Consider the following 101,106-nt stretch of genomic DNA (forward strand, 5'->3'; position numbering starts at 1 on the left):
AATAAAAACTTTTGCAGAATATCATTTCTGAGATTTCTCTCAGTAAAGTATATCACAACATCCCTTGGTAGTTGCCTTTGTGATGCAATACGTGAATTAACTCTGTAAATTTTGTCAATCCTTGCAAAAATCTCAGAAGAATCCTGGATCTTCAATAACGTGGCCAGAGCATCAGCACAAACTTTTCTTAAGTCCTCTCTAGGGTTTTCTCTGATACCCCTCAGTCTAACAGCGTACTCCATAGATCTAAATTGCATCATGATAATCTCCTTATCCATCCTCTGCATATTCCCCTCCATTTCAACAAATTTCAAATCTGTTTCCTTCGTTTTAGTTTCCAAATCCAAAGCCAGATAATCAACTTTGCTGTCCATCTTAAGAACAACTTCTGACAGACCTGTGGCTAAAGTGTGTAATTTTTTATCAAGTTGATCATGTTTTTTAATGGTATCCTGAACCATTTCTTTAACCTCCTTAATTTCTTTGCGTAAAAAAGCATTTTCTTCCCTTATAAAGTCCTTGAAATCCTGATAATTTATTGTAGCACCCGATGAGGCTTTTTGTTCCGTTGCCATAATTAATAATTCTTACAGCCGCCTCTAGCTGTCACCATTCAATTAACTTTCGTTTACCTTAGGTATTCAGCTGTAAATTAATACTTGCAAATGTTTCTTTCTAAGTTGCTCGAAATTAAAACTTTGACATTTAAGTAGTTCAGGTTATATAAACTGGCTTAAAGATTGTTAATAGTTAGGGTTGTTTCAGCCGTTCCGCCTTTACTGCCCCGGCTATCAGCAGGTAATTAGCTTTCGTTTTCTGTAGGTTTTCAGCTATAAATCAACGCCATTTTGAATCCTTTGTTCTAAGCCCACGCCTCTCGAACTCAGCAGTAGCGTTCTTTTTAAAGAGATTTTTTTTTTCTTCCCCCAATTAAAACTTAAAATACTTGCAAAAGTCTTGCTTTCTTCTTGGGATGTTAAGATGTTAAGATGTTAAGGCTGCTCCCGGCGACTGGTTCTGCTAATTAGCAGAGGTTATCAAAAAGGCAGGAGAATACAACAACTGCGAAGGGGGGCAAACCTTGTCGGACTCCGGACTCCGGAGGGTACACGAGGGCTCAACCCAGCAGCTGAATCTCTCCCTCATAAATTCCAAGAATTTACGAGTGTCTGAGGTGTTAAAGATCGTAAAAAAACACCTCTAACTGTCTCTTGATCTGACAGGCTCAAAAAAAAAGCCTGCCATCGGCACCAGGAACAACCGGAAGCCACGGAGGGTGGTTTTAAGCACTCTGAAGGCATCAGGGAAGCCTCTGGACGGTCCCTGAAGCCTCCGGAGGGCCTCCGTGGGGGCGAGGGAGGCTCTTTTCGCCCTCCCCAGGCTCCAATAAAGCCTCTGGTGCCTGGGGAGGGCAAAAAAAGCATGTAAAAATGGGGGGGTCACGCATTGCATTATGGGTGCGGCATGCCTGCACACGACCCCCCCCTGCGCTCCCCCCACTTGTGGCACGCGAGCCAAAAAAAGGTTCGCCATCGCTGTTATAGACTATGGTATTGTGTGGATGAAAACACTGCCAGCAAACTAAGGCATACTGGATTACCTTAGAGGGTGACCTGTGTCAGACAAAGACTCATTTCTTTAAATATAAATGGATTAATGGCAGGATGTAGCATTGTGAAGCACTGCAGGAATAGCTTTCTGAAACTCAGTACCCTATAGAAGAGAAGGCTGGGATTTGCAGTCCAAAATATCAGTGGGTACAAGTGAGAACTGTTGATTATAAGCACACCAACATATACACACAAAATAGAATAGTTGAACTGATACTGGAGCTACAATTCATGAAAATCAATTGAATGAATTTCTGGCTTGATAGCATCCTTCAAAGATATGTATCCAAATCTATATTTTCTATTAACATAATTCTAAGTGAATAAGCCATCATTTCATTGGCTGTTCCTTCACAGTATTGCCAAGAAATTAACTTTCCTCCTCTGCCTCCTTCTAATCTATACATGAAACTGTAAAATAATTTCAAGATACTTCTTTTCCCAAATACAGCTACTTTCTGCACAATTATATTTTGGCTAACTGTTTCATATAAATGAAGTATTGCAGTATTGCACTCTCTTAGCCCGTACATACATTTATACCTAAATGAAATGTTCAATTTCCTTTTCCGCAGGTATTTGTCTTGGTATGTCCCATGTTATCAACTCACTTTGTATCTGAATCTTGTTCTATCCCTGGCAAGCAAATATATTTCATCGTGGCATATTTAAAGGGTAGAGAAAATGCTTGCTTCAGAAAAAAAGATATCTCATATATCAATTTTTAGAAAAGGATATGAAAAATAAAATTGATTTATATCCTTTCCTAAATACAGGATATTAATCTTTTGAAAGCAAATTTTACTTTCAGACACAATTACATATCCAGTGACTGTGTAAGAAACAAGAATTGTTTCAATACCTATTTTGTCAAATAACCGGTATTTATTATTTCTGCAAACAGTATACCTTTACTCAAAGTTTTGCACATACAGTACCTCCATTTATAACAATAGGTACAAGAACATATTATAATCCAGAAATATGAAGCTGTAGTAACTTATTCTGGTTTGTGTTCTGTGATATATTGATCCATAAATTTTGTCTTGCAAAACTGATTCCTAACCCACAGGTCAGTCATGTATATCCGGTAAGCACTGTAAACAGAGGCATCTATTACAAACCATAATGAGAGTAATAAATAAAATTGCTACCAGGTCTACGTGGGACAAACATCACATCAATTAAAAACCAGGATCCAGGATCATCAACTGGCAGTCAAAAGCCAGGATCCCAAATCCTTAATTTCTACCAACCCATGCCAACACGAAACAGCACCAATTCAATTGGAGCAAACCAAAAATCATTGGCCAGACTACCACCCACCACACTCGTGAGTTCATTGAAGCCAGGCATTCCACAAGCAATTCCATCAACAGACACATTGACTACAACCAGCCTCTGAACTTCTCAGAATCCAAATCAACCACACAGTCAACCAGAGACCAAACCACGCAAGCCCCCCCCCCCAAACAGCACTTCACCATCCAATGATTCTCTTGTAAACTCTCTATCACAAGACCCATCACAAGACCTTCACTTGACATCCCCACACCTGACCCAGTACACCTTGTGATCGTCCACCACAAGACTCATTACAAGATCCTGTCCTGATGGGACCCTGACCTGATGTGACCTCCTCATCACAAGACCTGCTGTTCATATGAAGCCCTTATGAACAGACCACTGACATTGACATTCCCTCAACTCTTCTGAAGATGTTACCTAGCCTGGTAATGAAATGTTTGGAAACCAACCCACAAGCTCGGAGAGCGAACCTTCATCCTTCACCCAAGCTACACATATTTGGCACTATTGTAATAGCACTGTCTTCACCTTTCATACCTGCATCATTGAGTTTGCATCCTAAAGAGATGGAGCAAGTGTTGTTACTTGTTCCCTTTCCCCATGGATATCTATGATTGTGAGAAGTGAAGTACTTACTAAAAGCCCTGATCTACCAGAGCTAATCTTACGTTCTTGTGATTCCATAGCCTAGAGCTTTAATGCCTTCACTGCTTAGGACCAAAAGGATCACAGGTTGTTTAGTCATATATAAAAACAGTGTTTCGTGGCTCTTCTCTGTTTATGTATCAGTCCTAGAAGAAAAAATTCTGGCTTCAATTGAATGTCAGACTTTAAAGTCCTATAATCAACAAACTTCTATTCAGCATCTAGAATGGACGTTTCAAGAAAGGATGAAAAATGAGTCTATTTTGCACCATGAAGAGGCAAATTTCAGATATGTTCATTCTCCATTCATCATATTTTAGCCCTAAATCACTTGGCATAGAAATACAGAGATAAATCTAATTGTTCTTTGTGTGTTATCTCTGGTTTTAAATTTGACCCAATTTTAAAGACCCTCTTATGGGAAAATCTAAGGGATATTGAGACTGATCATCATTTTCCTTATTTAAAAACTGCGTGAAAAATCCAGACTCCAAATAAATTGTAATTCACAACTTAGCTATTAATATAAATCTTTGCACACGTGGGAGAGAGACAACTTTGCCTATTAGAATCATCCCTGTCCAATCTTTATATTCACTTTGAAGAAAGTCACAGAACTTAATTTCTACCCCCACTCAAACCCCCAAAATAACTGACAAGAAACTCTTGCTCTATGTTGGTCATGCCCATGGTATTTTGAAAACCCTAGTTGGTATCAGATGGGGATTTCAAAGCTTAGTGCAGCACTCTAAAGAAAACCAACTAGTAATCATTTTTGGGATGATTGAAATAATCGTCTTTGATTCAAATAAAAACTGGGAATACAACGTGGGTTATGAGTGGGTAAGGGATCGTGTGGGTGAGGAGTTGGGATATGTTATTTTCAGAGATATTGGGCCCTGAAAGCATATGTGGATGTGGCTATTTGGAGGCCCAAAGATGTGGTTCTGTGGTCTTAAACTTCTTCTGCATGCAAGATGTTGAATATATCTCAGTGCCCTTGAATTTTCTTTGCTGTTGCCAAACCTTTGCTCAGCTACTTTATAGTTCACTGACCAACATCTACCCAAACAACAAGCTATTGGAAATAGTGTGATCTAAGTTCATAAGAATGCTGCTTTCAGGACCAACCTGAGCATCTAATCCAGTTCTGAGACTGGAGATCTCAGGCTGAAGATCAAGGCTGCAAATAATTAATTACTGACTTGGATATCATTGTTCCCCAAAAGTTTGCTATTTTGCTTTTTTGCTTAACTGAATCATCTCAATCCTCATTGTCCTAGACAGTTATAGATTTTTTTTCTCATAGTCTTTCAGGAGATTTCTTAGATCTTTTACAAGTCACTAAGAAAATAATCAGAAAACACTTTCTATATTGTGTATGTAAAATTAGGCTGACCTGATCTTCTTTTCTTATTCAAAAAGTGTATGAATAAAGTGTCATTCACAAGGATTGCTATAGATCAAAGCCTTGTACACAAGGGATGCAGTTAGCAGGGCACTGGACTAGACTAGAAGATGTCCAAGGACTCTTCCAACTCTATTATTCTGTTAGAGCTATGTATCAGGACCCTTGTTCAATTCATTTGGAAAGAAATCCACATCTGAATTTGGCCGAAATTCAGAATCCTTTAGGAAATAAACAGAAAAATGCCAGATGGAACCCACTAATTATATCAATTCATTTATTTTACCATCCCAACAAAGGTACTTCTGTAGAACAAGATTCAATATTCTATCTTCAGCAGGAAAATTTATTAAAGTCCCTGTAGCTTGCTGTACTTGTCCCTCTGGCTGTGGTGCTGTTAAATCTATCCTTCATGTATTGCTCTACTGACCCTCTTATAATGACAGCTGGAAAAAACTTATTTGTCCCTTGTTACTACCTGCTTCAGGTTATTCTGCTGAATTTTATGTTAACTTCTTCAGGGAAGAAAACTTCAGTCACATAAATGTTGCCAAGTTTTATACAGCAGCAACAGATCATATTTGTAAACAATTTATGTTAGACTCATAATATCAACTAGACAACCTATGACCCTTTCCTTGGGAGAAAAGGAGTGGAGTCTGATGTGACCAGAATGAACATTAAATTTCCTGAATCATATTGCTATTGGTTTGGTTTGAAAATTAAACAAGAAAACATGAGTGTATTATAGAAGAAAGATTTAATATGGTTTTAATAGCTTTACTTTAAGATACAGTCTTTTAACCTCCTCATCAAATTTAAGGATCTAATTTAAGGATTTGTGTATTTATATTTATTCCTATGTATCTGTGTTTTAATTTGACTGTACACTGCCCCGAGTCCCTTTAGGGAGAGGGGGCGGTCTAGAAATCTAAATAAAAGTAAAAAGTAAGTAAAAAGCTGCTCTTTGTTTAACAAAGGACATTTCTGATTGATCTGCCATTCATTAAGAATACTCTAACATTTTAACTTTTTCCCACCATCTTAAAGCGACACACAGATGACATTGCTGGAATACTAGTTTCTCCAAATCAGCAAATTCGTGACCTGACTTGGCACTTTATGTATAATAAGAACAAAGCATGACTGTATTCAAATTGGTCTGATGAAGAGGGACAACTTCACTTTCCGAAAATTCTTGGAATCATGACAATGTCATTTTTGTATGCACCAATGTTTATCGTTGATACAATTAGAATTTTGTAGGGTTCTTCCATAATCCATTGCAAATTTGTGGAAGATCCAAGTTTCTTATTAAAATGATAGGAGATCTTGTGTTCAGGACTGGTTTATGTGATGGCAATTCAAATAGTTGAAGTGAATCAAGAATTCCTTTTGAAAATTAGTGGTTTTAGCTTTTTTACTGACCACTTTGAAGGAATAGTATTTTTTCATGATTCCAGGAAAGCATCTAATGCATATGGAATTGATTTTTTTTTATCATTGCATTTAGAGGAAACAAAATACAATTCTGTGAGAATGGTTCTTCAGGATTGTCAAATGTTGGGAAGATGAAATCTATATATTCTTCTATAGTTCTTCCCAGCAGAACAATATCTTTCATCATTTTCATTTTTTCTGGCTCTTGTCTTCTCCAACTTCCAATAAGAACTCAGAAACCATCCTTCTCTTTCTCTTAATTACATGTTTCCATCCAATTGCAGATTGATGAAGTTTCTCATAAATATGATTTTGATGCATTAATTCTCCATATTATTTCCTCTTTTCACAACTGGTAAAACCAGACATAAATCACCACAACAAATAATTAAAATTCCCCTAAAGATAATAATAATAAATAATAAATATTTATTTCTTAGCCGCACCCGCTCCCGAAGGACTCGGGGTGGCGTACAATGAAACATATGAAATAAATATGTGGACAAAACAAACATATAACAGAGACATATACCTAGACATACACAAGGAGGAGGTCGGCTGATGAATAAAAAACAATTAGAATACAGTGTTTAAAAACCCCTAAATAATTAAATATAATTAAAATACCCAATTAAAAACCCGTCAGATCTCATTTTTGCCACATATATCACAAAGACTCTGGTCTATGGCTTAAAATCTCTCCTCCCAATCATGAAGTTCTCATCTATGTTTAAAGCAAAGTATTAAGAGGTTTTTTTGATGTTACACAGAGCATTTCCATTAACATTGAAGGATATCTTGAATTTAATGTGCTTTCCTATCACCAGACATCAATGTTGCTGCAATTCCAGATAGTGCTACAACAATAGCAAGCTCCCTATCTCCCTATCTCCCCTAACTTTAGTAAGGATCAAGTTATTGATAAATGTCTTACCTGTTCCTCCTGGTGCATCAGTATAATTATTTAAGAAACATTACTTTTGCAAATGAAAGTATGTGTCCCAGGATAATGTTGCAGGATCCAATTTAGGATTAAAGGTTCTTCCAAACTTCATGCTCGTATTGGAGCCCATCATCAGGGAACTTCTATATCTCCAGAATATATGCACTGGGATGTTCTACCCTTATTGGGTGTTATTATTGTTTGTTAGTTTTTTAAACTGGGGGATTGATGACTAGCTATTAAGTTGTTAATTGTTGTTTCTTGTGCTGCCTAATAAGATAATTAGCACGCCTATTGACTGATAAGGAGCCCATTTTGATTTGATTATTGAACCCTTCAACAGGTCCTCTTCAATGGGCCCTCTACAAAGTGAATATTCCTGTGATTAAATCTAGTCAATCATTTGTCAGTTGGTTTTTTAAAAAAATATGCTATCAGATTTCAGGATGCTTTGGATTGCATATCATTGTAAAGACAAATGAAGCATTGCCACACTTTTGTACATACGTCGTGGCATCTTGACATTGTTCCATCATATCTCTTGGTCCTCTAGCACATTTTGAAGAGAGGATGATGAGTCTTCAGACGTTTATAAAATCATCATTATTCAGTGTATCAGTCAGGCCTCTGTATGTTGTTGATATCAAGATTGCTTGATTTATTGGGATGCCTCTCACCTTCAGTCTTAGCAGGCATGTCAACCAAGTATTGCTGGAAGAGATGTCCTCTTCTGAGAGATTATTAAACTCATTCTTGTGATTCATTATTTAATATGCATAGTGACACATGGCCATTGTTTCTTGTTATTCATCATAATGCCAGCCTTCAGCTTCAATTGGAAAGAAAAGTTTGTATTGAAAACTGTTGTATGAGGGATGTAACAGTGAAATTATTTGCAAACCACTTCCTTGTTCTTTTCAACATAAGGTGCCATGTTCTTGCTTCTTGTTTACTGTAGCTTGGTATCATGACAGCATCTTTGCAGCAATTTATGCATTAAATTTTCTTTCATGTTCAAATGCCAATCTTGCTCAGGATTAATGACAATGGACAAATTTGCAATGCCACAAATTTTTTCTTTTTGCAAGTTGAAGGGATACCACAGGGTGGGGGCATGTCAAGTTGTCCCATGGCAAGTTTCCCATGTTAATTTGTCCTGTGCTGAGATGGCAGAGCCGAGATGGCCATGTCAAGATCAAGGTGGCCATGGGGACATGGCAGTGGCAAAATGGTAGCACTGAATTGACCAAGCCAAGGCGATTGTGGTGACATGAGCATGGCAAGATGACAGCACCAAGATGGTGGCACCGAGATGTCATAGACCCTGCTGATTGGGGTATTGCATTAACTGTCAAATGTATAGCAATGGTGGATTTGCCTTTGAATAATCATAGAAGGATTCCATCCATTTCTTATTGGAAGAACTTCTTTGGCATCAAAGTATGTCATTTGGATTATCGTAGGCAAATTATCTGATGTTTTTCCTGAACTCATTTGCAATAGCTTCATCATTGCTGTATAAATTGGAGAGTTCATTGGGTAGAGGTTGCAACTTGCCTCCTGATCTTTTCCTTCATACAGCAGAAATTGGTGATTTCTCCAGGGAAGGCATGACAGTGAGGCAGCCACATCAATATCAGCAGAAATATTGTGGCACTTGAGGCAAGAATTTTGCCTTGCTCTTGCTCTGTTGAGGTCTTGTCATTGAACTTAAGCTTGCAACGTTGAGGAACTCTCATATCCTGAATGTTTGCCATATATTAATTATTGAATCAATCTTCCCTTTTCTTCTCCATCTCTTTTTATCTTCTCGTGCCATGCCTTTCATTGTCGTTTTGGAGATGTGCAGCCCTTTTGTCCTTCATTTCTTCATCTCTTTTATTATTTGTTCTTTGTCTGAAGACATGTATTTCTCTGTTCTTTTGTCTTGTCCTTGCTTCTCCTTTTGTGCCTGTTGTTATCATTCTGGATATGTACATGCATATCTCTGCTCCTTTTTCTCGCTTTTTCTCATGTTATTTGTCCTTACTGATCCTAAACCTAGAGCCATGATGGCGAACCTATGCCAGGAATGCCAGAAGTGGCACACAGAGCCATCTCTCTGACCAGCTGGTCTGGCCAGCTGGTCTTCATACACACGGGAGCACCGGAAACTGGAAGAGCAGCTGCCTGGTGCACATCTGTGTGCCAGGAAGATGATCTTTCGGCTTCCAGCATGTGCAGCTCGTCTTCATGCGTGCATGCATGCCAGAAACTGGAAGATCAGGTGGGTAGTGCGCATGTATGTGCCGGAAACAAGAAGAGCAGCCATCCGGTGTGCACATGCGCACTGGGCAGCTGCTTTTTCAGTTTCCCGCACGCATGCACGCACTCCTGTTTCGGCACTCGATGCCAAAAAGGTTTGCCAACACTGACACCTCAGAGGAGTATCTATAATACATGACCATGGGATGCTGCAATGGCCTGAGTTTTCCAAATAAAACTGGTGTAAATTCAATTTCTTGGGATTAATGGGTCGCCATTATTTTTATACATTCTTTAACTTACAAGAATTAAAGAGAGGGGTTTCTTCTGTTCAACTATGTCCAATTCTCAGTGACTGTCACAGAACATGTCTGGACATGTTTCTGCAGTTTTCTTGGCAAAGTTTTTCAGAAATGGTTTGCTATTGCAGCCTTTCTAGGGCTGAAAGAAAGTCACTAGCCAAAGATCAGATCTGACAATGCATCTAAACTGGATTAGAATTCACAGTCTCTTTATTTCTAGCTTAATGCCTTAGCCACTACATCAAAATCAACACAGAAAATTTGAGGCACTTTGATTCACACATTGTTGCAGTATAATGTAATAGAAGCAGGAGTGACTTCTGACTTCCTGCTGGCTTCCCCATTGATTTTGCTTGTTGGAAGGTGTTAGGCAGTGTTGGAAATCATGATCATGTGATTGTGGCTAACCACAGCAACATTGCAGTGGCCACAACTTTGTAAATACAGCAACTGTGAAAATCCTTGAAATTTCAATTACACAGGAATAATGAGTCTCAGATTTTATACGTATTTTTTACATTAACGGATGTAAGGCATTATGATTCAAATTTTTTTGTGCTATGATGCAGAAAAGGTTGCAAACAAACAGGAGAGGTTTAGTAATATATAGATATTTCATGTGTAATATATTAACATAATTTATTAAACTCATATGTTCAAATTTCAATGATTCTACATTCAGTGTAATTTTTAAAAATTCTTGTTAATTTATTTGTTGGTCATAAACTCGGATTGCCATTGAAGTATATCATGCATTTAAATGATTATTCTCAGGCCTTCACTGATTCTCATCCATATTCAAATTGTTATTCCCTCCTCCATATCCCATAGATCTCTTAATTTATTTTCTCTAATGTCTTTCCAATTATTTATTTAAAACTGTTTTAAATGTAGTCATTTAAAATACAAATGGAAAATCTATTATGAGCTTCTTTTCTTATTGCTACATTTCATAATCTTGTGTAACTTTCTCTAAAAGAATTAGGCTCTTTTTTTAAAAAACACCTGTTGTACTCAAGTTTCAAAGTATCATAGATTTCTAGGCCAACTTCCTACCCAGTGCAGGAATCCTCAAACCATTTTAGACAACTGACTATCCAGTCTTTTCTATCACTTTTCTGGTGGTAGAGCACCCACAAATCACAAGTGGGCTGTTCCACAACATAATAGCTTGCATAAGTCAAGAAATTCCTCCTTATAGTCCTCCTTAACCACCTAAATTGAAGGAGTGGGGTTGAAGTTCAGAGTAACTGGACCCTAGAATCTCTTCGGATATATCTAGTAGCTTAGAAAGTTAATTCATCTATCTAGATAACGTTTCACTTATCTGTATAAAATGTTATGCTTTACTATTTCATTATTATATCTTATTGTTTCTTTTGCCTTTTGAAGATGTTGCTGTAATTGACATTGTTAAAACATTCTAATAAAAAGTTTCTAGGCATCTTTTCCTGGATTTGTATTATAAAGCAAACACATAACAAATTTGCACTGTGATCCAACAATCATCTTTTATTTTAGAAAAAGCAACGAAATTTGACTCGAAAATAATTGGTAATCATTATTTATTATTATGCTTCATTGCACAGGCAACCAAATGTTTAGACTGAATTTGGCATTTTAGTCCATGCCTTCCCAAGAACTCAGGATAGGCAAACATTGTTGTTTAAAGGTATCATTGCAGGATGTAAGCTGTTCCAAGTAAACCTGCCTTTTGCAGTTGGCCGATGGTGATTTTGTCAATATTGATGATAGTCAAATAGTCCTACAGTTCTTTTGGGATTGCACACAGGTCAGGGGTGGGTTGCTGCCAGAATTACTGCCGGTTCGGTGCACGCACAATTTTGCTCCGCGCGCGTGTGCAAATGGCCATAAGCAGATCTGCGCATGCACAGAACATTTAAAAATGGGGGAAAAACATGCTGCTCCAACTGGGGAATCAGTGGGAGGCATGGCAGGCCTGGGTCTCTGCCGGTTCTGGTGACCCAGGCTAGCAAACCACTACCAGTTCAGCCGAACCAGCCTGAACCGGTAGGAACCCACCTCTGACACAGGGTGCTTATTACTATCGATACTATTTGACTTTCTTTTGCTATAGTTGTTCTATTTCTACTATATATCTGGAATTAGTAGTGTTAGAAACTATAGCAACTATCCACACATTTGCTTAAATCCATATGATGAGTAAGCAAGCTAGATGGACATCCATTTCTGCAACAAGTATGTCTGCTTAAATCTACTAGCAGTTTTGCATGAGGTCAATTCATTCTTCAATTGGAATCATATCTTCAGATATGATCTGGGCAAATCATCTCTTTGAGCCATCTTGAGACACGGTCAAAGTTAGCAACGGCACCAGCCATCTGTTCAAAACTAAATGCCTAGTCCCAAATCAACATTAATAGCTAGGTGCAAATGAGTTCAGCTGCTAGAGATAGAAATGCAACCAGAGGGACTATTTGCTGCACCTGTTCCTAAGTACAGTTCCTGCCAGAGAAGTTTATCTGACGATAAGCTTCCACTTCTGGTTGACTGGAAGAAGCATGTTGGATTTGGTCATATTGTTGTAGAGGATCATAATTAACTTATTAAAAATGTTTTCAAAATATTACTTATATAAATTTTCTGTTAATTCAGTTTTAAAAATATTTTGTTCATGAAAACATATTTAAACACTATAACTTTTAATAAGCTTAAAATAAAGCATTCCATAAACAATTCTGTATGTTTTGTATCAGTACCTATTGTTGGATTTTGTGAGTGAGATAAACCATAGATTAGGTTTTTTTTTTCATAGAGCATATTATTTCTTGAACAATGGAATGTTAAGTTGAAACAGAATTATGATACACATTTTATAGCAGCATTGTTAATTACAATCTAAAGAACCAGTTTTATGCCATGGGTTATATTTGTGCTATTAATAAGGTGTGTCTTTATGCGTTATTTTAAAACTAAATAGCAAGCCGAGAGCTTGTAGAACTACCCCTTTATTGCAGCACCAGAACAAATAGGGAAGAAATGTAACTTCCACAGATCACCTACTAATCTTTCAAAGAGTAACCACTAAGCAACCGGCTTTATTTTTTTATTACCCTTTGTAAAATTGCTTTCTGATTAACCTTTAACCATATCTGTTATGGGATTTGTAATTACAAGACAACTGAGTAAGAAAACCCAATTGGCTGGTTGTGGTTCTGAAACAGTCACATGGTGGCACATCCACTGAAAAAAGTAATCCTTTGATGGCTGGTCTTAAAGGAAGGACTCAAAGTTGAGGCTGTAGACTAACTATTGGCATTGAACAGCTGGTGGCATCTGGCAAAACGTGTCTCATTTTACAAGCTATTAATGGTGGGCCTGATTAGCAACTGGATGGGAAAATACTAGGGTTTACACCGGCGTGGGAAATAGAAAATCTTCCTACTTCTACATTGTTCCCTATTTATAAATTTTTGTCATTTTTGCAGATGGAACTAGATAGTATGCTTTGCTGGATGCAGAGTATCAATTGTAGCAGTAGGGAACTAAACAGTAGTTATTGGTAGATCAGCAGCCTGTTATAAGAAGACAAATTTCAGGAATTTAATAGCTGTTCTCTTCCAGCTGCTCTATAAACTCTTAGGCTTTAAGGATGCCCATTCATGAAAACTGCTCTTTCTTCTCTGTAGTGACAAATCAGCTTAGATAAACTGAAATCATATATAATTTGATTATGTATGAGGGAGATGTCCTAGCTTGGATAACAGAATGCTGGCAGGATATACTGTTTTGGCAGGTCTGGCTACAATAATAAGTCTGTTGTAGAGTTCATAAGGAAAACATTAGGAAAATAGTGTGGCTATGTTTCATAGCAATATCACTCCTCCAGGATTCCTGTGAAGAAGTTGGGTCTCAAAAAGTGAGTCAACCTCAGCCTGGGACCAGAAATAAGTCAAGGTTTCTATTTCTGCATGGATCATCTTATGGCCTGTGGAAATACCTGGAAAGCTAATGAAGGTATTAGCAGAGTTGGAATTTTGGAATACTTTTGATTCAAGGCTTTCTCTGGGACCTCAGACTGAGAAAAGGGCCAGGAGCATTTTAACCAGCTCCAAAGAATATATCAGCCACTTTATTTATTTTTACAAAGCTGGTAGAGATGGAGACCTCTTTGTTGACATCTGCAGTGAGTTTCACAGGAGGCTACCTTTGGATATAATGAAAAAACATCAGCTACTGCAAAATTCAGTGATAACTAGCCAGCACAGTTTCTGCAATAACCCAAATGGACAGCATCACCATTACACAATATTAAAATGAGTTACATTGGTTGCCAATTCATTTCTAGATGAAGTAGAAATGACTGGTGATCCACTGTGCACTCCAGATGGCTTGGATCAGGAGTGTCCAACCTTGGCAACTTTAAGATTTAGGACTTCAACTCCCAGAATTCCCCAGCCAATATTATAAACAAGAATCTTATGCATGTTTCTTTTACCAGCTTTCCTAAGAACCAATTAAGACAAATGTCTGTAGTGCTCCATTATTTTTGTTAATTTCCAGTACTGCAGATACACAAAGTAGAAGTTTAGAAATTTTATGTAAATTGGTATTGCACTTAAGATTCTTATATTATGTGTTTTGGAAAAAAGAAAACCATACATTTCTGTCAGTAAAAGGCAGCAATAGAAGTTTACACACCTCCAAGATTCAAGAGTAATCATTATTCAGTCTCAATGGACTATGTCAAAGTGCACCCAATTGACAAACAATATATTACTTATATATGATTTCCTTGGCCAGCATAAGATAATAATAGAGGCAATAATAATAGAGGCTTGCTCTCTATTATTATTGATGCATTTCATTGATTCAGGATGAGGTCTTTTCAGTGCTTGTGACTTCCTTTCTGATCTGTATGAAATAATAGATAACCCATGACCTAACTGGCCACTGTTTCAGAGATATCTCCTTACCATATTCCTCAATGCTTTCAACAACCTCAAAGCTTCTGATGTGCTTGAAAAACATTTTAAAAATTCTGGGACATATTCAGAGATGTATCCGCCTTGAAAGTAGCCTGAGTTGAACTGTATAGCACAAACATCAGTAGATGACACAGGAAATGTTTTATGGCATGTTATATTATGTCATAAAATGCTTTACTATAATTTTATGTCATAAAATGTTTTATAAAATTTGTCTATTTTCAATTCACAGCAGTTGTGGGTTCCACATTTTGGATGCAAAATGTACGTTAACTCCTTTGAGGTACCTTGGTTCAAAAGTTGTTGTCCTACAGTTGTCTATTTTCTCAACCATAATTAAATGTAAATAAAACGTGGCAGTACTTCATGTAGTTTCATTTTATTATCCTTATACAACATTTCCTTATTTTAAACAAATATATGATGCCCTTTTCTTACATTCTTTATTCCGAGGCTACTTCCTTTCAGTAGATGTTACAATTTAATAATGACTTAAATTGAAAAACTACTAAAGTATTTTACTAACTTGAAAAATTAATTTTTAAAAGTTTCTTTCTTTTGAACACCACCTGGCTTCATCTTCTATAAAGCTTTTTGCTGGAGAAAAGTCAGATTAGATCTCTTTTAATGCATGCCAACTGCAAGTATAAGCAAAAACTACAAGTGATTGAATCTTCTGACAATTTTTTCCTTTCTACCAGAAGCTGCAGGAATCTAGCTTGATTGCGGAATTAAAACTGGGAGTGGGTGTTAACCACTTTTGTATGTAATTTACATATTCCAGATGATTCTCCAAACTGTTATTAATACCACAGGGTGGGAAAGAATGTACAATACTGTTACTTATTAATTCAACAAAAGGACAATTTGAAAGGAAATATAATTTCAGGGGAGAAAATAATGGCAAGAAAAAGGTAAAGCCGTTCTTTCACAGTGCCCCCACATTCTTGATATTTCATAATGTTCTTTGAATTTTGAATTAAATATTAAATTCATTCTCAAGCAGAAATTTTGTAAGCATTCAATCAAATGTAGTTATAGCTACTTTTATGTAACTGTGATAGATATCCAAGGTTTTCTATTATTATTTGGGGATAATGAAAGGTTTGTTAATATGAGTATAGTTATATGCATCATATGTAACATTTATTTTGAATTTACATATTAAAGGACTCAAAAGGATCAGATATATATGTATCTTCATGTAAGAATGGATATCATAGAGAAGAACTCCTAATTAATTTCAAGCCTACTCGGCAAGATGAAACAAAAGTCTTACCATATTTTTTGATGTCTTTGAATTAAACTTGAGATTAGAATAGAATAGAGTAGAACAGAATACAATAGAATAGAATTCTTTATTGGCCAAGTGTGATTAGACACACAAGGAATTTGTCTTTAATGCATATACTCTCAGTGTACATAAAAAAACATTCAGAAGAATCATAAGATACAGCACTTAGTGATAGTCATAGGTTACTAAATAAGCAATCAAATCATACTAGGAAACAAAACAATATAAATCATAGAGATACAAGCAACAAGGTTATAGTCATAAGTGGGAGGAGTTAGGTAATAGGAAGGATGAGAAGAATAATAGTAATACAGTCTTAGTAAATAGTTTGACAGTGTTGTGGAAATTAGTTGTTTAGCAGAGTGATGGCATTCGGGGAAAAACTGTCCTTGTGTCTAGTTGTTCTGGTGTGCAATGCACTATAGCGTCGTTTTGAGGGTAAAAGTTGAAACAAATTATGTCCAGGATGTGAGGGGTCTGTAGATATTTTCACAGCCCTATTTTTGACTCGTGCAGTATACAGGTCCTCAATGGAAGGCAGGCTGGTAGCAACTGTTCTCTGTGAACTGTTTTCTGCAGTTCTAATTATCCGTTGAAGTCTGTGTCTGTCTTGTTTGGTTGAAGAACCAAACCAGACAGTTATAGAGGTGCACATGACAAGACTCAATAATTCCTCTGTAGAACTGAATCAGCAGCTCCTTGGACAGTTTGAGGTTTCTGAGTTGGCAGGGAAAGAACTTCTTTGTTGTGCCTTTTTGATGACGTTTTTAATATTAGGTGTCCATTTTAAGTCTTGAGATATGACAGAACCTAGAAACTTGAATGTCTCTACTGTTAATACTGTGTTGTCTAATATTGTAAGAAGTATAGGAGGGTTTCTCCAAAAGTCTACCACCATTTCTACTGTTTTGAGTGTGTTTAGTTTAAGATTGTTCCGGTTGCACCACAAGGCTAGTTGTCCAACCTCCTGTCTGTATGCAGATTTGTCATTGTCTTGAATGAGACCAATCACTGTTGTATAGTCTGCAAACTTCAGTACTTTAGCAGAGGGATCTTTTCTTAGCAACATTTTTTGAATCTGGTCTGGCTTTGCCTACTTTCAAGAGCTAAGAGAAAATGGCTCTTCCAAAGTCAACCAACCAGGCTTTGTGCTTAAGGCAGGATTAAAACTCAGGGTCTCCTAGTTTCTAACCCGGCCCCTTTAATCACTACATCAAAGTGGTTCTCACTATATATGTAGCAGCTTCTTATATTTCTACATAACTCTTTCCTTCTTTATCTGTTACTACAAAACTATTTCTGCATGGAATGCAGAACCATACGACACAGTCTTTCAGAGTGCAGTGATATTTTTCTTCGAAGCTTCCTTGCTTATATGGAAAAGGTGAGAGGGCCAGTAAGAAACCACTAGAAGAAATTATAATATGAATCGATTTAATTTAGATTAATTTATATTTCAAGTCATATTTTGAGTAAGGAAAAGCTGGTAAGAATACTTGCTTCACCAGCTCCATTTAGCCTGTGTAGGGTAGTCCAGTCTTCTGAATTGTATAGCACTTCTCTTAAAATATTCATGACTGGGAGAGACATGGGAACAAGGTCAGCCAATGAATAGGCATAGCAACTAAGTCAGCCCGTGGGAGCGTAAACAGATCTGAATCTGTGCAGAGAATTGAAACAGAAACTTAAGAAGAAAGCAGTATGCTGCTCTGACAAGTAACTTAGCAGTTTGTCTGGGCTTGTCTGCTGAAATGAAGCTAACTGCTTGTGTTTGCCTGTAACTCTCCTGCCTTGTGTTTACTTGGAAGAACCACCTGTTGGAATTGTACATTTATTCATCTATTCTTACATATATTTAAAGAAGTTAATGAATCCAGCTGAATCAGTTATCTGTGTGTGCTTTCTGGATTTGAATTTATGCAACAAACTCTGACAACTTCCCTTGCTAACAAGAAGACCTGGAAAATTAAATGACTTGCTATAAGCGTTCTGCATAATCTTTTGTTGATAAAGTTGACCAAATGTTCCCCAACTTTGATTTCAGTATTGAGGCTGTTTATAAGAATAAAACTTTAGAAATTGTGTGTCTTAATTGAATTCCTTTCCTGTGACAGATCTTTACTCAGCATGAGAGCCATTGTAATGGGCAGTTTAGTATTGGACTGGCAGTGGAGGAACCCATTCAAGTCTGCCTCTCGAGACAAATTTGTGCCAGTCATGTTCTCTTGGGCCAATATACCTGATAGGGTCCTGGAAGAAAAGCACTAAGAAGATAATGTTTAACCTGAGTGAAAGTTGATGCATAAACAAACAAACACATAAATATCAGAACGGTTAAAGTAAAATGAGTGGAACGTGATCTTCCTTGCTATGTGTTCCATGTGTTTTAATTTTCATTTTTTAAACACACATTATATAAAATTGCACACTTATGTCCATCATCTATAAAGGATATTGACTATGTAATACAGCTTCTTTCCAGAAACATGTTTAAGTGAAAGATATTTTGACTTCCACTTTGAATATAGCTCCATAGATAATGTCTGTCCAGGTTGCTGGAGAAAGGAGAAGGAAGAGGGAAGTAGAGAGGGGAAAGGAGATAAGGAAATGGATGAGAGGAGTAGGAGAGAGGGAAGGAGAGGGAAGTGGAAAAGAGGAGAGAGAAGAGGGGAGAGGAGAAGAGGAAAAGGGAGGAGAAGGAAGTAAAGAAGAGGAAAGGAGAGAAATATATAGAATGTTATGGTACAATTATGAAAATAATGTTTATAACTATGATGCACAACACTATGTATTTAAAAGAGACTATAAATTTATGATTAAGAGAATTTTGGTTATAATCAGGGTGTATAAAACTATGTATACTCAAATAGGATTGGATACAGCCAGTACACTGTCGTTGCTAAACTGGAATGTGAAGTTTTATAAAGAAAAATGTATGATAGGTAGGTAGGCAGACAGACAGACAGACAGACAGATAATTACACACTTATGTCTATGATCTAGCAAGGATGTTGACCCTGTAATACAGCTTCTTTCCAGAAATATGGGTAAGTGAAAGAATGTGTGACTTCCACTTTGAATATAGCGCCATAGATAATTTTCTGTCCAGGTTGCTGAATTTACTAGCATAAATAACAAATAAACTAGGACAACCATATGACTATGAAGCAGAAATAAAAACACATCTGCAATGAGATAAACTAGAGTAGAATTTTCAAAATAGGCTGAAGGTCGCAATAAAAGTTGCTGCTTTTTGGAAACATAACTGTTCTGGTATCTGGTGTTCTCAAAAATGGTTGTAAATCTTGCTTTTTGATGCTGAGAACTTAAGAGTCAGATCTGTGGACAAGCTTACTTTTCCATCACCAAGTCAACACAGTTAGATTTAGCACATATTAATGAATGTCAACAAAGAATATCCCTTTTTCAGAGGTTTTCTGAATGTCTCTTTAAAACTAGCATAAATTATTTCTTGATAAACTTTCCATTTAGGTGTTTAACAAAAAAAAGGGAATCATTTTGCTTTAGAGTTTCTTAAAATTCAGCTTGCACTATAGACTTTTCTTTAATATTGCTGAGACATTGTGCTCACGAGCACCTAAACATGAAAGACTTCTTTATGTTATAAAGGAACAAAAGGAAGAATGTAGAAGTCAGGAGCAAAATGAAAAAAAAAATGTGTTGCAAATACAGATATGCAGCAGGAGGTGGTAATTAAGTCATACTAGAGTTAAACCCCATAACATCATTAGGACAATTATTTAAAAACTCTTTACCAAAGTTTCCACATCTAATAATTGCAAATATATTAGAACAACAATTCCCAAAATTCAGTTAGTGTGACTGTTGGTCATGTTAAATGAGAATTCTGGGAACAGTAGTCCCAATACATCTGTAAAGCATGAGACTGAAAAAGATTGTTCTACACTGGGATGATCTTTGAAATTCTATGCCTATGCAAAGAATGCAAATCATTCTTTCCAGTACACAAATCTATGTGGTGGATGAAAATATTGATTTTTGATATAAGTATGCATACTTTCTCTATGGATTTCTAATAGAAAATAACCAATCCATATGCATAAGCAAGACATGTTAAAAAATAATCAAGTTGCTTTTATGAAGAACTATAACAAGTGCACGCCGCATGCACAGGGGGCAGAGAGTATGCATGGGCGGTGCATGCACATTGCATTTCGGGAGTTCGCGTGCTTTCGGTACTCGGTCTGGAAAAGGTTAGCCATCAGTGCACTATACCAAATAAGAGAAAAGTGGGAGTTGGGTTTTCTACCTGAAAGCGAGCGATACTTAGTCTGCTGTATTCCCCAAGTGGGATGCAGGGGCACAAAACTTTTGAACCTTGAAAGTCTGAACCTTACAGAGATGATACACAGATGTCATTGGAATGCTTTTGTAGTAGCTTCCTAGCTTTCCTAAAATAAGCCTACCGAGCTGAGCTTTTGTGTCCTTGGAAATCTGTTTTTTTTGCATTCCCTGCTGAGCCTGACACAGCTAAAGATGTCTTTCAGCTTTTTGAAAGTCAGCTGTGTTTGAGGAATGTGATACACAAAACATTATGAGAGCACACCATATAAAAGATACTACCACTTCTTTGTACTACAGGGAAGGGAAAATGCAAAAAGCCCCATGTTCAGTATCAAAAGCTAATTCACACACATCAGGTCACAAGTCATAATATGGTTCTTAGCTTAATATAGAGTATGAATCATCCATTATGGCTTACTGTTATGTGCAGAGCAGATTAAGATGCTGGTTAAGAAGTTGGATTAGGATGATCCATATTTAAGTCCACCTTCAGCTATAGAAATTCACTGGGTAACTCCAGACCAACATACTGCATAGGGCTGTTCTGGGTTAAAGCAAAGGGAGATTTCTCTATAAGCCATTCTAAGCTCTTAGAAGAGAGGTTCTTAACCTGGGATCCACAGACCCAGGGAGATCCATGGACAGATTTAATCGAGGGAAGGAATTTTTTTAAAAAACCCTGCAATTTTATTGCAACCTAATCGAAATGTAGCTTACATTGTATTGACTTAATGAATTGATAAAACAATATATTACTATGCTACACATTTGTTATATATTAACAGCTGTGTTTGTGCATCATTATAGTATAAAGGAAATCAATCTACAGTACATTTATGTTTAAATACGCTGAAATACATTTCTCTGAGAAGTTTCTGTACATTTCATAGGCTTCCATCCTACCTATGATTGTGTCTCTGACAAAAACGGTTAAGACTTCATTTCAGAAGAAGGGCAAACTGAACACATGAATTAAACTCTAGCATCCCCACCCCCTTAACAGACATTGACCTGGGTGGCGTTACAGAGGAACAGGCTGAATGCACCTGCTCCGGGCGCCTAGCTCCTATTTTGCCGAGGACCTTCCCGTCCAGCTTGCGCATGAAGCGCGCAAAGAAGAGCCGCCGAGATGAAAAAGTCCGGAAAGGACTGTTTCTTTGTCGATTTTATTGGCGATTCTGAGGACACACTTACATTACAGACGCCTCCCCGTCAAACCTGGCACAAAACTTGGGGAAAGTGCTGCTAGTTTGGGAGGCAAGGGAGCCGAGGTCAAAATGTGCGCTTGCGCGCGCGGGCTCCGGGCGCAACGGCTAGCCTCCCGCGTGCCACCGTCCCCTCAATTTGCAGGATGAGGCGTCGCTCCCCCTCCCTCGCGCGCTTTTTTTTTTTTTTGCGCAAAAGGCGCTAGCGCCCCCGCCTGTCTTTGCCGCCCCTGCCCTCCCAAAGAGCAGGGAGGGGCCACGCGGAGCCGCGCGCATCTCTCGGCTCCTCCACCAGCCCTCGCCGCCTCTCCCAACATCGAAGCCTGGGAGACGCAGGGAAAGCCGCCGCAGCGGTAGCGCCCCAGTTGCCTTAGCATGCTCGCCTCTCGGCACCGGCGGCGACGGGTACTTGCTGCAGCCATCCGGCAGAAGCACCAGCAGCAGCTGCTGCCTTTCTTCCCGGGTCTTTAACGCCTGGCTTGCTTCTCCCGCTACTGCCGCCGCCTCCAGCACCTCCTTCTCCGGGTGGGGCGATTATGAACTAACCGGGCGACTACACTGATACCCCAGCTTCTCTCTTTTCCCTGGTAAGGCTTGGCGTGTGGAGAAAGGAGCTGGCTGGCAGCTACTGCTTGGCGGTCCCGCGGGCGAGCCGAAGTCATCCCGGTCCCAGTTAAGACATACTAGTCACAAACCCAGAGTGCAAACCGAGAGGGGTCGCTTGCCCCTGCCGGGGAAGAGCGGCGGGCGCGCACAGCTCAGCGGGCAACCTTCACGGCCATATGCCTGGAAGGAGCGGAGCTGGGGTCAGCGGCCGCTTAGTCTGGTGGGGGGCGTGGGGGGGGGGAGAGGCGGGAGCAAACCAAAACCGGGAAGAATTAATGGGGAGAGCTGACAGCGGGGGCCGGGGGAGGGGACTGTTGTTGTTGCCGCCGCCGCCGTGTGCGGGGAGAGCTGGTTGGCGCGTGCATTTCGGGGATCTCACCCCTGACTCCGGGGTCCCTGGAAGAGCCGGCAGGCGCGAGAACTGCGAGTGGGAGCATTTGATGGTTTCGAAGAATTCCTAGAACGCGGTAGGTTGGCGTTTTGCAGGTCTCGGGGAAGGAGTGAGCTTTGTTTCGCCCCCTTCTCTCTCTCTCCCCTGGTAATGCGAGAGATGCTGTCTCTCCCCAAACGCCTCCCTCCCTCCCCCCCCCCACCAATATCACTGGGTTTGGCAGCAGCACTAAAGCGAGCGAAGTGCCCCCAGCGCGAGCACACAGACACCAGACTGTGGCGGCGGCGGCAGCTGCGAAGCGCGTGGGGGATCTGAAATATTTTGCCCTCGGGCTCAGGAAAAAAAGCGGTTTCTCGCCGGCTCGCGCGCTCTCTGTCTCTCTGTATGTGTGTGTAGCAACCCCGAATACTGTTAATGGTAAAGGCAGGGGGGGGGGAATACCGCCGTGGGGAGGAAAAAATAGATACTCGAATGGACAAAGTTGCTTGGCGAGTCTCTTAAAAGGTCTCTTTTCCGGAACGATCTAAAGAGAGGAGTGGAGACTCAATGGTGACTATTATCTCTTCCCCGTCTCCTAATCTTTTTTTTTTAATACTTCTTGTAACCTGAATTTTAATTTGTAATCGGTGGAATGTGATTGCCGAATCTTTTTTTTTCTTTTTGCCGAGTTCCCCCCCCCCCCCCACTTTCCATGAGGTGTTTTTAATTCTAACTTATTTTATTGTGGGTCAAAGCCAAAGGGGTGTGAATGGGTTTACACACTGCTTGGGAAGAGGTGCTTCCCGAGGTTTTAAAGGAAGTGTTTAACAATAGCTTTCTGGGACTTTCCTAGTCCTTGCCTTTGTTTTTCTCAGGTTTTAGACTTTGCACTGAATCTCAAGGAGAAAAGTCCACCTTCGTGAACAGAATGACTAAGTCCACACATTGGGTTCAGCCACAACGCGTAATGTTTGATTTTGACCCCCTTTTTTTTAAAAAAAGTGATGTTTTGTGAATCCATCAATATCATTTATATCTTAATAGGTGGTCCAACCAGTTATGATTTAGCAAACCGTAATGCAGTGTGTGAACCAATTTTATAAGCATTCTTGAGACATTTTTGTATCCAATTTATGCCCAAAAACTAGGTAGGGAAGGGGGGAAAAGGTGAATTAAGGAGCTTTTGTGTTTCAGACTTCAGTATTCGAATAGCATTATCTGCTTGGGGAGAAGTGATTCATGGCATGTTCCCATAGGTGTCTAGCTGGAAAGGAATCCTGTTGAATTCAGCGGCACTTCCGTATAAGTAAGCCAGTGGGATTTACTATAGACAAGAGATGCAGTTAGAATTCCATTATGAATGCTATTATGGGTTTCAAGTATGTTCTTGAGGTTTACATCAATTCGGAATGTCTTCCTAAAATAACTTTTTTTACTGGTGTAAAAAAAATCAGCATATTTTAAAGGAACACATTTAAGTGTTAAAAAAAGAAAGGGATATTCCACTTTAAAAATTAAAGTTTTTTTATTAATTAATTTAGCATTTAAAACTGAAAATAAACAAATGAATTACTTAGATCTACCAAACAAAAGTATAGTGAAATTTAAATAAATAAAATTCTTCAGAAAAAAAATACATGTTACGAATGGTATAATATTTTGCAGAGAGAGGTTCCTCCCCCCTTAAAAATCTATAATCTGTTCAACTAAGAAAGTGGAAGCATCATTTTTGATTGTGGAATATAGGTAAAATGGTCAGACATGCATTTAGGGTATTATAAAATATTTTATTTCTCACTCTTAAAATGTATATTCATTTCAGTAGACTTAATTATGTTTCTCCTGATATTACTTCTGCATTTGCTATCCAAGGAGAATGACATTTTCATATCAACTCCTTTAGGATACCAAATGGCAGGAAAAGTTCCCAATTTTATGATCTGTTAAATAGGTTCTACTGTATGCATCTTACTTCTGGTTGTTTATAATAGTATGCCCAGCTGCTGCTGCTGCTTGCTTTTTTTTTTTTTTTTTTTTTGCTCTATTTACCCAATTGCCATGAAATTCAGAAACAGTCAGATACAGGACAAAGAATTACCATTTTAAAGACTCTATTTTTATGCTAATTCACTCTTCTTTTTCTCCTAAATCCTCACACATTCATGTTACTTTGCAATACAATTAAAAATAGCCATAAAGTAAAGCAACCATGTGTAACAAAATAATAGGCTCACTAAAGAAGTAAACTGGTTGATTATAATTCTTAGTTTATTATAGATATGCTCATGGAGTTTATAAACCTGCTATTAATTAAATGTTTATTCAAAGATTAGCTACATAAACTATATACAATTTATGGGGGAGGAGTTTCGTTAAATATTTGAATGATTGTGGCATAGGCAATAATTAGAAACCATGGTGCAAAGTTCATTTTTGAAAGTCTGGCTTCCTTGTTTAGTGTAGTTATCCTGGATACAGTAATAGTTCACTGTTATAGCTTCACAAATTCTACAATCTTTTCTTTTATTGGTTGCTTTGTAGATTGATAATAAAAATGATGTTGCCCCGCTATGCTTAAGAAAGTGGAGGAGTCTGGGTCATTAGATAAAATGGGGAGAAACCGTGTTTCAAGAACCTCCACTCTTTGGAAAACAATTTCCAAGTACTAACCAGGCCCTCCTGCTTAGCTTCTGAGTCTAGAACTTGGTCAGCTGGATGCTAATACTTGGAAGATGCTTTGGAAGAAGCCAGTCCCAAATGTTAACATTTTGAATCAGTAAACCCAACCCAATCAAGATTACCAAGATTACAACTTGATTGGATCAGATAAATGTGCAATAACTTTATCCTCGGTTCCCTTTGTATCATTGTGTATTAATAGAGAGCCACAGGTAGCTCAAACATAATTATGTTCTACCAAAGAATCTCTTACAATGTTCACCCATTCTACACCTAGATGGTGTTTTGAGGATTTAGGAAAGGCGAGTAAGCACTTAGCTGTCTGTTTGATATATATCAGCTCTAAGGGAATAATAGTTGCAATGATAAAAGGCTACCCTATTGATTGCTTTCTGCTTCTGTAGGGGAGATTTCCCTTTGTACAATAAATTCTACTTGCTAGCATATTTCATGTACCAAGACTATATGCTGAAGAGACTGGAGGAATGCATAGAACATCATTATGTCCACTTGTTTTAAAGTACAAAACTAGGGTTGTCCTCGTAGTCAAGAACTTTCTATGAAATTGAACAGAGGTGAGTTGCTCCCAGTTTGGCCCGGATCAGGTGAACTGCTAGTGGAGGTGGCGAGAGGCTCCGCTCACCCACCCAATACTTCTGCACATGCACAGTGTCACACGAGTGTGCACGAGCAAACTGGTAGTAAAAAAAAAATGGAAACCCACCACTGAAATTGAACTTTAAATGTATTTGGGAGTAACAATTAACCAATTTTGTTGTATTTATTTTGTGCAATGACAATAAAGATTATATCGTACTATGTATGCTAAATCCCCATTTGATGCTTGAAGGAAGTAACTGTAAATTCTGTGGCTTCAGATGTTTGATAATTTTTTGTAGAAAAAGCTATTATTATTACACACCCCTCACAATCCATTTAGTTTTGCCGCCTTTAGCATTAAGAAAGAAATTTCAGCATGCTTTCATCATATGAATGTTGTACATCAATAATATCTTTAAACTCATGTATGATTCCATAGTTTTTGTAGTGTACACAATGCATACATATATTACAAGGCTTTCTGGAGAGCTAGAATTTTAGCTTTAACATTTACATAACCTTTCCAATTTTAAGAGCTTCTCCATGCGCATTTACTGTTTTTTCATTCTGAAGAATAAATATTTAGTTTTCAGTTAGCATGTGCTAAGTATACTGAAATATCGGCTCAAGATTGAAACTTTCCTTTTTGCTTCCTGTGTTTTGCTTCAGTAGTTTATAACCTATTCACATATATAAATAAACTATAAATAGTAGTTTATACTTTATATAATGTAATCACTTCTTTAGGTAGGTTTAAACAAAGCTTCTCCTTAGTGATATTTGTTATATTATGAAATGTTATGCACTTTGTGTCATTTAGTATAGTTCATGAATTTTAATTTGGGCACCTGTTCATTTATGTGTGGGTTATAAATACTTGGAAAAAGAATAGAAGTCTAAATTAGATGCCATTTTATCAAAGTAGCTAAACTTGTAGCAATCTATGTCAAGATAAGTTACATATGAAAAGCAACAGATATGTAATTGTAGTTGATTGATTCTGCAGACAAATAGCATTAATCTCTAATTGAAAGAATAATAAGCTACTTGGCTGAGGGGTGTATGTTTTGCATATACCATTAATGAAACTAAACTGGACATACGGTAGTAACAGAAGCGGAAGAATGTGATTACAGTAAATAAATCCATTATTTTTATCTTGTATTGTTACATGAACTTTTCAGAATGTGGCTACTGAGCACGCCATCTACAGGTCAAACATAAACCTTTTGTCTGAAGAAGCTTGCCCAGTTCTTTTATAGAACATCCTTGACTGCTGGGGGTGGGGGTGGGGGTTGGTCACTATTTTATTTCAAAAAATATGTTAATAGTCATGCCATGTATTGTAGATAAGTATATGTGAGAATACACTTAAAATGAAGTTTAAAACATTGCAATTCTTTCTGATTAATGCTGGCAGTTTTTCTTAACTTGCTTAGAAAATATTTCCCCAATACCACATTTTTACTGATTATTTTTGCCTTCATTTATGACTCAACAGTGAGAATAAATCAATATGGAACAGACAGACCACCTATTTTGTGAGGAAGAGACAGCTTTCCTCAATCTGTTCTAGCTGAGAATTCTGAAAATTTTAGTCTTCTTATCAATTGTTTTCTAGCCTGATGATCTGGAGGCCATAAGGCTGTTAAATGCACAGTGAGTTTTTATTCTACTTATTGTTTATGAGGATAGTTATTTTAGTTATGGGGATGAAATATATCAATTTATTTAGAATGTTTCCTTGTATTATTCCTTTATTAGAGAAATGCAGTCGTAAATCTTGGAGGAAGCATAAAGATACTATTAAAAGAGTTTGCTTACAGTACTTCAATACCATATTTGATAAGTGAGAGAGCTTACCTGATAACAATGATTTCCAAGTAGATAGAACTGTTATGTCAAGCCCAAAAAATAACAGCCTTTTACTCAAAAAAGGGGTAAGAGGTTGAGTTTCATGTTTTGCAGTAAGGCTCATCTTTTGCACATAAATGGATGTTTCCGAGAGTCAATAAAACAGCATATCTGGCCATTTTACATCAGTGTTCACAAAACAAGTTTGTGAATATAGAGTTGAATGTCAAGATTTATTGCTATCCCTGCTGTGAAGTCAATAAGTAGGATTATGGATTCCAGCTTTAAAAAGATGTTTACTAGCACATTGTAATTTAGAACAGCGGCCCCCAACCTTTGGGGCATCAGGGACTGATTCTGTGGAGAAAGGTTGTTTTGCGGACCAGAGGAGGCATGGTTTTGTGTGAGTTTCCTGTGAATGGGGCTGTGAATGGTTTCCTACGAATGGGGCTTTGCTTGTTTGTGCGGCCTAGTTTCTGGAATGCCACAGCCCAGTGAAGGTCCATAGACTGGGGGTTGGGGACCCCTGATTTAGAAGGTACTGTACTTCAGACAGTGATACAGCATATCTGCTTAAATGCTATCTACTATATAGATTTAAAATGGCATTTTCACTCATGGCATAAATTGGCAATGCTGTTTGATAACATGGGAAAGCTTTTTTCCTTTGTTTTGGTAGTAGAGGTTCATCTCTAAGGTCTGTCTATAATTAACATTTTGCTATGTTTGCAATTTGTGTCATTTTCCACAGGCAATACTGCATCGGGATTTTGCCACTGCACAGTGGCAAAACAAAAAGTGAAGGAGATACATTGAACCATGAATATTGATGGCGATGGATTAAATGAAATCTGTATTATTTAGAACAGAAGATCTTTCTCACTAGATATATTTAAGTTATTTGCACATAGACTGTAGCATAATCAAGAACATCTATGCACTTGATTTATATTTTTTAACCATGGAAATAAAGGCAGTTTTTATCTGGACATGTCTCTTGTCTCTGTGCCTAGTCCAAATTAAAAAAGCAAGGATAAGTAAGGAAACTGAATTGAAACCAGAACTAACAAATATTATCCGTACTATTATAAAATTGTACTTTAAAAAATCACATTAGAAATACGTGTATGTTTCATACTAAAATAAAATATATATTCTCTTTATACATTTAAAGAAGAATATTACATTTTCTGGAAGTTTAAATTCTGTTGATTTAGAACAATTACGTAAATACACACAGAATAAATATCTATATTTCAGCCAGTAATGATGGTATTAATTCTTACAGTTCTTAAAAAAAACCTCTGACAATTTCCTTGACCCACAAAATTAACAAACAACTGGCATTGCTATTAATAACTTATTAATAATAGGATTTATTTGAGTGGTCAGTGTAATAAAAAGTAAATAGAAATAAAAATGGATGTAAATGCAAGAAAATAGAGAGAAAATCGGCACGAAATTTACACGAAACATGGTACCTAGTGCTTATTTCACAAAATATTAAGAATAAGAATTCCATTTTATTTAAGTACCTTTATTTTATTTATTTATTTATTATAATTATATCTTAAATGATCTTGTAAAAAGCATTTTTGACAAGTTTGCATGTTAGGCTTTTATTATTACAGAAGAGTCTTTGTAAAATGTTTTCTTAAAATGTGTTCATTCCCTACAATCTGAATAGTAATCAGTAGGATACTTATTTATTAGATATAATTTAATATATCTAAACATTTTATAGTAAAAATTGTTCAGTCAAAAATATATCAAACACAGGGCTTACATTATAATAGGATTCACTTTGCTGTTTAAAGATTTGAGTTCCATGCTATGTTGCACGACCTGATAAGCTGGATCGCGTCTAGGTATAAGGAACATAGTTAATTTTTGTATTTTTGCTGCATGCAATTACATTGTTAAGGTTTGTGAAAAATGGTAACATGAAATTCAGTTTCCAAGATTGGATTAAGTATCTTATACTCAAGGATTCACCAGAAATTTAGGAAATATGTACATTTCTTATTAAACTTTACTAGATTATGTATTTTAAGTTACAAGATGTTTTGCATATAATTAGGTAAGTTTTCATCTCATCTCAATTATTTAGATATTTTTTAAAATCAGGCTTATTATTCCATCTCCTTTTAAAATATTTTTTATATAGCCCAGAATGAAAAATGCAACAATTTTGTGCTTACACCAATGCTGACTTTATGTCTTGACTCAAGCTATAAGAAATAATAGTCATGTTAGCATGTGCCAGAAAGGACAATCTTAGTTTTCTGTGTTAAATATTTATTTGTAAGTAAATAATGATCATTTCCGAAGCTGCAAACTTAATAGAAGTTTTTTGCCCTCTCCAAGCACCAATAGAATTTGCACTCGTGCCTCCTAATGTAAAGTTTCCACTAAAAGTGTTGCAATAGGTACAATATGTATATATGCAAAGATTGTTGCCATATATTGGTCTTTGTTTTACTCTATCACAATCTTGGGCATATTACTATTAATAGATGTTAAAACCAGCCTCTAAGACAGGTAGGAAATATCTGGCCAATGGGTCCAATTTGTTTATTAAGGCTTCCAATAATACCCCTCCTGATTTTAAACTCCATTCCAAATTTCTCCCTTTCTTTTCAGTCAGATGGTAGGACTTGGCTTGAGGATTGCACAGATTTGCCCAAAGTAAGAGGACAAAAAGTCTATTAACTATTCTACATCTTTCCCATGGCTGAAAAATGTTACACAGCTGAGATGACCAACAAAGTATTTTCAGATGAAATAGCAAACTGGCGATCCATAGTATGGTTTCTACACATGGGGAATGGGGAGCTTTTGTTATATATACAATTTTTGCTATGCAGAGCAAAGCAGAGAACACTGCATAGACAAATGCACTCCCTTTGTGGACATTATCTGTGCATGGTAAAATGGAGTGATTTTCTCCATGAATGAAGAAACAGTGGTCTCCCTAAACTTTTCTCCCTTTATTGAGCTCAGCCAGGGAGATGGGGAAGTTGAATCCAGCACTTTAATCAGTTTCATGTTCTTTGTGCCATCAAACGGCACTCTTGCAACAAAAAATAGAATGCAAAAGCAGGCATTCTTTTTTACACCATTGCAAAATGACTTTAACTTTGTTTTAGTAAAGCAATTTGTTTCATGGAAAAGACACGATGTGCTCAACAAAGTGAAGAAGCAACTTAATTCACTTCAGTGGAGCAATTTAAGTGCCCCCAAACCACTTCAGTTCAGTGTGGCAGCAAAAGGACCCTCTCAGTTGTTTCCCCAATGTTGGCTGAAGTACTTCTAGATGTAGATCAAAACTATCCATTGCACACCACAGCAGTCAGCCTGACAAATTTTCACCCTGCACTGAATGAACTAATGGCTTGAGCAACTGCTAGGTAAAGGTAAAGGTTCCCCTCGCACATATGTGCTAGTCATTCCCAACTCTAGGGAGAAGTGCTCATCTTTATTTCAAAGCCTAAGACGTCCCCGTGGTCATGTGGCTGGCATGACTAAATGCCAAAGGCACACGGAACGCTGTTACCTTTCCACCAAAGGTGCTCCCTATTTTTCTAGTTGCATTTTACATGCTTTCGAACTCCTAGGTTGGCAGAAGCTGGGACAAGTAACGGGAGCTCACTTCGTTATGCGTCGCTAGGGATTCAAACAGTGGACCTGCTGACCTTTCTGATCGACAAGCTCAACGTCTTAGCCACTGACCCACTGTATCTGTAAAGGGCAACTGCTACAGACCATTTATCTTGGTCAGGTGTGGCTAAGGATTACTACTCCTTTGTTCCAGTTTACTCATCAAAGAAATACTTTATGTGAGTAACATTTAGTAATTGGTCTGAGAATGCTCTAGGCCCGGGATGGCAAACCTATGGCACGGGTGCCACAGGTGGCACACAGAGCCATTTGTCAGGGCAGGCGAGGTGTTGTCCTGTCAGCTGGCCAACGCACATGTGCGGGCTGGCCAGCTGAGTTCAGCCTTTTTTAAAGCCATTTTTATAGGAGCCTGGGGAGGGTGAAAAGAGCCTGCCCCGCCCTCCAGAGGGTTCAGGAGCTTCCCTGAAGCCTCCGGAGCACAAAAAACGGCCCTATGGGCAAACAGGAAGTTCGGGAATGGACTTCCGGTTTGCTCGCAGGGTTGGTTTAAGCCCTCCAGAGACTTCAGGGACCTTCAGGAGGGCCTCCAGGGAGGTGGGGGAGGCTGTTTTCCCTAGGCTCCTATAAAGCCTCTGGAGCCTGGGGAGAGTGAAAAAAAGCATGGAAAAATGGGCATCACGCCCCTCATGCGCGCATGTGCACTGGGGGGGTCGCAGGTTGCATTATGGGTGCAGCACGCCCACGCACGACTCCCCTGCACATGCGCGCAGGGGACTCTTATGGCACACAATCCAAAAAAGGTTCGCCATCGCTGCTCTAGGCCGAACAGCTTCAATATATGTTGCATTTGGAAGACCCTTGGAGTGCACCACGATCAATCCAGGATGATCATCTTGCTGCTGACATTCCAACAGTGTTGCTGAAGCTGCATCATTTTAGGCTGCGCTATAAGAGAAGCTTTTGTCAGCTTATTCAGTCTCTGCAGGTCAAACCTGAGAAGAGATCTGAAGCAGACAAAGCAGAAGGAAGTAAAATAGTTAAACATGAGGAATCCACACTCTTTCATGAAGCAGCTTCAGGGGGTGCTTCATTCATTTCTTCATCAAAGCTAAACATCTCTTGTAAGCTCATAAAAACCTGTTAGATATTTCTGAGTTGATATCTTCTTTTTTTGCCAACAGATGGTACTCAAAGCCTCAAATCAAAAATTTAGAATAGTTATTAAGGGCATATTAAAACAACAAAGAGCATAAAATATCAGCCAATTTGAAATCCACTATTTTGCATTAGATAAAAATAACAATTTCTTTAAGGTAGGCTTTTTTCAAAACGTTTTCTTGTGCAAAGAGTTCAGGCAAGTGGAATACCGAATTATTTAATGAGATAATTGTTACATTAAGTTATAAAATAATGCTTAAATTAACTGCTGAAATAATTTTTAAATTAAATAATAATGAAAAAAAGGCTGAATTGATGTTCTTAGATGCAGAAAGGACTATTGACAATTTGAACTCAACTTCCTTAAGGTTCTGAAAGATAAGAATTTTGTAAAAGAAAAACCCTTCATAAAATGATAAATTTGATCTACACTTAACAGAAAGCACAAATAATTGTTAATGAAGGTCTAACAAAACCCTATGAGATACAAAAAGGGATTATGTTATCCTAATCTTGTTTATTTTGGTTCAGGAAATATTGAATAGAAATACAAGATAACATGAGAGGATTAAGGGAGGAAAAAAACCCTTATAAATGAAGGTCTTTTGCAGATGAATTAGGGTTGGGTCTGGAGTATCCTTTAAATAGAACTGAAATAATGAAGTTTGTGCTTTAGGAAGTTTTAAGATTAATAAACAGAAGTTAACAAAAATATGAAAACCGAAGTTCAGGCAGAATTGATGAATAAAATGAGATTTAAGATTGAGAAGCTAAATTGTTTGGTTATTGGTGTGACAAATCTGACTTATTTTAAAATAATTACATTAAATTTTGAAATTATGTTAAAATATATTAATATGAGATAATTTCTGTGATAAAAATGAATGTTCTACCTAGAATAGTGGTTTTGTTTCAAACAGTACCTGTCTTGATAACTGATTCATCATTTTTGACAGTGGCAGAAAATTATATCTAAATTTGTGTGGCAGGAGAAAAAGGCACAGTTTAAATAAAAAGTGCTACAAGATGCAAAGGAAAGAGGACTATTGGGATTACCTGATTTGAAGATGTATTTTGCAGCTTGCTGGTTGATTTAGATGAAAGAGTGCTGTTGAGAAACAGGTTTGGGGGATAGAAGGATGTGACCTGAGATTTAGCTGGCATGGATACTTGTAGTATAACAAAGTCAAGATAAATGTAGATTTTAGAAATATGTAGATATGCCATATTGAGAATATGTAATAAATACAAGGCCACTTATGCCCAAAATACTGCATAAAAGTTGTGAATAATTAGGCCAAAGTGATATTTCAAGGTTTTTTTTCTTTATTTAAATAAGTTTTCAAACATTTCTAAAATTCTGTTTTTACTGTATCATTATGGGATAGTTAATGTAAATTAAGGAGAAGAAAAATGAATTTCAACAACTGTAGAATCAGGCTGCAACATAACAAAATTGACAAAAGTGAAGAGGGTCTGAATACTTTCTGAATGCACTCTAACAACCCAAGAGAGGCATATGGGTACTTTTCCTGTATTTGATTGATTGATAAAAAAAATATAAAAATGGGGAGGGCAGGGATGGAGTCAGGGAGATGGGATCTGTTATTACTCAATCAATGACCTCCTTTGTGCTGTTCTCCTACTGGGGTCCCAACCCAACTGGAAGAGCCATATCTTTAGGCTCTTACAAAAAGATAGGAGGGTTGGGGCCAAATTCACTTTGGGAGGGCAAGACGTTCCACAGGACAGGAACAACAGCAGAGAAGGCCCTCCTGGACTCTGCCAACTGGAATAATCCTGCCGACAGGACCCACAGCATGCCTGCTCTGCTGGCATGAGTAGTATGAGCGAAACCCAGTGAGGTCATTCAAGTAACCTGGAACCGTGGCTTGAAGGGCTTTAAATGTGATCACCAACATCTTGAATTGCACCCGGAAGCAGACTGTCAACTAGTGCAGTTTGTGGAACAGTGGGATTATAGGGGTCATTCTTGGGGGGCCCAAAACTACCTACACTCTGTACCAGCTGTAGTTTTCAAATGCTCTTTAAGGGTAGCCCCATGTAGAGCACATCACAGTAGCCCAGCTGTGAGATGACTAGTGCCTAAACAAATGAGTGCAAGGAATCCTGATCCAGTTGTGTTATGCAACTGGCACATAACACAAAGTTGTGCAAAGGCTTTTTCCTAGCCGTGACTGCCACCTGTTCTTTGAATAGGAGTTGTGAATGCAGGAGAATCCTCAAGTTGCAGACCGAGTCTCTGGGGCAGTACCACCCCATCCATTTACAAAGGTGATTTGTTAAAGCTTTGAAGAATTTGTGAGGTGGAACAAAAAAAATAAAAGTAAATCAAGTTTTAGGACATCACTTGAAGTGACTAAATATCAAGTTTTTTTCAAAATAAAAGGAGTATAGAGTTGGCTTATTTGATCAAGGTTAATATAGATGCTATCTCTGATAATCCTTATTTGACTTTTGTTGATCAAGTCTAAACAGCAAGGTTTTAAGGATTTTTTATAGATAAGATATGAGATGAAGAGATCATTTGTTTTATTTTAAAAGAAGGTAATAACACCAATTTTATATTTCTTGTGAAGAGGGAAATCATTTCTTTATATATTTCTTTGCATTTTACTATATTATTTTTTTCCTTTTTATATTTTTACTTTTCTGCACATTCTCTTTTTCTTTTACAAATATGTTAGATTTTACTTACTTTTAGATAAAAGCTAATATAAACTTGTTTATAAACTTACATAAACTTCTTTATAAAAAGCATTCCAGTCCATAAAGGTTTGTTGCTGGCTAAGCTTTAATGTGATACATCAGTTCTTCCAGAATGAATGTAGGGGCATGAAATGATCAAACATTAAACAGGAGTTGCCTACCCTTGCATGCAAGGCAGAAATATATTACTATTCTGGAGTTGGATATCCTAGCTTCCTCTGTTGCTTTAAAAAAAAACCAAAACACATTTAAAAAATAAGCCATAATTCTCCAAAGTTAGTGGAGACAGCAGTCATGCATGGGTTAATTCAGCCAGTAACCAATAGGACTGACTCTACTGATTTGACGCCATAGCCTCTGAGGATAGTCCTCCCACTTTTTTAGACTCAGTCCAATTGGGACTGGCTGTGCTAATTGCTCTCTCCTCAACTTTTTACTTCAAATTGCTGAATTGACTATCTAAAACTTTTATAATTGGCTTATCACTAAAATTTTCAATTGGAACACCCCCTAAATTATCTATTGGAAGAAGAATCGTCGGGGACAGTTCCCCCTGGAGCTGGGGTTTCTAGCCCTTGGTGGCTACTGCTAAGTGCGGCCAGGAGAGTTCCCCTTCCTTCGAGGCTTTCAGCCTGCCAGATTTCTCTCATGCGGCTTGAAGCACTGCTGGGCACTGGCCGTTGGAGGCCACTCTTACTGCTCTCATCTTCGCTGCCTCACGATCGCAGCCGCTGCATGCTGCTGCTGCCATTAGTGCCCCGCCACATGACTGCTGTCTCCACTTGCCCAGAGAAGGGGTGTATCAGGTAAGAACCAACGCCCCATTCTTAATAGGTAAAACACAGCTTAAAATCATATTAGAATATGAGTTTCCCCACAAGTTATTCCAAGCAAACATACTGAGAACGGGACTCCAAGCTACAAAAATGAGCAGTCCCACAGAAGCAGTCAGTGCCTCCATCTAATAAGTCTATTTTCTGTAACGCAGTACCCCTGTCTTATGTATTACATTTCAAGCAGCAGCAAGAAGGCCAATAGTTCCTTTCCTTTCCCCTCCTAACTTACCGGTTCCTACAGATTGCTGATGTTGTCTGATTGATGCAGCTTAGCTACATGATTTGGAACAAAAGTATAAGCCTGTTGAGCAAATTGCATATCAATTAATAGAATTTGTGGCAGGGTCACCATGATGAGTTTCAACTTAAGAAGACGGTGTACTTGGTCCATTGATTTAAAATGAATGATTCATGAACATCTCTTGTTCTGCTTATGCTGCTCTCTATGGAAGAATAATTGTGGTTTTTTACTTTTGTTGCTTTGCTTCTTTCCATTTTATTAAATAGTTGTTTTCAGCCATAAATTTGCTCCAAAATTGGCTTTGCTTAGATGGAGATTGCATGAATGTATTGTCACAATACTTCTTTTCCACTGATAGTTGTGACATTTCATGACCCTGCTGCTATAGCTTCTTCCTTTTTAGGTCAATCGTTTTCTCCTTATTTAAAAAAAAACTCAGGTGGCATGTAGTATTATTGGCATTTAAAAAAAAAACTTGCCAGCAAATCAAATATACCTCCTGAAGGACCTGTCCTATATATGTTCTACATACAGCTTTTATTTCACTCTTTGAGTTGTGTAACAGGTTGACTTTTGTGACTAGAATGAAATAGCTGCTATAGAATCCCCCCATCCTTCCCTCCCCCCCATGTGTATTTCTGGTTTATTTTTTAGGTAACATTATTTGAGAATCCCTACAGTTTTTATTTTTATTAATAAGCTGTTTTACTTACGTTCATTTTCAAAATACCTTGAATTTTTTAAAACAGAATTGAAAGCGTGAGCACTGAATGAAATACGTGTTTATTGATTTGGTAAATTTTGGAGGTTCTGCTGATAAACTTGTAATAATTCAGGAAGCATTAAATTAAAGGCTTTGTGCCTATGTATTTGTACCAAGTACAATATGGAATCAGACCTGTGTGTATAAATCTTCTGGCCTATTGCCATTCCTAAACAGGAGGCAGCCTTTGTAGCTGGATATTTATTTGTTTGTTTATGGGCATATTGTGTACATTTCTTCCAGCGGAAGATATAGCAAAAAGCCTGTTGATGACTCTATTTTCTCCAGGTATCCTTCACAGGGTAACTTCACATATTAAAGGAATTGCTGTTAGCATGGGCAGGACTGATCCACCTACTCAGGTACATGTTATAAAGAAGACACTTTTATCAGCAGTAGCAAAGTTATAACGGGCATGATTTCTCACATGCTTACAAATGACATATGGCAAATCAGAAGCAGGTTTTTTTTTTAAATTGCTTCCCTCCAAACTCTGGAATGCCATTCCAGGGAAGTGTGAAGTTTCTAACTTTTCTTTTTACATTACTGATGCTGTAGAAATATGCTTTTAAATTTTTTCCCAGGCTTGTTATTTATTATATTCATATTATTCATAAAATATTACTTACTTCCAAAAGGGAGCAAGTAAATAGATATGGGTAAGCTGAAGTGGGATTCTTAAATTATAATTTATTTCTTCTGTTTTACTCCAAGTTACAGTAAACTAGATCTGTATTTGGAGAATTTCAGATGCCTGGGATTACTCCCAAACAATGGACAAGTACATTGCATCTGGAGTAGTGTGAATGATACATGTAAAAAAGTATATTAAATTGTGTTATATTTATGCAAATGCTATAAATGCTGTTTTTTTTTCACTGAACACTCAAGAATAACCAATTAAGCAGTCAGTCCATAAAATCAAGAATTTACTGTAATGTTTATTTGTTTCACATTGGGTTTTCAGGTGAGTGTAGATTCCTGGCCACTGCCTATACATTTTATTTTTTCCCCCATTCAGTTGTGTCCAGTTCTTGGACACTGCCTGGAGAAGTCCCTACAGTTTTCTTAGCAGAGTTGGCCACTGCTACTTTCTAGGGATAACAAAGTGACTGGCCCAAGGTCACCCTTCTGGATTGGTCATGGTCTCCCAATTTCTAGCCTTAACCACTACACCAAACAGATTCTCAATATTTAAATAGTAAATATAAAACATTTCTAGACTATTTTAGAAAAACTCTTGTTTTAAAGGTTGGGCTAAAAATAAAAATAAAATAAAGGGTGACCATAAAATGTATGTAAAATAATGGTCTCTTTATATTTCTTGGAGAAAAGATAACGGCTATAGTAAAAAAAAAAAAAAAGCAATATCCTAAAGGGATTTTGCAAACAGTTGAAAGGTTTGCTCTTCCCCAATTAACCATGACATTGTGCTTTCTAGGTGCAGATGAAAATGATATTATTTTTCTGAATCCACTTTCCTATATCTTAATTCAGTCTCAGTTCTCATCCAATATTCTTGTTTATCATTCCTAATTAGCAATTTTTCACCAACTTGGAGTGATTCTGACCTTCACAAATACTTCAGTCTTGGATGTATACCTTCATAATTTCATGCCAGTAAACAGCATTTGCAAAATAAAAAAAATGTAATAAATATTGCCATAGTGTCAGCTGTGATTTTTCTGGGACAGTTGGGGTCCTTCGTTTAAAAGAGAGAGCCATTAGGGTGGCTAAATGAAATGTGGATGTTTCTTTTGAAACACGAGCAAGCTTAAAGCATCTGCTATCCCAGTCTTAGTAGGTCTGTGGCTGAAGAGTCTGATTCACTGCTAGTTGATCATCTTTCCTTGCATTTGTTTCTTCTTTTACAGTAGTTTAAAAATGCACAACAACCTGAGTTCCTATGATATCAAATAAGTATTTACTGGTTCATACTGAAAGCAATAACTGACAGCAAATAACAAGATTAAGATGGATGCAAAAACAAATTGCTGTCTGAATTGATGCCTCTGAACTCTGCAGTAATTAGAGACTTTCTTAGAAACTCAGGTTAGGTTAAAAAAAATATTTCATCATGAGGAAGTTTGCCTGAACTACTAACATAGCACATGGTGAGACATAATTACTGAATTTTAAATTGGAATACTGGTCTCTTCCCAGACTCATCACAGTTGTAGGCTTCAAATGCATAAACAGCTACATAGCATTTAAACCACGAACAGAAAACATATTTAGTGAATAGTTAAACCCAGTGATGAGAGAAAGGCTTTGCAATTTATTCTTTTGAGTAGGCATTGGGAATTGTATGGGTTCAGTAAGCTTCCAGTCATGTATTTAATATTATATAAATGTAAGAATGTCTTATGTGCTCTGCTATAATAGTGTATTGATTTTTGGAAAAGTGACATAATTACAAATACATCTATGCTATTTTCCTTTAAGTGTATCTTGCAGTATCCATCATTTGCTGTTGTACAGTACATGCATGGATTTGTAAAGAATAGAATCCTTTTATTTCATGTTTTTCATTGTATATCTGTGTTTTCCAAAATGAAGAGAAAATATAAATTAAAATAGAGTCCTAGATTTTTCTTATTCTGTCTGTCAATTCTAAATGGATAATTGTTAATTTTAGCTATTTTCATTTCAAATGTACTGCCTTTGTTTGGCAAAAATTGGGGATGAGGCAAAATTAATAGTATTTGTTTTATACAGGAAAAGACCTAGATCCTATTTCTACATAATCTCTCTCATTTCACTGTACCTCAGAATTGTGCATATGGGTTCTAATGGAAAATGAATATGCACAATAAATGGATGACTGGGGAATTGTTTATTTTATTTTATATATGTTGTGGTGGTGTTTATTTTTTGAAAGACAGAATACCGATTCAAGACATGATAGCATATTTAAAACTATTAAGGGTGAGAGGGATTTATTAAGGGAGCATCTTCAGAAAGCTTTAAAAACGATAGACAGGCAGAGAGAGAAACAGATAGAAATAAATGTAAACATATAACATGAGAATTAAAGGGAATAAAGAACAAAGTCTAAATACAACAATAGCATAAGCAAAATTATTCCAAAAGTATTTAACAAAATTGTTCAAAAAGGCAAGCCAAATCCCATTCTCATCAATTACTGGGAAGGGACTTAAATAATCAAGTTATAGTTCTCATCTCTACATATCCTGTCCATATGCTTGATATTTACAACAGAAATAAACCTAAAGGAATAAGACAAAAATTTGCTGGGATCATATCCCTGTGACTTGACTCAACATACAGTGGTCTAACCTATGTGAATCTAATTTGATATGGCACCTTCCACATCAGTGATTATACATTTGGTTGGTAGGATTTAATAGAAATATCAATGAGCACCAACTATTTTAATTCTTTTTTTTCTACATCTTGGTGAAAATAAGCTAAACAGTATAATAAATAACAGCTCATCAAGTCAATACAATAAAGATAGAAAGGAGACATTCTATTCTGCCTCCGGTCTTTAGAGTGATTGATTGATTGATTGAATGAATGTTCAATCAATTATGTGACATCAAATCAGTGTTGACTCTTAGCAACCACATAGATTTTTTTCCCATGAGAATCTGACCCCAACCTGGTCCTTCAAGTCTTCTAAGAGTGCACCATTACCATTGTATCCGAGTTCATCCACCTTGCTGCTGATCATCCTCTTCTTTTCTATGTCTCTATCAAGTCCATGCATTAAAATCTTATCTAAAGAGTCAGGTCTTCACATAATATGTCCAAAGTATGATGACTGAGTTCAGTTGCTTGTGCCTCGAATGAGAATTCTCGCTTTATTTGATCAATAATTCATATATTTGCTTTCTTGGCAGCAGTCTTGTTGAATAAGACTTTAAATGGGTCTTGATCAAGGCCCCAAGATTTTATCTACTTGTATTCCAGCTCTCTAGTAAACCAAGTAATTGATATGGAATTGTACATAGCAATAATAATACTTTGTCCCCAGGTAAACATAGGACATTGCTAGGTATTCAGCATTTGAACCAGCATTTTTTTAAAAATATTGCCATTCCTCGCATGCTTTTATTATCTTGTTACAAGCTTATTTTGAGTATGAATAACATGATGGGAAATTATAATTCTGGGTCTGTGGTTTGCCATTGTAAGTGCCAGTAGCCAAACCAGCATAACCAACGGGAGGGATGCTACCAATTGACTTATCCAATTGACGTAGGCTTATATAGTGAAAACATGATTCATATATAAACTTGGAGAACTATACAATTTGCCAAAGAACTTCTCCCAAATTATTAAAAAATGAAGTGAAGAAGAAACATAATTAAATAAGGCTGAATGAATGCTGAATATGCGTAGATCCTGATTAAGGGTAGGCAAAATAGAGCTGCTGAGAAACAAAAATGGGAGGTAACTACTATATAAAAATCTAAGAAAGTGTTTGTTTAATGAAACAAAATTATAAAATAATTGATCATGGAATAAACAGTGATAGGTGGAAAGAAAAATGCTATATGTACATATATGAGTGAATGATTTATCTGCTCTAATTGAAGATAATGCTTGTTGGAACAGGATGAATCTTAAGGCATTTGCTTCTGCCTAGTTAGCCTTAGCTGGAAACGTAATTCTGTTATTAAGATGCCTGCCTTTAGAAAAGGTAGGTGAGGTTCCCCCCGGACTAAATGGATGCAGGTCAGTTAGTCTTCAGTTCTCAGAATTCTCAACAGTGGGAATTCTGGAAATTGAAGTTCCAGATGCTATTGTCAGAGGTTCTTTTTTAAACTGACACAAAGTTGATTGACCCAGGCTCAAAAACATTGGACTCTGAACAGTTTGATTTTTATATTTCCTTATAAGGGTTGGGGCGGTATTTTATTTTTGGGGAAAAAATTAAAGTATACAAGTGAAACATACAAATATATATATGCATTTTTCAATTGCTAGAATACAATTTCCTCTAGACTATTTACTGCTATTACTGTTACTTGCATAGAGCAATGTTTTTACATTGCAGATATTGATACTGATCTGTCTTTCATTCTTCTTTTATCTGGGGTTTCTACTGCTGTTTCTTTATTAATGGACAGCATCTAAAGCTCATGTTCTTTGCTGTGACTCTTCTTTTTCCTCTGGACGGCTCAAGCTTAGTGAAGGAAAAACACCTTCTTTAATTTGGCTGCTTTATCTATTGCTGGCTGCAGAGCTTCCAAAATGCACATTTCCTCTCCCACTTATCTCACGGTTGCCGCTTTTATAGGCAACCCTGCCATGGTGATGCTGGGGAGAAGGCTCACACAGAAGGACAGGAAGGTAGCATAGATGCCTGCAATTTTTCTAAGCAGCCTGGTCTTCCACAGCCTTGGAGATGATCTAAGTTGAAGAGTTAACCTCTGAAGAGCATGGTGGAAATGCCTTTCTTCAAGAAGTAATATTGAAAATAATGAACCATGCAGCCTGATCCTAAGGTAATTATTTCTTTAGGCTTTAAAAAGTGTAAGCTTTTAAGCATTTGTTTCTTTTAGGTATTTGCAAATGACATAGATAAATTGAAGTTTCAGATTTATGTCAGGTGAAACAGTGACATAAGATCAGACTGGAACAATTTGAGACCAGATATTTGAGAATCAGGTTGATGTAGTGATTAAGACATCATGGTAGAAATTGGAAAACCATAGGTTCTAGTCACTGCTTGGGCATGAAGCCAGCTGGCTGACTTTGAGCCAATCACTTTCTCTCAGCCCTAGGAAGGAGGCAATGGCAAACCACTTTTGAAAAACCTGCAGGGACTTGTTCAAGCAACCTCCAAGAATTCGACATGAATGGAAGAAAAAAAATCAGTTCTGTAAGAATCATTTGAACATAAGAGCCATAAAAATGAAAGTATTCTTTAAAAAGTTGCTTCGAAACTAGTGCAAAGGGAAGGTAACAGTGAATAGATTATTGAACTGTAGCTTGAGCTACTCCTTTAAATCTAGGACTCTTCATGACCAAACTGAAACAATTTCTTTTATTGTGGTTATGTTTTCAATGAATTTGTTTTGTGGGTGATTTATTGTTGAATTTAATGAGCACCTTCCTATTTTGGTCTTTCTTGTCCTCTGAAGTAAACCAATGGTTAATTTAATTCAATTACCATCAAATTTTGTGATAAGTGCAACCATATTTTTTGCTTATATGCAGTATCTGAGAAAACTAGTTCTACAATATTCTCCCTCCTCCCCCCCAAAATAGGAATAAACCCAAACAAATTCTCCAAATCTTAACTCTCTGAAATATGACATGAGTGTTCCCTATCTTAGTGTTATTGTTTTGTGCAGTTTTCATCAAATTATATTCCAGTGTCCAATATCTTGGAAATACCATCACCAATTTGGTGACATTTGGCTGGCTAATTCCTGTTATAAAAATGAACTCTGCTTGAAGTAACAGCAACAAACCAATCCTTTGTGTTTCTCTTGTGTGAGATAATGAACAAATGCTGCTCTGAATTCAGGCAACATTGGATTGGAAAATCTGGTTCAATCCAGAGTGTATTAAATAGTTCGTGAATCTTTGAATTGGACCTCTTAACAGAATATTGCATTTCATGCACAGCAACATTTTATTTCCAATTGGAATAGTAAATCTACAGTAAATCTATGGCTGCAGTCCTTCTGATTGGCAGGACTTGAGCTGCAATAGTATCTAGAAAACTTAGGCTCCCCCCCCCCCTTTCACACACACCTAAACATACATGCGCATACACTGAATAGTATATAGCATAAATTCACAACACTTACATTGTTAATGGTCTAATTTAAGATCAAGAATTATTTCGAAAACTAGAATTCAAATTTACTCAAAAAATGAGTTTATTTTGCATTACATGAATACATTTTGAAGCTTGAACAGAATGGGTGGAGGATGTGCTATGAAGTTGTTCTCATCTGCTATTGACCACCTAGATCCGTGATGGCGAACCTATGGCACGCGTGCCACAAGTGGCACACGGAGCCATTTGTCAGGGCATGCGAGGCACTGCCCTGTCAGCTGGCCAGCGCGCATGCGCGCGCTGGCCAGCTGAATTCATTTTTTTAAAAGCTATTTTTCGCCTTCCCCAGGCTCCAGAGGCTTTATAGGAGCCTGAGGAGGGCGAAAAGAGCCCCCTTGCCCCCCCGGAGGCTTCAGGGACCGTCCCTGAAGCCTTCGGAACGCTTAAAACCACCCTCCGAGCAAACCGGAAGTGACTTCCGGGTTGCTCAGAGGGTCGTTTTAAGCGTTCTGAAGGCTTCAGGGACCGTCCGAGGCTTCCCTGATGCCTTGGGAGCACTTAAAACGACCCTCCGAGCAACCCGGAAGTCACTTCCGGTTTGCTCGGAGGGTGGTTTTAAGCGCTCCGAAGGCTTCAGGGAAGCCTCCGGACAGTCCCTGAAGCCTCCAGAGGGCCTCCGGGGGGTTGGGGGAGGCTCTTTTCGCCCTCCCCAGCTCCTATAAAGCCCCTGGAGCCTGGGGAGGGCAAAAAAAAAAGTAAAAATGGGGGGTCACGCGTTGTGCGCGCATGCGCACTGGGGGGGGTCGCGCGTTGCATTATGGGTGTGGCCCGCCCGCACCCGACCCCCCTGCGCTCCCCCCACTTGTGGCACGCGAGCCAAAAAAGGTTCGCCATCACTGACCTAGATGTTCTCCATGATTAGAGATGCAAAGAAATAATGAAATGGCAAGGAAGGAAGTATTGGACAGGTAAAATGTGATCTACAGAGTAATGTGGCATCCAATTAAGTGCCTATGGAATATATTTAAGCATTACAAAAATTCTATTAGTTTTAGCTTTCTGAAATTGTGTTGACTACAATCCAATTTTTAATCTTCAGTAATGTTTTATCTTTTTAATGAGCACTTGAACTATTTATTGAGAGAAAGAGCATGAAATCTATGATCTCCCATCCCTTTCCAGCTGCTCCTGAATCTGCATTGTGGTGGGTTGGAGTGGGAATAGAAAACCTGACTCAGCTTGTAGGCTACAAGACCAAAATTAAGTGTAGTCTGATTATTTCAAGACTTGATGCTTCCCAAAGGGATTAAGTCTGCTTAATGAACTTGAACTGTCACTTCATACAATGACTTGATTGTTCAAGTTCTTTTCAACTAGAATGACTATGATAAAATCCAATTACAGAACAATATTGTTGCAGAAAATCATGGGACCCAGACTTCGGGATCAAGGAAAAGTTTTATTTGGCGCCAAAGATTCAGAGAAAGCTAGTCAAGGCAAGCATTTAACATCTGAGCGAGGTTCTTAGGGAGAAGCGTGTTCTTATAACTTCCTCAAAACAGTTAACACGTGTTGGTGTCGTAGAAAAGCAGACGCAGACAGGAGTAAGGTTGTGCTGGGAAGGCCACCCGATGGAAGGCACCCCGAAGGGCACCCACACAGAACATTGTTCGGGGCTCCCTTTTATTGTCAAACTTCTCAGAATAGTAAAAGCTCATTGGACAGAAAATACACTTGGCAATTATTGATTGGTTTACAGATGCATGCTTTCCTCATGAACACCTCATGAACACTTCATGGTATAGATAGTGACTCTAGTTAATATTTTGCTGCATGGAATGTGATGTCTACGTGTACATTCCATTGTCTCTTTTTGTAAGCATAAGAGATTAAGCGTCAAAAGATTAAGAGAGGAAGGAATGTGGATTTTGTCTGATTTAATCAATGTGGTTTGCTAACTACTGATTAATCAATTAACCCTACGAACACGGAAATGTGTTAAATCATTTCTAATTGGCTTGGCTACTTGTTACTGTACAGAGAAGCTGATTATATCTTACGTCTGAGACACAGGTATCATGCAGGAAGTCTTATGTGGTTAAGCTCTATGCCTGACTTGTGAGTGAGACCTGTAACTGAACTTTGTGGTCTGACATTCAAGTTTCTTGTTCAAGCTTCAAGACTAGAAAAACATCTTTCACTTTACAATACAATATCAGAGCTGAAAGGGACCCCAGAGGTCATCCAATCCAAGCCCGTATCATTTCACTCTTATGTCCAAATCTCACTTTATGTCCTGCCTTATTCCCCCCCTTCAAAACTCTATTTTAGCTACAATTGAGTCTTGCGTTTTATTGTGCCTTACTATGACATTTGGCATTGCATATGGCAAGATTAATATTTCAGCAGTACATATTAGTTAATGCAAGCATGTAATACAGTCAGTTCAGGATAATGATATGTAGCAGTGAGAAGAAAGAGACAAATAATGCATATAGGGTGTTTCTCGGACCTCATTCTCTCAAGGCACCTTCTCCAGTCCCCAGGGTGCATGTTTCAGTCCAATTGCTAGGTAAGCATAAATACGCATTTTTGCCATATAAGAAGAAGACTCCATTTTCTCCTATACACACACCTATGTTCATGGAAAAGGCATGAGCCAGGAGGTTATTTTCATTAGTCCAAGCCCCCAAGGTCCCTGCCATGAACATGCCAGTAAGTGGTTGTAATGGAGTTTCTTGCTTAGGGTCCTTTTGCTTATCCCTGAGAATTGGACCTTCAAAGAGATAATGGGAACTGGTGTTTCCAGGGGGAAATAGAACATATAATCCTCATGAGGATTGAATGGAGAGTCAGATTGGGAATCGGGGAGGCTGAAATGGCCTTGGGCAGTTTTCTATTGTCACATTCCCTCCCCATCTGTTAACGGTGAAAGGTGGCGGAAGCGAGAACGTGACCTTCTGTTGGAAGAGGTTGTGGGCAGAAGAAGAAATACTGCGGGTTAGTTTTACATCCATAAGTGTGTCTCTAGGGCTAAGGTATAATTCTGATGGATATTGCTCTTCTGCCAGTGACCCTACCGGAATGCCAGGTTCCTGATATCATTTGACGCACAAGGAGGGCGACCCTAGGACCTCCACACCAACGGCTATAGGGCCAACAATGGGAAGGCGGTTCATCCCCAGCCTGTTGAATGCATTATAAAAGTCACCTTGCAACTTGGCTTCTGCTGCTTTGGTTCTCCATCTACCACTCTTCTCAAGGAAAACCATGACCCTAGTCTTTACCCAAAGGTCTGGCTATACTGGAACAGCATTGTAGGATGAAGGGGCAGCAGATAACCACAGCCAGCATTTCTGGCCTAGGTCAGGGTCCAACTGATTAATAAGGCTTTGACCCAATTCCAGTATTTTTAACATATAGTTTCCTTTTCTCAATTGTTGCAGGGGCCCATTCTCTCTTTGTTCTACCCCACACTTCAATGGAATTGTCAGGCGCTTGTCTTTAGGACTTGGGGTTGGCTTAGGTCCATGGTCCCCACCGATCAATAATGCATCATTGGCAGGAGCAAGCCTGCCTCAATACTTCTTTGCCCACCAACTCCAGGCCTCCCATGCCCAGCGACCAGATCCTGCCCTGTTATTTGGGATTTCCACCATCCCCGGAGCCTGCTTCAGGGATGAAGGGAGTCACTTGGGAATTCTCACAACATTGGGAACTATTGTTCAGGATGTTATCACTCAGTAGGTCCTTTGCCAATAACAACCAGAGCCACAAAAAGCTCATAATTGTCTCTTAAAGGGAACCTTTCCAGTCACAATTTCTTCAACTCACTTACTTATGAAACTATCACGTCAGGAAGAAAGTGGGGATCTGATATGACTTGAGGAAGGGCAATATCAGTTTTGGGAGTACCACAGAACCAAATCTTATTTGTTAGATACAATGCCTAGGACTACTATTGTACTATAGAGAGCCCACTCCCAGGTTTCCTCAAACATAAGTGTCTCCAGGGGATTCGTACTGGTCTCTGTCACAGTCAATGATTTTTGGCACGGCACCTGTCTCTCTCTCTCTCTCTCGAGGGCGATTCCAGAAGAATGAATATCCAATACAGCAAATCACAATAAGGGCGAGCAAACTCACTAAAGCAATGCAAAGTGCAGTTATGGCTATGTATGCTCGACTTTCCATTTCCTGTCAGGTACCCAGCCTTCCTAATACATTTTACACCTAACAAATAATAACTTGTCTTCCTCCTCCAAATCTTCAGGGTCAGCTTCCAGGAGTGACTATCAGTAAGGCCCCATATGTTATTTGCCTGTTGCCGGTAGGACAGATATAGGGGGTGCTTCTTCAAGCGTACCACTAAAGGACTGGCTTTGCCCTGGTCTGCCTCCCAATACTCATCAGCAGCTGGCTTAACTTGAGTCCAGTGACTCCAAGACTTGGAATCCAACACTCTTACTGCAAGTGGAGAACACATGATCACAGTATACGGGCCCTTCCACTTGGGTTTCAAGTTCTCTCCTTTCCAGTGTTTTACCTATACTTGTCTCCCACCTGAATAAGAGGTGCTCAGGAATGGTGGGCTAAGGGACACACAATATTGTTGGGTTTCTTGTATCTGTTTGTTTAATTCTCCCACCATCTGACTCACCCATGGGGCCCCTAGTTAGGCAAGAAAGTGGCCAGATTTAGGGCATTTGTCTGTTTCAATGTCACTTGAGGATTATAAGTGAAGAGAGTTTGATACTTATAAATTAGTTGGTTGTCCAAAAGTCACTTTACTAGTTTCCTCTATCAGAAAAGTCGTAGTGCTGTATTATTCTTTGAGTCCACATACAAATTAAGAGATTTCTCGAGGTTGGGAAGTCCCATAACAGGAGCTTGAGATAATTTTAACTTTAAAGTCTCAAATGCCTATTTTTGTTCCTGCATCCAAACAAAGGGTTCTTTTTCACCCCCTCCCCCCTTTGTAGATTCATAAATTGGTTTGGCTACCAGGGTAAAATTTGGGATCCATTCCATCCTGTCTTTGGGTTGTTTTGTGCACAACAGAGACAGGCATTTTCTTTCCAAATAGTCCCATGAGCATGTAAAACTCTAAATACATATTTTCTATATGTGTAGACATTAACCATCTTCCCTTTTGCCAACTGGAGGGCTCTTCCTCTGACCAGGCATGGGATTCTAACTACCAATCTCTCCTCGTACAATTTTTCCAGCAGTTCCCCTGGCCTCCCACTCTTTCTGTCTAAGACCCTCGGCGAGGAAAAAGTGTGTTTCCTCTTGCCTTTTGAAGTTCCTTCTTTGAAATTTGAGCCCAATTAATATATGCTTTGTATTCTAATTCCACAAGTTCAGAGATGCCTTTTCTGGGGTCCTCTCTGTCTTCTGTAATTTGGCTCTAATGTCATCTGCAGGCTGACTAATGACGATCATATTGACCATTCTCTTATTTTCTTCAGCCTCAGGGTCTAATTCGTATATTGCCTAAAGGTTTGATAAATGCATTCTAGGATTTCCCCTAGATTTTCATCCTGTTTCTTTTGAATGTGATAGACCTCCCCTAAGTTCTTAACTTTTTGTTTGAGTCCTAACAAAACTAAGGTCCAATAGTTTTGCAGCTGAATGGACTGAGGTTCCCAATGTGGCTCCTTCAGTAAGCATGTCCAGTCCGGATCTTTTGCATGATCCTTCTGTAAAGGCTTATTCGTGGTTTCCTTCACCAGCCTTCTTTTCTCTGGGGTTAATAAAATTTCTATCAGACTTTGTATGTCTGTCCAAGTAGACTGGTGAGTTCAGAAAAATGGATGCAAAAAGGACATGCGTCTCATCTGGATTTTCTCTATAATTAGGAATTTGATTTTTCCACTTATATAAATCAGCCATTGAGAATGGAGCATATACTCACACCTTACGTAGCTCCCTCTCAACTCCTGGCAATAAAATTTCCCTTAGGGGCAATTGGAGTTTTGTCTCAACTGCTCCCTTGGACCAGGTTTGTAGTCCACTTGATCTGTCCCCTCGGGAACCTTTTTGGTTTTCTTCCACCTGGCCCCACCTAATGGGACCGTTTGTTCTTTCTGACCAATATTTGATTCTACCTTTTGTCTCCCTGGGTCTCCTACCCCTTCAGTGTCAACCACTTCATGTCAAAAATACACAGGTAGAGGTCACTGATGTCCGAGACACTCTCTCTTTTTAAAGACAAAAACAAAAAACACTTAAACACATCAACAAAGACAAACACGCAAGTTAAAACAACACGGGAACAAAATGTTTCGTTGAGACTCTCCTTTTCTTTTCTTTTTCTTTTTTTTCTTTCCTCCTTGAGGCTTGTTACCCATCCTGGTAACTGACTATATCTCAGGGGTTTTCTAAGAGTGTTGTATCCTGTCCACCCAAGACTACACACCTTACAACTCTTTTTTTTTCCTTCTCTGTTCTGGGGTGTTCAGTGTCTTCTCTTTTCTAATTTGGATCTCCCAACAAGCGCTGGCATACTTTTAAAAATCCAAACTTTTCTATATCTGTCTTTAGATCTCCCAGCAAGTGCCAGCATATTTTTAAAGATCAAGATGTATAGAGAAACATGTATTGAAGAGGCATTCAAGAAATGCTTCCTTCACCACCCATGTTCTAAGACACTGTCACTGACCTGCGGTGCTGGAAGAACATGGTCGTCAACAAGAACTGCGGTAACTTAACCACCCACACAATTCTAGGATCTCATTAGGATATGCCAGTTCCGTTAGGAAGGGACGTTCCTGGATCCAGGGGGATGATTAGGCCCCCTCTTCCACTCTCAATCGAGTTGGCCTACAATTCCCACAATACTTGCCTGCTGGTGTCTTCTTTTCTCAGCCGGAATTTTTTATTGACTTGTCCTGATCCCGTTCCAGTTCTTGGATCAGTCTGTGTCCACCGAGAACCCCAGGGGGTCATCTGCCTCCTTCCAGAGAAACTCTCTGTGCTGCCTAAAGGTTGGGCAAGACGGCCTCAATTGGGCACCGGTTGGTCCGTGCTGTCCTCAGCAAAATAGCACTCCAAGTCTCTTCTGGGTCGCCATAAATGTTGCAGAAAATCATGGGATCCAGACTTCGGGATCAAAGAAAAGTTTTATTTGGCACCAAAGATTCAGAGAAAGCTAGTCAAGGCAAGCATTTAACGTCTGATCGAGGTTCTTAGGAAGAAGCGTGTTCTTATAACTTCAACAAAACAGTTAACACGGAAATGTGCTAAATCATTTCTAATTGGCTTGGCTACTTGTTACTGTGCAGAAAAGCTGATTATATCTTACGTCTGAGACACAGGTATCATGCAGGAAGACTTATGTGATTAAGCGCTACGCCTGACTTGTGAGTGAAACCTGTAACTGAACTTTGTGATCTGACATTCAAGTTTTCCTGTTCAAGCTTCCTGTTCAAGCTTCAAGACTAGAAAAACATCTTTCACTTTACAATACAATATCAGAGCTGAAAGGGACCCCAGAGGTCATCCAATCTAACCCCGTATCATTTCACTCATGTCCAAATCTCACTTTATGTCCTACCTAATTATATATTTTTTCTAACTACTGTAAATAAAATAATATGGTTATTAGTTACAGTCTGGTTATTTCATGGAAGTATAATTTTTGGATTTGTAAGGATGCCTGTGAAATATTAGTAAAAGGAGAGAGAGGAGATGGGAGAGGGAACTCTGTTTAAATTGCCTAAGAAACAAATTCATAATAAGTACAAATAACTTTTAGAGTATTGGTGTCAGCAATGAGGTAGTGCATAATTCAGCTTCACTAACACAACATGACCGTATTAGTAAAAAGCATTAAAAGTTGCCAAGATAATTTCAAAGTAAATTTTAATTCTTTTCAGCCAAGTCATTTTAAAAGTGCAAGCCAATGAAAATTAGGAAAATATCCAAGTATTAAAGAACACCTTATTTTTTGGAAGTCTTTTTATCTTTGGATTGCTTAATTCAATTTATCTCAATATGAATAAGCAAAATGAAAAACACTATTTTGGCGTAAAGTTGTGTTAGAAATTTGACATTATGTAAAAGGTTGTAAGCTAAGCTAAGGCTAAAATAAAAGGTTGTAAGCTAATGTTTCAGCAACTTCTTTATCATGGATTTTGCAGATTAAAATAATAAATTTATTAAAGAATCTATATCTCACCTTTCAAAAAAAAACCTTTCTGATAGAGCTTGCAAACTTAATGAAATTAAATTAAAATATATGAAAACTAAAGTAGCCTTTCAGGACAGCAAAAAAAACACCCTTCTAAACCTGAAAAACATTTACTTTCCACAGATATTATAATAAAAAGAATCTCTCTTTTTATCTAGAATACCTGACGTAAAGCTCCGGACACCGCTTTTATTAAATAGGGAAGCTATTGTCAACAATAGTGCAGGTTATTGATGTTTCTTCTCCAATGGTAAAAACACTCCTCTTCCAATCCAGCATGTATTCAGAATATTAAAAGGGGAACAGAATACAATCTTGTCACACTCCTTTGCCAAATATATTTATTATAAGTCACTTTGTCTGGTTTGTAAATTCAATAATATATAATTTATTGTTAGAATTTCAACTCCTTCTTTTCAACTCCTTTCTTTTGTTTAGAAGATTGATGCAATGTTTTCATATCAAGTTGTTTTTTTATAACTCTTAGAATCAACAAATATATATTTAAATAATGGTCAAGACGTGGGAGATAAGGAATCAACCTTTACATACTAGTTGGTGGAGAAAGTGAAAAGTACTTAATTGAGATGTGAGCACAGCAGGAGCTTATACGGAATCTGGGAAATCACCTTTGAGCCTCCCTTCTAGATTTTAAGAAGTTTTTATTATATGGGTTTAATGTTTGTGTTTCTGTGTACACACTCCGAGAGAGAGAATGGAGTAGAGAATTGGATGTCCAGGGAGGAAATTCTTGCGTAGGATAATAATCAGTGAAGGGAGGGGGTGTGGCAAGCCAAGCAGCCAATCACAGCTATGGCTGCTAGATAAATTGGAAGGGAGAACGTGAAAAAGTCTACTCTGAAGGGCTTGAGGTAACCTGGGCAGAAAAAACACTTCTTTTGAGTCATAGCAATCTGTTCCCTGCACTTCAGAAGAGGTGGGCATCCTGTACTGTGATCGGCTAAGTGGAACTTGCAGGTATGTCCTTGGTGTAATATCTAAAAAGAGTAATCTGATTATTTAGCTTTTAGAATTAATGTGATTTGTATTCCACCTTGCCTATGAGGACTAAAAGCAAAACTACACCCTCCACCTCCCATTTTTCTCTGTAACAGCAACTTTGCCTTTGATGTAGTGAGAGGCTCAAAGTCACCCAGTGAATTCCCATATCTGAAGGTAGATTTGAAACTAGATCTTCTTGATCCTAGTTCAACACCATTTCTCCTCTAACAGCATCCTCCTTGGTAGGGAAATAAGTTTCCTTTTTTCCATTCATTGAAAACCAGAAAGAACAGGTTAGGTTTGTTTTTAAAAGTACACTTGCTGTACTTAAAGTAACTCATATTGGATTTATTTTATAAAACACTGTAAAGTAATACACAATCCTACATTATTGACATATGCTAGTCTAGTGCCTTCAAGACACTCAATTTCTGATTCTCCTAATTATGTCTTCTCCGTCTTCTTTTCTTTGAAATTCAATACCTTTCTAATCAAAATACTTGTTCATTTTTTAAAATCCTCCACATCAAGATAAGAAAATAACAAAGTGCTTGACATGAAGAATTTCAACTGTTTCTAAAATAAAAACAAACTTTTAAAAACATAATGTTGCACATCATAGTTATAGACATTAATTTCATAATTGTACCATAACATTCTATATATTTATCTCTTTCCCCGCTCTACCTCTCCTTTCTTTTTCTCTTCTCCTCTCCCCTCTTATACATTTATAAGAGATTATAAATGTATGATTAAGAGAATATTAGTTATAATCAGGGTGTATAAAACTATGTATGCTCAAAAAGGACTAGATACAGCCAGTACACTGCCATTGCAAAACTGGAAATATGATGTATTATAAAGAAATGTATACAATAAAAATATTTATAAAAATAAATAAACAAGTAAAATAAAAACAAAACTTTGCAATTTAAGGATTAGAACTGCCCTGGCTGCTTCCTTGAATCTATTTGTAAATGTAATTTGAAGATAGAGTTATTACTAGTGGAATATTGTTTCAAATGAGAGCCTAGTACAGGGGTTAAGCCACCAGATAGGCCAAAGTTCTAGTTAACCCTTCACAAGATGACTTAGGGCCATTCATTCACTCTCAGACCCAGTGGCGTAGCGTGGGTTGTCAGCACCCGGGGCAAGGCAAGTAATTTGCGCCCCCTAACCGTGGATTTTAGCACTCGAGTCTCTTCCACTAGATTAGTTAAAGAAACCCTTACCCCTAAGCACATGTATTGTTTGTTATGAAAATACTCATGTAATTAAAGTAAAATGCATCTAAATACAAGTTTATTTTCAAACACTTTATTGAGTTTAGTGATCCTGCCTATGCCCTGCTAAGTGTCCAGCGTGCCCCCTTTCAATGCAGAATGACCTTTCAATGCGGAATGACCAGCATGCCCCCTTTCAATGCAGAGAGACCAGCATGCCCCCTTTCAATGCAGAGAGACCAGCATGCCCCCTTTCAATGCAGAGAGACCAGCATGCCCCCTTTCAATGCAGAGAGACCAACATGCCCCCTTTCAATGCGGCCGGCATCCCCTGCACCCCCCACGCTACGCCACTGCCACAGAAGCATCTTTGGACAATGATGGCTCGCTCGGCTAAGAAAGGGAGATGAGCACTGGCCCCTAGAATCAGACATAACCTTTACCTTTTATAAGTATTACAGATAGTCCTTGACTTACAACCACAATTGAGCCCAAAATTTATGTTGCTAAGTGAGTTTTGTCCTATGTTAAGAAATTGCAGCCAGTTTCTTGCCACAATTGTTAAGTGAATTACTGTAGCAGCACGGTTGTTAAGTGAATCTGGATTCCACATTGACTTTGCTTGTCAGAAGGTCGTAAAAGGGGATCACATGATCCCACAATACTGCAAGTCAGTACCGGACCTCGCAGGAATAACCGAGACCTGGTTGGGCCACGAGGGTGGTTTACCCCTCGTGGAAATGTGCCCGCCAGGTTATCGAGCATTTCACCAGCCTCGGGCCCAGGGAAGGGGCGGTGGGGTAGCAGTGATTATCCGGGAAGACTTAGAGCCGAGAGAGTTCACTGTGCCACAGACATCCGGGTGTGAGTCCCTTGTCGTGAGATGGGGCCCAGGGAGGCAGTTGGGCCTGCTGATAGTATACCTGGCTCCTCGCTATACGTCAGCGGCCCTGCCTGAACTCCTCGAGCTGATCTCATCGGTGGCGGTTGAGACCCCCAAACTGTTAGTGATGGGGGATTTTAATCTGCCGTCGATGGGAGAAGCGTCTGAGGGGGTTCGGGAGTTCATGGCTTCCATGACAGCCATGGACCTGACCCAGTTAATTCAGGGCCCTACTCACGAGGGAGGCCACACGCTGGACCTTGTCTTTGTCTCTGGCCAATGGACGAGTGATCTGGGAATAGGGGATCTAGCTATTATTCCCCTGTCATGGTCGGATCACTCACTTCTCCGGCTTGACTTCCCTGGTGCTACCCCCCACCGCGAGGAGGCGGAACCGGAAGGCATTAGATGGTTCCGCCCCAAGCGCATGATGGAACCAGATAGGTTCCAGACGGAGCTTGGGCCACCTCCTGTGGATCTGACCCGCCCTCGAGTAGAGGACCTGGTAGACGCATGGAACAGTGCGACTACCGGGGCCGTAGACCGGGTGGCGCCTTTGCGGCCTCTCCTGCGGCGACGAACCACCCTGGCCCCTTGGTTTACTGAGGAGCTAAGGGTGATGAAACGCCACAAGAGACGCCTAGAGAGTCGTTGGAGATCCTCCCGTTCCGAATTTGACCGAGCACAGGCACGAGCCTATTTGAGGACGTACCTTGTGGCACTAAGAGCGGCCAAACGTCAATATTGTGCCGCTCTTATTGCGTCCGCAGATAACCGCCCTGCCGCCCTGTTTCGGGTGACCCGCTCCCTCTTGTTTGAGAGACCGCGGGAAGCCCCTTTACAGGGCAGAGCAGAGGAGTTTGGGAAATATCTACAGGACGAAGTCGCTCAAATCCGGATGGGATGGGCCCCTTTCAGTGGTCCAGTAGAGACGCCCGTGGCGAGTCTTGAGGGACCGCTTTGGGAGGAGTTTGACTCGGTTGCCATCGAGGATTTGGACAGGTTGCGTGGACGTCTGTGACCCACCACATGTTTATTGGACCCGTGTCCCTCCTGGCTTGTACTGGCATCCTGGGAGGTTACGCGCGACTGGCTCCTGGGCCTAGTGAACGCCTCGCTGGGTGAGGGATCTTTACCGGCCGCCTTGAAAGAGGCGGTGGTGAGGCCCCTGCTCAAGAAGCCTTCCCTGGACCCAACGGACCTAGCCAATTATCGTCCTGTCTCCAACCTTCCTTTCTTAGCGAAGGTTGTAGAGAATGTGGTGGTACAGCAGTTCCCACGTCACCTGGAGGAAAAGGATTATCTAGACCCGCGCCAGTCCGGCTTCCGACCCGGGCACAGCACGGAGACGGCCTTGGTCGCATTGGTTGATGATCTCTGGAGGGCCAGAGATAGGGGTTGTTCCTCTATCCTGGTCCTATTAGATCTCTCGGCGGCGTTCGATACCATCGACCATGGTATCCTGTTGCACCGGCTAGAGGGGCTGGGAGTCAGGGGCACCGTTTTACGGTGGTTTGGCTCCTACCTCTCTGACCGGACGCAACGTGTGTTGGCAGGGGAGCAGAGTTCGACCCGGAGGTCACTCACATGTGGAGTGCCACAGGGATCGGTGCTCTCGCCTCTCCTGTTCAACACATACATGAAACCGCTGGGCGAGATCATCCGTGGCTTTGGGGTGGGATATCATCTGTATGCTGATGATACTCAGCTATACATTTCCACCCCGAACCACCCCAATGAGGCCGTCGAAATGATGTCCCGGTGTTTGGAGGCCGTACGGGTCTGGATGGATGGCAACCGACTAAAACTCAACCCTTCCAAGACGGAGTGGCTGTGGCTTCCGGCCTCCCGGTTCAACCAGGTGCTTCCATCTCTGGCCATTGGGGGCGTGCAACTAGCCCCCATGGAACAGGTGCGCAATTTGGGCGTCCTCCTAGATGCCCGGCTGTCCATGGATGACCATGTAACAGCCGTGGCTAGGGGGGCGTTCCATCAGGTCCGCCTGATGCGCCAATTGCGCCCCTTATTGGACAGGGATGCCCTACGCACAGTCACCCATGCGCTAATGACGTCTCGCCTGGACTACTGCAATGCTCTCTACATGGGGCTTCCCTTGAGATGCACTCGGAGACTACAGTTGGTCCAGAACGCGGCCGCGCAGGTGATTATGGGGAGGTCTAGATACTCCCCTGTAACACCTCTCCTGCGCGAGCTGCACTGGCTTCCTGTGGTCTACCGAGTGCGTTTCAAGGTTTTGATTATGATCTTTAAAGCGCTTCATGGCAGAGGACCTAGTTACATGCAGGATCGCATCCTGCCCCACACATCCCTACGACCAATTCGCTCACACAGAGAGGGACTTCTCCGGGTGCCGTCCGCCAAACAGTGTCGGGGGGCGACATCCAGGAGCAGAGCCTTCTCTGTGATGGGCCCAGCCCTGTGGAATGACCTCCCCCGTGACATCAGGATTATTTCCGATCTCCGCTCCTTCCGTGTACAGTTGAAGACCCACCTCTTTCAATCATCCGGCCTGGCTCAACCGTAATCTTCTCATATTCCTCCTGACTGTCTTTTTTAAATTTTAAATTTTTATTGTATATTGGATTTTTTATTTGTTAATGGTTTTAATTTGTCTTAATGTTTTAATCTATTACCTCCTCCGTGCATGTATGTCTTTTGTATATATGTATGTTTATATATGTCTTGGTGTACGCCGCCCCGAGTCCTGCCCGGAAAGGGAGCGGCTAATGAATCCAAATTTATTATTTATTATTATTATTATAAACACGAGTCAGTTGCCAAGCATTTGAATTTTGATCATGTGACTGTGAGGATATTGTAACAGTCATAAGTGTGAAAAATTGTCATAAGTCACTTTTTAAAATGATGTTGTAACGTCAAACAGTCACTAAATGAACTGTTGTAAGTCAAGGACTTCAGTCTGTCTCACTAGGTATAGATATTTGTTAATATTTTCATAATGACCTTTGAGGGAGTTCTGTATACAGTCATAATTAACAGAGAGTGCTTAATTTGAATCTCTTTAGTCATTTCCTACATTCTACCTTGCACTTGGCTAGGAAGAATTTATTATTTAAGAGTATTGCATCTAATTAAGATGTCAGCCTCTGCTTTTTAGTCATCAAAGTTAGGTATTTTCTATTGCAATTATCTAGTATTTTGTATAATTACATAATTATATTCCTTGCTTGAATACTTTCTTCCTGAAGATAATGTAATGATATTTAACAGAATCAAATGCACATTTCTTCCCTTAGAAATCATAAATCAAATCTACAGGTATAGGATGGAGGACATGGTGATGTCTTGGTAATAGAACTTATGCAAGCATTTTGAAAAGATAAAATAATTGCATACAATATATGAGTGAATGTTGCAATGTGGCTGCAAAAAAGGCAAGCACAATTTGTATACTTTTCAAATCACAGGAAGGAAGTGTTCCCTTTCATTCTGTGTTGGCCAAATCGCATGCTGAATTATTGTGTACAATTTAGAGCATCACACTAAGAAGGATTTAGACAGATTCAGAAAATAACAGCAGAAATAAATGCAAGGGAATTTAATATGCTCCAGTTATTGTGTCTGCAACTTTAGGATTATATTACTCAATGGCAGCTGTGTTTTATGTACTCCCAAACACAGAGGCTTTCACAAGACCATCCTAATGTCCAAACACTTTATTTTGCTTACTATTGATTTAAATTCCCAAGAACAGAAACTGGATTGCCAAGATTGGTCAAACACACCTGCTTGCAGAAGAATCATATTATGAGGGGTCTTTAGTGCTCTTTGAGCTTGCTTGTTTTCTTGCAGAGGTTTCATTACCCAAACTAGGTAACATCATCAGTGCTAGTAAGGAGTGTGGCATCACTAGCACTGATGTTACCTAGCTTGGGTAATGAAACGCAAGCAACTTCAGGGAGCACCAAGAACCCCTCATATCAACCCTGAGGTACAAATATTTCTCTTTTATTAGAATCATACTACTTTATTCCTGAATCCACAGATTGCACACGTCTTATTCTTTAATTAGGCATGAATTTGTATGAATGCAATTTAGTCAACAAACCACAGCTAAGCCAACTATGGCTTTTCATGGAAACAGATTTCAACCCCCCCCCCCAGGTAAATCCATAGTTTGCTTACTCCTAATTATTTCGCTAAGCCCGACCTGTCTCCGCTCACACATAACGTGTGACTTAAATGCACATCTTGATTTACAAGCCACAAGTAAGCAAACCACCACCTGTTTTACACAGCTGCATAAATATGTTCGCCCGCTTTGGTTTCTTCCAGATTACTTGAGGGATGCAAGAGACTTTTGATGTCCCACACAAACATTTAGCGGAACCCAAATTATGTTAGTATCAGAGAAAAAGGTCAGCCGGGACAGACATGTTTCACCCTGGCACGACTTCTATTCTTCGAAGAGCTGCGTGAACGGGAGGGCAAAGCTCTACCGAGCGGATTTCAGCCCAAACCCCCCAGCAGATCTAAAGTTGGCCCCAAAAGTAGCAGCTCTGCAATCGCCTTAAAGGCGCAGGAGATCCGTCGGGGGGGGAGGGGGGAAGGCCAAGAGCGGCCACGAAGGACCGACAAGGGGCAAATGTCTGGCGTAGGGAGGCGTTGGCGGTGTCTTTAAGGCACTGTCCCCGCCCCGTTTTCAGACTGCTGGACACCCCGCCTTCCTCCTGCCGAACCGGCAGCGGAGGAGCGAGCAGTACCGTGAGAGCTACGAGCCGCAAGTGTAGGCAGACGAGCGCTCCCGCGAGTGCAAGCGCGCCCCTCTCAGATGTTGCGCCCGGTGCGGCTGGCCCCCCCTGCACCCCCCATGCTACGCCACTGCTCAGACCAATTGATTGTTGGAAGGAAAAAATTTGAGGAGGGAGCACTACGTATATCAAATAAAAGCAAAGAAATAAGAAAATTTTAGCTCTGTAACATGTGAAGTACTATTTTTTTTAAAATGTTTTAGGGCATGTACAACAAAGCTTTTCTACCACTACAAATAGCCCCAAAACATCTTTTCCTAGAAACAAGGCAGTGGTGTAATTTCCATGTCAGGTAAGAACAAATGAAGCTGTTTTGTGTCAAGTTAAAACATTACTGCTACTTTTTCACTGCTCCCTATCAACTTTCAAGGCTATCCAAGGTTTTTGTCAGAAAATGTGATATAGCTGTGATTGCAGTAATAAATGTTTAATTTTCCTGTCGTGTCTCTTGTGCTATAAACTATAGTATAGCACTTTCTACTGTAACTAGAATTTGAACTTTAAAGCCTTATACCTTAACCTAATTTCTTGTTTTTATTGGTTGTGGATGGGCAAGTAACACTCTCTCTGTGAATTAATCTGAGGCAATATAATATGCCTTCCTGCCATGAGTAGTCAGGATATGCATCAAGCTGATGATTAATTCTCTCCATAGAAGTTATGCTGCTAGGCTCAGACAAAAGAAATCTATTACAACTTTATATTCTTGTTATAAACTGAATTGACAAATTAAATAATGGATGTTGTGAATTCTTGTACCGTATGTTGTACTCAATCTTTTAATTGTGTGTGCACTGCATGTTGTATTAAAGAGATTGTGGTTTAGACAAAGGGAAACAAAACAAGAGTTCTTTCTAAGACAGTCACGAGGGACATTTCCAGATTGAGGCACGAATAAAGTTGCCACGCTCTGCTCCCAGGCACAAGAAAACATATGGCTGTGAACCAGAGAATGGGACTGAGTAGTAGGATGCAAGAATAACTCCTTGAGCATAATTTTCCATAGGGGTAGCTCTTTAGCACCAATAAAGTGCTAAAGATTACCATCCCAATCAAACTGAGATATTTCAGCCATCATCTGTCAATTTTCCCCCTCTTTGTTCAGGTAGTCTTCAAGTTATGACAGTTCACTTAACGAAGGTTCAAAGTTATGAAAAACTCCTCCCCAAATACTTAGGACTGGTGGTGAAGTTGCATATTTTTCAGCACCGCAGTGATCATTCGCTCTTATGACTGCATGCAGAGATGCTGCAACATGCCCCCTTCCTATATCCCCCCCCATCCTGCACCACTAGGCACCAGGGCTGTTTGCTAGCTCACAGATTTCTACGTGGTCCTCCCCACTCCATCATCAATAGCTCACATTTTTCAAAGATCCCAGAGCTCAAGATGTTGAAATAGGAAATAAAAAGAAAGGGCAATGTGGCAGAAGAAAAGCCATCTTTAGCTCAGACACTGGCAATACTGTTTTTCTTTTGTCATCACTAGTTGGTAGACTTCCCTCCCCCTCCCCCAGCATTAGCTCCTCTAGGCTTATACTAGTGGAATTAAGGGGAGGGAGGGAGGGCATGCAGCCAACAGCAAACCTCTCCTTCTTATAGTCTAGTGTGTGTGTGTTCGTGCTTACACACATTTCCCCTCTTTTCAAAAGCACTTTTGTGAAGAGGAAAGCGTGTGTGCACGCATGCGTACATCCTTGTACACTCTTAGCAAAAGTGATTTGTGAAGAGGGGAAATATACATGAGGATGCACACATACAAGCCTGTAGGAAGCAGAGGTTGGCTGCACCCTTCTCCCTTCTCTTCCTATGGAAGACTAATTGTGGAGGGCAACGAAGTCTATCATCTAGCGATGATGAAAAGAAAACTCAGATACTGCTCAGATGCTTCGCCAGCTTCTGAGAAAAAAGACTTTTCTGGACCAACCTCTTCTCCTTCCCTACTCCAACATCTTGAGCTCTGGAGATATTTGAAAGGTAAGGGAGTGATTGATAATAGGGAGTTGGTGCGGAGAAGGTCCAAGGAGCTGTGGGGACCCTAAGGAGTGGGAAGTGGAGCATGAAATATCATAGGGTGGGATAAAGCCTTGGATGGCCAGAGGAAGGTAGTCTTATTCCTGCATTAGCCTCCCCATGGTCTTCTCCATCCTTGAGATACCCCATGCATACGTAACAATCCATGCACTCTATTAACAAATGCATTTAGATTTAATTCAGTTAACATCATTCAGTTAACGTCTTCTTAGATTACGACTATAATGGACAGGCTCCATTTTGGTCATACCTCAAGGATTACTTGTACTTGATTCTTTTCCAATCTATTGCTTAGAACCCTGGTCCCTAGTACCTGCTTAAGTCATGTTTTGTAGTCTAACCTTGTTAGTTTGCTTCTTTTAAAAGGCTATGTGGTTTGACTGTCCGGTTGTCTTGTGTTCATGTTATTTCAGATGCCTGGTGTTAGATATTACACAGCAGGACATAGCTAATTGTATCATTTTTAATCTATTTTTAGAATGTAAATGTAAATTCGACAAGGTGGACTTGGAAGCGAGGATGAATATGACTTTCCTGTAACACCATGGTTATCTCTGGCCAGCATTGCTGATTATTTATTTTTCCACTTAGTTTTTTGAGGTATTTTTTGATTTGCCGGAGGCAACCAGGAAAAAAAAAATCCGTGGGATATTAGAGTACATGTAGTCCTCAATTTATTGCCAAAATTGAGAGCTTAATTTCCATTGCTAGGGAAGGCTGTTGTTGAGTGGGTCATGCCCAATTGTACAACCTTGTTTTCCACAGTTGTGAAGTGAATCACTGCAGTTGTTAAGTGAATAATGTGGTAGTTAAGCAAATCTGGCTTCCCCTGCTTATCAGAAGCCAGCTGAGAAGGTCACACATGGCAACCACATGACCCTGGGATGCTGCAATCATCATAAATACTTGCCTCTGTCTTTTGATCACATGACCGCGAGAATCCCATAATAGTCATAATGATTGTAAGTCATTTTTCTCAGTGTTGCTGTAACTTTGGTGGCTAAACAAATGGTTGTAAGCTGAGGACTACCTGTATACCAAGTTAACAAAAAAAAATTATTTATCAAGATTGGAATAAAATTGTTAAAACAAGGATGTGCCGTAAGTTTGGTCTGAGATCGTACCCAGTAATTGTGCATCATATTGAAGGCCAAAATTTAAAAGTTGAATGCAAGGCTTAAGGAATGTAACTCTGTGTATATTTTAATAGGTCCAAAAGACAATGCACAAGACTCAGGGGTCTATTTTTTCCTTCAAAATCCAAGAGGGGTTAAATGTTTTTGACCCCAGCCGTTCTGGAGGTTAACTTCAAAACAGAGCCTGATAATCACTTTGCTCCAGTTCAGGTGTAACAGGAAGCTAAGGTTAATTGAAGACTTTCTGATTTATTAGGAGCGCTGAAGAAGGAAAGCGTAAGTTTTGGCACAAGTCTTATATGTAGCTCACCTTATTAAGAATAAATGTTAACGTATCATCTGCTCCATGAACTGCAAGAAGCTAATTTCTACAGTCAAACATCTAGGTAGATGATCTGGAAAAAAAATAGTAACTGCACAGCTCCACCAAATTTTGCAACTCAAGCTCAAGATTTTTGTGGTGTTTCATCATTCTGATAGGGGAAAAATCTGTTACAGATCTAAGCTAGGATTGTCAGCTCAAATTACCAGCATTCTACATTCCAAAGCCTAAAATTAGAAATTTTCATTAATATGAATTATGATTCCCATCCTTGGGATCAGAGTTCAAGTACACTTTTTTGAACATTTGAAAGGAAATTATAGATTGTCATGTTGACAGGAAAGAGTGCTAGCGTAGGGCTCTGCTGTTTTAATTGCACAGGTACCTGCATAACTGCGTAAGAGAAATTTTAACTGTTTTAACTATTTTCTAGCTCAGTAAATACATTGAGGAAATATTGCCAGTAAATTCATAATCAACATTTGCATAATATCTGGTAATAATTTCAAATGAAAGTTATAATTTCATCTAGATACAGTCCTTTTGTGTTCAGAATTTCTATTCAACATGCTCTTATATTTTGTATGTATCTGTATATAATGGATGTATCTCATGTACCGATGATAAAAGCATAAGCTTAAAAAATTCAAGTAGCAATAGACAATGCTTGCAAAATTATGTCCATCAGCTCACAAAGAATTAGAAGTGAGCAAATGACTAAGCCACAAAATAATGACACATATTTTAAAAAGTGCCACTGAAAAAATGTTTCTGTAATATATGATTTTAGTTTAAAAAGTGAAAATAGTATAGATTAGAGAAATATCTAATGGATCTATTCTTTGTTCATCCAAAGTGAAGTAGATGTCTTCTTTATATATTTTTTGATAATAATTTATAGGCATATAGCTTACATACTAATTTTTCTAACATACTAAAATCAGTGACCAATTCTAGTGTCTGGATGTTAAAAGAACAAGTTATTTTTATTAAATTTGCTTGAAAAAGCAATTGTCTCAGCTGAAGATGAATATGTCAGAAAACAAGCATTAATTTATTCTATAAGAGAAAAATAATTAAATTATCTTGTTTAGAATATATTGGCTTGTCATGAAGTATGCAAACTAATTTTATGTTTTGATTTAAGTCAAGAAAGAAAAATAGTACTAAAATAGCAATTTCAGATTGTAACTTTTTTCAAATTACTTTCAGCCTTTAAACAGATTTTTAAAATCTTACTTTGTCACATTTTCTTAGGGATGGTAATCTTTAGTCACAGTACAAATTTAAATTAAATTCCCTAAATAAATTTAAATTAAATTGCTATAAAAATTTGGGGATGTATGACACCATTAGCAATGATGTTATACCCAAAAAAATGTGAATTTTTTTCAAAAAACACATGATAGCCCAAATATATATATATATATATATATATATATATATATATATATATATATATATATATATATATATATATATATATATATATATATATATATATAGAGAGAGAGAGAGAGAGAGAGAGAGAGAGAGAGAGAGAGAGAGAGAATAATAAAATGTGTTATGAATTCTGTGTTTCTTTAATATGATTACTATGAGCATTAAATTTGAAAACTTTACTATGACTTATGCAGCATAAATATTCTATATTGGTTGGTTTTCTCAATATTTTTGAAAATATATCCTAGGTAATAATTTTAATATAAAGGAAAAAAGTTTAAATCAAAATTAAATCTCAAATTATGACCCATTGGCTGTGGATTTTCAAGAAAAGATTGGACAACCATTTAACCAAGTCCGTATAAGGGCAGGGAATTGGACTAGAAGACCTCCAAGGTCCCTTCTGACCCAATGGTTATCTATTAAAGATGTTTGGAACTAAATTGTAAAGTTTTCTGTATAGCTTTCTGTATGCAATTATTTTTAAGATTGCTGCCTATTTTTTTTTTTTTAAAGGAACATTGCGAGCCAACCCATCCTGAAACTGTTTCTTAATGCTACAAAATATATTCAATTAAGATAAATTTGTTCAGGGATTAAACTGAGATTACCTCTCTTCCGGATGAGGTATAATTTTAATTCCTTCTTGTTAAAAGCAAACATGGGAAGACTTAGGTACGTTTCACATTATGCTTGAATGACATATGTTGACTTAAAAATAGTTATACATGTTTATGTGTGGTGTATCAACCACAGCACACATATATAAAATTTATTTAAAATACAGATGAAATAAATTAAATGGTGTTTGGCACCTTACAAAAATGTAAATGTTCAAGCCACATCGTCAGCAAAATAAAAAAAGTCTTATAATCCTAGATATAAGCGACTATTTTTGTACCTTCTCCTAAACTGTAACAAGGACGGGTGGACCAAGCAATAAAAATTTCTTTCAAAATATAGAGAAATGATAATATTTGAGTGTCAGTGCTAAAGATGCCTGGAAGGATCTGTAAAACTACATGAAAATTGACAGCTGAACAGTGGAAGTAAATTCATATATATACATACAGATATACAAATACATACACACACACACACGTCATATTTATTTAATAACTTTATATGGCCATTTTATGTGCATGACTCTGGGCAGCTAAGAGTTAAAAACACTGTAAAAACAAAGAAAATTAAAACAATGACAAATGTCATTGTTTTAAATTAAATAACTTTAATAATAAATTAAAATAATGACAAAATTAATAACAGTAGTAACATAGTGGACATCATGCAAGATATTCCACATTTAATACAAGCATAATACAACCATGACCAAGAACTAGGTTTACTCACCCCTGTCAGGGCCCCATATCTGGGCACAGTATCTTTTTGTTGCATTAATCCTTTCCTTCCTTCCTCCCTCCTTCCCTCCTCCCTTCCTTCTGTTTTATTAGATAAGGCAGTAAATAAATAAAAGATGCCCCATTAAAGATTTTCAAGTTAGTTCTATAATGAAAATTAAAGTACAAGTTCATTATCTGTTTCTCTTAACATCTTTCCTCCTTGTCGTTCTTATTACTACAGATGTAAATGTGGGTGAACAATTTCCAAGGTGTCATATATAAATTACACTCAGAGCTATACATAAAACAAGTTTGCTTTGTCATATATATGATAGTTCAGTTAATTACATTGAAAATTAATTCAAAATACATGTGTGACTTTTGAAGACTTCAAATTATTTATCCTTTCGAAATATTTTCAATATTTAAGATACGTTGTTAATATCTGTTTCCTTAAACATAATGTCTGGAATATAGTTGAACATCTGTGCCAAGTTATACATATTTCTGCAGGTCTGATATTTGGGAGACAAAGGGATTTGCCAGTAGACGTTTTATTGACCTTGTGATTCATTTATAGCAGAAGACATTTTTTCACAGAACCTCTAATCCAATTAAACCTGGTGCATTCCTGTAATCCTGTACAGTTACCTGCTAGGCCAGAACAGGAGACGGCTATTTGAATCTCAGTTTTTCAGTTCATATGCTTTCGTACATTGTACTAATTACGGTACCTTGTGTTTCATTTCTGCTGCCCCACTGTTAACCGTTCAACTAATATGTCGGGTGAAGGAAAAGGGACATTTTAGAAGACAGAGAACTTTCAAATTACAACCCCTTTGTTCTTCCTCAGCAGACATAATTATTCACAGGTAACTTTAGGATGATGATGCTAGCACAGCAGATGGACCGTATGATAATTCATGCTACTGGCTCTTACAGTTCTTGAGGGTTTGCTAATAGGATTGTTCTCACTTTAAAACTAGAGGTTTTTCATCAGCTTTGGCTAAAGCTAAAAGGAATACAGCACTATAGTATCAGATTCTGAAATGTGACAAACCATCCATCTACTTAATTAGTTGTTTTGGCACCACAGAGGATTGGGTAGTGGTAGTGGGCTTTTTTTTTCTTTCCACATATAATATATATATATATCCTTGTAGTAAAACTTATTTAGCCAGCTAAGACAACTTGTATATAAATTTCTCCAAGTATACGTTTAGAAAAGGTTATTTAGCAAGCTTATCTTGTATTGTAAATTATTCTCTCTATAAGCCTTTTATCTGTACTCCTACTAGTAACAATTAAAGCTGACTGCTTGAACTCCCTAACTTAACACCTGCTGAGCAGTGGAGACCCAGGGCTGCCTACTAAAAACCATTTCCTGTAAAATTATTTTTACTAAAGGATCCCAGGTAAGGGATGACCATGTCAGTGATAAGGTGTGCTACTAAGCCAGTGAGAGCGAACCTTTTTCATCTCGGGTGCAAAAAGCGTGCATGTTTGCACTATCGCATGCACTCGCGTGCCCACACCCATAATTTAATGCCCCCCAACGGCGTACCCCCTGTGCATGTGCGCGTGACCCCTCTCCCTGCTACCCTGCGCATGGCTTTCTTGGAGCCTGGGGAGGGCAAAAACATCCCTCACCCCCCCTTGGAGGCCAGAAACAGCCCATTTTCTGACTTCCAGTGGGCCTGGTAGGTCCATTTTTTCACCCTCCCCAGTTCCAGAGGGTTTCTGGGAGCCTGGGGAGAGTAAAAACAGCCTTCCCTGGCCCTCCAGAAGGCCTAAAAATCAGCTGGCCAGCGTACGTATGCACACTAGAGCTGAGGGCTGCCGTGCAAGCTAATATGGCTCCATGTGCCACCTGTAGCATGTGTGCCATAGGTTCACCATCATGGTACTAAGCCATTTCTGTGTTTACCTGCTGAGGGAAACTGAACTCCCTCAGTGGGGTGCAAACAAGGAGCTCAAATATTGAAGATTTGAGCTCCGTTCCTGCACTCTGGTAAAGGCATTCCCTTCTGCTCATTGGCAGGAAGCTAAAATCCTTAGGTAGGCAGCTCTCATCCAGCCTCCAGAGACAGGAGGAAGCTGAAATCCTAGCAGAGAGCAGTCTTCTCATATATCCAAGATACCCTGTGCTTCTTACTTGGACTCTGTCCACTCAACAACAAATAAGTTTACATAACCACCACAACCGGGTGTGCCAAAATTTTCTTTTGTTTATTAGATTTTTTTTCTTGCCTTTACTACTTTATAAGTAACTCAAGGTAGTGAAGATACATACAGTATTACTCCTTCCTTCCTTCCTCCTATTATTCTCCCCACAACAGCCCTGTGAGATGGGTTGGGCTTAGAAATAGTGATGACCCAAAGTCATTCAGTGAGCTTTCCCACCTAAGGCAGGACTAGAATTCACTGTCTCCTGGTTTCAAGGCCTGCACTTTAACCGCTACCTTAACTGTCCCAGCTGACTTTTGCTGTCCCCTGCTTTTGACAAGGCATGACTGGCCTAGTTTCTAGTAGCTGCCTCATGAAGAGCCAGGCCAGTCATGTCTTCTCATCAGCAGAAGCAAGGAATGTGCATGCCTGGGGGGGGGCACACGTGGGAGATGCATGCCTGGGGGGGCACATGTGGGAGATGCATGCTTGCACATATGTGGGGGGGGAAGAGGGAAGCACGGGGAGTTCAGTGCACCCCCACGCCCCATTATTGGTCCCAGGAGGCTTCAAGGACGTCTACTAGGCCCAAAACAGGCCAAGGAAGAGTGTGGTGCATGCCCCCCTCGGGCCCCATTTTTTGTCCCAGGAGACTGCAGGTTAGCCTGCTAGGCCCAAAACAGGCTGCAAGGGGGTTCACGTGCATGCATGGGGGTGGGGGAGAACAGGGGGGGTCACACATGCATGTGCAGGGCTGCAGGACACGCTGGGGGGGTCAAACATGTATTGCATTATGGGTGTGGGCACATGCTCATGCTTTTGGCACACGGTGACAAAAAGGTTAGCCATCACTGGCATAGATGGTAGAGACATAGGTGGTTGGGGAGAATCAAAGCCCCCTGAGTCATCAATGCCTGCCAAGCGCTTGAACTTTGATCATGTGACAAGAGATATATGCTGCAATGGCCATAACCTTGGGCACCAATAATAAATCCCTTCGTTCAGCACTACCATATCTTCAAACATTTGTTGAATTCATGGTAATAAATCGAGGACTGTAACATTATTCTTTATCTCTTAAATTTCCAAGGTTGTATTTTGAGGACAAAATAATTGACAGGTTGAGCACAGCTATCTTTACATGGCATGGGCTGATGACTCCTAATCTTCCTATCTCCAATAGGCTTTTTACAATTGAGGGATTAAAAAGGATTAAAGAAGGGAGGGAAAGAATAAGATGGCTACTACTTGATAGAAAAAAGGGCGGGAATCATAATTCTGTTCTTTCTGTTGGTCGGTTGGTCTTTTTCTTTTTTTATTTTCTCTCTTCTGTTTTTCTTATTTTTCCTTCACTTGTTTATACTTTTCTTGTATTCAAACATACTAATATATATTTTTAAATGAACTTCTTTAGTGGGGAAATTACATCAGATTAAATGGTTAAAATCGCTGTAATAAAGAGATAATGTTCCTTGTGATGCACCCAAAAATGAAAGATCAGTGAGATATGATTGTATCAAGCCCTTGCTTTCAGAAGCTTTTTTATTTTTCAACATTCCCTTATGAATTCTTTGTCAATGTATTTACTTTACTGCTCAAGAATCACTGGTGGTGGATATCTGAGACATCATGAATAACTTTTTAAAATGAGCCCAGCCAACCAGTCACTGAACCATTTATTTCATCTGTTGTCAAAAACAATAATGACATCTACCAGGTTTTCACTGAAGGTGGAGAATAGTAGATATATTCTCATTGAGCTCGCACACCAGATTTCTTTATTGTTGCATAATAAGATTTTTTTTTTCAATTCCCTAATCACTATTCTTTGAAAATCAGCCACGTGGCTTATTTGATGCATTAAAATAATGAAAGACTTTTGACCAGTTTGAGAGGCCAAGGTGACATGAAAATGGCTATCCGTTGCTCTCTTAGTCCCTTCATTGATTGAGATAAATGTTTTTTGTCCATAAAACCTCAGCAGGTTTTTGTGACTCCATGGATATTTTTGGTCCATAGGAAAATCTTGACAGGTAAAGGTAAATATCCTTTGAATGATGTGCTTCATTTTGTTCCTAATAATATTTTCTTCTATGAAATTCTGTATTTTCTTCATTGTATCTTTGGGGAAAAAAATGATTGAATTTGTGAGGACTCGCCCCACCCCCATCTATTCTCTGCCTCTGATCGGGAGGAAATGGAGATTTTGCAGTATCCTTCCCCTGGAGTGGGGTGGGAATGGAGATTTTACAGCTTGGCCATGCTCACCAAGCCATTTGAATCCCACCACTGCAGCAGAGGTCTTTAGGGTAATAGATTTAGTCTACTAGATAATTTCTGTCTGTTGGCTAGACTCAGGGCATCATACACAGAGCATTGTCTTTGATTCAGTAAAGCACCAGGGTCCCCAGAGAAATTGGCTTTCACTTTATTTAACTCTCCTCCAATGTATAAAACTGAGGATATACATTCAAAAGAAATTAATGAGGAGCAACCAATCAGAATGCCCAAATAAACTTTCTCCAATCATTCTTTCTGCAATGAATATGTACTTCAAAAAAAAACAAAAACCAAAAGCTTATTCAAGAGGATAATATCTAATTTAGCTAGATTTGACCATTTTGTGTGTGTTTTTTTCTTAAATTTACATTTCTATTTCCCTTTCTCCAGTAAATATATTTTATAACTATAGAAATGTCCTGATTTAATGAACAAAGTAATTGTTCATTAAAAACTTTCCTAAATGCAAGACTGTCTGATTATGTTAAGTGTCTGATGTGTTTCAGAATTATCACAAGGTTTTTTAAAGTTCTCTATCACTTCTTTCTGTTTTTGAGAATTGGATTAAACAAAATAGTCCTCAGTCACAAAAGATAGTAATTTCCTATCTGGACAAACTGACGGAGGTCAAAAGGTTCACCCTGACCTGTAGCTGCCTATTATAATTATTTAATTATTAAACAAACTTACGAGGCTGCCCTAGTCACACCTTGTGACTCTAGGAGCCTTACAACATTAAAAATCCAAGAAATAAAAATCCCATTCCCATTTTATTACATACAAATTTTATTGCATAAAATTACATTTTACTGGGGACTGATGGTTATATCATAATTTTTTTCCTTTTTCCCCAAAAAAGAATGGTGAAAATCTGGGTGCGTCTTATACACTGAATACAGCATTTTTGGCCTCCTGAAACCCCGCCCCCTTTGCAAAACTGGATGTGCATAGGCTTTGGGAGGCCTGCAAAGTGCTCCTGGGGACTGGGGAGGGCAAAAACGAGCAAAAAATGGGCCAATTTTTGCCCGTTTATGCCCCCCCAGGCCCCAGGAGCATTCTACAAGCTTCCCAAAGTCTATGCATGCCCTCCTTTTTGCAAACAATGGGCCTGTTTTTGCGAAATAATGGGCCGGTTTTTGCCCCCACCCCATGTCCAAGAGCACTCTACAAGCCTGCCAAAGTCTATGCATGCCCTCTTTTTTGCAAAAAACAGGCCTGTTTTCATGAAAAAGGGTCGTTTTTTCCATCATTTTTGCCCCTCAGCTCCCAGGAGCACTTTGCAAACCTCTCAAACTTTCTGCATGCCCTGTTTTTCACAAAAAAATGAGGCATATAGAGAGTTTGGAGGGCCTGCAGAGTGCAAAAACTTTTTTTAAAATTTACTTCTTCAAAATCTTATATTCCGATGCGTCTTATAGTCCAAAAAATACGGTATGTGACTGAACTGTTAGTAGAGAAAAGCAGTCTATCTTACAATAAGAGTAGCATAGTATTGGTATAGGTTGTTCAGAATCATCACATTTAGAGTCCTTATTTTTCTAAAAAAATAGATTGCTTCTTTGCTATCTTGTGAATATTTCAAGAGTTTCATTAATACTATATTTTTTTCCAGGTCTTACTTCTTTTCATAAAACCCTCAAGGCACAGAGGAATAGTCACAAACATTGCCATGAAACCCAATCTGAAACAATGGAAACAAGTCATGCTGTTTGGAATATTTGCCTGGGGCCTCCTGTTCGTATTTATCTTCATATATTTCACCGATAGCAACACCACAGATGCAGTTCCTAGTTCCTTCTCATATGTTGAGACTAAAAGACTCTTGCCTATTCAAGGCAAGCAGAGGGTTATCATGGGAGCAATTCATGACCCACCCTTCTCCGAAACAGTCAATGAGATGCTCTTCAACAAAGATGTCTTAGATTCATTTAAGTCAGAGAGTGGGAACATTAAAAAGTGGACTGGCTTAGATAATAGTTTTGAAAGTGAAGAATTTTTTCCTTCTCAGTTAAGAAGAAAATCCAAAAGTAATTTTCATCAGAGGAACGGTGATTATTTATTTGCTGCTGGTCAGTCTCAGTTATCAAATAATGTTCAGCGAATAATGAAATTAAACTCTGCGCAGGGGGAAATTCAGAAGAGGAACATTTTACAGAACTCTTGGTTCCCTCAAAAGAAGATAAAGAAAATACACATGAACCAGAGAAGAAGAGAACTGGTTGAAGAGTCCCATGAATGGAATGACATTTATACCACAATGTCAAAATCATTCCTGTTCAGGCTTTGGAGGGGGGATGTCTCCTCCAAGATGCTGAATCCCCGCCTTCAGAAATCAATGAAAGATTACTTGAATGCCAATAAGCATGGGGTGAAGTTTAGGGGGAAGCAAAACTCCCAACTGACTTCAGAACAGCTCTTCTGTGAGCTCAAGGCGCGTGTAAACATCAGAACCATTGATGGCGAGGAAGCTCCCTTTTCAGTCCTTGGTTGGAAAAAACACGTCCCTCAAACTTCACTGAATAAATTATATCCTCGAGGATTTGGAAGCTGTGCTGTCGTTATGTCTGCTGGTGCCATACTGAACTCTTCTCTGGGACATGAAATAGGTGGGTAAAAATGTTTAGCTTATTTGAACTCTGGTAAGTAACTGGAATCCAGATAACCACATGTGGGCTATTTTTGTACTCTTTGGCGTTTATAAGATAAAGTAAAAGAAGCAGTGGATTGGACCAAAGCATCCTGTTTTGTATAGAGGCAACCATATTCTTTTTCTGGAATTAAACAGAACAGCATTTTGTAGCAATCTTTTCATATTGCTATTTTCTACCAATGACACTATAGTAAGGCATACTTCCTCAGTATCGAGTAGTAATACGCATTATCTCCATTTGAAAACAACAAATGTATAAGTATTATGAGAAGTTTTTTTTCTTCCAGCGCTTACTTTCTCCTTTTTATATGATCTTTTCTATCAACTCCTCCCCCTACCCCCACCCCAAAAAATACTTTTGTGAACCAATGTATTAGGAGGTCTGTAGAGATTCTCAGTCATCCAGTTGCATCCAAAATTTCATTTTGTTTCTCATCTAAGAAGGTTCTTCAGTTCTAAACTGAAGAAATGTCTTGGATGAGAATTATGCATTTCAAGTGGAAATGTTATCAAGCCAGGTTGAATGCTCAGTTTCTAATATTTTTGATTATATAAACATATGAAACAGAGTTCTTATTTATTTTAATTTTCTTCCTTTCCTATCAAATAATTATTCAATTTAAATAGAAATGCCACATTTAAAACTTGGTTAAGATTGGAGAGATTTATACACACCCAAAATTCCATTACACTATAAACAGCTGTAACATTCCAGTAAACTAGTATATCAGTCAGTGAGACTCAGCTTTGGATACATCATACATTTAATTACAAGCAGCACTGCAATGTCAATTAGGGCAAAATTCCATTACTATATGGAAGCAGAAAAGTTTAAACGATGAATTAACTATAGTAACAGATTTTATGTAAAGGCTAAATCATACATTTAACCTTGTTTCCCACTAGACGTTGAACAGAAACTATCAGCATTCTTTACCATTGGTTGATTGGGGCTGCCAAGTATTAAAAGAACAGCAACATCTGGAAACCCCAGGCAGTGGTGTTCCTAGACAAGTGAAACTTTTGAAAGTATGAAAGGACATTAAGGTTAAATAGTTTTTAACCCTCTATATGAAATTACAATAAAAGGAGCAGTAAATATAATATATTCATTGTGATTAGTGTTAATACAGCAATTTGTTAGTTATTCTATTATCATTAAATGTCAGTACATGAATTTGAGTCATGAACAAAATAGTCATTTCTCTGCATATTACATACTTAAAAAGAAACTTACAAAAGTTCCCATTTAAATTGTAATGTAATGTAAATTTCAGTCCTTTCATTTTCCCATTTATTCATTGGTATAATATAACCAAAGGTTTTAGCCATTTTCTCATATTCTCTTTCACTTCTTCTTTTTCTGTCTCAAATCTAAATAAAAACGTATATGTTTTAGCAATTACATTATCACAGAATTCAATTTCAAATTCTGCCTTATGTTCATCAATTCCAAATGTCCTGTTAGCTTCTTTCTTAGTTCTTTCTGTCAACTATACAAATGAGATCCATTGAAACGTTTCTCAGTTAGTTGATCTTTTGACTTCATCTTATAGTCTCCATGTTCTTGTTTTAACAATTCACAATAATATATTCCAAAAGACGATTTAACATGTTTTGCAAGGAATAATGCATTCAAAGATCATTAAAGGAAATTTGAATTTTTTCCCAGCATGTTACAGGTAGCAATGTTATGAATAGATTAAAACCTTTATAGTCCAGTATCCTATTTTATAGAATGGGGCTCCAGACCTCTCTCTGGAAAGCCCACAGATGATGGCTGCTCTCTTTTCTGCTGTTGATAGATCATTGGACAGCCTTATAGCTCTCCAGATTAATTGACCTGTTCTCCATAACTGTAAATTTTAAAGCAATCCAAGGTGATGAAGAACAGCAGTACTGTTGCTAGTTTTCTTAAGAACACTTGATAATTGTAAATTTTTCAGCAACTACATGTTCATCATTGATAGCATGATATTAATATAAAAATGTGTAGTATTTTTATTAATTTTTAAATCCCAATGGATATAAATTTGAACTGTTTGCTTTAGTGAAATTAGATTTCCACATTGTTGGATTTTCCAGTATAAAAAAACCCAGCATCAGCCAACAGTTTCAATTAAACAGATTTAATGCTTAGGCTCGTACTCTACTTTTGTCTGTGGAGATTCTCAGTCATCCAGGTCATAGTTGTTTCAAAGGTGCATTTTTCTTCAAAAGGCAACTGAACTGTTTTTTCCTTGAGGAGGAAAACGTTTCGCTTCTCATCCAAAATGCTTCATCCCTGCCATCAGAACTGATTAAGCTTCTTGGATGAGAAGCAAAATGGTTTCTTCTTCAAGGAAAAAACTGCTTCGTTGCCTTTTGAAGAAAAAAAAAACACCTTTGAGACACTCTACCTTTGGTTCTCCAGCAAGCCAGCCTGGCCTGAATAAAATAAATTATTAATTTTAATTGTTAATTTTAATCTAAATCTCATTGTAAATGTCTATTGGGTTTTTGGATATTCTATTTAATCTTTCTTTTAATTTTTGTCATATGTGTTTTTATGTTGTACGCCGCCCTGAGTCCTTTGGGAGAAGGGCGGCACAGAAGTCCAATAAATCAAATCAAATCAAATCAATAAGGAATCCAAGAATTAGAGTACCTAAATTGAAGCCTGTAATAGGCAGAATCACTTGCTTCTCCCTTTTCTCTAATTTTCCTCTGCCCCACAAGTTTTTCTAAATATAATTTAATAATATTTGTATCATATCATACAGTAACAATAAGCATCTAAAATAGCACTGCCTCCCTTCCCCTCCATTTTAGTTCTCCTCTCCAGTTTTCAAAATGGCTACGGGTTAGGTTGGATTTGTTTTTACTAAACTGTATCTTATTTTTTTATAGAAACCAAGTGTTAAAAAATGTTAATTAGCTAACACCAGCAGTTGAGAGATGAAAAAGTAATGAATTAATTCCCCTGACTACATGTGGCCACAGAAAGATGTTTTCTCTTGACATCTATAAGACAAAACTCTTAAGCAATATTTCATGTGTAACCTCAATAAGGCACTGTACTTCAGACCTGAAAAATACTCTTTATAAGTAAAAAAATAAATTATGCAGATCTAAAATATAAGTTTTCTTTAGAGCCTCGGTGGTGCAGTAGTTAAGAGTGCAGGCCACTTCTGCTGACTATCGGCTGCCAGTAATTTGGCAGTTCAAATCCCACCAGGCTCAAGGTTGACTCAGCCTTCCATCCTTCTGAGGTGGGTAAAATGAGGACCCAGATTGTTGGGGGCAATATGTAAAACCGCTTAGAGGGGGCTGCAAAGAGGGCTATAAAGCACTATAAAGTGGTATATAAGTCTAAGTGCTATTGCTATAATGCAAATCCATGTCTGAATCCACTAAGAAGTATGCAAAATCTGAATCTAAACCGGATGGTGCAGGCAGTTTTCCATTCACCCTTCACTACGTGTTTTTCAAGACAGAGAGAGAGAAGAGCTTCTCTATTATTAGCTCTCACAAATATTAAGTTGTGCTATGGGTACTTAAATATGTTTTCTTATTTTTACATTTAACTATCCTTCTTTATCTTATTACTTGCTATTCTTTTCTCAAAAACCAAAATGTTTGTGAGCATTGAAAGTGCTATCATTATCCAGTTACTTCAGTAGGCATCTTTGCTCAGCATAAGAGCCATGCTGTCCTAGCACTGAAAGTCAAAACTGGGTAATGTCAAATATTAAGGGAAGTCCTACTGGTTTGAAAACTTCTGTTGTGAAAAAGATCAACCATTTCCCCCTTTTCTCACAGTGAGAGAAAATAAAACAATTCAAGTTAATAGATTTTTTTTTACAATGGTAGTTGCTTAGTATCTCATTTTTATCTCGCTACTCTTTGGAGACTCGCTGAATATACATTAATTAAAACATTTTCTAAGCCAAGCTTAGTTTTAAGGCTTTTGAGAGAACAGTGACCTTTATTATACATGTACCACTTTTCCCACTAATCTTTGTCGTTTAAACAGAATTAACAGTTTTGTCTCAAGCATAACCTTCCTGGAATCTTTCTTTCTATTTAGTATATTCACTACATGGTGACTCATCCTTTATTGAAAATGTTTCTCTTGCCTCTGTGGTGATACACATTTCCCTCTCTTCGAAATATTCATTAAACATCCCTATATATATGCAAATAAAGATACCAGCTTGCATATGGAAGAGACCATCTTGAATAATACTTGGCTGGAAAAATTTCTTCCAATTTCCTGAAAGTTTTCTTCCTCTGGGGAACAAAAAAACCTTCTGTTTTGTATCTCACTCTCAGATGCATGAGAATTTATTTTAGTGATGCTTATGAGGTTCCTTTATTTTTATGAAGCAGTGGAAAGTACTGCATATCATCCTGAATCTCTCTTATCATAATGTGGCTTCCTGACTGTCCTACTTGATTTGAGGAATCCCCATGTGGAGAGCTGTCTCATAATGTCTTTCTCTGAAATGCTTTTGAAACATGGGGATCAGAGAGGCTGAAAACTACAGAAGAGAATGTTTAGCATGAAAACAGGACATTCCAACACAACTTCAAAGGCAATTTCTTTTCCATTGATTTAGTAAGATTACAGATAGTACTCAGTGTACAACCACAGTTGGGAGCAGAATTTTCTTTGCTAATCAAGATGTTTGTTAAGTGAGTTGCATCCAATTTTACAGCCTTTTTTGCCACAAGCAAATAACTGTAGCTGTTTAGTGAATCATGCAGTAAGCAAATCTGGCTTATACATGCCTGTTATCACTGCTCAAATTTTGATCACATGACTGGGGATTCTGCAGTGGTGATAAACTTGAGTTATAAGTCACTTTTTTCAGTGCCATTGTAAATTTGAACAGTCCCTAAATGAATGATGGAAAATAGAGGACTAGCTGTAGTAAACGTATTTCTAATAAAGGCTTGACCGTAGTAATATCTGAGAAATAACCATAGTATGGATAACACCTAGTCTTAATCTAAAATAAACAAATATGATTAGAAGTGTATATCTTGATGTGGTTATTTCCCTGTTATTGCAAATGAATATATTCGTTGTGGAATATATGTGTTCTATTTTTGTAGTTATTTTACTATGCCTGCTTGGCTTCTTATGGGATCTGTGGATACAGAAAGCTTCCAGTCAGATTTTATTTTTCTTTTTTTGCATCAAGTTTTTTATATATTCCTTTCAAATACATTCACAAATATACATTCTTGTAAGTACTATTAACATTTATCTATTAACTATTAACATTTATCCCTATCTTCTTACAAATATAGACAACACAGTTGGGGTCACTTTCTTGCCACCCCATACCTCCAACTTGTTTTGCAACAACCCTACTCCTTCTATCTTCTCAACCCCCTTCTCTACCTTCTTCTTTTCTTCTTCCCCTCTCTCTCTCCCCCACTCCTCTAGTCAGATATTCCTGTTGCACTTATCATGAGCCAAATATGTGTATATGAGGCAGCGATAACTTTGCAAACAAATTTTAGTTATGAAACTCACACTGTCATATCTAATTCATGGCAACCCATATTATTCTGTTTTCATATTCTGTTTTGGTAGAGTCCCAATGTTACTTCATTTATAGAAAGTTACATTCTCACTATTCTCTTCCCCCCATCACTACCCAATAGCCCACGTGCCTGCCCACCCCCTTCTCTCTGTTAAAATAGTGTTCTATCATTCCAGATCTAAACTTTCACTCCTTATTACCTGCCCTGGAGAGTTTCACTTATATACCTCCAGGCTGATGATGATAGCAACAATAATGGTAGTACATATAATTTTATCTGCCATGTTTCAGATGTTAAAAGCACATTTGTGATATATTTATCTCAGCAGATAATGAGATAAGCTGCAAAATATTTATGATGGATTCTTCTAATGGCAATCCATACAATACTCACTTCTTTCATATTTCTCTTTTCTTCACAAAGTATCACCCTTTGTTGGCTCAATTCTTTGCTGTTTTTTTTAACATTGAGGCCACTGTTCATTTCTTTTCTCCTTTAGGTACTGAGAAAGGAATGCACAGAGGAAAAAGACAAATGTTTTATTTTTTAGTGCATGTATTTTTTATCTTCTTGCCCGTACATATGTTCTTTCTGCTAATGCTCATTTTAATTTTATTGCTTATTTATGGTATCCTTGCTTTATATCACATCATATCTCATGGGGCTTGCTGTCATAGTCAGGTTCAAATCTTACAGGTTTAATATGCAATTTTGTACCATATTTATGTTGGTACTTGTAAGAAAATGCCCCCTACTTTACTAATCTACTTTTTTCTCACTTTCTGTGGGAGAGGAAAAGATGAATGATAGGTGACAAAACATGAAAGAAAGGGCATGGAAATGGAAAATGCTAGCATCTGGATCTCCTATAAAATGCCATGAATGAGACAACATGACGATAGAACAAAAAGCTTTTTGGAAAACTACTTGTATCTCATAATAGAACTGTAAGCCCTTCAAAGTAGTCCAAGAAAATAACCAGAATCATTAGTACTAACCCTACTACCTTACTATTGCCCTGACTTTGACGCTTTCTCTTCCTGTCTCCCAATTACAGGAACATTCTTCTTCCAACAGCTACATTACATTGATCGGGTACCATCAAGCCAGTGACAATCCTTGGTGATCACATTCATTTTTCTCAAGAAGAATCTGATCCCAGCTTGATCTTATAGTTCTTACAATGGTGCACCCACTGTTGTTGCAATCAAGGCAACCCAGCTTCCTGCTTCCTTCTCTTTCCTTCAATCTTTCCCAGTATTACGGAATTTTCAGATACTATTCAATCTAGCCAATACCTACCATGTAGAATTCCAGGGCTTATCAATGCAGTATAGAATTGTTTCACAGAAGAATGGCAAAATATTGTATGAATAACTGTGTCTGATGAGGAAATAAACATTGCCAGGGTATATTCATACGCTCTCATAATTTAAATGTTGGCATAGTAATCCAAGACACAGCAAAATGTATTTGAAGATAAGTATACAAAATGCATAAAAATACCCAAAGTATATAAACTTTAGGAATTGCATTACAACTGAGTATTTCTTCAGAGCACAGTTTTTAAAACAATAGTTTAAAAAAAGGAAATAATAAGTGTAACTAATTCTGCATCTAGGTATTTGCATGTATTATCTCTTTGTGAAAAGAATTATATATAACAATAGAATCATATTTACATGGATTATTAATTTAAAAAGCTTAATGAAATTTCTGTTCATATGGACTGCTCACATTTCCATACAAATTTTAAAAGCTTAAATATTTGTTTTGGTTTAGACTGTTCTTTGTACTAAGTCTTGAGTGAATTTAAATATTATGGTACAATATAATAGAAAATGAGTGATGGGATGACCTAGATGTGTAGCCTCACAGTCAAGTGGTTGTGAGCTTGATTCTAGGTAGCAGCAGATACTTCTCTTTCTAGGCACAAAGAGAACATATCTGCTGTGAGCTCCATGTAGGTGTCAGGAAGGGCATCCAGTCAGTAAAAGCTCAGCTGCATTGCGCTTCGACTCCATCCTGATGCAAGGGTTGTTAAAAGACAAAAAGATGAGAATATAGTAGAAAATATTTGTGCATAATACCTGCAGATCAAGCATGTATACTAAATTCCATTTAGAATATAGTGGAATCTAGTTTTAAGTAAGCATCTGTATGATTGCACATGTGTAAAACCCCAAATAAACGTAACTCTTTTCACACTAGATTCTCATGATGCAGTTCTGCGATTCAATTCTGCTCCAACAAAAGGTTATGAAAAAGACGTTGGAAATAAAACTACAATGCGCATCATTAATTCTCAGGTAAATCTGTTGAAGATTCATAAATATATATCATTTTCTAGGAGATATTGACCTTTTATAAGCAATGTGAAACTTAATAAATACATTTCTAAAAGTTTATATTTATCTGTCCATCACCATCCACATACTCTACAGAATTTCTTTAACCACTCTACAACATAATTTTAAAATGTATAATCTAAGTTATTAGGTTCTATTGTGCGAATAAACTATTTTATTTATTAATCAAAAATGGATTGTTGCTCTTAGATAGTTGATAATCATCAACCAGCATATATATTAGCTACAGTGTAAAATTCTGTTACAGGAGGATTGTAAATAATAACCCTCGAGCTTCATAACACAGTATGTGTGTGTGGAGAGGGATTTTATATCGTAGGGATCACATTAAAAAAAAAAACAGAAGAGGAAAATAAACAGGAAAGCCAGACTCAGTGCTTCGTTGATTCATCTGTCCCTATCATTTTCATTATGTCATTGTTTGTAAATTGTATCTTAAGTAGACAACTTCATTTTTTCTGCATTTTAGATGTATAAATGTATGCTTCCTGGGTAAATAATCGGGGCAGATCTTTTGGATTGTATAATTTTCCAGATATGTAATTCTTATCTTTAAAAATGCATGCAAAGATGGTTTGGAGAAAGATATTTTCAATTAGTTAGAAAGATATTTTGTGCAGAAGTAAATTGAATTTTTGAAATTTAAAAATGCCATAGAATGTGGAAATCGGATAGAATGGATATAGATTTTAGTACATACTGTACTAGCATTAAACATTCAGACTGTTACACTATAAGAACTCACGGGAACTAGATAAAATAGAGATGACATAAACCAGCAAAGTTGTAGAGCGTGAGCTGTAAGTAATTAGAGATTCAGGACCAAACAGAATGAATTCGCCTTTTTAAAAAACCTGCAGCACCCTCTTGTGGCAGGTACATTATTCATTTCAAAACAAACTTCTATTTCTATGCATTTTGAATTTTATATTTCTTAACTACGACTTGCAGCTAATAAATTCCCCACTCCTCAGGCCATAATTATTTCTTAAATACTTGTTGTAAAATATTCCATGCCTGCAGTATCCTATGTCTGCTAAAAAAATGACACTACATTTTTTGCATGGGATCTCACCCCACTTGAGCATACAGGTTGTCTTCGCTTACCAACCCCAATGGGCATTGGCAACGACATCACTAAGTGCTGCTGTCACTAAGGGAAACATCACATGACCACGCTGCTCTTACAACATCATTTTTGCTTCCATAATTAAGCAAATCATCATAGTCATTAAAGAGGCATCAATGACGGCCACTTCTTTTGGACTCCGCTTTTCAGAAGTAGGTTGTGAAGCACACATATAGCAATTATGTGGCTGCAGGATGCTGCAACAGTTGTAAACATATCTCCAGCTGTTGTAGTTTAACAGTGACAATTACTGATTGAAACCTACACAGAAAAACAAAACAAAACGGTATGCTTCTATGTAGACAGAAGCATGCTCTTTGGCAGAGCCATTCTCTCTTATTACTTTCTTCCTTGAAAGTGAAAAGAGAACATGTACCTTCTCTACAGTGGTATTCTATATATCGAGTATACAAGGGTACTTAAAGTTTCTTTTCAAAAGTGGGAGGGGGGCATTTAAACCTGGTGACCGAAGGATTGTGTGTGGGGGGGGGGTGTTAACACTAATTTTTAAGCTTAACTGCCAGATAATGGTAAGAACATAGAAGGGAAATAAAGTTTGGAATATTTTTAGTAGATATGTGTTTCTTTGCATTTAACAGATTCTTACTAATCCTAATTATCATTTCGTCGGTAACTCCTTGTATAAAGATGTTATTTTAGTGGCTTGGGATCCTGCTCCTTATTCTTCAAATTTGGATAAGGTAAGTCATAAGTTGTTGTTTTGACACCATTGTGTACTTTCTGTATTCAAAAGAAATGAACATCACAGTCTTCTTCAGGGCTTTTGCCAAAACTGAATGTATGATAGGAATTGTTAAACCATGTACAGGGTATAGATTTGAATGTTTAAAATATTGAAAAGCAATGCTGTTTTTCATATTTCATTGAAATGCATTAGCAAAGCAGAAAATGTCTAACCCAAAGATCTCTCAGTACATAGTTGGATTTTAGCCATTTTTAAATATCTAGCTTTGGGGAGTTCTCTGTATTTCCATTTTTTTCAAATGTTTTCTGATCCATACGTGCACACATCTATGAACATTTTCTACGTATCCCACTATTCTTTTTCAAGATAAGCAAAGTTTTAGAAAAGGAGTAACAGTAAGCAAAAAAAGAAACAATGAAATAGACAGCAAAAAAGGCATGATAATGAAACACCGCTATTCACTCTTTTATCAAACTTGTTTCCACCCTGATTCACACTCTGCCTTGAGTTTCTTTAAACTTTTCCCTTTCTAGGATATAAATTCAGCCAAAACTTTATTGAACGTTTCTTTCCTTGGAGTCCATGTGTTTTTCATTCATGTATCTCTTTTGCAGCTCAAGCTTCCTTCATTTTATTTGCCCAAACCTCCTCATCATACTTTTTCTGTATTAATCGTCCACTCTTGTATTTGGTCTACATTCATTCGCCACTGTTTGGTCTACATTCATTCAGCCACAGATCTTTGGGTTGTGACACTGAACCAGTGGTGGGTTCCGGATCCTGGTGCAACCAGTACAGTGCAACGGGGCTGGGCATCCACCACCCGCACCCGCACAGGGGATGCATGCATACTTACCGCCTGCGACACTCCAGCTGCTTGGCGGAGCGTCGCACAGGCGCTGTATGTTCCATGCGTGTAAGCCCCGATCGGCTCAAATATAGGTAAGGAGGGTGGGTGGGCCCTCCGGAGCACCGCACCGGAACAGTACCTGGTGCTCCCAGCAGGCACCGGTATGCCCGTACCGGGGCATACCAGTCGTATCCCACCACTGCACTGAACGCTGAACGGATGATACTTATGATTGGCCCTCAAAGTTCTAGCCATTGCAGCACATCCATGATCATGTGACTGCATTCGGGTGCTTGGCAACTGGCTCATACTTCCAAATGTTGCAGAGCCCTGCAAACATGTGCACAAGCAAAGTCAATGGAGAAGCTGGTGGGGAAGATCATAAGTCACTCCTGTCCCTTTTTCTCCCAAGGATCCTCTTATAGAGCACGAATTCCCAAGAATTTCATATTCCATGGTACATTCATGCCAGACGTACCCTCCCAGCCATATTGCGTAAAGTTCACATATCAATAATGCCATAGCATCTCCTCCCCAACTCAGCTTACTCCATAGCACTCACTCACCCACCGACCTGCTCGAGGGCACTCAGGGCATGTGACTTCCTGAAATCTTGCAGGAAGACACAAGTCCAATCACATGAAGACTTTGCTTAACAACGGGATTGGCGACTGCAGGGATTGATAAGCAATATCGTCATGTGACATCATGCTTTATGACTCCATCACTTAGCAATGGAAATTCTAGTCCCACTTACCATTTTAAACAAGGACTATCTGAAAATGCTGCAGTTGGGATTGCTGTTTGCTGAAATTGTAAATACTGTATGCAAAGTAATTTGTCATATCCGGGCACTTTTCTGCCTTACCCACTTGCATGATATCATTACAAAATCAAATAACGAAATCTTGGACCAATAGAGAATAAAATACTATATTCTTGCTGTAAAGTACAGCATCAAATTTTGTCCGCATTTTCTTAAAGTCATAAAATCATAGGGCTGGAGGGGAACTCAAAGGTCCTCTAGTACAGCCTCCTGCTCAAGGCAGGAGTTTTATACCATCTCAGTCAAAGGGTTTGTTTATATTCTACAATTATCTGGAAAGTATGTCGAAATCTCTGCTCATTTTGCTGCCCTTTGTATCACAAACTATCTAAAATATAGGTAGTCCTTATTTAATTATCACAACTGAACCCTGAATTTTTTGTCATGATTTTTCACAGTTATTGAGCTGCCACATGACCTATTTTGTGATCATTTTTACAATGGTCATAAAGTGAGTGACTATGTCATTAAGCAAATTGTGTGGTTATTAAGCAAACCATGAGGTCATTAAGTAAATTCATTCTGAATGAATGGTTTTGGTTTTTTGCTGGAAAACTGGCAAAAACATTGTAAATCACAGTCTCATGACTATGGGATGCTGCATCCTGTCCTAAATTCAACCAAGTGCCCAAAATGTCACCAGGCAACCCCAGGGTGGCTGTGCGCTGTTATAATTTTGAGGATGGATCGTAAGTAACTTCAGGGGGGTGGGGGATGACATAATTGTGAATGGTCGTTAAGTGACTGATCATTAAGTAAGGACTATCGGTAGTTAATAGTGATTAAAATAGTGATAGCTTTTTAAGTCAAAGATGTAGCATTCTGCTTCTGCTTGCTATAAACCAAGGTGCATTCATGTTTACCAAGATGACAATGTGATACCTTAGATAATTTTTGGTGTATGCTAAGTACTCTAACATTTTTTTGTATTTTCCCTGCTAGTGGTATAAGAATCCAGACTACAACTTGTTTACGCCATACGTACAGCATCGCAGTAAGAATCCAAACCAGCCATTCTACATTCTTCATCCAAAATTTATATGGCAGCTCTGGGATATTATTCAGGAGAACACTAAAGAGAAAATACAACCCAATCCTCCTTCGTCAGGTTTCATTGGTAGGTATGTCGGATGGTAGATTTTCTCATGAGTTATGTCTGTGTAAATAATTATTTGTATCAGTTGAAATATTGAATATCAAAATGGTAAAAAAAATATATAGAAACTGATCGAAAGCATGTTGTTCAGTAGTCATATCAACTGCTCTTATTTTCTAATTTTTTCAGGACACGTGGAATTTCTGGGGAAAAAATCATTTATTATTGAAGTGTACGCCACAACTTTTGTCTATGGCAGACAAGAAGCTTTTACTTGGTTTCTTACAGAGATAAAATATATTAATGAATAATGACTAACGTCATAAATCATCTTACCAGGTCACAGTTCAACTCTAGATATGAAAGTATTTCAAGCTATGGCTTGCTGAAATTTGGGAATTAATGGAATATTTTAGCTTAAGTAGCTGAAATTATAAATAAATTTGCATAAAGATGTTTCAGTGATATTTGCATAAACATCAAAGGATTTATGAAACATAATGTCACCATTCAAGACATACAGATAGTGTCAACTTTCTATTATAACAAGGTCAACCCACCTGGCTTTATGCCAAAGGCAGGACTTGAACCTCCCTATTTCTAGCCAGGTGCCTTAACAACAGCATCAGGCCCTTAGTTGGGCCATCTTTTTACTTAGTCTTATTTTCTCACTGTATTCTGTGACTTACATTAATAGAGCCTGCAGATCACTAATACTGTCATTATCATAACACAGATAGATTATTGCATCTTCTTCTAATTTTAAACCCACAATCGTCTTTCAATCCTGCTTTCTTCAATATATATTCAGCATATATGTTGATTAAATAAGGAAAGAGTATACAGCTTGTTTCAGTCTTGCTGAATGTGAAGCCAATCTGTGTCGGGTAGTGCAGTGGCTAGAATGCAGTATTGTGGGCTAATTCTGCTAACTGCCAGGTTCTCGCTCCTGAACGGCTCAAGGTTGACTCAGCCTTCTATTGTTCCGAGGTCAGTTAATGAGGACCCAGATTGTTGGGGGCAATATGCTGACTGTAAACCATTTAGAGAGGGTGTAAAGCAGAATGTAAGTCTTAAGTGCTACTGATATTCTGTCAATGCTGTGGCTTCTTGTCTAGTGTATAGGTTTTGTAAGAGGACAATGAAATATTCTGGCATTCCCATTTTTCTAAGCATCTTTCAAAGTTTGACACGATCAATACAATCAAACACCTTTTTATATGTAATTAAGCACATATTGATTTATTCTTTGTATTATTTGGGTTTTTCAATTATCCAGAATACACCAGCAATGTTTCTTGTTCCTGGACCTTTTTCAAAGCAACTTGATTGTTTGGTTTTCTCTCTTATCACATGGGCTCCAGTCTTTATTGCATCATCCTAAGTATTATTTTGTTAGAATGTGAAGTTAAGGACATATGATAGTTTTCAGGCAAGTCTGCATTCTTTGGTATTTGTGTGTAGACGGAACTATTCCAGTCTGTTAGCCACTGTTTCATTCTCCGGATTGGCTGGCATAGTTTGGTTAGAATCTTTCATGGTTCTTCTTTTGCTGCTTGAATATTTCTGTAAATATATAATCAATTCTTGTAGCCTTCCATATTGGCAGTGAAGACTCCTAATTTGACTTCATTGTCTAGTTCTAGAAATTCTTATAAATAGGTAATATCTTCTAAGATATCTCTGTTCTGCAGAATTTCAGTATGCTGTCTTTGGTTGATCTGCTTGTGGTCAGTTAAATCTTTTAGTATACAAATTTGCAGTTGGAAACTCTTTCTGAGATCAAAAATATTTTGGAAGATTTTTTTTCTTTTCATGTTAGTTCCGTTCAATTTTCATTGAAATACTCTTCTTTTTTTAACAGCCTTCCGAAATTCCTGAGATCCTTGTCTTTCTTGGCATTACGTTTTCTGGGGGTAGAGGTTCACTCTCTGCACTTGTGGGTTGGTTTCTGAACATTTCGTTACCAGGCTAGGTAACATCTTTAACGGAATTTAGGATGAGTGTGGGATAAAGGTGAACAAATAGAGGGGTGATGTAGTACACAACATTGCTAAATGCTGGCAATACTATTTGGAGCCATTTGAGAGATTGAGAGACATTCCAGCAGTCAGTTCAGAAATAAATTGATATATAATTTGAACTCCATTTGCACTAGATTAAAATACAGACATTGCTGTGTTTAAAAAAAATTGATTGCAAATCTGCTAAGAAACATGGAGGCAAAGAAACATGAACTCTCCATTTTATTTAGCTATGATCCTCATCTCCTCCTCCTCCTCCTCCTCCTCCTCCTCCTCCTCCTTCTGCCATATCCGTCATCGGACATTGGCGATCATGTTGGCAATCCTATTTTTGTCAACAGCCTCATGAAAAAGTGTTGCCGAGCTTTCTCCAAACTAGTCCCTTTGATTTTGAAGCCATGCTGTTCTTCTTCTGCCTGAACCACGTTCACCTTGAATTTTTTCCTGGAGGATTAAGTGAAGTATGCCATATTTTTCTGGGTGTCGCATCACATGTCTAAAATATTCTAACTTTTGCTTTTTAATGGCTATGATTTTATGATTTTAATTAGCTATAATAGATAGATGTATCTGTCGCATGTATCTTCAGGATACAATATTCCTCTCAATGTCAACAAGTGGGAGGAAAGCCGTTTTATTAATGTCTGGCTTTTGGCTGTGACCATAGTCACAGGAAACTGACTGTTGAATTACACAGGCTTTGGCTGTCATCCAGAAAGGAAGTGGTTTTGTCCTTAAACAAATCCAGACACAGAAAGATTTGCAGCACTTTAGAGACAAAGAAATGAAACAAGCAGGGATGTAAATCCAGCCTCTGTCAGAAACACTATGAAGCAACTGCTTCAAAATATTCTGAAAAGTGCTTTGTGAAAGCAATATTAATGATGATTTCACGTTTGGTTTCCTATCTTAAATAGGAACTTTTTTTCATAAAACTATCTAGTAATTTTAAATTGCACCCAAAATTGTGTGAGTTCAGTATATCTTACAAGCAATTGTGTCTGTAACTCTTCAATTGCCATTTATTTGTGCCATAATGATTACCTACTAAAATAGTCTATTAATGAGTACTGTGATTGCAGAACTAGACATTAAAGAAACGTTTTTAAAAAATAGTTACTGATGAGTATGAATTGGCATAGGCCCATGATGGCAAACCTATGGCACGTGTGCCACAGGTGGCATGCGGAGCCATATTTGCTGGCGCAGCAGCCCTCAGCTCTAGGGTGCATGTGCACACTGGCCAGCTGATTTTCGGCCTTCTAGAGGACCGGGGGAGGCAGTTTTTGCCCTCCCCAGGCTTCAGGAAAGCTTCCGGAGCCTGGGGAGCGCAAAAACTCCCCCCATTCAGGGCCCCCACACATGCACGGGGCTACATGCACACATGCGCAATTGAGTGGGCATGCGTGGGCGCACAATAGCACGCGCACACACAATTTTGGCATACCTTTAGAAAAAGGTTAGCCATCATTGGTATAGGCTGTAGCATAAATTGCTTTTTGGCTTTGTTTTTAGTTTCTGAAGTAATAGCATTCATAGCTTGGAAGGGAGGCAAAGTATATGTTATAATGTTATGTAGAAAACACATTTACAATGTGTAATTTATTTTTATTTACTATTAAATTTATATAGCCACTCATCTCACAATGTTGGCGGTTTTTATTTTTAGAAGTAAATTATCTCAATCTAGGGACTGTGTATGTTTATAAAAACTTATCTTTTATGGTAAAGTATTCAGAGCTTTTGCATCTTTGTAAAATGGCATAATTGAGTTTAAAAGGAAAGCAACTGTATGGCTTTACTATATGTAAATATTAGAACATTGTCTTTGGCTAACTCTATAGAACACAAAGAACAGGAACAGTATAATTTTTTCCAACAAAGGAATACATTATTTTAAATAAATATTAAATTTTCAGTTGATTACACTGCACTGAGCAACGAGCATTAAGATATTTGCAAATATGGCATTGTAGGCACTAAAGTATTAGAAATTATATTGCTACTTTCTATTTTGCAAAAGGGAGAGCTTGGATAGCTCAGGTCCAAGAAAATTAATAGTTCTTACATTAGTTATGCTACCCTCCATACATATTTTCTGAGAGAGAGATAATCTGCCTGAAAATATTCCATCACCACACACACACACGTGATAAAGGAATCACGTGGCCTACTTTGAAAGGCTATCATAGCCTAAACAGGATCATCTGCATGCTTAACAGGTGGGTTACATTTAACAACTTCCAGTGATGGGAGTTCTTTTGGGAGTACTGATTTCTTTTGCTATATTGCATATTGAATCAGTATAGGAACAAAATGTAAAACAGCAGTGTGCAGCAGCTGCCAAAAAAGCCAACACAGTTCTAGGCTGCATAAACAGAGGGATAGAATCAAGTTCACGTGAAGTGTTAATACCACTTTATAATGCCTTGGTAAGGCCACACTTGGAATACTGCATTCAGTTTTGGTCACCACGATGTAGAAAAGATGTGGAGACTCTAGAAAGAGTTCAGAGAAGAGCAACAAAGATGATTAGGGGACTGGGGACTAAAACATATGAAGAACAGTTGCAGGAACTGGGTATGTCTAGTTTAATGAAAAGAAAGACTAGGGGAGACATGATAGAAGTTTACCAATATCTCAGAGGTTGCCACAAAGAAGAGGGAGTCGAACTATTTTCCAAGGCACCTGAGGGTAGAACAAGAAGCAATGGGTGGAAACTAATCAAGGAGAGAAGCAACTTAGAACTGAGGGGAAATTTCCTGACAGTTAGAACAATTAATCAGTGGAACAGCTTGCCTCCAGAAGTTGTGAATGCCCCAACACTGGAGGTCTTTAAGAAGATGTCGGATAGCCATTTGTCTGAAACGGTATTTCCTGCCTAGGCAGGGGGTTGGACTAGAAGACCTCCAAGGTCCCTTCCAACTCTACTATTGTATTGTATTGTATTGTATTGTATTTCAGTAATCACCTCGATCCATATCAGCAGAGCCATGAAAAGCAGCTCTCTTCTTCCTTTGTCATCTGGAAGAGATACTTTTTGTGATGACTAAGAAGGTCAGAAGCCCAGGCCTATTATTGTGCTATCAGTGAGAGAGAAGCAGCCTTCAGAGCCTCCTTATCATACTCTGGGCTTCTGGGATTGAACCTTCAGCGCATAAGAGCCTCCTTGTGAAGTTTTTCCTCCCTTTATTTTTAACATACAGCAGCGAGGAGAGCCTTGGTTTCTCTTCCAGCAATGCAAGGCTCAATAGCATTTACATAAGTAGACACATAAGTGTGCACTCCCCCATAACTTTGTCTGATATTGTATGCAGTAAAAAGGAGAAAATCACTCTGAAGCTCTAATTACAAAGCTGAGGAAAGAATTGAAATACAGAAAGGGGTTTCTTAAATCAGCTTCATTTCCAGCTGGTTTGCACATGGGATTCAAGCAACTTAAGTCTGCAGTGTAGAAGACCCTGTAAGCAAAAGAAATGTCTTTCTGTGGCCTCCAGGCATTTTCAGACTCTCATGTTGCTCCCTGAATCCCCCCGCCCCCAAGGGCATCTTAACCAATCTACAGCCTTGGCAACAAAATCTGGCCATGAAACATTGTCATCATAAGGTAGATAGGCTAATCAAAGCAAGACTCAATAGAGATCCTCTAGCCAACTAAGGAGGAATCAAGAAAGCCTTTGAAGTCAATCCATTCATCTAGAGTTACATCCCAAGAAGCAAAAAAGAATTGACTCCTCTGAGTATGGAAACTGCAATCCCATTTTTTTAAATCAGCATTATAACCAAGCATGTCTAGGTAAGAGAACCAAGAATTTGGAAGACAAGCATAATTTTCCAAACAGACATTCCCAAAAATATCTTTATTGAATTACTATTGCCTACATTCTGGATGAATGAATGATCTGGGCTTCCTTGGGCAATTGGTTAGCCAAGAAGAGATTACTGGACCATGTAGATGGGCCAGAGGTCCAATCAGAAGGGCACTTCCAAAGTTGTGAGCTGTCAGAAAGTAGATACGTCCAGTAGCTGAGCTGCTACAAAAGGATGCAGCTGTTAACAAGTTGCATTCACTGTCAGCAAATGTTATTCTTGAAATATATAAGGATTCAACTAGGGAGACAATCTATGTGTATATGTTGTTTTTATGAACCTTTTAATGTCTTGTTTAGTTTTGATTTATTCTTGTGGTTTTTTTACTTTGAGTTTGTATTTTAATTTTGTGAATAAAAATTGAAAAATATTGAAAGAAAAAGTTGCATTCACTGTCAGCAAATGTTGCCGCATTCTTAAAGAAAAGACAATTCAGATAATGTTTTCCATGTACTGATATCCAACTGAGTTATAAACAGAAAGGTTCAACTTTATTTTTCCATATCTTTGTTTTTATCATTTCAAAGTATAATTGTTTACATACAAGTTGTCCTACAACAGTAGTGGAGCCTGCCCATTTCAGTCTTAAATTGTGATGATTGTAGAGAGTTACTCAGTGACCAATCTAATTTTACCTTTTCTTCAGTGGTTAAGCCAACCAGTGGTTGGTTATATGCTGGTTTTCTTTAAAAAATATTTTAAAAGTCAGTCACATGACTGTGGGATGCTGCAAATGGCCATAAATGCAGGCCAATGGCCAAAATGTGACTGTGGGCAGTCATTGGAACTTTGGGATTGAGTCATACGTTGCCTTGGGAAGGTCAATCATAACTTTGAAAGCTAAGCAGAATGATTTGGGATAGATAAGAAGCAGTGGTAAATTTTATACGTTGATTGCAATAACAGTTTGTTCACCAGAAAATTTGAAATTTTTATCTTACTGTTTTATTATTGTTTTTACCTGTTAACTATTTTGTCATTAATATAGTAGGTAGATGACAGGTTAATAATCTGCAAATAGAATTAGTAGTTTAAAAATGTGGGGTCTTTCATAGGACATTAATATTGTTAATATATTTATCAGTATTCAACTGGGGGGGATAATAGGTGTAGGTGAGTTAGTGCAGTTTTTTAATGTCTTGTTTGTTTAGTGGGGTTTTTTGTTTTTTTAATTCTTGGTGTTTTTTATTTTAACTTTTTTTAAAATAAAATAAGAAATAGAAAATGATTATCAGTTGTAAATTGGGGACTTCTTTATTCAAGAGATTTTATAGGCACTTGAAGTACAGACCCAGTGTTTGCAATGGGAGCATATATTTTTTTCAAAAGTTCAACATTTCACTGGATCCCATTTATCCTTAAAGTCAGATGAGAAAATAGAATGCCTTGTTGATTAAAAATAATGCAGAGATTTGCTACTATTTTAATAAATCCAAGGATTATGCTTATCTTGCAGCACAGAATTTAGTACCATATTTTACTTTTTATTCTAATACACAGTTATGTTATTTTCCTGTTTATGCTGTACTTCATGCTCCCAAACCTAGCGTCATCCAGATGTGTTGGTGACTCTGGTTTCTGGTGGTTGCTATTATAACCAGGTTGAAGCATGATTTTGTCCTGGTAACCAAACATGTATATTAATAACAGGGTACAATAAAATGTTTTTAACCTTCATTTTGTGAAAGCCAATTCCATTTAGAAATTTTTCATTTGACATTTATATATGTGTGTGTGTATTGTGTCACAACCCCTAGTATGCCCAAATATGGGAGGGAGCATACTGCTTCCCTTTTCTGTCTATCACCCCCCCCCCCAGGAGCCATCCAGGCAGAAAGCCTTTTTATATGTTGCCTTGTTACATTTGTGTTGCATTTGTGCTGATAAATAAATAAAGGGAGACTAGTATAGATCTATTTCAAGCTATTTAGCTCTCATCAGCTAGCCATACCCTTACTGGGAATTGAATACTGGTTCAATAGTTACTGATGAGTATGAATTGGCATAGGCCCGTGATGGCAAACCTATGGCACATGTGCCACAGGTGGCATGCGGAGCCATATTTGCTGGCGCAGCAGCCCTCAGCTCTAGGGTGCATGCGCGCACTGGCTAGCTGATTTTCGGCCTTCTAGAGGACCGGGGGAGGCCATTTCCGAATCTATACTAGTCTCCCTTTATTTATTTATCAGCACAAATGCAACACAAATATATATGCAGCCATGAAAAGACAAACGGAGTTGACATTGTAATTGCATATTACAGTCTGTGGCGAAACTGCAGTTACGTGTGTGCTTTATTTTTAGGGATTCTCATCATGATGTCCATGTGCAGTGAAGTCCACGTGTACGAATATATTCCATCCATCCGACAAACTGATCTTTGCCACTATCATGAACACTATCATGATGCAGCTTGTACCTTGGGGGCTTATCACCCTCTGCTTTATGAGAAACTGCTGGTGCAGAGGATGAACACAGGAATCAAGGAGGATTTATATCGGAAAGGAAAAGTGATTTTGCCAGGGTTTCGGTCAGCGAGATGCCGACAACGATTCTGGTTCCCATAAGAATGATATCTTTCTCAAACAATGTGCAATAAGGTGCTATAGTCATACTGATAAATAGCAGAAATACTTGAAAAATGGATCCTAGACTAACCAGTCTTTAGTCTACAGTGTATAGCTAAGTAGCAGGCATGATGGGAATTCTTGTTTCTAGGGCCTCTTTCTTTTTTCTTTGTAAGGTTTTTTTTAAAGATGTAGCTTTTTGAGAAATGCAAAATATAGTGAAAATAAACTTGAGTATTTATATGTGGTTTGCCAGAAAACATCAACATTTCTACTTACACGTGTCAGATTAAAGCCTTTTAGAAGAAGCATTTTATTAGTTTAGTGTAATCCAATAAAAAAGTTCTTAGAACAAAAATAAAAATGGAATCATAGCAAACAGATCTAGCCTAGGATTTCTACCCTTTCCCTATTCTAAAAAGAATAAAAACTGGATGTGTATTTAATACAATTGGCCATATTCTTTTCATTCATTATTTTGTCTAGTGCTAGAACATGGCATCCCTGTCTTATAAATATTTTGTGCTAGTCTATTTTAAAATTAAGACTGTATTTGATTAAATAGATAGATAGATGATAGATAGATAGATTGATAGATAGATTGATAGATAAAAAAGAGTGACAAAAGAGAAACTACCTATTATTTCAGAAAACAGTTTATTATTTTGACCTGATGCATTAGCCAAACAACCCTCTAAAAATCCACAGGGGGAAAAAAAGATCCTGCACAGTGGAAGAGTGCATGGTTTGTATGCAGGAGATTCCAAGTTAAATTCCAGCATCTCCAGCTAAGGCTAGGGGGAGGATCTAATTATTGCCAATAAGTATTGGATTAGATCAGGGGTGTCAAACTCCTGGCTGTTGGGGTGGATGCATCATGCGCTGACCATGTCCACCCCCGTTTTAGAAAAGGGGGGGAGTCGCAATACGACAACGTGACAACGTGAGTTTCACACCCCTGGATTAGATAGATCAGTGATCTATGAAGCAGGTTGTTTTCTGTAAAGCAACTTATACTGATTGAGGAATATTAAAGTGTTACTTTTGCCTTTGACAATTGGTCCAGGTTTTGAGCAGGCAAAATAGATATAGAAACTGATATTTATATGGATCATTGAAAAACGTTTGTTAGAACAAACTATAGTCCATTTTTATTCCAAAAACAAACAAGTTGATGCCTCAGGGAAGTTCAGATGTAGAGCTTAAAGCTTCTAGACCCCCATGGAGACAGAGACTTCCTCTGAATCCAATATTTGGCCATTAGCTAACCATTTTCTTAAATATGAAGAGCTGTTGAGCTGCCTTGCCTAAAGTGAGTATTTGGCATTACCAAAAATATTTACTTTGTACCCTGACTAAAATTGGCACTTTTTACAAATTAGTTTGGGTCAGGATGAACAAGGTTGGTGTTTCAAAACTACACAGGAAACGCTATTGTTTACTAAAATGGCCATGCATAGCCTTTAGGATGCTTCCAGAGTGCTTCTGGGAGCTGGGGAGGGCAAAAATGATCAAAACATGGGCTGTTTTTTGCTTGTTTTTGCTTCATCCCAGCCCCCAGGAGCACTCTATAAGCCTCCTAAAAGCTGTGCATGCCCTTTTTTTTTTTTTTTTTTGACAAAAATGGTCCCATTTTCGTGAAAAATGGGCCGTTTTTGGGAGGTCTGCAGAGTGCAAAAACTTTTTTTAAAAAATTTGCCTCTTCAAAATCTTGGTGCATCTTATACTCAGTTGCGTCCTATACGCGGAAAAATATGGTAACTAAAATAATGTACCTAGTACACATTTTTATGACGTGCGCTGAATCATAAGCAGGCCTGATGGAAAAAATGGCCAATTGTACATTCTGTTCTTTAGATAAACATGCTCTTTTTAATAATGTGCATTCAGCTGAGTTTGTGCACCTGCTGCTTTTTACCAATAAGCAGCCAAAGCAGACTTTATTATTTTAAAAAGTATCATTTGATATATGGCAGTATACTTTGAGCAGTCACTTTAACCAAGTGTCATTTGATATTCCTTCAAGGATTTTTATTCAGTATATAGTGCCAAATGGTCTTTTTCCAAGTATTGCTTGTTTTCCAAATATGGACTAGCATAAACTTATGGATGCCATGATCCTCCTTTTGAACTAAACTTTATTTCTTATGTCACTATTTCAAATATTCCAATGCAACCACTTCTACCATTTTAAGTTGTGGTTGTTTATTCTATCAATTACAATAGCCTTAGGCTGTGAAGTTTAGAAATATATACACCGGTATACTGTATGTTCTTGACACTTCTTCTGAGATAATTGGTTTTACAAGAGAAGAGTTCCTGTGTATTTTACTCCTATGTAATCCAGGGGGAGAAATAAGAGAAAAAGAACAGAAGGATATTGGTGTGACACTCTGTTCTTTCTAATTCTGTGTTACTAATTTTTTTAAATGTCATGAGTAGAAGAAAACAGAATGAATTACAGATTATTGGAAGTTTATTTCTTTTGAGACAGTAAATGAATGTGAACTAAATGTTAAATAGAATGTGTATATTTTTAGGTCACCTTACTATATATTCAAAGAGAGGGAAAGAGAGAGCATGTACAAACATGCATTTCAGTTTATCTATAAATACTGCATTATTAACATTGTACTATAATTCAGTGAAAAATCTCACAAACGCATGTAAATTCTGTTTAAGAGTTCGCTTTATTTGCTGGTTTAAAGAGAAAATACAGGTAGTTCTTGACTTATAGCCACAATTGAGGCCAACATTTCTGCTGCTAAGCAAGGTAGTTGTTAAGTAAGTCCTGTTCTATTTAATGACCTTTTTGCCGTGGCAAAAGTTAACATGACTTACAGTTAAGTGAGTCATGTATTTGTTAAGCAAATTTGGCTTTCCTCGTTGATTTGCAAACGACACTCCCAGGGTCCTGGGTTGCTGCAACCATCATAAATACAAGCTCAAGTTTTATTGGGTGGCTGTGGGGATGCTGCAACAGTCATAAGTGTGAGAACTGATCATAAGTCACTTTTTAAGTGCCATTGTAACTTTGGTCATTAAATGAATGGTTGTAAGTCAAGGACTACCTGTAATGTTTTTTTAAAGGCAGGGATTGATTGGGAAGGTAAGTTTCAGTTGACACAAACACTATTCTGATAGCCTCACTTATCTCTGTATTGATAATGATACAGGTGAAAAACTGCACTCAACTCTTTTGATAAATGATTCATTTTCTGTTATTTTATGATCTATACTTTCCACTGTGAATTTTTTAATGTGGTGCTCTCGATTTTTATAAATAATGCCTTCAAATGGTGAAATTGAAATGTTTTTATGTATATTGCAGGGAATGAACTATTGAGCCAATTTTTCGTTGCTAGACAAAAAGACAATATTCATTAAAGTGTATTCTTCTAATCTTATACATAATTTGAAGGCGTATTTAAGCTATCATTGGTCTTCCTGTTAGCCTTGCTTTCTGAAATCTTGTTTTTTAATCATTGTTTATATCCAACATGTGTTCTCTTATTCTGTCTGGGCACTTAAAAAGAGTAAAACCCACTTTAGAAGTAGAATCCAGTTTCCTATGAATTTCAGCTTTTATGATGTTAAAAGATAGAGTTCTTACATACAAGATTAGACATTCAAGATAAATTGAAAGTGGGGTCACTGGAATTTTAGAAGTCAAGGGTGTCCAGATAAGATTTTTAATTGGCCTGGGAGAGGAATTGTGTGGTTTGTGTGGTCTTCACAGAACACACAGCGTTGTTTAGTTAAGTCTCTGAATCAATTTCTCTGGTGGAACCTGAGTTGCCTTGAACTCTGAAAATTTAATTACTTTTAATAATGAGTACAAATAGCCCTATTCATGTATAAACAATGCCTTCTTATGAATTAGAAGAGTTTTCCTGGGTTTAGTTCTAAAGATAATATTCTAGTACTCTCAAAAGGATTTACTTTCAAATAGAAAGTTAATCTTAATCTTGAGGCAATTACAAAAATTGGAAGATGAGAAGTATTTAGTATCATTTCAGTTATATAATGGTGGGATTAGTACAGAAAGTCCCTGGATGACTTTGGGCTAGTTATTAGCCTCAAAAGAGTTGTTGTAGAGGGAGTTAAATTGAAGAACAATACTGTGTATGTCGCTTTGAATTCCAAGAGAAAAATATTGATGTTGATGTAGCAAGCAAATATAACATTTAAATCATACTTTCAATCAGAATATCAGACTTGGAAAGGACCCTGGAGGTCTTCTACTCCAAACCCCTACTCAAGCAAGTAACCCTATATCTCTTCCTAAAAATATCCAGTGTTGGAGTACCCACAACATCTGGAGGCAACTCATTTCACTGATTAATTGTAGTGTCACAAATTTTACCTTTAATTCTAGGTTGCTTCTCTCCTTAGTTCCCATCCATTGCTCTTGTTCTGCCTTCAAGTGCTTAGTTGACTACCTCTTTTTTGTGGCAGCCCCTGAGATATTAGAACACTGCTATCATATCACCCAGAGTCCTTCTTTTCATTAAACTAAAAATACCCAATCCCTGCGACCGTTCTTCATATGTTTTAGCCTACAGTCCCCTAATCATTTTTGTTGCTTTTCTCTGCACTCTTTCTAGAGTTTCAACAACTTCTTTATATCATGGCAATCAAGCCAAAAAAGTTGCTTGCCCCTTCTGTTGTTATCCCAGATAGCCTGCCAAACAGTGGATAAAGTTAGTACAAAGAAGTACCATATTTTTCGCTCCACAAGACACACCTAGGTTTAGAGGAGGAAAACAAGGAGAAAAAATATTCCACCCCATGGCACCCACCACCAGTCAGCTGAGCGACAGCTGGATCCCAGCTCCCCTAGCCTTGCCAATCAGCGGGCTAGCCAACCAGAAACGCCACCATTGCTTCCTCCTCCATGTCTGTTGCCTCCACTGGGGAACGCTGGAGCCTTCGCCATCGAGCAGCTGATCAGCGGTTGGATCAGCCTCCCAGAATATTGCCGATCAGCTGTTCCAGGTGGCACTGACACAATATTCACTTCATAAGATGCACAGACATTTCCACTACTTTGAGTGTGTGTGGGTGCATCTTATGTAGCGAAAAATACAGTAAGTGACTGAGGACAGGACAACTAAATTTCCACTACTTTAATTAAAATTAAATATGTTAATATGATCACATCTCATGTACATAACAGGCAATAATAAGCTTTAGCTACTGTGCTGTGTTTGTTCCTTCTGGTGGAGTGATGAGATCACTCTTCTTACTTAAAGTCACCATAGTTTGTCATTACTGCACATCTGTATGTATGAAAAGTGCAAATTATTGTTAGTTTAAATTATAGATAGTTGTCACAATCCAGGACAGAGCGAGGAAGTTCTTTGTTATTTTTGGATGAAGTTTTCTTAAAAGCAAAATCTTTGATAATTATGTGAAATTTACCTGCTTATGCTATCAGTGTTGACAACAAAGCAGCAGGAAACCATAACACTTTTTTAGGAACTAAATTTAGGGGCCATGAAAAATAGCTCTATTGCTGCAGATGATTACCCTGGTTTAAATTTAACATAATTGATCCTTTGGTAACATAGTAAAGTACATGGGAGGGGGGGAGTGTTTATGCCCATATATAAATAGCCTCATTCCAGATAATTAAACTATGGTTAGCACAGCCTTGACAAATGTCATCTAGTATTTTAGCCTCTAGTTTCTATCATCTCCAATTACTGGAATGGAAATGATGAGAAATACAGTATAAAACAGCTAGATTTAAAAGAGTTTAATCCAAATGACAGAATTTAAACTTTAAGGAATACATCTAAGCACACTTATTTGAAAGTATCATCTAGTAGAGTCAATGGTATTTATTGCCAAAGGGAGGGTCTGAGTTGTAAATATTTCGTTGTATTTAAGTACAATGACAATAAAGATTATACTTACTTATGTGTAATGAGGTGAAATATGTACTTGCAATGTTTTAGTCTTAGCTTTTTCTCATACACGAATTATTAAAAGCAAGCAGAACAATTTGGACTAATTTTAAGGCAATCATGTAAAACTGGATTTCAGAATGTAAAGACTTGCTTGAAGAGGTTTTGTAGCCACAGAGCATCGGTCTTATATTTCATACTTTACACCATATTTCAATTGGGCCAAAGATACCATGTCAGCCCTGTGGTTATGTCTTTCATCCTTAAGTCAAATATCTGAAGCAGATATTAGTATTATGTATAGATTGAAAAAAGATATGTATTAATAAAAGATATGCATTAATAATTATTAAAAGAAAGTCAGATTATTAAATATAAAATATTAATGAATGTACAAGTAGTCCTTGCGTAACAACCATAACTGTTGCTAAGCAATGCAGTCATTATGCAACACATCATGTGACCATGAGGGGCTTAACCTCATTTCCACCACAGTCATTAAGCGAATCATGTCTGGTCATTATGCAAAATATCATGTGATTGTGACTTGCAGATTTATTGCTGGCTTTCTCCATTGGCTCTAGTTGTTGGAAGCCAACAAATGGCAATCTCATAATTGTGGGACATTGCAACAATTGTAAGTGTGATAAAATAAACAAGGCAGTTGTTAAGTAGGACTACCTGTACTGGAAAATATTCTGGCTCTATATGATACTTAGCACTTGAAAAATGTGCTGGTTTGAACTCTATTCAAAAATTATTCTAGTCACAGATTAAACTTTGAGCTAGGTAATGCAAGTCAGAGTTCCTCATTTAATTTGATTACAACCCATATT

The 101,106-nt window shown here is 38.1% G+C and overlaps 1 protein-coding gene across 1 annotated transcript; it reads left to right on the plus strand.

The window, feature by feature from the left end:
* The first annotated feature begins 22,000 nt into the window (after nt 1-22,000).
* Nucleotides 22,001-94,791, plus strand: ST6GAL2 (ST6 beta-galactoside alpha-2,6-sialyltransferase 2). Its single transcript, XM_081949230.1, has 6 exons — nt 22,001-22,282; nt 72,347-73,340; nt 81,134-81,231; nt 83,020-83,121; nt 85,745-85,919; nt 94,096-94,791. Exons 2-6 carry the CDS (start codon nt 72,404-72,406, stop codon nt 94,356-94,358), a joined length of 1,575 nt encoding a protein of 524 aa, XP_081805356.1. The 5' UTR covers nt 22,001-22,282; nt 72,347-72,403; the 3' UTR covers nt 94,359-94,791.
* The last annotated feature ends 6,315 nt before the right edge of the window (nt 94,792-101,106 follow it).

The sequence above is a fragment of the Natrix helvetica genome, assembly GCF_964273705.1.
Source record: "Natrix helvetica genome assembly, chromosome: 3".
In the NCBI taxonomy this organism is placed as follows: Eukaryota; Metazoa; Chordata; class Lepidosauria; order Squamata; family Natricidae; genus Natrix; species Natrix helvetica.

Bases quoted from the DNA above. Each gene is read 5' to 3' on its own strand.
- ST6GAL2 (XM_081949230.1), top strand. From the start codon at position 72,404: ATGAAACCCAATCTGAAACAATGGAAACAAGTCATGCTGTTTGGAATA. The intron at 73,341-81,133 runs GTGGGTAAAAAT...TTTTCACACTAG, and splicing joins TTCTCTGGGACATGAAATAG to ATTCTCATGATGCAGTTCTG. The intron at 81,232-83,019 runs GTAAATCTGTTG...TGCATTTAACAG, and splicing joins TGCGCATCATTAATTCTCAG to ATTCTTACTAATCCTAATTA.